The sequence below is a fragment of the Magnolia sinica genome, chromosome 16 (assembly GCF_029962835.1).
Source record: "Magnolia sinica isolate HGM2019 chromosome 16, MsV1, whole genome shotgun sequence".
NCBI lineage: Eukaryota > Viridiplantae > Streptophyta > Magnoliopsida > Magnoliales > Magnoliaceae > Magnolia > Magnolia sinica.
The window spans coordinates 23,120,979-23,265,157 of record NC_080588.1 but is presented as its reverse complement, the minus strand read 5'-3'; the positions used below and the strand labels follow the sequence as shown (position 1 = coordinate 23,265,157).

Below are 144,179 nucleotides of genomic sequence, written 5' to 3'. Positions count from 1 at the left end.
GTCGTGGCTCAACCATAACAATAACAACCATCATCAGCGATCGATCCTCTCGTGATCACTGAAATTTAGACTGTTGATTCGGAGACAATGTTCAACACTGAAGGCCTTCCTTCTCATAGCCCTCATAAAAACAGTACTCTCCCTTCTGACTCAAAGTACATGATCTTGATCCCTCCATCCTTCCACCTAAGTCGATCAGAGCACAGATGAAGCACCTCTATTGCACCGATCAACCAAGAAGCCATCTTTGTTGATGCTCCCTGCTGCAGAACCAACTCCTCAAGAGGTTGAGGAAGTCCCTGCCTCCGAAGAAGCTGTGGTCGCGACCGAAGAGGCAGCAATAGTTAAGGCTATAGAGCCCAACTCTCATCCATCATCTGCTTCAAAATCCATGCAAGTGGATGATGCTCCCACCTTTGTTAGTGATGGCCTTCCTTATGAAGATATCATTTCCTTCTTCAATAAAGCCCTTGCTGGAGATATAGTTGTGAGCGAGTCTCCCACTCTTTCGGGCAATCTGCAAGATATCAAGGCTGAGTTTTAGGGCCTCCTATAAATGGAATTATCGGGATCCCTCGATGCTGAGTCGGTCGATAAACTTGATCAACTGGTCAAGTCATAACGCATATGTTCTTGGTTAGATCCCTCCCTTGTGGATGAAGTACCAGGTCTTCAAGAGCTTCTGGGACTAATCAAGACACATTACCATATCTACACCATCATCAAGTAGCTTAAGGAGGAGGATTCTGCGACTGAATCCCAGAGGGCATCTACAAAGACCATCGCCCAGGACCTCACAATCGTCATGCTGAATTAAGGGCTTATAGCATCGACCTAGAGAACCTAGATGTTAGGATTACAACTTTGGAGGCAGAGCTGCTTACTCTGAAGCGAGAATTTGTAAAGAAGCATGATGAACATCTTCAGTGCAAGGGGAGGGTCAATCAATTGGCCATTGTTGTACAATCCCAAATAATTGTCATTGGTCAACTATTTCGACCGGCGACTAAACGGGAGGCTACTTTACAGGCAGCAAAAAGCCAATTGGAAGCGGTGCAAGGATCGATGTGACGCTTTTCATCTTTTGAATTATAATTTGTAATGGATTTTATCAATGCAAATGACCACTGAGCCATTTTCGTACCTTTTTGTCCCTTTTTAACTTATTTTTGCCTTTTCTATTTGTAACTAACTACTGACTTATCCATAAAAAATCAGTGTGACGTGAGCTAGCTCTAAATTTATAGCCTTAATTGTTTCGTGCTCCTAGTTGTTCGGAACATGTAGCGTTTGTGTCACTGTAACGCCCCGAAAATTGGGGGTCGAGCAAAGCTAACTCCCGAGTTCCAACGTACAACTTATGCAACATAGATAATGATATTTAAATGTTGTCCATATTAGTGCATTAAACATAAGTGGGATTACACTAAAACGGCATATCATACTCCAGAGTTAATATAATTAAGCAAGTGGAAGACTGAGATAGGTATATTAAGTATATGTATGGGTTTCATAACCTCCAAAGTATGATCATGTAGTCAGGCTAAATATATACATATTTTTGTTTCAAAATATACAAAATATCAAAATGTAAATGTTCAACTAATCCAATATCCCTGTAATCTCATCGAAGCAGCGCGAGGTCTACATAGACCCACCTGAGAGCTGCACATAGGAAAACAACTCCTCGTCAATGAAATCTGGCTCCGTCGTGAAAGCCTCATCATAACCTGCATCTAAATCAGAGTCTGGTTGTTGTTTTAAAACACCGTCCCAGAGTGAGAGTGAGTGATCAACTTAGTGGTACTATAAGGCAAAGGTTAATACGTTATCAATTCAGTCAAGCAGTAATGATAAAGTAGTACAACAATCATATCCTAAGTACTCCTATTAATGCAGGGATGATATGCTGTAATGATGCATGCCCTCGCCTGCACTCCCTCAGTGACTTCATCTAATGATCGCGCATGGTAAACTCCCTAAAAGTGCGCTTCCTCGCCAAGTACATCCAATTCAGTACATGGTCGTGTTAGCCAAGTAATTTATTAGGCTTATTCATACAGCAGATTCAGGAAGCTAAAGTACCTCCCTTTTTATCATTTACCTAAGCAAGGATTCATCTAGGGTTGTCAACCCTAATTAATCACATACAATAGGCAAGTTGTAGGGCATCACCCCTAATCAAAACAGTAGATAGGCAAATTCAAGAGTTTACACTCGAGGTCGCTACGGGGAGGCTCGTCACCTCAGCGTAGGCCTAATTTATACTCGATGTCACTATGGGAGGCTCGTCACTTGAAAGTAGGATGACAGCTTGAATATGGTGTCCTATACACCATCATATTCAGCTCACGAGCTTGGGTTGCTCATTGGTCATTACGGGGAGGCTCGTCACCTCAGCGTAGGTCGACAGCTCAACCACGGTGTCCCATACACCACCATGCTCGGCTCATGAGTCTTAGCGGATCTTAGTACTATAGTTAAAACGGGTTTTACATTGGTACGTGGTACCTTAGATTCAAGCAGTAGCGTCTATACATGGTAAACACACAATAGGCTAATCGGGTTATTTAACAAGTGCGATTGGTACGAGCGCACGTTGAATTAATCGACATAGAGTGCGTAAGCACTCCGCGTGGCCTAACCACTGTCGACAATGACCGTACGGTTCAGATTCATCGAACGTATCTAATGTGGTGAAACTAGTTCAGCCACTCAATCGAGAACCGTTACCGATTGCCTGGAATGCGTAGTAGTCCCAATTATATTCAAATGCAAGAGGTAATCACATATGTTAATCATAATAACATTTAACGAATAATTCAAGCATAATTCTCATTTGAACATTTTATCAAACACATTGGACAAGTTATTATACATATGCATTTTGTCCATAAATTACATAGCTACAATTTACATTATATGAAGGAAACTACAAATATGGAAAAGGTAGTTGAGAATCCCATCTCAATACCCTTGTGGAAGCGATTTATCAAACAATTTCTCATTCAGACATTTTATCAAACACTTAGACTACATAATACTATATACATAAACTAAATTAGTTATAACATATATTATGGCAGGTCCTTTCATAAAGGAGTTGTCATACATATAACAAACATGTATTCTAGATTAATAGTCATGGCAAACATAAATCATAATTTCACTCTCATTCAAACATTTCAATAAAGACCTGAAATGCATTATATAATCACATAGTTCACACACATGTATAGTTTATCGAATACATCGTAACTAAGATCATATAGCAGTAATCAAGTCAGACATAAATCATTGCTGACATTGAAAGCCTTGAAAACCATAACCAAAACGTTTATAGTCCGCGTCTTCCGTCGGATTCCTCATTTCGAACTCAGTTTCAATCCTACGTTCCCGTATACAGAACAATGGTACCTAAACATCAAAATAGGTTAGCTATTTCATCGATTCCTCTATTTGGATTCCTAAAATTAGATTAGGGTTAGGATTTCTTACCCAAATCATAGTCGAAGATGAACGTGTAACAAGGTGGAGTGGTAAATCGAGAAGTGGAGTTGTGGGAAAGAATCCCAGCAACGATCTCCCTATCTCACTCTCTTCTCCTCACTCTTTTCTCCTCTTTTCTCTCTTTTCTCTCCTAAGATTAGAGAAATTTGTATGGAATGAGAGAGGGGTGATTTAAGGTCTTTAAATAGGCCCAAAAGTGATGTCAATGGCCCCAGGGCCATGGTATACTTAGGTTATAGACAAAGGGTGCCTGTTTTTTACAAACAGGGCCCTTCAGAAGGTCCATTTCTCACCTAAGTCATGGAGCAAGTTCCCTGACAATGGATCTACACCAGGACTGTGTTTATGGTGCGATCTAACAAACTGATCGGCCGTGAAGGACATGTATCAGATCAACAGTCGTTGTTACTTGATTAAGGCCACAAGTATACCGATAAGAGTAGAGAAATTTCCCTGATCCATGGGTGTAGTTGGGTTAGAATCTGATAGTCTGAAGTCTTTAATTTTGCTCGCAAGCGAACGTTCCAATTCACTTAAGTTCTGGTTCATTTTCTAAAGATATTTACGTTTCTCACATACTTCGCTCAAGGCTCAAGTTTTGTGTTTCTGGATACTATTTGGGCTTAATTCCCACAATGATTGTCAAGCCCAGTAAGGCGGTCATAACCTTATAGTTTTGTGCCAATCGGACTTTCGACGCGCGGTCCAGGTCCGATACGGAGTTTCAATGTGCTCCCGAGAGCAACTGGGTTTTGGGATTTCTCCTAGGTTTTTAAGTAATGTTGAGTTAGTGATTTTAATGGTTTTGGGTCTTGCAGTTCGTATAGATAGTGGTTCAAGCTAATCCACTGATTAGTTTAGTTTAGTACTTAAATTAATTTTTGTCTAATTTCCATTGCATACGGCCTTTAAGGATTTCTACCTGAGGTAGTACTCGGGTCTTTGTAAGGATTTTTTCGAGACATTACAGTCACCATGATCGTTGTAGATCGTGGGTGCCTGGACAGCCTATTTAAACAACATCTGACCTTCACTCGAATTCATATTACACCTTTTTTATGATTCATCTTTACTTCTCCCATAGCTTCCAACCCTTCCTCCCTCATTACTGGTGTTGAACACTAACTGAAGGAAATATTTAAATGGGGTTTGATATAATTCTCTCAATCCAGATTATGTTTGCTGCTAATTACTTCGCGATGGAAGCATCATTTGCGACAGAGTCAAAAGCCACACTTGGGAAAGTTGTGCAAATGTTGAAGCATTTGTACGTCATGGGGGACAGATTCCATGAACCGACTTTCGCTAACAAAGTAAACTTGGAATACCTTCAACAACAGGCCTTGCCAAGGAGGAATCTACAATAATAAGCAAGACGCATGAGCTGGCCTAGTACGGACGATTATAGTATGTTCAAATGCACCAGTTCAACCGAACCATGCTAAGGATGTTGCAGTCTTATCAAGTTGCGCTAATAGAAGAACTGAAAGAGCGAGAGTGTACCTTTTATGCCAAGGAGATGGCTGAACTAGAAGATCTTTCATTTCTAAATGAATAAATTGCTCTATACCAAGCTCGGTTGAAGACGAGCTTTTGTGCTAAGAGAGCGGCTGAGGATGCAGTTTCTTCAAGTGGTCTCCGTGTTAATCAACTGTTCCATCTTCTACCGCTTGTCATTGAAAAATGAGTAAGTTGGGATTTGGCACGAGAGAACAATAAAGCTGAAATGCAAGCCCTCTTGAGGAATTCGAGGGGATGAAAATCTAGGCTGCTCAACTGCTTTCAAGTTCTTTTACCATTTTGTTTCCTTTCCAGCACAATTTGGCCGATGGGTCTGCAGAACTTAGAGTAAACTTTTTTCCAGTCAATAAAGTCAATGTGTTTTGCATGGTCATGTGATTTTTTAGCAACTGATCTTGAATGATTCATCATGGTCGGGTATGTTTAAAGAAGTCAAGTGGCATTTCTCAACTTGATCGACCCTGTGCACTATCGATTGGCCATCCAACACTTAGCCATTTTTTCTTTCTTGAATGCCTTATCTCACACTAACTCAACATGAATAATTACGTGTGTTTCCTGAGATAATCCCATTTATTTTGCCACACTCTCCCACGATCTCAGAAATGTATCATTAGCTTCGGATTCCTAACCATCACACTTTATCTTATGCGTACATTAGCTGCACACTTTTAGGTCTATAAAAGTATTTCTTCATATGCACAGCACATCACGAACGAGAAACCCTACCAGCAAAAATTTAGATGACATGGATTCTCAATCACCCTTCTATTTATCGATTTAATTCATGGAAGAGATCTTCGCGGAGGAGATTGACTCCTTCTCCCACTCCTCGTTCATGCACAATCCTTATCCCTTCCTCAAGAACACTGTTGGATCGTCCGAGGTTAATAGACCTCCACAAGAGGGTTTAAAAATTATCTCGGAACTCCAAAAGATTGGAGAGGCATATTTTAGGGCCGATCGGGAGATCAAACAGTATGCAACCCCACTAATGCAGATATTGGCCAATTGAGCCGAGTCCGAACTCTCTCGACTTGCAACGAAGCAACATAGAAGAAACAGATATGCTGGAACTGTGAACATCACCTCAATAAGGAGATGTTACGGTCGATGGAGGTTGTACTTGGCAACCTCTTCGCTAACCTCCTTGAGGCCCATCAGCACTTTCCAGACCATAATTGGCTCGCGATGAGTGTGAAAACTATGGTGCGGGTGCAGCATCAAGCGGAACCGAATCATCGCAGTGACATGTCATCATCTCCACATTACATTGCGATGTACGCTGCAAGGATTCGATCATCCGCTCTATTCCTGATAGTCTTTCTTTAGTCCTTGTCATCCGCTTATTGCATTAATCAAGTCGCTCCTTAACTCGAGTCTGTCCACTAAGAATGGCCCTAATTTGATCCCGATTACACTTATGCCAACGTGTGCGTGCAGAATCAGGTGTGGTTGGAAGGATCAGTGGAGGATGGACCTCATCATCGGTAGGAGCCTTGGTCTCCCCGATCTCCATTTCTTCTTGAGTGTCATTTCCAGCTTGAGGGGCAGGTGTTGATGAGGGGATGGGATGAATCTTCATATACATGCGCTTGATGTTTAATTGGGTGAAAGTTTGCATGGGACGCTCCCGATCATTAGTGGCTAACAAGCCACACTCTCGACACAACATACAAATTAGAGTTGGGAAAGAAAGAAGAGTTAGCCTAGTACTGTAAACAACGACGTCTATTTAGTGAAGGATCAAGGAAGGAGGACACAACTTAACGCCCATTGCAACACTATATAAGACCGTAAGCATGAAAGGAGTGAGATCCCCATGATTGGTACCATGAGGGTACACATTCGTGGTGAAAATATCATGAAGGACATGATACTTAGGTAGTATGTACTTGGTTTTCAGGGCATTCCCTTGATGTCATGAAACCTCTCATCCACCGCACATATATTTTGTGAGCAAGGAGCGAACTGTGGGATCATCGGTGTCTAAGTCAGACAGTCCTACTAGGGATATAGTGAGTCCAAGAAGTATGGCAATCATGTCAGTAGTGATGACCACTCCTTTCGACCTTTCCTTCTTTGGCATTCGCAATATACGAAGGTTGGAGAGCTTAATTTTAGGCTGCTCAGATTGCTTGAGGTTTCAAAGTCTTGGTAGATTATCGAAGCTTTCTCTTTGTCTTGCTTAGAAGGCGCACTCCTATTCATGTCGGATTTAGTCTTTCTAACGGAAGGACTGACAGAACTGACAGATTTTTCGTCATGTTAGTCATTGATATTTTGAAGTGACCTCAATGGATAAAAGTATTTCTTTTATCTTAGTCTACAGAGTGCGTGTGCATTCGACCAAGATGCCCTTATCAGATGGGTAATGGAGCGATTCCATCTACTTTTTAGGGTGTGGTTGACCTCCGTAACATCCGCCTGAATGAGGTTGATGCCGATCGTTCCCTGATCTGCAAGAGTGTTGACTTCCATCACCTATTTCTCCATTCTAAGGAATTTGACTAATCCCTTTTCGATATTCTCCTGCACTAGGTTTCTAAACACAATGCAATTTTTAGTCGAGTGTCACCAAGTGCCATGCTATTTATAATATTTTCCTTTTTTAGTTCCTTAGCCGAGGGAATTTTTTATTGGCACGAAGCTTGATAAACATTCATCTCAAAAGAGTATTAAATATTTTCTCGGCCTAGGAAATGTCGAACATATAAATCTTGTCAGCCTCAAGAGTACCCTTCCCCGGTCTTACCATGGCTAGTGCTTTGTATTCTGCCCTTCTTAGGGTTGGACATTTGCTTGACCGTGTACTGACTATCTTAGCTACAACCGCCTCGAAGTAGGCATCATATACTTCATCCAAATGCGTAGGTATTACATCTATCATGGCCAGATTGGAATTAGGATCCCTGTAATAGGTTTCCTTGGATGAACTCATCCACCGTTGTATTTCCTAAAGGATTCACTTGTATCTGGTGACCCTGGTCGACAACTTGAATAGGTCTTCGAAGTAAGCCCCATCAAACTTCTTTTGAAGCTCAAAGTGCATGCCTTCTAGGGCCAACTTAGTAAACTTGGCCTCGGGCAGGATGACTGGGCAATGGTTCCAAGCGCCGTTAAAGGATGTAATAAATTATTCGCCTGACTCATCTAATGATTGCCTCAAACATGAGAGGTCAACCATGAAAACTTCTGGTTCGACTCATTGGAACTGCATGTGAAACTTTTCTTCCATCTCAACCCAAGTCTAAACTAAATTCGCCTATAGGTTGATATACCACGTGAATGCAGTTCCTATTAGTGAATTCTCGAACAAACGGTGTTTAAGGAAATCATTTCAAGATCCCTCTTTACATTGCATGGTGAACCGACATATGTGTTCGATGTTAAAGGTCTCATTATCTCTCAAAAATAGGGTGAACTTTAGGAATCTAAAACCTCTAGAGAATTCATAATATATGTTTACCCAATTAAGGTACATTTTTTGTAGGTTGGTCAGGACAATCGGCGGCCATTTGTGTAAGCTTCGTACTCTTGGATGAGTCCTATCATATCTTCTTAGCTGATCAGTCATTGCGGGCCTCGTAGTTGTTGCAGGGCCTGATACCTTTGCAACTAATCGAGATCACAGTCATGTGCCGCACTAGGTATGGGTATAGGGATCAGTGCTACTGGTGGTTACCTGCCAGGCATCTTAAGCTTCTGATGACCACTGTGGGGAAAAGGCAGGATGTAAAGTTGCCCCCCCAAGTACCTTTGTCTTATAAGGTCTTGGACATACTAGGACTTTAATTAGGGATTGCTCCCCCAAGAGTGGCAGTTTAGTATGGTTCATGGTAGACCAGGGTCGTGGCTGAGGGTTACCCCCCAAGTGTGGTAGTTCAGTATGGTTCATGATAGACCAAGGTTGTGGCCGAGGGTCGCCCCTGAGCATTTCAGTCCTATATGAGCTACTATGCAGTTGGAGTACGACCAAATGTTGCCCTGTGGAGCCTTATGCCCTACTTTGCCCTTAGTAAAAGGCTTGCATATCATATGTTGATCCTCGAGGGTATGTGGCCTTTGGGTTTCATCATAGTAGGCCGATCCATTTTGAGGTTTCCCCCGAAGTAGGTCGACTATCAGGCCATGTAATAACAGTATCTCAGTCATCTGGCCAACATGGTTTCTTGATTTGACTGGGGCATAACTCCTAGGAACATGGTAACTCTGTCTAGCGAGAGCTTCTAGCTGGTTAAATCTACGATCGTTCCACTCTTCCTATACTACTAATAAGGGTGGTAGAAGCCGACCTTGTGGCCCTTTTTGATAGGCTTTGTTTAAGAACTTGGTTGTTCTGTCCCATGTCCACTGGGATGGAGAATGGGAGAATGACTTTTAAGCACTTCGAGTCTCTAGACATATCTCTTAGTATTTCTCTCACTTATTTCTACTAGTGACTCAGCATCTTTAGCAATCTATTGCATACACTTTGTGATTTTCTAAGGGAATGCAACAAAGTCGCCTGAGGTGTGTTGGGAGGATGTTCTTACATCAACATCGGCTACAAACTCATGATGTTGAGTTAGGTCTTACTATTCCTCAACAACATCAGTCAGACCGAAGGCTTGGATCAGAAGTATGTGTGCGTGTAGGATTGCAGAGGCATACTAGAGTATGCTCGACTCAAGGATATTGACTGAATTGGATGGTACCCTTGTGATGAGATAGACAGATTGGAGACTGGATTTGAACGCAAAGTCCTCTTGACCACCAACTGATTAATTTAATGCATGCCATACTCAGGATATTTGAGCATGGGAAGGGGTGGTTAGCCCTCACGAATTAGTTCTTTTTGCCTTGTACCAGTGATTAAGGAATCAATAGGTTTAAGGACTTTTTATTTCACTAGTGCTTTAACATGATATTCCTCAATCAGAGTAAAAGATTTGCACATAAAAGAATGAAGGATAACATAAACACGATCGATCTTTATTAATGTATTGGCCCTATTACAACTGTCATGTTTTACAATCTAATTAAAGTGAGAAACAAGATAAGTACTTGATGCACCTATTAGAATAGACGATTGAGGCAGATGGTCAACATGATATGACCGGGGTGTGAACAACTGAATCGAAACTCAGATAGACATGGGAATCTGACAACTTAAGGTTGTAGATATTTAATCTACTCATAAGATAAATGTACTTCAATGGGAGCCACTGTATAGTAATGAACTAGGCTAGGAAAAGTAAAATAGGCATGAATGTAAATTAGACATGTTGTAGATAGATGTGTTTGGCATGGGGCATCGAGCTCTTCTTCGGGTATTCCTTTCGTAGCTTTCTCGAGGCAGTGAAAGCCCATCGTTGGGCTTCTAGGTCCATCGAGATTCTTCGTGCAGGTTTTTCAAATACGCAACATCTTCCTTAATAAACCCGGACTTGCGTTATAATGAAAAGATTTCGAACTTGCTGGCTTTTCGGGTCTTCTTTTCATAGATAATCCTTTGCAAAGATGTTTATGGCCCACTAAAGATCTAGCATGGTGCACATAGGGTTAATCTGGACAGATCACAACTGGTCAACATCTCTGTTAAGGGTCGACGTTATCAACCTCGAGATGTTGGACGGTCCGAATCAAATAGCCTCTTATTCTTAATCGTCCCCGAGGTGGTGGTATGGAGTGAGAAGGGATTTGACACCCAATATTAATCTATCATTTGGACATATCAGATCTCGCATTCTCTTGATTCTGACCATTGTGTAGAACATGGACCTGATATAGATTTGGGCCTAGGACTGTGTTTAGGTTGGCTTGGATGTTGATTCATCCCATTGGTCTTCAGAATCTTCTAGATTGTTGTTGGTTCTCCAAACACCTCTAGGAAAATCTCCCATTTGACAAGGACTATAAGAGATGATCTCGCAGATAGATCACATTTGTTTGTGAGATAAGATATGTAACAGCCTGAGAAATTTGGCTCTCGTGGATAACATGAAAAATTCGAATTCCAAGGTATTAATTTGAGTATGTAAGAGTATAAATATTCCACGTATTCCATACAATCATATAAATTCATGTTTTCATGACAATCTTGGCATAAATGACAGAAAAAATTAAATCTCATTTAATTATATAACTACTTTAAGTTCCATTCACCATCATTACATTAATATAATACATGCTCAGTCCTTACATGTGACTTATTACAAATTCAAATTTTAAGTTACTAATTTTAAGAAAGAAAAATAAGTAAAAGAAGAAAAAGCTTGTCTAAGCCATCTTGGTTCATCATTTGTTATCCGTTGTCACGAACCATCATAATCCTCATTATGAAGCTCTGACTTATTTTTTGGATCATCACCTGCACAGTCTACGGTTGATTTTCCACACGAGGAGTGAGTTTTCTAAATTCAACTTAATGAGGGCATCTCCCAAGATTATCATAATAATATCATAATCATCACACATATAATTTCAAAACAAAACATCAATAAGAAATCTTGATTAATGTAAAACATGATATCCATGCTCTACAAAAGAACCCTTACTAAATGAAATGGGATTTTCCAATACTCTCATTAACCACTAGCCATTGGAGTTTACCGAGTCACCTATAAGAAAAGAATTTATTACACTCTCACATGCTTAAAAAAACCCAACTATGAAATGGAAATTTCCAACACTTTCATTAGATAGTGTACAATTATAGAAATGAGAACTTCCAACACTTTCTATCTTGTAACACCTAGTGGGGTTGATCTAACTCCTGTATCCCAGTGAATGCATGAAATTAATCAAGTCATTCAATTAATTCGATTTAACATCTAGCTAGTTTAACAATGCTCAAACTCAACAAGTCACCACCTCACCCCATTCCATGGTCCACCATACCCTAAGATAGTCGTTACTCTTCACATGACTACCTTTCATGATGGACGAGCATACCCTAGTCATGATACTACACATCGCTCAATTCATCATCATCCATTCATGGATCCATCATAAAAAACAACCCAACCATTAGATCCTCCATAAGTCACAATAATCCATACACATGGATATTCCATACCAATTCTATAACATAAACGACATGGTTTCCCATAATTCCATAACATAACCACACGAGTTTCCATGATTCCATAACATAAATCACATGGGTTTCCATGATTCCATAATATAAGCACATGGTTTCTATGATTCCATAATACATTTTCAAAACATATGGGATGAGTGGTTTCCTTGTGACGTGGAATTCAAAATACATAAGTCCATCATCACACCATCACATGGGCGTGCCATGTCCATTAACACATGATATTCATCATGAAATATTCATAGTTTCCACATCGTTTCATCATAAACATGAATCTACTCCTGAATCCATGTTCATACATCCAACACATGAAATATTCTCATATTAATCAAAAAGTCCAGTGACAAATTATCCCATATTTCTCATATTAAAGACCATTAAACCACTCACAAACAATACAATAAATAGGCCAACCCAATTGAGAACATATATGGTCCCTATGGATTAACCTAATGGGTGCACCTTGTAAACTCAGTGGGTTAGCACATCACAACAGGTTAACTCACTAATTTATGCGTTCCCATAAAATTCATCATCATAGGACATCAAACTAGGCACCATAAGTTCACACGCCTACCCTAGATGGGGTTTTCATAATCAATTCCACATATTCTATGAACCCTACATCATGTCGTTAGGGTTTAAACCCTTTCATGATTCAATTCTCCATCAAACCACATCCAAACATGGATTCAATCAATAACCACTAAATTTAAAGCAATTAACCTTAATAAAACATGGAGTTAACAAATGATTTTATGAATCAAAACAACAATTAAACAATCAAGGAAAACAATATATATGTTTTAAGAGAAAACTGGCTAGAATTGTTAATAAGCCTAAAGGGATTCCTCACCTTAACCTTAGATGAAAACCCTAGGTTGAATTCGACGGAGGAGGCGGCTACATGGATAACGACTTCATACGAGTAAGGGTTGAGATCCTCCACACGTGTGGAAGGATGAGGAAGAAGGATGGGTTGGGTGTCCTTAAGGTGGATGTCCTCTTTCTCTCTCTAGATGTGTGGAAGAGACTAGGGTATGAGGGACGTGAGTAAGAGGGAGGGAGGGTCGTGCACACTAGAAGGGTGGATTAGAGAGAGGGGAGTGTGAGCTCCTTCTTTATACATATGGTGGGCATCCACACATCCCGCTCTTATTGGGATTATCTAAAAAAAGTGATTAAATGACGGGTCTTTTTCTAATTTTAATATGTTCATCATGTTTAACTTAAAGGATAGATTCGGGATACGCCATTTTCTTGGTGATACACTACCTATATTGGATGATCTTGAAAATGGCTTGGTTGATGCCAAAATAGATTTGATTTTGATTTAAGGGTCCAAGCATGAAGATCAGGGTCCAGAATTGAGGAAAATACTTAGTATAATAGGCAAATAATTGGACAAATTTAGGTGATTGATCGATTGTGGGAAATGCCTAAATTTGATATTTCACCTATTGTGCCAAAAGACAAGAATTGAGTTTAGGGTGGTCATCATCTAATGGTGCAGGATCATAAATCGAGGTTTAAATTTCGTATAATCTTGTAGTCGTATGAGGCCAGGGTATGCTTAAATTTTGAGTTGCGATTGACAGTAGGAATTGGGTCAATTAAAAGGTTTACATTTGAAAGATTTGATAAGTTTAGTTATTTCCTGAAATGGGTGACTTGGAGCTTAAGAAAATGCTTATCAAGGTGAGACATTGATATCTCACATTCAGTCACATAATGGTAATCGAAGTCACTCACGTGAAGGAAAATATTTGACTACGACTACCCATTAACTTTCTTCACTCAATGGACATTAAAATCAAGGGTTGCATGACTAATTTGATATTTGGGCTACTTCTACGACGATCTAATGACTGAAATTTTATATATGGTTCATTTATGATAAGTAGACATATGATAAAATTTCGGGTCGAACGGATTATGGAAAACATGAGATCTACAATCAAGGGTATAGGTTAATAGCATTTTTGTTATTATTTTTTATCCGAGAATTTTGAGAAATATAATGATTCTACATGGTTCTAGTCATTTGTCAATTCTTACAAAAGAATCATCCTTAAAATCATCGCAAATAAATAGTTATTATTGAAATAAATTAAATTTTACATTAACTATACATAACAAATTATATGTTGAACTTAGGCTAAAATAGTAACATTCGGAATGTTATAAAATATGCTCGTTCATCGGATCTTTTATAGCTATGCCAATCACGTTCCTCATTTAATAGGCACATTAATTTTGGCCACATGGCATGCGATGGTTTGTCTCCTTAAAGGCCCTGATAAGAGTCATTACTATCATAATAATAACAAAATGCATAATGCCAAAGGAAGTTTCAACAAATCTTCTCCTGAAGTGAGTACAATTCTTATCGTGCCAAGCACATAGTGTCAACACAAGGCATCATGCCATTGGTTCGTGTTGTGGTGCCAGAAATGGGTGTAAATAATATCCATTTTATGAAAAGATGAGCTTAAGAAGTCCTAGAGAGAGGGTTAATAGGACTATACCAAATAATCGAATAAAATGTTGAATAAATAAATAAATCAGAAATTTCAATCGCACTAGTATTGAAAAGTTGATTCAAACTGATTCGTTGGACAACCTTCACCCAAACAAGTTAGGCAGGACAACCTTATTTCACGCATATGATAAGAATCAAAATTCCAAACTAAATAAGAGTAAATAAAACTATCTATTACATATATTCACCACTTTTGCATAAAAGAAATTACAATCATTTACCATAAAAGTAATAAAAGCTTTCACCACAACACCCAGAATTCTAGTGGTTCAGTGTGTCAACAATTGTTCTCAAATAGCCACACCTGCTCCACTCTCAAGATTACTAACCATGTAATCTCGACTTTCACTATGAATAAGGTTTTCATAGGGTCACCTTAAAACCTGATACGGTTGTGATTTTAACGGGATATCACAAACAAAGAAACCCCTCTCTGAGATTTTCAGGCTATCTCAAACAAAACCTATAATGAGATTTTCAGGCTATCTCAGACAAAACCTATAATGAGATTTTCTGGTTATCTCATAAAAAACCAAATACAGAAAGTAAATTGATACTTATCTTCACTGTAGAAGAATCTCTAGCCGTAGAACTCTTTTCTTGAATGACGAGTGTTCAATGTTCAGTCCAATAGAAAAGGTCCAGGGTTTTATTTGATTTTAATTAAGTTTAAACCAAAGGCTACTTGCATCAATTCTCTTAAATTTCAATAAAAGTAAACACTCTTTTAGAATCAAAATGACGGAGTTTTGAGATGAATGAATTAATGAAAAAACTATAAAAAAAGATTATAAATACCTCCTGATAGCTTGACAATAAATGAGGGTTCTCTCTCTAGAATAAGGGCTTTGATAGGCTTGAATCATATTTTCGGATTGAAAAAGAACTTCAATTTATAGGCAGAAAGTTTGTTCCCTCGACTGGTCTAAGGCAGTCTTCGACAGGCCTAAGCACCGGATTCAATTCCAACAAATTTTTAAATTTTGAGCGAGATAAGATTTAACAGATCTTTGACTGGTCGAGGGACTTGTTCGACTGGTCAAAGGTGATCTTTGACTAGTCGAACAACCTTTTCAACTAGTTGAACAACCTAAATCCAACCTGATTTTAATTGTTAGACTTCAAGTCAAGGAACCTTCAACTGGTCGAAGGTGGTCCTTCGATTGGTCGAGGATACCTTTCGACTGGTCGAAGGTGCAATAAAATTTCTGTTATACTTTGGCTGTTGCTTGGACTAGTAAAAAAAATTCTTAAATTGGTCGAGGCAGAACTTATGCTAGTCGAAACTCAACCTACAATAAGTATAAAAACCCAATTTTAAATCGATTTTGAAAGCACCTAAACCTAAGGTCTTTCTAGGGCTTATAATACCTGTAAGGACTGAATTTCATAGGGCTAGAACTTCACACAAGAGCTTGATCTTCTACTAGAACTTTCAGTAGATCAAGCTAGGTTTTCAAGGAGCTTGATCTTCTACTAGAACTTCAGTAGATCGAGCTAGGTCTTCAAGGAGCTTGAACTTGTACTTGAGCGTAACTAGAACATGACTTGTTAAGTTATTTTGACAAGACGAAATTTAACAAACTAGGTGTAACATGTGCTTTAAACATAATAGTACTTACAATCTCCCCATTTATCAATTTCGTGACAAAACATTTAGCGTTACAAGAATCGGAATGTAGCCCTGTATATTATTGTACTCATGATGTAGTTGAAGAAGATTGCAAAAATTAATACTCCCCCTCAAGTTGTACTCTCCCTGTTCATATAACCATAAGCATTCTCCAAGCAAATATAAACATTCTCATTCTCATACATCATAGCATATATTCAAAACATTCCAATCAATCATATGCATCATATATTCATAATATAGCCATTTCTCCCCTTTTTTGTCACAAGTTGACAAGGGAAGAAGGATGATAACCATCAAGAAAAATATATGAATAATCACAGGAATATGTAAGAAAGCATATGAAGTAGCATATTAAAATGTCAAAGGTAGGGAACAATCATTCAAGCAGAGTTAAGAACAGTTATCCAACAAACCAAGTAGAATATTAGTTATACAGCCCCATAGATGAAAATAAGTAAAAAGAACTCAGTCAGATCCTGAGGAAGAGGAGCTAGCATGGAAGGATCCATCTGATGCAAACTCCTTTCAATACAGTGAAAGTACTTCTTCATGTACTTCATAGAGGATTTATAAGTTTGTGCCAGGTTATCCTGTGAAACCTGTAATGCCGTGACCTTCTCTTATAGTGATTTGAGTTGATCATCAACCTGCGAAGGCTGAAAATCTAGATCATCTGACTCATCGAGCACAGCAAAGATATTATCCATAGATGTGTCTTCTGGTGGTGCAGGTGCATCCTCTTCTTCCTCATCTCGTTGACCCGGAAGAAATTTCAGATTCATCTTGTTTAAATTAGCGCTATTGAATGGAAATTCTGACTCGGGTGCCTCAGACATAGGAATAGGAACATCACAGTGTAAGGTAATACAAGTCATGAGATATGCAAATAGAATAAAACCATGACCAGGATGAAGACGAAACTAAATAATGATATAGCAAATAAGAGAAGGAAGACACACTTGTATCCTAAAAACAACAAAGTGAAGAATATTAGCTATAAAGGGAGTAAGTTCTGACTTATTCCCTAATCGAGGATATACATTGGACGTAAAGATACGATAAAGAACTCAAAATTTAGGGAGCATTTGATTGGCACGTAAAACATTGCCAGATTGTCATTCCGCATTAAAATGACATAGTTTACGCGTAATCACTTGCATTCAATATGAGTCATTTTATCAGTTAAATTTGCAAGAGGAATTCCATCCTCTGCTATAGCAATCTCAGTTAGGGCTGAGATAAGATAGAGATCTATGGTAAAAGTCCCTTCCACAAATTTAACCATAAATGTTAGATTTTCTAGGGACACATCACTAACTAATGCATATATGGCTTGCGTAATGGAACGATAAGTTTTACCACCCCAACCCAAAATGCCTTCCCATCCGACATTTGAAAGCAAAGGAACAAGATTGAATGGAGCAATGTTGGTAATATTAACACTACACTTAATAATTATGTCTCTTGAGCGAAAATCCTTAACTTGCTCTGAATTTTCTTCGGGGCCCCTTAGGGTTCTCACATTAGATGAAGTCGGCCTAGATGACGAGCTGCCACGAGTTCTTCATGTAGTCGTTCTTTTAATACGATGCTCCATTTAATGATTACACAAGTAATAACTAAAGAGGGTAGAGAGATTGTGGGTAAATCAGATTTTTCACAAATCTCACAACAAATGGGTTTAGAATCAAGAATAAACCCAAAATAAGAGATTAACTGACAAAGATTTACTCAAATCTATAAGGAAATTGAAAAATGATCACTTACTAGCAAGATTTGGATATGGGTTCGTCGAGAGGGCCACCGACTATTTGAAGAAGAAGGTGAAAATGAGAAGAAAAAAAAAGAGTAGTTTTTCACTTTTAGGGAAGAATTCACACGGTCCTTGACCGATCGAGCAGTGTGCTCGACGAGTCCTCGACCCGTAAAAAAATCCTATATATATATATATATATATATATTAATTTTATCATTATTTTATTATTATTTTATGCATTTAATTAATTATAAACAAGAAACAAATAAATGCTTAAATACTTAATTAATAGCACACAAACCAATATCATTCTTTAAATTTGAAAATCTACTCCTGTTGAGCAGTTTGGTCAAAAGGTCTGCATGTTGCTTCTCAGTTTAAATATTTTCTAGCACAACACTTTTATCTTCAACAAGTTCTCGAATATAATGGTATCTAATATCGATATGTTTTGTACGAGAATGTTGGATTGAATTTTTTGAAATGTTAATTGCACTCAAATTATCGTAATATAATGTCATTGTATCTTGCGCAATACCATAATCAATTAACATCATTTTCGTTCAAATGAGTTGAGTGCAGGCATTACCAACTACAATATATTCAGCTTTAGCAGTTGAGAGTGATACAGAGTTTTGTTTCTTACTGAGCCATGAAACTAAACAGTTCCCTACGTATAAACATCCACCGCTGGTAGATTTTCTATCATCAATATTTCCAGCCTTGTCGGCATTAGTATATCTGGTAATTTATACGTATGTTTCATGTTGATACCAAAGTCCTAAATTAGCAAAACTTGCGATGTATCTGATTATCCACTTAACGACAATTAGATGAGATTCTTTAGGATTGGATTGATATCGAGTACATATTCCAACACTAAAAGCAATGTCAAGTCTACTAACAGTTATGTATAAAAGACTACCAATCATACTTCGATATAAACGGGAGTCTATACTTTTACCTAATTCATCCTTTGAGAGTTTAAGATTTATACTCATTGGAGTATCAAACTTCTTTCCATTCTCAAATTCAAACCTTTTTACAAGATTTAAAGCATATTTGGTTTGTGAGATGAATAAACCATATTCATGTTATTTAACTTGTAATCCAAGAAAGTAGTTCAGTTCACCAACCATACTCATTTCAAACTTGGATTTCATCATATCTGCAACTCAATAGATAAGTTAGTGCATGTAGAACCATAAATTATATCTTCAACGTAGATCCATACTATCAGTATATGATCGTTATACTTCTTGACGAATAAAGTTTTATTAACGCTACCGATAATGAAGTTATGACTAAGTAAAAATTTAGTCAATTTTTCGTACTATTCCCTGGGAGCTTGTTTCAAACCATAAAGTGTCTTTCTAAGCCACAATACATGATATGGAGATTTGGGGTCCTCAAAACCCTTAGGTTGTTCAACATAAACATCCTCATGTAAGTCATCGTTTAGAAATACACTTTTGACATCTATTTGATATATTTTAAATTTCTTATGACATGCAATTGAAATAAATAATTTTATGGATTCAAGGCGTGCTACTGGTGCAAAGGTTTCATCATAATCGATACATTCTATCTGAGTGTACCCTTGTATAACCAGTCTAGCCTTATTTCTAATAATATTACCCATTTCATCAGTTTTATTCTTAAAAATCTATTTGGTTCAAATTACATGTTTATCAGCAGGTCTGGAAACTAAGTGTCATACATCATTTCTAACAAATTGATTTGATTCTTCTTGCATGGGAATTATCCAACTTTCATCGGCAAGTGCTTCATTTACATTGGCCGGTTCAATTTGGAAAGTGAAGCAGACATAATTACAGATATTTTTTAATTATTTTCTTGTCTGTACACCAGTACGAAGGTTATCGAGTATTTGATCAGTTGGATGATCTTTAACTGATCTTAATTCAGTATCAGTTGATTAAATGAAGAGTCAGGTATATCAATTATATTGACTTCATCATCATCTAGATTAGAAGTCGGTGTGATTTGTTGATCATCAATCACTACATTTATGGATTCCTAAATCACCTCAGTTCTTTTATTAAGAACTCTGTAAGCACAACTATTTAGAACATAGCCTTGAAAATTTTCCTCATCACTCTTGGCTACAAATTTTTTGAAATTTTCTCAGTCTCTTAAAAAGAAGCATTTACATCCAAAAGTCCTAAAATATTTAACAGTAAGCTTTTTATTAAACCATAGTTCATAAGCTGTTTTATTTTTTAATTTTCTAATATAAACTCAATTTATAATATAACATGCAGTATTAATTGTTTCAGCCCATAAATTTTTTGGTAGTTTCATGCTATTCAACATTACACTAGCCATTTCCTGTAGTACTTTATTTTTTCTTTCAACAATTTCATTTTGTTAAGGTGTTTTGGGAGCAAAGAACTCATGTGATATACCCTAATCATCATAATACTTCTCAAAATTACTATTTTTGAATTTTGTGTCATGATCAGTTCTAATTTTGATCACAGATATCTCTTTTTCAGTCTGAATACATTTTAAAATTCTTTTAACTTTATCATGAGTATCAGATTTCTCTCTTAAAAAAGCTACCCAAGTATATCTGCTGTAATCATCAACAATGACTAGAAAATCCTTCTTTCCACCTCTATTCTCAGTTCTAGTTGGTCATACTAGATCCATGTGAAGTAGTTCTAGTGGTTTGGTTGTGCCTAAAGAGTTCACTTTCTTGTGACTACTCCTGGTTTGTTTACCAATTTGACATGCGCCACATACTTTTTCTATATTTTTCAGCTTGGGTATGCCTCATAAGTGATCTCTTTTACTCAGCTTATACAAATCTCTATAATTAACATGTCCAAGACGTTTATGCCAAAGTTCAGTCTCGTCTATTTGTGTCATGGCCTAGACTCGGTGACCGGACCCACAAGGAACCCGATAGCAAGTTCCAACCGCAATTGCCTCCGTAGTACCTCATTCTCGGTCCCTGACTCAAGTTCCGATCCTGGGATCCTACAAGGAGGATTTTCATATCACAATTTCAATCCAATTGAGCATACCCAAGATCATAGAAAGTAAATCTCAGAAAATAAACAACGAACACATTGCAAAATCCACTAAAAATTTAAAATTTACAGGTACAAGGCTCAAAAGGAAGTACATAATGTAGAAAGAATGGAAGGAAAGGTCTGCAACAAGTCCTCAGCTCGCGCCAATCCAATCCACAGATCCTCCGCAACTACGCTGACCTATGATATCTTGCAGACATCAATCGTGTATAAGCTTATAGAAAGCTTAGAGGGTGGTGTAAGTGTGTGACAATGGTGTTTAGAAGAATAAGGAGAATGCAGAAGGAGCCAATGGACAATACCAACGCCTCCAGCCGTACCGAGGCTAAGCTATGAATGCAGTACACTGTACCAAGGTTATGCAATGCAATATATGAGTACTGGGTGCCATACCAAGGCGATGTAATATAAGGCTTATGCAGCCGATGCAAATGCAATGCGAAGTAATGCCAGTCCTCATATCCAATCCACATATCAAGTACCATCATAAGGAATCCACTGGGGTCAAGTACACTACAGGATGACTACCGCTTTACAGACCCGCACAGTCAAACGAGCATAGAAGACCTCACTACCCGCCTATGGGCAATCAATCACTAGCGAGGATCAACAGTAGCGGACCCATTCACGAGTTGGTCAGACACAGCCTAGCTATTGCCCTCTCTCTCAGGTGGGTAAGGCCACACCCCATCCCAACCGACCTCGCAACAGTGGGAGTCGCGGCCTAATAGTATAAAGGTACTCGCGTGCTTATGTTTTCCACTCAGTCTCGACATTGAGGCATCCCCTCGATACCGTGGAAGTTTAGGGACTTTCACCCAGGGATATCTTATGCACCCCAAATGCTCAAGAATCATTTTCAGTGTCCACATATGGCCATCCACGATATCTCTGTGGAGGCTACGGCCCTGATGAAGCAAGGGCAAATATCCACATACTATGCAATGTTAGATGCATGAATCACACAATCAACCATGCATCAATCCCAAGCATCCACCGTGCTCAAGAGGGTAAACTCCATCCCTTAAGGAGATACCAACATGTCCTACACAATGGCACAACCATGGCCAAGCATACCTTAACCAAGCATGCATATGATGCGTATGGGTGTGGGCCATGAAGATGAATAAGGGTGCCAATGAGGTGAATGAGATGATGTACTCTCTACCTAACCATGAAGGGTCTAGGTACTTAACCAATTTCTCATAAAGAATACAACCTCTAGTGGGGGCCCATTTACCTGGGGTAGCCCACGAGACTAAGCATATAAAGCTAGGGCCTGGATAATATGGAAACGAGCCTAGCAAGGGACTAAGGTGGGCGTCCAACCACACTTAGCAACTAATGGACCTAGAGGGGTTCAAATGGGGATTTTAACTACCATTGCCCCAAGGCATCTAATCCACAAACCATATAAACATAAGGCCCAAGGCCCATATCCAAACCATATGCACATAGGTCCCACAAAAGGCAGAAGGAAGTAGGCCCAATACTACCTCTAACAATCATCCCAAGGAGGGGAAACAAGGCCCAAAGCCTAAGTCCCATTGGCCACAAGACCCATACATTTAGGTGAACTTAAAGGGCAGCCCATAGGCACAAATACATGGCCCAAAAATAAGTCTAAGTTGGGTGGAATGGGCCCCTTTACATCAGCCCAAAAACTATGACATTTAAGTGGGCAACCAAGGGCCCAAAACGACCTTTATTTATCCCACAAGGCCATCTAAATGGTGGAAATCAGCCCAACATATGGCTAAGCCAAGGTGGGACGTTCGAGCCCACTCTGAGCCCACTAGGAAGTCCTAAAAATTTGGTCATACTTGGGTTCACAAGTACCATAAAAAGGGGTAGCTAAACTATGCACTAATCAAGCCCAAAAATGGCACTAATTAAGCCCAAAATATTACCAAAATAGGTGTGCATCATGCACCCCAGCTTTCTCAATAAGGTGGGCCCCACATCTCATACAATTGAGTCTAAAACAATATTCATTTGGGCCCTTACTGAATTTTCAGTCCATTAATAATTTAGGCCTGCTGAAGCCCAGATACTTGTTAAAACATGTGGAAAATATTGTCATAAGGGCCAGCAATATTTACGGGGGGGCCCACAGATGGAGAAAGAGGGTGGTACACACAAAACAGGTGGGCCTGCTGCCCAGGAGCAGCCCATGGCCAGGGCATCCTGGCCTATACACACATCAAAGTGGGCTCCACACATCCCTGAGGTGGCCCCACATGGGACGTCCACCTAGGTGGTCCCACACTCCACGTGGGCCACCACAGAGGGGGGAACAGCGTGGACACAAAACATACATCATGGTGGGCTAGCCCATGGACGGTCCACCATGTTGGACGTCCAATAGGGGACACTGGTCTAGCTGGTTGGCCCCACATACATGGTCCACATGGACCTCAGATACATCAGAGGTGGGCCCCAGTAAACATACACAAGTCCAGCTTGGCTAGGGCCCAAAATCAGCTACAACTCAAGAGGACAGCAAGGTAGCAGAAAATTCCAGCAATGTATGTTGTTGTACCAACTTTGGCCACTCCAATGGAGTAGGTCCAGGGCCTCTAAAAATCTGAAAATTTAGGGCCAAGGTCCCTCATCATGTATACAATAAGGGAAAGTCTATAAACATGGCCCACCATCAAGAAAATATTTTTAAATTATGGTTTTATGTGAGACAATGTTGCTGGAATTTACAGCAAAGAAATCCAGCATTATACCCATATTGGCCCACTCTTTTGGAGACCCAAATGAATCAGTTGAGGTTGAAATTTGACATGCTTATAGGTGGGACATACACCTTCAAAAGTCATATATTACTTGCTACAAAAATCCCCACGAGCCCCAAAATCTGGCCTCAAGTTAACCCAAAAACCTCTCCAAACAATTCTGGACAGCAACATATAACTTAAAAGAATTAAATATAAACATTATTTAAGATGGGATTTAATCCTAGAAAATCATGGGATTGACCAACCCAGTGGGCCCCACAAACATCTAGACCTTCCCCAATAACAAAAACCCCTTACATGTGCCCCCTTTAGGTGGATTTTTGGGGTCACATGTCCAAGGTGGACTGTCATGAACGTCTAACCTCCATGTACAGTCTGGATTTTGTTGGTCCATAAGATGGGCCACACACACATGATCAGAGGTTATCTACAAGGGAAAAACAAAGATCCGACCACAAGAGAAGGGTCTCCGCCACATTGAGGCCCTTCCCTTCATCACACATGTATATACATTACATTATACAAGATACATAAGATATACATGGATCATATGATTCCTACTTGCGATCTATGGTGGAGATCCAATCTCTATCAAGGATCAAGGGTCTAGATGACCCAAGGATCCCTGATCAAAGGAAGAAAAGGCCATGAAGGGGTCCATAGAGAATGGCCCCTTACATGTAACATGCATGTAATGTAGGATGGGTTTTAAGCCACATCCATGGAGTCTTGGGGCCACCACCATCTCTTGATGGGCCCCACATACTCCAATCATGAAAGGAAAAGATGGAGAGCATCCAAAATACAAAGAAATCTAAAATAGAAAATACACGCACCCACCTCTAAGGATCCAATCTCCAAATTTACATCAACATGATCTCCATGCTCCAAGGAAGGGGTTCCTAAGGTTGAGATGAGTTGTTGAAGGCTAGATTAGAGGGGATTTGAGAGAGAGGGGGCCGGAGAAATAGAGAGGGTGGGAACGTTCATGGGTTTGCTAGGAGGAGAGAAGAGAGAGCAAAAGAGAAAATGAGAGGGAAAGAAGGAGGGCTTGCTAGAAAAGAGAGAGAAATGATTACTTCTCTCTCCTTGGTTAGACAAAACCATGATGAGGCTATGGTGATACAAACAATGTTGTAGGCTCATAGGTTTTCTAGGTGTAGGGTGTAGGCTTGCTAAAGAGCCTAAGCCTAGGGATGACATCATCACATGGGGAAGTGTGTGGTGCTAGGTTGGGGTCTACCATCACACACAATCAACGATCTAAATCGAGCGTGGCCCATAACTTGCGATGTACACGTCAGTTTCATGCATGAGACGCAGCTTAGAACCGCGGTACCGATGCGGATACAATGGCATAGGTTTCGGGTCGATCTGAATCTGTTCAACGAGATTGGACTTAAGGATGATCGTAAACACTATCTGTAGGTCACGAGTCGTCGGGATTCATCCGGTAGGACCGTGTGACCTAAAGAAGCAACGTGCACACTTGGGTTAGGGTCTTACAATTTGGACCATGTAACATGAATGATTAGATGAGCAAGAGTTATTGATAATATAACAATTTTCAGAGGTCGTACGACCTTTTAATATTACATTTCCCTTCTCATTTATTATCTCACATCCGTGATAAGAAAATTTCACACTATGTTTGTTATCATAGATTTGAGATATGCTTAAGAGGTTGTGTTTTAAACATTCAATATAAATCACATTTTCAAAGGGAGGAAGGTCAGGAAGTTGTATAGTACCTTGGCCTGTTATTTTACAGTTGCTTCCATCACCGAAAGTAACAGAGCCGCCATTAACTTCTTTGATATTCATTAATATCACCTTATCACCTGTCATATGTCTTGAGCATCCATTATCCAGGTACCATTTTAAGTGGCTAATAACTTTAAAAGTTGTGTGGACTACAAGACACTTAACCTTTGGAACCTATTTCATAATGGTTCTAAGTTTAAGAGTGACTTTTGAGTTTCGCTACATTTGAAAGTTAGGATTTCTCCTTTCTCTATAAACTTCACAAACATTTGAGTTGGATTTCAAAAGCTCTTTAAGTAGGTCCACTATTTTTTTAGCTAAGTGAGATCTATTATTCTTTTGATATTTATAACTGATGATGTAACAACCCTAAATTTTGGTACATTATAAAAAAACTAAATTAAATATTTAAAGATTTTATTTTAAAATAAAAAATAAAAACAAGTCAATAGTTGAGTTGGTAGCGAAATTCTTAATTGAGAGAGAGGTTTAGGGATCGATTCTTGAAATAGTAATAATAAATTTTTTATTAAATATCATAAAAAATTCAAATTCAGGATAAGGGAGGATGTGCTTATCCTATCTTATGAGAATTTTCTTTAAAAAGGGATACGGAAGGTTTCTGCATTTAAAAAAAAAAAGAGGATAGGAAGCCCTAAAGTAAAAGGAAGAAGAAATTCTAAGAAGGCTCGATCAGGTAAGTTCTAATCGTTAGATCTTTTTAACTTTTTATTATGTTGTTAATTTCTTCTTGATCTATAAAATGGATGGCATGGATCATCCACACCATCATTGTATAGGTGTGTAGAGTCAATTTTAATAAAGTGATGTTTTTATGATTTTGGTCTAATTAGTAATATTTTAAGAATAAATTAAATGGATGGAATCTGATTCTGCTAAGATAGATCTGTATGGATCATATAATCCTTAAGGCCAAAATATACAAGGGCCATAATTTTTAAATCAATTTAACAATCAGATAGGCCACATTAGTCAGATCTAAAAGTGTTTAATAAAGGAATCTTAGATTTTTGCGCAAAGTGTTGGGTATCACTTGGCATAAAAGGTCGAGATGGGCCATCAGTGTATGTGTGGTTAGATCCACACCATCCATCTAATGTGTAGAGGCAAAATATGATAATACCTCAAAAATCTGGATGATCCAATCATCCAGTGGGCCACCTCGATTAATTATTTGACATTCAATTTCAGGATCTTAAAAAGAAAATCTAAATCTTGATAATTAAATTTACATAAACATATAATTTTAATTATTTGATTATTTTTGATTTGGCCACTTAGAATGTTAATCAAAGGTTGACCCCACCATGTAATACAAATAAATGAATAATAATATCGTTGATATAATTGATAAGACCCCGGAATTCAAATCAACCTAATTACATTCATAGTCAATACTACCAAACTCAGGTGAGTAACCCAACTTGTCTCATAATTCATTAAAATTAAAATAAATCATTGTGATTATTTGATTGATTTACTGGCTTGAATATTTTGATATGATAATTGTACGATAAATTTATATGTGATTATTTTAATCGAGACAACTATACCAAATATGAAAAATATGCATTTACATATCATCCATCATTCATTGCATTGCATAATGCATGGTCAATCCTATGGGCCCCCCTGGAAGAAATGTCGATCCTAATAGAGCGTTACCAGATGCGGGCTATGCCCAAGCTTACCGAAAGGTAGAAGCCTACCCAATGGGTGGATGGGGGTTGACGACCTCCAACCCAAGAAGATGGACGATCATCCCATCTGATGCATTCATACATCATTTTACATTCATATCATTGTACATGTATTTATGTATTATTTTCATTGCTATGATTATGAACCATGCTGAGTTATATCACTAAGCCTAGCCAGCTTACATTTTTATTGATGGAAAAACCGTACAGAGGAGCTATTAGCAGATGATGTAACGCAAGAACTGGAAGGATCTACTGTACCTGAACACGACCCACCTAAAACATGGGCATACTTATCTGAAGATGAAGTGGCAGCATTAGACAATTTTTTATTATGTGTTTTATTTTGTTAGCATAGTTTGATAATGCATACTAGTATTTATTTTGAGAATTTAAGTAATTATTTAGATTTATTTCTTTGAAATAATGTTAGCATGGAATAAATATCATTATAGTATAATGGTATAATAAGTGAATGATTTTAAGGTTCATTTTATTTTAAGGGTCATTAAGATTTATATATGTTTAGTTGATTGGTGCTAAGTATTATATATGTGTGATTGAGATTATGGTGGACCTTATATTGAATATAATTATCATCTCTGATTAAACCGATTAAGGAATTAAATTAGTACACTTTGTGTACGAGTTACGAACTGAAACTCGGGTCTGAGCGTGCATACTCTTTACCCGAATTTTGGGGCGTGACAGATGATTTTATTATTTTTAGGAACTTGAAAGGGTTTTGAGTTTTTGAAATCATTATGATTAAAATCTCTTAAAGTCTTACCTTTAGAGTTAGAAGGTTCTCCTCTTACAAAAATAGAAGCAGAATCCTTAGATTTTGAGAAGTTACCTTTAATATATCCCAGACCAGACTTGCCACCACATTTTCTAGTTGAGGTTAACAGTTTTTCAAGCTTTTGGTTTCCATGGGTATATTTCCAAGTGTCCTTTAAACTCAAAAGGGAAGAAATTTTAAGTTTTAGTTTTTCATTTTCAGTTTTGAGCTTTTGCAATTCAGAAGTTTAAAAGCTTAAATATAATTTTGTTTTTTCAAAAGAATCTGAAAAATGAGATTTTTCTAAAACTGTGTTTTCAAGTTCTTCTTTTAATTTAGCATATTTCTCTTTTCGAATTTTCAGTTTGACAACAATTTTACAACTCTCTCTATATAGAACATCATAGGCATCTTGAAGATCATCTTCATTTTCATTTTCATGGTCACTCCTGAGATTATCATAGTCAGATAGATTACAGCTATCTGTGGAAGTGACACTGGCTATGGTCATAAGAGCTTTTACATAATTTATATTTGCATTCTCTTGTTTTAATTCATCAGACTCAGAAGTGCTTTCAGAGTCAGATGATTCATCCTAAGTAGCAATCATGCCCTTTCTTTTTTACCTATCCTTTTTAGGACATTTATTAGCTAAATGTAGGGCTGAAAGTTAGGCGGGTTTAACCCGACCGACCCGACATTGGGTTGGGCTTGGGCAGGATATATCAGGTTTGGTCTCGGGCTTAGGCCATACAAACGCTAACCCGATAAAACTTGGGTTGGGCTCGGGTTGAGGTCTCGGGTTGCCCGACCCAACCCGAACCCAATCAATATATAAGTTTCTTATAAATTAATTATAATTGAGTGTGGATCATCTATATTGAAGGCACAAGAAATTCCAATGCCATCAGGTTACATTGGTCCACGTCATTTCCAATGACTCAAGCTAACAAGATACACCGGATTTCTCTCTCCTAAGTAGATTGCTTGATACACAATACAACTTTTAAAGGAGTAGTTGTCCTATATTTTAGCTTGTTTGTTTAGAAAAAATGTTCTTTATGATAATTAACTATATATATAATTATAGGTATAAAAAATAAAACTTTTATTGAAAATATAATAGACTAATGTAATAATGAAAATATTAGCATATATCTACTCGACTAACCCGGCCAACCCGACTGAACTCGCTTAGGTTGGGCTTGGGTTGAGAATTCCTAACCCGAGGTTAGGTTGGATTGAGTTAGGGTTGAGGTGTAGGAACCTTGGGTTGGGTTAGGGTTGAGCACCAACTCGACCTAACCCGCCCGACCATCAGTCCTAGCTAAATGCCCATATTCATGATAGTTGAAACATTGATTGTCCTTGATTTTAGATTTCCAAAAATTAGATTTTCCTTTTCTTTTATCATTTGGTTTTTAAAAAATTTGATCTATTCTTATTTTTGAAAATTTTATAAAACTTTTTACCCAACATTGCCATATCATCTTATTTTTCTTTAAAATCAGAATTAGAACTAGTTTATTTTGAAATAGATTTAGAAGATTTAAGAACAACAGACTTAGCTTTAGGACCTTTAAAATTCAACTCATATGTTTGCAAAGAGCCAACTAGCTCTTCAACATTCATAAGATCAGTATCTCTTAATTCCTTAATGACAGTAACTTTAGAATTAAATCTCTCGAGAAGAGTTCACAGTATTTTTGTACAAACCTTGCTTTCTAGAATTTCATCTCCTAAACCCTACATGCAATTTACTATATCATTTAGTTTCATATATAAGTCCATGAAAGTTTCATTTTCTTTAATACGGATTTTCTCAAATCTAGTAGTGAGGATTTGAACTTTTAATTTATTGACTATAGAAGTTCCTTCATTTGTCATTTCAAAGATATCTCGTACTTGCTTAGCTGTATCGCATGAAATAATTCTTTTGAATTCATCAGGTGATAGAGCGCAAGTTATGACATTTAAGGCTTTAACATTAGCACTGCTTTCACTTTTCTGAGCTACAGTCCATAAATAGAATGCAGTTTCTCTCATATATTTAGTTCTATCACTGCCTAATACTTCAGTCATGAGAGGTTTCCATTTGATTACAATGACTTGCCACACACTTTCATCTAAGGATTTTAGAAAAATCTTCATTCTGGCATCCTAGTATGAATATTTAGAGCAATCAAAAGGAGGTAGCCTAGTAATAGACAAACTATCGAAATTTGACATAATTAAAGCTCTAGATCTTTAACTCAAGGAAATTAATCCAAAAAAAAAAGAAAAAGAGCAACTTAACTCTGATACCACTTGAAAAGGTGAGCTTAAGAAGTCCTAGAGGGGGGTGAATAGAACTATGTCAAATAATCAAATAAAATACTGAATAAGTAAATAAATCAGAAACCTCAATCGCACTAGTATCGAAACGTTGATTCAAACTGATTCGTATGACAACCTTCACCCAAACAAGTTAGGCAGGACAACTTTATTTCACAAATATAATAAGAATCAAATTTCCAAACTAAGCAAGAATAAATAAAATTATTTATTACAATAATTCACCACTTTTGTATAAAAGAAATTATAAGCATTCATCACAAAAGTAATAAAAGCATTCACCACAACACTAAGAATTATAGTGGTTCAGTGTGTCAATAACTATTCTCAAACGGCCACACCTACTCCACTTCCAAGATTACTAACCACGTAATCTTGACTTTCGGTATGAATAAGATTTTCAAAGGGTCACCTTAAAAGCTGATATAGATGTGATTTTAACGGGCCATTACAAACAAAGAAACCCCACTCTGAGATTTTCAGGCTATCTCAGACAAAACCTATAATGAGATTTTCTGGCTATCTCATAAAAAACCAAATATAGAAAGTAAATTGATACTTATCTTCACCGTAGAAAAATCTATAGCCATAAAACGCTTTTATTTAATGACGAGTATTAAATGTTTAATTCAATAGAAAAGGTCCATGATTCTATTTGATTTTAATTAAGTTTAAACCAAATGCAACTTGCATTAATTTCCTTAAATCTCAATAAGAGTAAACACTCTTTTAGAATCAAAATGACAAAGTTTTAAGATGAATGAATTAATAAAAAAGCTATAAAAAAATTATAAATACCGCTTGATAGCTTGGCAATAAATGAGGCTTCTCTCTCTCTAGAATAAAGGCTTTGATGGACTTGAATCATATTTTCGCATTGAGAAAGAACCTTAATTTATAGGCAGAAAGTTCGTTCCTTTGACTGGTCTAAGGCAGTCTTCGACTGGCCTAAGTACCGGATTCAGTTCTAACAAATTTTCAATTTTGAGCGGAATAAGATCTAATAAATCTTCAACTGGTCGAACAAGCTAAATTCGACCTGATTTTAGTTGCTGGACTTTGAGTCGAGAAACCTTCGACTGGTCGAAGATACCCTTCGACTGGTCGAATGTGCGACAAAATTTCTTTTATACTTCGACTGTTGCTTGGACTAGTCGAAAATTTTCTTAAATTGGTCAAAGTAGAACTTAAGCTAGTCGAAACTCAACCTACAATAAGTATAAAAGCCCAAACCTAAGGTCTTTCTAGGGTTTATAATACCTGTAAAGACTGAATTTCATAGGGTTAGAACTTCACACATAAACTTAATCTTCTACTAGAACTTTCAGTAGAGCAAGCTAGGTCTTCAAGGAGCTTTATCTTCTACTAGAACTTTCATTAGATCGAGTTAGGTCTTCAAGGAGCTTCAACTTGAACTTGAGCTTAACTAGAACATGACTTACTAAGTTGTTTTAACAAAACAGAATTTGACAATCTAGGTGTAACATATGCTTTAAACATAATAGCACTTACATGTTATCCAATCAGGACATCTAAAGCCTACTATGATGTATGCATTGTATCTATGCTGTTATGTGCTTTGCTAGTTCATTATAAGGCACAAGCCCAAAATTAGAATAGAATTGAAAGCCAACCAATGAAAGCTTTTCAAAGGCCACAGAAAGTTTTGCATCTAGGCTATATATTTTGCTTTCCAGTGCAGGTCCCCGTGACCTCACGAACAAGTTGGATGGAATGCATGGACGGCATGAGTAAAACACATGTATCATGGTGGGCCCATAGTGTGGTCACCACATTCAGCTTCTCCCCATATACAAAGAGGTGACAATTCCGGGTATAGGGTAACACACCAATGCATAAGTCGCCCGTACCTCTCTCAATCCAAACCGTCCAGGTCGTGGGCCTCACCAGACATGGATCACAAGCCAAACTTACACCGAATTGATTATCTCACTTGCTAACCGGCCTGTCTATGTATCAAGTGACGCACGCATGTAGCAAGATATCACCACTTAGCCCAAGGCCAAGTTATTTGCTCGTTCCAAGGAGCGGGACTTCGCTGCTTGGAACTTCTGCGGCCATGGTTAGCTCATCAAAGCCATTGATTATACGGCTCCGATCATAAATGGACCAGGGTTAGACCATTCCCTGAATTTCCTTTTAATTAGTCAATACCAACCTTCCCCTTGTTGGAATGCAAATACATGAACAAACAACATTCAAATAAAGGAAAAGCTGAAGATTGGGTGGCTAGGATCTTTCCATGATGTTTTGCAAATTGTCCATCTACGATGTTGAGATATATCAACGGCTTCTATTGGCCAACATCGACCCCATAAATCATAGACTAACTTCCGAACAAGAAACTCTGGCCTTTTTTCTTCACTTGTGCATGAGTCACTTGCCTGTTGAATGGGCCGGCCTGAATTTTAGGCAAGCTGACATGAACTGAGAGACCCTTCTGATGAACATCCCTAATTCCACGCACGTGTTCCCCGAAGCACGTAGCGTTCTTGTCTGGCACGTGCAGATGGAGGCACCAATATTAGAACTAGGATCCCTCCCATTAGAAACTCCCTTTCGTTTTTCCGACTCCCGCATTCCTCTTTGTTCGATGCCAACTCCCCACTCTCTCTCTCCCTCTCCTCTATAGTGCTTCACACGTGTCATCATTGGCGATCAAGTTGCAGGTCTAAACCGAGGGGTGACTATCTCACCCGCTCGCATGAGATGGACAGTATGCTTCGCGGAAAATACGATTTTGAAATAACTATAGAAGATCCGAACCATTTATCGTGTAAGACCCACTGCGAAAACACGTTTTCCGTAAAAGTAGATAGGTCCAAAATGAAAATGGCCACACGTTCATGAAAAAGTGTGGATATTAACAAAACGGCACCAATATTCTATTCTCTACGGCTTATAACTCATGAATGGACATACTTAAACTCTAGTCTCTCGGAAACGAACGGCGTCGATCTGTCATAAATATGACTCGGGAAACGTGACAGGTGGCTTCAAAATGACGCGAGCGAATACACAGGGCAATTGACGGTCGAACTAGGACTCGCAGTCCACCATTTGGTCTGCCCCATGTGAACGAAAAAGCAAGAAAGATATGCTCTTTTCCTCTTCCTTCTCTTCTACCAGATTCCTCCAATACCAATTCACCCTCTATTCTGATTCCGATCCCTTCTTCCTTTTTCGCTTTGAATTTGCGTTAATCCGACCGTTGGATACATCGGCCACAGTTTGATATAGGTGGATCTGATCGAGCGAGCAGTGGCGCTGGCGGATGGCGCTTTTCAGGCGGCTGTTCTATCGGAAGCCGCCGGATCGGCTTCTGGAGATCGCCGAGAGAGTTTACGGTACCACTCTCTCTCTCTCTCTCGCTCGCTCGCTCTCTCTCTCTCTCTCTCTCTCTCTCTCTCTCTCTGTATTTGAACCTTTAGATCTGGAATTGTCATGAGCTGAAGATTTCTATCGAGTCTTTGAAGATTTTCCGATCTTAATTGCCACCTGTTTTCTCATCTCCTTTTGACGTCTTTTGAATATATATTTTTTTAAGGTTGAATATTGTGATCTTTTATTGAAAAGAACTTTGAAATCTCGGAAGTTTCCTTCTCAAATCAAGATTTCACTATTTGATGTATGAGTTTTCCTTTCACCAGACCTTTGAAGTGTCATTCCTTAATGTTTCTTTTTCTTCTTTAATTCTCTGTGGGTGGAATTGTTGAACATTTTGATCTCTGTAAGGAATGTAAGTAGAAATTTCATCACATTTGAAGGGAAATCTGTTCTGTCCTTGACAAAATATTGGAGCAGAACATGTCCATAATTTATTTCCAAGAATTATTGAAATGCCACTGCATTTTCCTTCTTTTTTCTGTGTGCAATTTTGTTGATGATTTTGTACCCTGTTAGAGAAGTCGACTTACACACACACACACACACACACACACACACACACACTGTTCTCAGAATCTTTTACGCATGGGAATTATGAAAATTAGGGGTGGCATTCTCTTTCTGTGTTTTCATCTGTTAATTTCCAGGAAAGGAATTTCTTTACTATCACAGTCACAGATCTGGAAAACCATAAACTTTTCGGAACATTTAAGCAGTTTGCTAAGCCCAGACAAATGTATAACCCTGACCATCCACATTCTATCATGTATCCCAACACTGCACACATGTGAAGATCCGATTGGTCCGTCAGGTGGACCACACTGTGTGGATGTTCTTCATTAGAATTTAGGCCGGTTCAGCCTTTAGGTGGGCCTGAAAAGAAGGATAATTAGAAACTTCATGCCGTATCTATCCATTTGTTTCATAAGCAGATTGCACCAGTGGCTTGCCTAATGGGCCACTGGGTCTTGTGAATGTGTGGCATATTGGCATATGTGCTAGCATGTAGATGGGCAGGGCATACACACATGTGGACTTAGCAAGCCTTGAAGATTTGTAAACACATTCCTTATCTGCGACTGTGGCTAAAACTGAAATCAAATATAAACTTCCCTGCATGTCATAAAGCGACTGCTGAGGACTCAATTAATTTGAAGCATCAATAACATAACTCCAACTAAGACAGCCACGGGAACAGTACTTGACCGAGAGAAACTATCACTACTCGAATCAAAGCACTGAGAAATGCATATATTGCACATATTCATTACGTATAGGAAAGGAAAAATAAATCGATAGTTCTCTTTGTATTTTCGAGAAGTTCCATGGTACCTTTGGTGGCGGGAATAACCACAGTGGTAATTCTTTTTTTAGATTCAAGGCATTGGGAGAGTTGAGATGCTTGTGGGAAGATCATATTTTTGGTAGAAGTTTCTGTTATTTTCCTTCTGTTTTAATGATAATGCCCTCTGTTCTATTGAGAATTTCCTCACATTAGTGCTTAGTGTGATCTTTACTTTTGCTTCACCAATTGTGCTTGTTACAAATTTTCATTGGAGAACTGGAGTTCTTGATGATTTTTTCTTAGTACTGCAGACATTTTCCTTTTATGGGCTTCTACAAATCAAGAGAATAGGTTTTATTGTTGTTGTTGTTGTTATCGTACCTTTGCTAAGCCCATACAAGTCAGCTAATGCACTTTCCATCACATATGCCAACATGGCATGCAATATCCAAGCCATGCATAAGAGGGGTACCACCACACACACACACACACACACACACACACACACACACACATATATATATATTCTTTATCTGAAGAATCAGGTCGTTCAACTGGTTAAGTTGGCCACAATTAACTTAACAAATGTACAATTGTGAAAAATTCAGCTAAGTTTTCTAATCTGTAGACTTATTTCTAATTTCATGGGTCACCTACGGAATGGACAACTTGGTGGATGGAGGAGTTTGGGCCACTAACATATACACAGTGAGGTCCACCTGATGGATGGCTTGGATATTTCACCTGTCTGCCACATTGACATATCTGTTGGTGTGTGCATTAGCTGATTTGCATGCGTGTGGGCTTAGGAAGGCTCTATTGTTTTGTTGTTGTTGTTGTTATTATTGTTGTGAGGTTTGCTAGTGCCACTCCAGAGTCGGCCTGTTTCTTGTGGATGTCATCTGATCAGTCATGTTAGGTGACCGTTAAACTATCAGTTAGGAGACATGTGCATGAAACCGATAGTGTTCCGGCTTGAGCTTTTGGCAATGTCTACATGATGAATCCCAACTAACATGCAGCTTGGATGTGCTACACACTTGCCAGGTCTGGAACGTGTATCTGTTTGTAGAAGCACGTGTGGGGATATCAAATCTCCTTTCATAACATCATCATTATTATCATAATTGTGTCATCATCGTTGCTGCTGCCGCTGAGAACAGCAATTGATGATTTTTTGTTCCTAGTTAGTAGTTTACACAGTTTGCTGTTTTGAGGATTACATGATAGAAAATAGAGAGCCTCTGTTGTTGTTGTTGTTATTGTTGTTGTTAGACTTGCTAACTCCACTCGCACACCAGATGCTCCTCTGCACAAAGATGCATGTGTCAGCCTGTCATTCATGTAGGACATTGAGCAGTCATGTACAGGAACCTGATAGTTTTCTGGCCAGAGTTTTTGGCCAAGTGATTTACACGATGGGTCCCATCTATTATGCTGCTCTGATGTGTTGCGCACTTGCCAAGTCGGCTCATATTCCTGTGCATAGCTACATGTGGGGGTATCAATTATTTGTCACCGTCATCGTGGTCGTCGTCGTTGTTGTCATCATCATCATCAATTTTGTTGCTGTTCTGCTGAGAACTGCAATTCATGATTTCTTCCTGCTTGATGGTTCACACAATTCACTGTTTTGTGGATTACATGGTATCAAATAGAAAGCCTTTTGCTGCTACGTTTTCTAACTTTTGTTTGTTGGTGCAGTATTCGACTGTTGTTTCTCCACAGATGTTTTGGAAGAAGAAGAATACAAGGATTATTTGGATGGTATTGTAGCACAGCTACAGGACCACTTCCCTGATGCCTCTTTCATGGTATTCAACTTCAGAGAAGGAGAGAGGAGGAGCCAAATTACAGACATACTGTCTCAGTATGATATGACTGTCATGGACTATCCCCGACAATATGAGGGCTGTCCTTTGCTCCCGCTTGAGATGATCCACCACTTCTTGCGGTCGAGCGAGAGCTGGTTATCATTGGAAGGGCAGCAGAATGTGTTACTAATGCATTGCGAGAGAGGAGGGTGGCCTGTTCTTGCATTTATGCTCGCTGGTCTTCTATTATACAGAAAACAGTACACTGGGGAGCAGAAGACTCTGGAAATGGTATATAAGCAAGCTCCTAGGGAACTCCTCCATCTTCTTTCTCCTTTGAATCCACAACCTTCCCAGTTGAGATATCTCCAATACATTTCTAGAAGAAGCGGTGGGCTAGAATGGCCTCCATCTGATACTCCATTGAGGTTGGATTGCCTCAGTCTAAGAGCCCTTCCCATGTTTGATGGAGAAGCAAGTTGCAGGCCCATCGTCCGTGTTTATGGTCAGGACCCTTCAAATGCGACCAACAGGGGTTCCAAGGTTCTGTTTTCAACACCAAAGACAAAGAAACATGTTCGACGATACAGACAGGTAATTTTGAATGCTCATGTCATGAAACTTGAAAAATGTTACTGCTCTACATCTTAAGAATCTTGAAGTGAAATGTAACTGCAGGCAGATTGCGTGCCAGTGAAAATTGATGTGGATTGCCATGTTCAAGGGGACGTAGTAGTCGAGTGCATCCATTTGGACGAGGATCTGAAGCGTGAGGAGATGATGTTCAGGGTTATGTTTAACACGGCATTTATCCGATCACATATTTTGACCCTCAGTCGTGAGGATATTGATGTTTTGTGGAATGCCAAAGATCAGTATCCAAAGGACTTCATAGCAGAGGTAGGTGATTGTTCAACTTGTCTTGGAAGTGTCTTTCCTCAGATAATGGGAGTTGAAAGCATACTCATCTTTGAATCAGGTACTCTTTTCGGACCCTCATGCTATTGCATCTGATATGACCACAGAAGTGGAATCAGAAGATGGGGATGCAATGGAAGACGCTCCAGCGGAGGAGTTTTTTGAGGTGGAGGAGATCTTTAGCAATGCGGATTCTCAGGATGGGAAGGGGGATTCTGACCCCTTCATTGGTGAAAAAACAGATATATTGGATGAAGTGAATCACATATTAGAAGCCAAAACCATACAAGATGACGTGGACTATAAATTAGAAGTCAGTGATCATAAACATGATGAGGAAAGATGGGATACAGAGAATATTGTCCCCCAAAAGATTTCAGACCCCAAAGTTGAAAATCAGAGGACAGGACCTGGTGTCCGTGGACAGAAACCTGAGAAATTACTGCCACCTGCACCAAAGAAACAACCAACTTTAAATGCAAAACCAGTCTCAGATCCAGCTTTTGCCAACCAAAAGATTAAACAACAAGAATCTCAAGGCAGCCAGGTGAAGCCAACAAAACCAAAGACTGTATCTCGGTGGATACCTCCAAACAAAGGACCTTGTGTGGATTCCATGCATGTATCTTCTCACCCTCCATCAAGATATAATAGCGCCCCAGCTGCTCTAGCCATTTGTGCATGTTCACAAGATAATGATGCAGGTGAAACTCCAGGGCCATCTCCTGCTGCTGCAGTTCCTGCCTTTTCACTCCTAACGAAGCCACCATTTCCATCTCATGCAGTACCCCCACCACTTCCACCAGAATCATTGCCGCCTGTGCAATCAGAACCCAATCCTTGTTCTCTACCACCAACATCACAGGCACCTCCACCTCCTCTGTCGCCTCCAAAAAGAGCGGTACTGCCTCCACCGCCGCCGCCACCACCTCCTCCACGAGCATTGCCCCCTCCCCCTCCTCCTCCTCCCCCCCCACCACCACCACCGCGAGCAACAACTCCTTCCCCTCCATTACCACCATCTTCTGTTCATCCAACCATTGCATTACATTCTAACATGTTAAGTAGCTCACCTATTCCATCCATTCGACCTGCTCCAGTCCGTCCATGTCCCTCCTTTAGTACTACATTGTATGATTCTTGTATCCAAACCCCGATTCCACCTCCACCTCCTCCACCACCTCCACCTTTACGCACAGGAGGAACACTTCAGGTCTCTCCTCCTCCCCCACCACTCATGCAATCAAGAGCATCTCCCCCTCCTCCTCCTCCTCCTCCTCCAATGTGGAATGTGTTTGGATCAATTGCCCCTATTCCCCCACCTCCGCCTCTCTTGCACTTGGGAGGAACATCTCAAGGACCTCCCCCTCCACCTCCCCCTCCGCCTCCCCCTCGCTTGGGAGTAACACCTCATGGTCCTCCCCCTCCCCCTCCCCCTCCCCCTCGCTTGGGAATGACACCTCAAGGTCCTCCCCCTCCCCCTCCTCCTCCTCCTTCTCCTCCCCCTAGGCAGAATTCTATTGGATTAGTAGCCCCTCCTCAAGGTCCTGGCTCAGTGGCACCTCCCCCGCCGCCACCTCCTCCCATAGCTACATCAACCACATTGAAATATGGAGTTGGAAGCCCTCCACCCCCACCACCGCCTCCTATGCGTGGAGCTCCACCCCCTCCACCTCCTCCTATACATGGAACTCCACCCCCACCACCTCCTCCTATGCGTGGAGGTCCCCCTCCACCACCCCCACCCATGCGTGGAGGTCCCCCTCCACCACCCCCACCCATACGTGGAGCTCCACCTCCTCCTCCACCTCCTTCTGGAACACGCGTTCCTGTTCCTCCAGCTGTGCCTAGGGCTTCAGGCGGTGCGGTACCTCCACCTCCATCTTCACATTCCTTAGTTGGGGGAAGAGGACGAGGGATTCCACGTCCATCAGGCCCAGGTTATCAAGGATCATTTGCTTCAACACCACGAAGATCATCATTGAAGCCACTACACTGGGTGAAGGTAACAAGGGCAGTGCAAGGAAGCTTATGGGCAGAATTACAGAAATTCGACGAACCTCCAAAGTATTATTCCTATCATTTACTCATTTCCCATTTCCTAACTTCTTGGTTAATGATTTTTAGGTGTCAGGATTACCATTAATTAGACTTCCAAGGAACATATGTTTCTCTGTTTCTAGAAATTTGTTCTTTATGCATATAAGGAGTTTCAGTATATGGTAGACATTTGGAATCTGAACGCATTTTAACTATATCTCCAACCCGATTAGTTCTGATTGTGAATTACGGTTACAACTCCTGTTTCATAGTTGATGAATTTCTATTTATGATAGTGTAGTTGGATTTCAGTTTTTGTTTTTAGTTCTTTCCCTCATCAATGCTATTCTCATTTATTATATTATCAACCTTTGCATGCTAGCACTTCAGAATTTGACGTATCAGAACTTGAGAGTCTCTTCTCTACCGTAGTCCCGAAATCGAATGATAGTGCTGGAGGTAAATCAGGAGGGCGCCGCAAATCTGTTGGATCTAAAACAGATAAAGTCCACTTAGTAAGTCACTTAAACTGGAGCATGAGAAATTTTGTTTCAATCTCAGAAATGCTAGGTTAATTGTTTATCATGACTCGTGAGCATTCCTTGTGGTAATAGATGCTTTCCTTGTAGTTGTCAAATGGATGGTTAGAAGTAAAATAGTGAGTGGTCTTAATTCCAAGGGCAAGATCAGGTGGTAAATCTTATGTTCTTAATGTAAGTTTTAGGCTGTTTTCTATCCAAAGTTGCTCAATGATTTGGATGGTTTGGATTGGTATAAAACTATGCCATCTGTACAGTTGAAGTATCACCACCATTTTTAAAGTGGTGGTGAACTATCATAGGATAGCTCGTCATAAGACACCCAATTTTATGACTCACTTCACCACCCCTCTCCCACTATTTGGCATTGGCATACTGTTTCTCTCTACATGTGTTTTTTTTGGGAACAGTGTTTCTCTATACTTGTGTGCTCCACTTGTCATCTCCATTAGTTGAATGCCATCTCCACATGAACTATCATAGCATTGTAGCATATGCAAATAGTGTAAGTCCTTGGTAGCGTATGCTTCAATGCATGTAGCGTTTGTTACATATGGCGTATCGAGTAGCGTACGCTACGTGAAAACACTAAATTTTTTTTTTTTCCTTCCTTACTGGTTCAACACATGTTTGAAGACGGTGGTGACTCATCCTCGTCACATGCGACACCACAATACAACAATCCAGACCAGCCAAATTGTTGGTCGTATTGTGGATGGGGCATGTCTCTATAAACACACCCATCGCACAGTCATAATCATCTGTATATGGGCATGCAAATATACAATTGGAGAGTTAACAAATGCTCCCCTTATAAAACTAATGGTTTCGAAAGAGGGTTTTCAAAGCCTTACAATTCCAATGCAAATACCCCTCCAGCCCCAAAAAATTCATCGATTCGAATTTCCTATTCATACCACAATTTGATAAGAGATTTCAGGAGTTTGTTTGGTTTTGTGAGAGGATCCTTTGGCTAAAATTTGGTGGGCATTGGAGCCCAAACTAAGGAGAAATCAAGATTCTCCCATTTCATGTCTGTACGGTTGTCGATCTTTAGATTTTCATTTTCGGTTGATTTAAAGCTAAAAATATGTTTCTAAATCTTAATTCAATTAATTATTTCAAAAAATTAATTATTTTTATTTTTGGGTATATGTTGACTTTTTTTTTTTTGCTCTTTGGGAAGCCGATTCCATGCAACGTTGTAGAACATGAGACTATTTTTATTATTTTGTTTGTTTTTGATACTTTCATTTAGACATTAACTAAGGTTGCCCTCTTAGAAACTTGTTTATGTGATTGATTTGGCCTGCCTGCATATAACTTGTTTGAACATGCTTTTACTTGAAAATTGAAATATTTTTTCCCATGCCTTTTTCTTTACATTTTTTATTATTTTAATTTTTAAAAAAAAGTATCATGTAGCTTATGCTACATGTCTATAAAGGGCTGAATGCTACACTATACGCTGCATGCTATGTGAAACACTGGTTGAATGTAATTACCATTGTTGTGTTGAATGCCTCAACAATTTATTTTTTTACTGGGAGAAGTGATAAAAAGAAGGAAATGCAAACTGTTATTGGAGAAGGACACAGGCGGCCAAAACCCCAACTAGAAAGCCAAATCCAGAAACCTACAAAAATTACCATGAGAAGGCATATCACAAGGCCAGCTGAACAACTATTAACTCATCACAAGGCCAGCTGAACAACTATTAACTCATCTCAAGGCCAGGTGAACAACTATTAATGCGCCCTTGTGGAATCTACATCAAATATCACAGAGGAACCAAAACACTAGGCGTCGAGCTTTCATATTTTTTAATGTAATTCAGCATCTGTTTCAAACTAGTCGTCACTGGGTATTCATATTTTATTGTTGATGCCCCAAAATAGGTGAGTTTTAGTGATGCAGGGCATGGAAATTAAATATGATATGCAAGATGTCAAGCTTAGATCATACTAATGCAGAAACAATAACATAATAATTCCACATCTCACGCAAAAGCTCAAACATTCAATTAGGGGAATCTATGCAGATCCAGGCCTATACATGTTAGGGCTGGGTGAATAAAAATTATGAACTAAACAATACTCGGTGATAAGAAATAGTCATCTACACATGCATAACAATCAGTCCCTAATCTAAGGAATTCACTAATTTCAAATCAAGGAACTCTAGGGTGAGAAAAGAGATAGAAATATGGGATTTAGGGTTATCTAGGGTTAGGGTTTATAAAATTAGGGATGAAAAGAGGAAAACAAGAGAAAAACCTGACCCAGAAATAGTTCCCGCGTGTAGACGCTGCCCCGAGGTTGATGCACGTGCGTAGATGGGCTGGCCGCACGTGCGATGAAGGCCTGCCTTTCCAAATCGGCTACTTGGTCGGGGTTGCAAAACCTTCAAATCTCACGTCGATCCGGGCTATGGTCTGGGCATGATGCTCCATCGAAGTTTCAGCCCTCCCGCAGGACCAGATTCTGAAAATTGGCTATGGAGGGATGAACAACTGCAAAACAAACGGATTGGGCGCGAAGATGGTTATAGGAAGGATGAAATAAGATGGAGGGGTGGATGGGGATAAACGTGGCTTCGCACCACGGTAGTTAACCCTTCGAAAAGGGAGGGTTTCACACCCACTTTAATTTTTCCGCAACTCAGAAACTCAAAGAGCAGAAAAACCACTCAGGAATTTTTATTCAACTTCAATGAATCAAAAGAACTACAAGGGGTGCCTATTTATAGGGAAAACCCTATACTTAAAAACTCACGCCATGTGCGCAACCTATTACTTGGCGATGAAGTAAACTAAAATAAAAACCAAACAAAGAAATCTAAAGCGTTGATGATGTTCTAAATAATAACAATAAGCAAAACCTAAAATATGAAATCAATCTGATTAGTGGGCCATGATCATGAAATCCCATGATGGGCATTTCTTGACTATCGGGCCCACTCTTTTGAATCAAAACTTCGTCTTCTAACTAGGAGGCCCTCCCTGGACGTCGTCATCGATTTAGATCGCCAGTGGGGCCCTCCTTTTGATGTACATGCACAAGGGGTGGCGTGCGTGCGCATGTGCGTGTGATGTCCCCATCAATTCTCCCCAGCTGCGAAGATTTCGCCATTAGCGAAATAAAACTTCTGAACCGCTCTAGGATGTCAGGATCAAGTCTCTGAAGCTTCTCTTCAGTGAGCCACATGCTGTCTGAAGCTGGGCGTGACTTCCATTTAACCAGGTACTTCTGAAACCCGTTGTCCGACGTTGAAACTATCTGATGGTCCAGGATATCCTCTATTTCCTCTCTGGGTGTGTAAAGACTAGGTATGAGAGGTAGAGACTGAGAAGAAAGGTCAGGAAGAGTAGGTATGGGAGGTAGAGATTGGAAAAATGGGTTGGGAAGGGTAGGTATAGGAGGTAAAGGCTGAGAAAATGGTTGGGACGGGTAGATATGAGAGATAGAGGTTAGGAAAATACGTTGGGAATGGTAGGTATGGGAGGTAGAGGCTGAGAAAATGGGTCGGGGCGGGTAAGTATAGGACGTAGAGGCTGGAAGATGGGTTGGGAGGGGGCCATGGATCAAGAGAAAGGTCTAGGGAATCAGAATGGTTAGGTGAAAGGCTGGACAATGTATCAATGGCCCTTTGAAATGCAACTAGATCCTCCACATTGAATGCGAAACTAATTCCCATGGAGGGTGGAAGATTTGCCACGTACGTATTGATATCGTTTCGTTTTATAATTTTGAAGGGTCCAATGCTACGCGCATGTAACTTACGAACGGTCCCCGAAGGATACCGGTCGGGCCTGATGCGGACCATCACAAAGTCCCTTACATTGAATTCCTTGAAACATTTATGTTGGTCTGTAGAAAATTTGTAACGTTCATTACTAGTAGTGAGTTTCTGCCTGATTTCTTGATGTCATGAATGAATGTTATGCATAAAAGAATCTGCAGACTCTGACGGCCTATGGGACAGTGACATAGGGACAATATCAATAGGTTTCTCAGGTTTATAACCAGTAACGACTTCATAAGGATTTAGACCTGTGGACTTATCGACAGAACTATTAAACGCAAACTTGGCTGTAGGTATTACGGTGTCCCATGTTCTGGTGTGCTCTATATCCCTCTTAGGGGGAGACTCATCTGGTAGATCATCAGGAACAACATCACGTAACTCATCCACTACCGGAATGGCCTCAGTGGGTAACTCTATACTAGCCTCTGGTGCACTCTCTCTAGCCACAAGGCCGCATATATTGTACCCTTCAAAATAATGGTCTTGATGTCTCTCATGGGGTGGGGGTACGGGTGCACGCCCATGACCGATTCCTTGGCTACCTCCATTCATTGGTCTATCCTCCTGGCCACCTGCTTGAGATTGACCATCTTCCTTAATGGTGGGTTTTGTCCTGAGAGAGGCCTCTATTTGGTCAAGGCGTTGATCTATGTTTTGTTCCAAGCACTTACCCTAAGACTCAATCTGCTGGAACAACTTGTTTAGTGACTCTAGTAGTTGTTCCATGTTTAGTGTAGGGTGCAAGCTAAAACCATGACCCGTACGTGTGGGCATACACTTGCTAACTCTACCTAAGGACTTTCTAGGATGACTATATGTAACTAAATAAGACTAAATGATCCTATGAGACTCTATATGAGGGAACTATGTAGTGTTACTAAAATCCAGTAATATAGTTGACAAAAAAGGACTATGGACTCCTAAAAGCTACACGTGATGGACTGGATGCATGAAGGACTCAAATATCCTAACCCTAAACAAGTAATGTATTCCCCTATGAGAACCCTAAGCTTTGATACCAAATTTGATGCAGGACATGAAAATTAAATATGATATGCAAGATGTCAGAGTTAAATCATACTAATTCAGAAACAATAACATAATAATTCCACATCCCACACAAAAGCTCAAACATTCAATTAGGGGAATCTATACGGATCCAGGCCTATACATGTTAGGGCTAGATCAATAAAAATTATGAACTAAACAATACTCGGTGATAAGAAATAGCCATTCACACATGCATAGCAATCAGTCTCTAATCCAAGGAATTCACCAATTTCAAATCAAGGAACCTTAGGGTGAGAAAAGAGATAGAAATAGGGGATTTAGGGCAATCTAGGGTTAGGGTTTATAAAATTAGGGATGAAAAGAGGAAAACAAGAGAAAAACCTGACCAGAAATAGCTCCCGCGTGCAGACGGTACCCCGGGGCTGACGCCGGATGGGTTGGTCGCACGTGTGATGAAGGCTCGCCTTCCCAAATCGGCTTCTTGGCCCTGGTCGGCGAGGCTGGGGTTGCAAAACCTCCAAATCTTACGTCGATCCGGGCTATGGTCTGGGTGTGGTGCTCTGTCGAAGTTTCAGCCCTCCTGCAGGGCCAGATTCTGAAAACTGGCTGTGGAGGGATGAACAACTGCAAAACAAACGAATTGGGCGCGAAGATGGTTATGGGAAGGATGAAATAAGATGGAAGAGTGGATGGGGATAAACGTGGCTTCGCACCATGGTAGTTAACCCTTCGAAAAGGGATGGCTTCGCACCCACTTTAATTTTTCTACAACTCAGAAACTCAGAAGGCAGAAAAACCACGCAGGAATTTTTATTCAACTTCAATGAATCAAAAAAATTACAAGGGGTGCCTATTTATAGGGAAAACCATATACCCAAAAACTCACGCCATGTGCGCAACCTATTACTTGGCGATGAAGTAAACTAAAATAAAACCAAACAAAGAAATATAAAGCGTTCATGATGTTGTAAATAATAACAATAAGCAAAACCTAAAATATGAAATCAATCCGACTAGTGGGCCATGATCATGAGATCCCATGATGGGCGTTTCTTGACTATCGGGCCTACTCTTTTGAATTAAAACTTCGTCTTCTAACTAGGAAGCCTTCCTTAGACGTTGTCATCGATATGGTCATTGATCCAGATCGACAGTGGGGCCCTCCTTTTGGCGTACGTGCTCAGGGGGCAGCGTGCGTGCGCGTGATGTCCCCATCATTTAGTTGATCCATTCATTTTCTTTAACAGGAAGAATGAAATGTTGTATTCAGAGATTTTTGTTTTTGTTTTTTTTTTTTCACAAGAATGCACATTCTAATTAGAATGTTTAGAGCAAAGTGCACGTGGATTGTTGGCAAATGGAACTAGAAATCTCTACCCTTTTAGTTGGCTAATTCAACTGTTTCCACGCTGAGGTCCATCGTTAAACACTCAAAATGCTTATTTGCTACTTCATTCTTTATGACTACTGTCAAATGCTCAGCACTTTGATGTTATAAATTATAATAAAATCTGATGGATGTTGATTTATTTCACAAATGGTTATCAAAGCATGTGAAAATTGCGCAATTATGTTTTCTTTTAGTTCTAGGCAATGTACTAAGCCTTACTGTTTATTTGCCTCATCATCATTTCACCTTTTCATATATTCACCAATGTTTCATTTATGAAGGTTTGGTCATTTTAATCTCTGTAGATTGAACTGAGACGAGCCAATAATGTGGAAATTATGCTCACGAAAGTTAAGATGCCTCTTTCAGATATGATGGTAAGCTAGTCCTGGTTTAGATTTATGTGCTTGCATGTTTCTTCCCACATATATATAATGTGAGTGCATGCGTGTGGGTGTGACATATAATATGTGTATGCGTGTGTTATAGCTCTTATGAATGCCAGGAATGGTTTCTTTAAGAAATGAAAAGCGATTATTATCATTTCCTTTATGCTATTCACTGCAATAGGACTTTAACTTTCATTTCTTCAGCTTCATTTGTTCACTTGCTCCTCTTATTATTTCATCTTTTGCATTGGAGCTAATACATAATCTGAAGGTGTGTGAGTTTTAATTGAATACGTAAGACTTTCATACATTCCTGAAGTGGTTTGTGTCCAATAGTTCGTATTTGCTATGAGGTGCAAGGAATTAACTGTATTTGGTTTGTTGAGTGAGCTTCTTTGTGTTCTAACTTTGCATTGTACAGTAGTTTTCAGATGTATTATGTACGTAATTACAGAATCATAGAAGTGGACAGAGATGTGTACCTTTGAGATCTTCCCAAGCTGTTACATATATTTTTTTGGTACTAAATATGCGTTATATGAAGTCATGTAGTTATTATTTTGATATGAAATATCTATGAGTCTAATATGTAGTTCCTCTGTTCATTTTTTTGTTCATTGTTGGATGCATCCAACATTGAAAGGTTGATTCACCATATTTGTCAAGTAATAAAACTGCAGGAGTTGTAAAGAGGAAATGTTGGCTGATTGAGGATTGTCTGCAAGTGGAAGTCATTGAGCACTGGTTCTGTTATAATTAGCTGCTACTAAATGTTCTTGTATGTTCACCATATAATGGATCCAAGAAATATTGCACTAGAATGATATTTCAGCTAAACTAGAAAGCTTGTTATCCAAGCAATTCACCTTTTCCCTTGCATGCACTGGCAAATTTCTCAGTTTTTAGGGTTTTCATATTTAGTTAGGAACACTGCCTGGTAATGATATGTGAGCTGGTCCTAGCTTGGGTGAAGGAATGTTGGTGTTTGCTAGGCAGCTGTTTTTTTTTCCAAGTGATCCTGACCATTCTTATTTTGGAAAGTAACACGCCACAATGTATGAACCAGTTGTGCTAGAAAGTTGTGGTGGAAAGGTGGCAAGAGTGTGCTAGGGCATTCCCTAGAAGTGACACCTTGCAACAAGTTCGTTTGTGGTGGAAAGTGGGCAAGGGTTCTCACAGTAGAGTAGACAATTGTGGGTAAAGATGCAAGTCCAGATGCGGGACATTTATCCTGGCAATTGGAATGCTGCAATTTGTCTGGTAAGAGAATGGCATTAGTGGGAGAAAGTGGAGAGGAGCAAAAGCCAAGTAGATCCATGATGGCTACATGCTGATATGGTTGGGGAAGGATAACACTAGGGGTGGGTGATTGGCTTGTGGTAATTAAAATATTTTAGGTGAGGGAATTACTAAGATTGTTATTGCCTATGCACCTCAAGTAGGACCACTGTTCAGAGTATCGGAATTGTGACATGTATTGATGACCAGGGATATGGAAACATTTATTTGCTATTATTAGTGTACACAGTAACTGGTGCACCTGTGGTGTACCTTTAGTTTTCTGGATTAGGTTTAGCTCTCCTAATCAGACCATGATTATCATCTCTTAAAGACACCTATTGCTTTTGTCAAGCTGCTACTTGGTGCTAATCTTGAGGGCCTATGAGAAGAAGAAAGATGAGAGAGAGAGAGAGAGAGAGAGAGAGAGAGAGAGAGAGTCACTTATCCATCATCGTTATAATCTTTCTTTCTTCCTCTTCTCTGCTCTTTTTTCCTTCCCATTTCCTTGATTTTGAAGTCGATCAAAGTTTGTTCTTTCTTCTTTTCTTTGTAAGATAGTGAAAGTGAGATAATCCTCCATCACCATCCTACAAATGCAAGTATAATGCATCATTGACCCAAATTGGAAGGAATTTTCCACCGATATCATATCTAGGAGGCATTACATATCTCTAATTGCACCTCCACTAGGAATCATCTTCTAACCAGGTCTTCTTGTCTGGAACTATCCACTATCATCAAAATCATCGTCGGACCCCTGTTACGACACCAAATCTGAGTCAGTAGGCTCTTTAGACCACCAAATCTGACTAAGACCCCTTCATCGCTGAAATACAACGCTGGAAGCTCTATTATCACTGAAAGTGCTAGATCCGTCCCAAAAACCTCGCTAGACCACCAGTTCTTCTCAAGGAGTAGTGCATTCCCTTTGGTTCTCGTCAAAAATCACTTCAGTGTCATCATCCGTCATTGGAATCTTCTCCAGACTTCTATTCCATCGCCAAAACTGCACTGGGACCTCTCCAGGTGTCAAATCTCGTTAGAAACCCCTCTAGGGCTGTTGGAAGTCACTAGCAATCAATCCAAGGCTACTAGATCTCGCCGAAAACCTCTCCAAGGCTGCCATAAATTGTCGAAAATAAGTCTAAGGCTACTAGATCTTGCCGCAAGTGCCCTGTGGACCACCTATTGGAGTTTGATTCGGAGCTCGGATCACATCCAGATCCCTGGATCATTCATTACTTCAAGATCTATTAAGTAGGACTCATGTCGATTATGCTCTCTGGACCTCCAGCAGACATTGAGAGGTTATTTGAGTTATCATTATTTTTCATCTTCATCACGTTTCTTTAAATGGGAGAAAATAAACAAGCCATATTCCATGTGGACATATGGATATCCCTAGTGCTACTATAACTTCAATAAATATTTGGAGTGGTCCCAAGTAGCTCAAATGTATATTGGAGCATGGAAAAGACTAGGATAAATTATGGGAACCAAGAAACAGCCCAATTAGGATGATTCCACCTATTATAAATAAGAGAGCGAAAACTAGCTTGTGATATCTTGGTTGTTAAATTCAATACAATCCAATATTTGTCATGGTCTTTGTCTCCTGAAAACGACAAAAGATGTATGGGATAAAGTAGCCAAAATGTACTCCCATTAGGAAGACTTGGCCCACCTTTATCAACTCCACATAAAAATTAATAATCTCGGAGATGGAACCGTAGATGAATATTTTGCCAGCTTGAACAAAAAATGGAGGAATTGGATAACTATCAAATAACTATTCTAGAATTGGAAGATCTGAAACATGAAATACAACAACTATGTACGTGCAAATTTCTTATTGGTTTATGATCTGATTTCAAGCCTCAACCAAGGTATTCCGTAACGGTAACATTGGCCGTAGCGGTCACCGTCATTACCTTTACAATACGGGCTGTAATGGCCGTTATGACCCCTATAACGACTATTACGGTCTCTCTTCTCTCTTTCTCTCTCTCTCTCTCTTTATTTTTTTTATTTTTTAAGGTGAGAAACACACACACACGCACAATACGACCCCACGCATGTAGGGGTTCTTGAACGCTTGGCCTCAAATATGAGACAGTGTCTACCACTGAGCCAAGAGGAGACCCTAGTACGACTTTTTTTTTTTTTTAAATTTTATTTTTAAATAAATAAATTGAAGAAAAAAAAAGGCCGAAAAACCTGCATTGGCCCCGTAATGGATTGTTATGGAGCCGTTATAGCTTTTACCGGGGTTGTTATGAGCCATTACGGGGACTATAACGGCTGTTATGGTCATTTTTTTCCATAACGGCTGTTGTGGCCTTTTGATGTAGGACCGATGCATGAATTACGTAACATGTGAGATCAAATAGCCGAATTAAGATATTTAACAAAAAAAACATAAACATAATAATCATCACAAATATCATGAAAATCAAAAGAAAACTATGCATAATCCTAGCCTAGGCTACCAACATCGTAACTCAAGATCATTAAATAAAAAGAAACTAGGATCTAGTAGATGCAAGGACATCCAATTAGCATAGGGTATAGTCTATTTCAAAATAGGAAACCTAATACAACCTCGGGTGAAAATTATGGTTTGAGTAATTTTGGGAAAGTAGGAAAATTAGGAATTTTAGGTTTAGGGTTAGGGTTTGGATTGTGGATGGTATGAGAAAGTTGGGTTTAAGAGAAGACAAAGATTTGTGATGGGAAAATTAAGAGTCTGAAGGAAATACCTAGATGGGGAAGAAAAGAGAAGATGGTGTGAGGATAGATTGAGACCTCGTACCTCCGTTGATGAAGATTAGCTTCGCACCAATTTTCCTTCCAAATCGCATGAAGATGGGATAAGAAAGCAAGTACTTTTTTTATTTATTTATTTATTTTTATTTTTTTTTTTAATCACAAAATTCAATTGGAGAGAGGTCACACAGCCCCCTCTTTTTTTAGATCTAAAAAGTTTCAAAAATACAAAAATCCCCGTCTTGTGAACTTTAACGAAAATAGCTCTAGTCTAAATAAAATCAACTAAAACACTCATAATGTGTCCAAATATAAAAGTTTTAAAAACTAAATCCTAAAATATAGTAAAGTCTAAAACTGATGTGGACAATCAACGATCAATGACCCGATCATTTGATCCATGCGATCCAATGGCCCGATCGTCGCGTCCCTTCGACCCAACGGTTTGGATTACTCCATAAGGCAGCCCATGTGCATCTTCCCAGTGTGGGGTCTTCTAGATGCTCGCACATGCACATGGGGCAACATGATCATGGGTACTGGCCTAGTCACAGGGAAATCGGCGTGGCCCACCTTCTCCTCTGATACGTACGTAAGGGTTTATGTGACGTGATGTCCTCATCACCTTTATGACCCCGTAACGTGTAACAGTTGCCACCATTACCTTTACATAACGGCCTCTATGGCCTTATGGCCCCGTTACAGCCGTTACAACGCACCCAACACATGGATTCTTAGGAGAGAATCCCTTCATACCCTCGGATCTGTATATGACTACATACACAATTACACATAGAGGCCAGGTGACGAAATGTTTCCCACGTCGTTTTACTAGAACGGTTTGCCTTAACTACAAACTCAAAAAATAATGAGGGGAAGGAACTGGACAAAGAAACATGGACAAAAAAAACTCTGATGCACTCACTGCGGCAAAAGACGACATTTAAAGGAAGTTGTAAATCGTAATTGGTCTCTACATCAATTGGATGTTAAAAAATCATTTTTTCATTGCGATCTTCATAAAGAAACCTATATGGCCCTTCCTCCCTGTTTTCAGCCTTTGGGGGGGGGGGGAATGGATTGGCAAAGTTTTTCATATTTGGAAAGCTTTGTACGACCTTAAATAGTCTCCTCGAGCTTGGTAATATAATTTCCAAAATTGGATTTAAAGGAGCACTTTCGATCACTCTGTGGTTGTAAAACATATGGATGGAAACTCAATAATTCTCATTGTATATATTGATGATATTATTTTAATTGGCACAAGAATAACTAAAATAAAGAATATCAAGAAATTCATGGCCTTATCATTCATGATGAAAGATTTATGGATATTGAAGTACTTCCTTGGAATTGAAGTGGCTCAGCTCAAAATATGGAATATTCTTATCCCAACATAAGTATGTATTTGATCTTCTAACTGAGATAGGTTTACTTGATGCTCACCCTGTGGACATACCTATTGAAGTAAATCATAAGTTACATGAGAGGCAGTCATACATAATTGATAATCTGGGCATGTGTCGCTGATTAGTAGGTTGTCTAATTTATCTTAGCTTTACTCATCTAGACATCTCTTATGCTTTACTCGTTTAGACATCTCTTATGCTATTGGAATAGTAAGTCAGGTTATGCAACGACCTTGTTAGCACCATCTTGAAGTGGTCTATCGAATCTTTCGTTACTTAAAAAGTTGCTCTTGGTCGTGGTCTTCTCTACTCAAACCATTCATTTGAACATTAGTTGTTTTTACAATGCTAATTGGGCTGGCTCCTTCGATCGATGCTGAACTAAAGGGTATTGCACATTCGTAGGAGGAAATTTAGTTGGAAAAGTAGGAAGCAATCCGTCGTCGAGTACCGTGCGATGGCCCATGCAGCTTGTGAACTACTATGGGTGAAAGCCATTCTTTAAGACACAAGATTCATAACATCTTCTCCAATTCCAATTCATTGCGATAATCAAGCGGCCATCCATATTGCATCCAACCCGGTCTTCCATGAACGCACAAAGCACATTGAAGTTGGCTACCACTTCATTCGGGAAAAATTAGCCACCAAGATCTTATTTACGCCGTTCGTTCATTCAAAAGATCAGTTAGCTAATGTCTTCACCAAAGCCACATCAATAGTACGCCTCAAGACCATCAATATCAAGCTCGGCATGAATGATATCCATGCGCTTGCTCGAGGGGGAGTGTTAGTGTACATAGTCACTGGTGCACCTGCAGTGTACCTTTAATTTTTCAGATTAGGCTTAGCTTCCTTAATTACACCATGACCATGATTGTTTTCTCTTAAAGACTCTTATTGCTTTCAATCTTCTCTTCTTGTGAATGTAAATAGCTGTAAGTAAAGGATTCAGGAGAGGGAGATTAAGCAAAGATCTCTCCCTTCTCCTACATTCCCGTCTCTCTTCTTTCATTCTTATTCGATTTTCAGCTATTGTTGGTATTATTGTTGACAAGGTATGCCATATTGGTTTGAGTGGGCATATCGGTGCCTACTGAAGCTAGTATGTGTATCGGCCGATATGGGGGTGTAACGGTCATCATGCCTCCCATAACGAGCTTTTTTCCTAAAAAAATTTTGAAAAAATTCCAACTATTTAAAGGATTCCAAATACGTAATTCTTTTCTTTTGTTTTGACCATGTTTAGGATGGTGTAACTATCTACCCTTGAGAATGCTATCTCGGGCTATCTAATGATTTCATGAACACAACATGCTGAAATTGATCGCTGATTGGCCTGAAATTCATGCAAGCTACGACACTCATCCCACTGATGCACATATATAAGCATTTAATAATATCATTCCCCCCAGGTAATTTTAAGAAAAAAATAAATTAAAATTCTAATGGATAATGTTAAAAAGAGAAGTTCTCAAGTCAAACTAGTTGGACCACAAGCTACGGTCCGCCCAACAAATAAGTTCATGTGAAATCCAACCTTTCTAATAGCTTTGCCCCCAAATGAGGGCACTTGGTGCAAAAATAATTCATATCTACTAATTAGGTGGGTCATATACCATGGACAAATTTCTAGCCATCGATAAATAGCAAAAACTACAAGTGTGGTCCACTTGATAAGTGGATATGCCCGAATTTGGCAAAACGTGCTCCTCCTGATGGGGCAAACCTAATGGATGGAGTGGATTTCTCACAATCACAATAGGTTGGAAGTAATCCAGAGCTAGACCGTAACTTATAGTCCAACCAATTGGATCGATTTTTACTTTTAAACACATGGTTAAAAAGCAGCCATGTATTCAGTTAGAAGAAGAAGGGGAGAGAGAGAGAGAGAGAGAGAGAGAGAGAGAGAGAGAGAGAGAGAGAGAGCAACAAGGTATTATGTATCAGTAACGATGGCCGTAACGGTCACAACCGTTACCGAAACGGGTATTGGTCGTGATGGCCAATATGGGGGGAGGCATAACAACTGTTACGCCCTCAGTAACGGTTTCAAAAAATCCAGAATAATGTAAATATTCTAAATATGTATTCAAAATTATTATTTTTTTAAACATGTTTACAGTACGTAATGGTCCACTCTTTAGTGAGAGTGTTGTATCGGGCTATCTGGTGAATTTATGAACATGGTTATGTGTCTCTAATGTTTACATATCACAATCAATGATTAAAAATAGAAATCAGAAAAGACATAAATACCTCGTTTTTTATTTTTTGAAAAAATGGCCCCTAGAGCTTCGACTCGCCCCAAGTGGTCATTTTTCGACCGTTTGTTGAATTTATGAACTTCACAATCAACATTCCCAGCTTAGGTCATATTGTCTCCATGTTTTAGATTTTCTTACACAACCTCACCTTGTGACTTTTCACCACTACACGTTTTTTTCTCTCTTCCATGGGCCACTATCTCATGGCTACAATGAGAATTCCTCTATAAACTTGATTTGCTAAGCCAACCACAAATAGGTGGGACAAGGCTACAATGACAATGACCGGTGTAGTTAAAGGCATGCCAGGTGTGTTCACATGAGATATTATTCTTGATTTCTTCTTCTATTAGTGTTTTAAACACTAAATTGGACATCTTGAAAGCGATATGAGCCTCCATTTGTGTTGTACAAGAGATTGAAGACGAATTGGGGATTTTGGGGGAGCTGAAAATTTTAGTTTAGGGGCTGTTTGGATTCGTGGAAAGTGTAGGAAAGGAAATAGTGTTTTTGGGAAACTGTGGGAAAGGAAAAAATTTCTTTCGCTGTTTGTTTTTCAATGAGATTTTCTACATATTTGAGGCCTAATTTCAAATTTGCTGCTTGGCAAAACAAACATTTTCTTGGGAAAAATTTGTTGGTAGTTATTGGCATGTGCTGGACTAGCACATGTGATCCATGTGGGACGCTTAAAGATGGACAACAGGACGTGTGTCATATGCGGCAAATGTGGGGTTTTTGAAGCTAAATCGTGGGACATTTGGGGTGCTTGCAAGGTATTAAAAAATAGTTATGTAATGGCTGATAACGGTGGTAATTGTTACACATTATGCGGTTGTAACGGTCGTTATGGAAAAATGGCTCGTGATGGCCTCATAACGGCTAGTTACGGGGCTCTTAAGTCTAAGTGGTTGGACGTCAAACCACTGTGAAAGTTGATGAGTAATTAATGTTAATAAATATCGGCAGGGAAGGAAAAGGGTTGGCCAGCTAGGGTGGACCCCTCCATGGTGTTTATGTGAAACTACCTCGACCACCATATGCGTCACCCCATGTTAGGCTTAGAACCTAAAAATCAGCCCCATCTGTGATTATGGTGGACCACACAATTAGAAGCAATGTATAGGGCAAGCTCACCCTCCAAACGGTTTACCTTGGCATGACCCACATGAATCACTAATGGGCCTATTTTTGGGCCCTAGACTAAATTTTAACGTGGCATAATGGTTGGAGTGGATTCAATATAATAATCATGACATGCCCTGTAAAAATAAAGGGTGGACGTCTCTCTCCAAACTGTTTTCATTGTTATGGCCCACCTGAAGTATGGATTAGCCTGATTTTTTTGGGTCTAGGCCTACCATGGGATTACACATCTAAGAGTCAGAGTGGATCTCACATGCACATCATGGTGGGCCCTTTTACCTGTTCTTACAATAGCATTTATTGCATACTGGCACGACCAGTTACTCGCTAATTAATGGTGCTCTATGGACCCCATCATGATGTATGTGCTTTATCCACGCCGTTCGTCCTTTCTGCTGGCTCATTTCAGGGCATGAGACCAAAAATGAGGAGGATCCAAATCTTAGGTGGAGTACACCACAGGAAAAGTGGTGATTAAATGCCCACCATTAAAAAGTTCTTGGGAGCGACAAAAGTTTTGGATCAAGTTTATATTTGTGTTTTCCCTTCATCTAGGTCTGTGTCCTAATCAGCAAGTTGGATGGCAAGTAAACACTAGAGTGGGCCCGAGGAAGTTTTTAATGATGCACATTCAGTCACTGTTATTTTCCTTTGGTGTGGTACGCCTGAGATTTGGACATGCCTCATTTTTTGGCCCATGCCCTAAAATAGTGATTCAAAATGGATGGACAACGTGGATAAAACAAATACATCATTGTGGGGCCCACAAACCACTGTTTAGTAGCGAGGCACGTATTAGTATACAATTTATGTTCGCCAACAAAGGGGTCGCTTGGATGGGGTGGACCAACCATGACATGTTTCCCAAATCCGCTCCAACCACTGGACGCATGGTGAAATTTCAGGCTTAGGGATTGAAAACCAGGCCCATTAGTGATTCAGGTGGATCACACGATTGGATATAGTGTACAAGGCAACGCCCACCCTTCAAAATGTTTCCTTTCGTATGGCTCACATGAATTAATAATGGTCTTGATTTTCTAGCCCATGTCTAAATTTTGGTGTGCCATCTAATGGTTTGAGTGTATTTCATATAATCATCACAGTGGGTCCTGTAGAAAATCAATAGTGGACATCTCTCTCCTAACTGTTTCCTTTGGTGTGGCCGACCTAATAACTTGAGTTTTTGGCCTTGGGCCTAATGTGGGATGACACATGTAATGGTTGGAGTGGATTTCATGTAAACATCATGGTGGGCCATGTTATAAATCAAGGGTGGGTGTTCCCCTCCCAACTGTTTCCCTTGGTATGGCCCACCTGAATCACAGATAGAGTTGGTTTTCGAGCCCTAGGCCTAAAAATTTCATCACGTACCTAATGGTTGAAGTGGATTTGGAAGACATATCAGTGGGGTCCGTCCAATCAAGCCGACCCTTTGTTGGCACGAGAAGATGTTTACAGTAATAGATGTTGTTTCTTGAAACAGGTGCAAGATGGGACATCCACCCTAGACTTTTGACGGGGCCCACCTTGTTGTGTATATGAGTTCTGTTTCAACCAATAAAGGTGTAATCCCATGGAAGGCCCAAATTCAAAAATTTAGGTTGATTTGTAATTCAGGTGGGCCACAACAATGAAAACAGTTCAGAGAGAGACATCCGCCCTTGATTTTTACATGCCCATCGTGATTATTATCTTAAATCCACCCTAACCACTAGATGCCACACCCAAAATTAAGTCTAAGAGCCCAAAAATTAGGCCAATTAGTGATTCATGTGGGTCATACCAAGGGAAACTGTTTGGAGAGTGAGCTTTGTCATGTATACTACTTCTAATTGTGTGGTCCACTGTTGAGATGTGGAACCACATCTGGATAGGCCCGCTCGACCGGTCGAGGGTTCGCTCGACTCAAAGTCTAGCGAGCTACAATTTTTGGTGTCCAAAGTGCTTGACCAGTCGAGGCCCATGCTCGACCGGTCGAGGAGCCTGCTCAACCAGTCGAGGTTACGCAGATTTGTTTTGTGGATTTGATGTGGACTGCGTAAATTTGAGGCAATTTCGCAAGAGTACGGAAGGCAAGTTGCCTAAACTATAAAATACAGGTCCTAGGGTTATTCTAGGAGATGAAAAAAAAGGGTTTTCTAAGCTAGGTTAAGAGTTATCTCTGTGCATGGGAGCATCAAGAGGCTAGTATATTGCTTGTAATCTCATTTTCTTCATAGTGGAAGTTTGCACCTGTGGTTTTTTACCCTTGTTGGGTTTTTCCGTGTATATTCTGTCTTGTGATTTGTTTGGTATGATTTGATTTTATCTCTAGATTATATTTCTTCTTGTTTATCGTTTGTGGGTGAGACCGGAGGTTGGATCTTGGTTCACTAGCGTTGTTGGTGTGCTACACAACAACTAGTATCAGAGCTATTGGTTTAGTTCAAGTGGGAGTGATGACGGAAGAAGGGAAGACTAAAATTGAGAAGTTTGATAGTTCAAACTTTGCCTTCTGGAAGATGTAGATGGAGGATTATCTATATCAGGACTTCTATATTCCTCTAGGAGGAAAAGAGAAGAAACCAGAGAAGATAACAGATGATGAATGGTCTTTATTGGATCGGAAGGCTTTAGGAACAATCCGACTCTCTTTGTCTAAGAGCGTCGCCTTCAATATATCTAAGGGGAAGACCACAAAAGAATTAATGGAAGCCTTAACTGCGATGTATGAGAAACCCTCAGCGTCTAACAAGGTTCATCTTATGAAACAGCTATTCAACATGAAGATGTCAGATGGTGGGAGCATGGTTGAACATCTAAACGAGTTCAATACAGTCATGAGCCTATTGAAATCCGTTGGTATTGTTTTTGAGAATGAGGTCAGGCCATTATTGATCTTGTCCAATTTGCCAGACAGTTGGGATGGTTTGGTGATTGCTGTGAGCAATTCTTCAGGGTCGACAAAGCTGAAATTCGATGATGTGGCCGGTCTAATTCTCAGCGAAGAATCTAGAAGAAAGGCATCAGGAGTTTCAGGGGATTTAGGGAATGCTCTAAACGTAGAAGGAAGAGGAAGATCGCTGAACAAAGGAGGCAATAAACACGGATATTCTAAGTCGAGGAAGTCTAAAGGACCGAAAGACAAAGACGGGTGTTGGCATAGCGGGAAGAAGGGGCACATGAAACGTGATTGCAGGGCGCTTAAGAAATAAGAAGGAAGCTCTTAAGGTGGGAATGATTCAGTGAATCTATCTGAGGAGAGTGACACAAAGGCGTTGATCTTGTCTCTTGATGCGATGAATGAGTCTTGGGTCATAGACTCGGGTGCTTAGTTTCATGCCACTTAGTGTAAGGAAGTTCTGTGTGATTATGTGTCAGGTGACTTCGAGAGAGTCTACCTGGGTGATGATGAGCCGTGCAGTATTGTTGGAAAGGGAGACGTTCATATAAATCAGAAAGATAGAACGATTTTGAAATTGAAGGATGTCAGACATGTACCGAGTTTGAAAAGGAATTTGATCTCAGAGGGGCAGTTGGCCGATACTGGATATGTGACGACATTCACTAGTGATTCCTGGAGGATCACAAAAGGTGCCTTGGTGATATCTCGAGGCAAGAAGGAAGGTACTTTGTACGTGACTTTAGGATCGTATAGTTCACTCACAGTCGCATCAACTGGAGTGAATGGGCAGTTATGGCATTAGAGGTTGGGACATATGAGTGAGAAATAGATGAAAGTGTTATTGTCAAAAGGGAAGCTACCAGGGCTAAAGTCTATTGACTTGGAATTCTGTGAGGACTGTGTATGGCAAGTAGAAGAGGGTAAGTTTCAAGAAAACAAGACGCGCTTCAAAGACACATCTGTTAGAGCTTGTACACACTGATGTGTGGGGATCGACACATGTATCATTTCTTGTTGGTTCACGTTATTTTGTTTCCTTTATTGATGATGTTAATAGAAAATTGTGGGTATATTTCTTAAAACAAAAGTCTGATGTATTTGATGTATTTAAGAAGTGGAAAGTAATGGTAGAAAACGAGACAGGTAAAACAGTAAAGTGTCTCAGATAAGATAATGAGGGAGAGTACTGTGATAACAGTTTTGAGGAGTATTGTGCAACAATGGAATCAAACATTAGAAAACGATTCCAGGGACACTGCAACAAAATGGTGTGGCTGAGCGCATTAACAGGATCATCCTTGAGCGCGCCAGGAGCATGAGGTTACATGCAGGGTTGCCCAAGACATTTTGGGAAGATGCTGTGAATATTGCCACATGTCTCATCAATAGAAGTCCCTCAGCACCATTGGATGGTGGGCTACCAGAAGAAACGTGGACTGGGAAAGAAGTGAACCTTGCACATCTCAAAGTGTTTGGTTGCACTTCATATGTTCACATGGATGCAGAGCACAGAAACAAACTGGATGCGAAGTCCAAGAGGTATACGTTTATAGGCTACGGGTAGCATGATTTTGCCTACCGTTTTTGGGATACAGAAAACAGAAAAATCATCAGAAGTAAAGACATAGTCTTTAATGAAAAGGTCATGCATAAGGACAATGTGCAGTAAAATAAGGCTGATGATAAGGAATTTGTAGAGTTGGAAGAGTTACCGGACATGGGTGTTACAGTGCCATAGGATGATTATGCACATGAGCATTATGAGGCAGAGCCGCAGACACCGGTTGTGAGGAAGTCTACTCAGGAGAGGAGACCCATGGTCCGATACTCACCCTCCTTACATTATCTACTGCTGACAGATAATGGTGAACCAGAGTGTTTTGAAGGGGCATTACAGTCAGATACATGGGTTAAGTGGGAAAGGGCTGGATGATGAGATGGACTCTCTTAAGTCTAATTGTATATGGGAGCTAGTCACTCTACCAAAGGGTAAGAAAGCTCTTCATAACAAGTGGGTTTACAGAATGAAGGAGCAGCATGATGGTTCGAAACGGTACAAGGCTACATTGGTTGTGAAAGGGTTCCAACAAAATGCAGATATCAACTTCACTGAAATTTTTTCACAGGTGGTGAAAATGTCTACGATTCGTATGGTCTCGAGTATAGTGGCTACAGAGGACTTGCATCTAGAGCAGCTAGATGTTAAGATAGCTTTTCTTCATGGGGACCTTGAAGAAGAGATATATATGCATCAGCCGACAGGATATGTGGCACCAGGAAAGGAGAACAAGGTGTGTAAACTGAAGAAGAGTCTTTATGGCCTGAAGCAGGCCCCGAGGCAGTGGTACAAGAAGTTCGACAGTTTCATGTCAAGAAACGGTTTTAGGAGATGTCATACAGACCACTGTTGTATTTGAAGAAGTTTGATACGTCATACATCATCCTTCTTCTGTACGTTGATGATATGCTTGTGGCCGGATCAAGCATGAAGGACATCTCAGATCTCAAAAGACAACTGTTTAGAGAATTTGCCATAAAGGATTTAGGAGCTGTAAAACAAATCCTAAGCATGAGGATAAAACGTGACAGGGAAAACAAGAATTTGGTTTTGTCACAAGCAGAGTACATAGCCAAGGTACTTGATCGATTCAGTATGGGAGGTGCTAAGCCGGTTAACACTCCATTAGCCAACCACTTCAAGCTTTGTAAGGAGCAACGTGTAAAGACACAAGAGGAACGGGACTACATGGCTAAAGTCCCATACGTGTCAGCTATTGGGAGTCTCATGTATGCTATGGTGAGCACGAGGCTAGACATTGCTCAAGCAGTGGGAGTTGTTAGCAGGTTCACGAACAACCCCGGGAATGAGCATTAGGAAGCTGTGAAGTGGATCCTTAGATACATGGTAGGTGCTGTGGATGTAGGGCTGTGTTATGGAGGATCGGAAATCAAGCTATAAGGCTACGTAGATTCAGATTTGGCAGGAGATATCGACAGTAGAAGAAACACTACAGGTTATGTCTTTACTCTGGGTAGTGCTACAGTCAGTTGGGTCTCTCAGTTACAGAAGGTAGTATCAATCAGTACAACGAAAGCAGAATATGTTGTAGCTACAGAAGTATGCAAGGAGATGGTGTGGATGCAAGGTTTCATGGAAGAGTTAGGAAAGAAGCAAGTAGATTGCAAGTTGTACAGTGACAGTCAGAGTGCAATACGCTTGGCGAATTCAGCCTTTCATTCAAGGAACAAGTATATTGACATCAGATATCACTTCATATGTTCGTTACTGGAAGATGGATCGATTGCTCTGGGGAAGATCCATACAAGTGAGAATCCTGCGGATATGCTGACCAAGACGGTCACATGGGAGAAGCTGAAGCTCTGTTCAGCTTTGATTGGTCTTCAGGCTTGAAGACGGGGAGGTGATGCATTCCGAATGTGGAAGACGAAGGTTTATGGCGATGTGTCTCCAAATGGGAGATTGTTGAGATGTGGAGCCACATCTGGACAGGGCTGCTCGACCGGTCGAGTGGCCCACTCAACCAGTCGAGGGTTTGCTCGACTCAAACTCCAGCGAGCTACAATTTTTGGTATCCAAGGTGCTCGACCAGTTGAGGCCCATGCTCGACCGGTTAACGGTCCTGCTCGACCAGTCGAGGTTACACAGATTCGTTTTGCGGATTTGATGCGGACTACATAAATTTGAGGCGGTTTTGCAAAAGTGCGGAAGGGAAGTTGCCTAAACTATAAATAGGGGTCCTAGGGTTATTCTAGGAGATGAAAAAAGGTTTTCTAAGCTAGGCTAAGGGTTATCTCTGTGCATGGGAGCATCAAGAGGTTAGTATATTGCTTGTAATCTCGTTTTCTTCATAGTGGAAGTTTGCACCCATGGTTTTTTACCCTTGTTGAGATTTTTCCACGTATATTCTGTCCTGTGGTTTGTTTGGTATGCTTTGATTCTATCTCTAGATTATATTTCTTCTTGTTTACCATTTGTGGGTGAGACTGGAGATTGGATCTCGGTTCACTAGCGTTGTTGGCGTGCTGTGCAACAGCCCACCTTAGTCACGGATGGGGCTGATTTTTGTGTCCTAGGCCTAACATGGGGTGATGCACATGGTGGTTGGGTTCAATTTCAAATAAACAACACAGTGGGGGGCACCCTAGCTTGCCAACCCTTTTTCTTCCTTGCTCACACACACCACAGAGAGAGAGAGAGAGAGAGAGAGAGAGAGAGAGAGAGTAGTGCTTTTGTATGAATCATAGTGTAGAAGAGCTATGTGCACTCTATGTCTACATTCGAATATAGAACTAATGGAACCCCACCCTTGACTTTTGATGGGCTCACCATGATGTGTATGTGAAATCCACTCCAACCATTACATGTGCCATCCCATGTTAGGCCTAGTGCCAAAAAAATAGGCTGACTTGTGATTTAGGTGGGGACACCAAAAGAAGCACTTGGGAGAGAGATGTGCACTGTTGATTTTTTATAGGGCCCACCGTTGTGATTATCTGAAATCCATGCGAACCATTAGACTCTACACAAAAATTTAGGCCCGAGGCCCAAAAATCAGGCCCTTCCGTGATTCAGGTGGGCCACACAAAGGGAAACAATTTTAGGGTGGCTGCTGCCTTGTACACTATTTTCAATCATGTGGTTAGCTTGAATCACAAATGGGTTGATTTTTGATCCCTACATCTAATATTGGTTTGTACACCTGATGGTGAGAATGGATTTTGGAAATACAAAATGGTGGAGCCACCTTCCAAATGACCCATAACGAAGATTTATGTAGCAGAGGCAGGGAGCGGATTCCATATACATTGCCCATAGCCACGATGCTCCGTAGGCTCCACCATGATGTATGTGTTTTATCCATGCCATCCATCCATTTTGCGACCTCATTTCAGGGCATGGGCCCAAAAATGAGATAGATCCAAATCTAAAGTGGCGATTGAATGCCCACCATGAAAAACTTGTCGGCAGCCACAAAATTTTTGGATCAAGCTGATATTTATGTTTTCCTTTCAGGTTTGTGTGACCAAATCAATGAGTAAGATGGCAAATAAACATTACAGTGGGCCCTATGAAGTTTTTAATGGTGGGCGTTCAATTACCACTGTTTTCCTGTGGTGTGGTCCCTTGAGATTTTGAGCTGCCTCATTTTTAGGCTCATGCCCTAAAATAATGCTAAAAAATTGATGGACGGCGTAGATAAAACAAATACATCATTGTGGGGCCCACAGCACCGCGAATAACAATGATGGCTACTAGTAGTGTCAATTTGCAAGCGATGACATTTAAGTAGCAGGGAAGTATACTGGCAATGGGCCCCATCTTGAAGTTTTTTAGAAATCCACTTCGACCATTAGTGGCTTGACCCAATATTAGATGTAGGGCTTAAAAATCAGCTCCCATCCGTGATTTAGGTGGACCGCATGAATGAAAATAGTGTACAGCGCAACGCCCACCCTCCAAATTGTTTCGCTTGGTGTGGGCCACTAGAATCACTGATGGGCCTGATTTTTGGGCCCCAGACCTAAATTTTTGTGTGGCATCTAATGGTTTGCATGGATTTCACGTAATCATCAGGGTGGTCCTTGTAAAAAATCAATGGTGCATGTCTCTCTCCCAACAGTTTCCTTTGGTGTGGCCCACCGGATCATGAGTCGCCTTGATTTTTGGGCCATAGGCCTAACAAGTAGATGAAACAACAGTTGGTTAGAGTGGATTGTGCATACATCATGGTAGCACCCGTAAAAATTAGGGGTGGGCATTTACATGTTTTATTGTCAACTCTAGCAACACTAACGTAGATTTAAGAGCACGCGTAGCTCCCCTATGCTTTGGTTCATAGGGGAGCACTATTACTACTACTACTACTACTACCTCCACCACCCAATTTTTAAAATATCGACGATGTTGGCATATATATCCCACGATATTTCTTGTATCCCACCTATGCGATACGAAACGCACAAATAGTGGGATATATCCCACATTTTCAATCCGGGAAGCATTTTTTTTTTTTAAATTTTCGATCCTTTTTTTTTTTTTTTGTAAATCATGTTAAATCAGTGTCAAATTGTTATAAATCTATGTTTTGTCATGTTTTGCATGAAAAATCATGGACTGTGAGCTTTGATTTTGAGATTTGGGAGAGAAGGACCAAGTTGTGAAAATTTGAAAAAAATTAAAATTTTCCCAACTTCTCGTAAATCGGTTGCAATCTGTGTCCAAACATAAAATCAAACATTTATGTAACCTGATGTAGTGATTCTTCTTTTGCTTTTGAATGTATTGCTTGTGTTTCCACACGTCTTCTTACATTTATAAATTATATGAATAAACTTTGAATATACATGCATCAATTCAGTCAGACAACGCATAGATTAGGATCCCATATAAAGAAAACCTATTATGTGCACATGTTTTTTTTGTAATGTTTTGATTTGCAAGTGTGTATTGATGTCTTTTTTAACAATCACTGAAATTTCATTGAAAAAATTGAGCAATTTCCAATGTGTCCCCATGTTTCCAACAACAACGATACATTGCACGATGCAACCAATATATCCCATGCGATAACTGATACGTATCCATATCCCAAAGGTGCGATATGTAATGCGATACTGATATTTCGAACACTGCTACTACCACACACACACACAAAGTAATGGACCATATTATAATGGTAATGGTGGTGGCCGCTATGGCCACCATTGCCATTATGGAATATCTTGGGTGCTTGAAGCTGTATGTGGCACGAGATTCATCATATTTTCCAGATTCATGAGGTTAGTTATGGCAAAAGTTTAATGTGGGCTGCCAACCTGAAGCAATTGCCCTCCTTTCTCTAGGCTTGGGACTGACAATGAGAGTACAAAACTCCCACATGCGCTATGTAATAGATTATTACACAGGTTGATTACAATCAAGCACTATCCAATAGTCTATTACGTGGTTGTTTACAATCAGTGAGTTGATTACAATCAAGTGCTATCTAATAGTCTATTAGATGGTTGTTTACAATCAGTGAGTTGATTACAATCAAGTGCTATCTAATAGTCTATTAGATGGTTGTTTACAATCAGTGAGTTGATTACAATCAAGTGCTATCTAATAGTCTATTAGATGGTTGTTTACAATCAGTGAGTTGATTACAATCAAGTGCTATCTAATAGTCTATTAGATAGTTGTTTACAATCAATGAGTTGATTACAATCTAGTGCTATCTAATAGTCTATTAGATAGTTGTTTACAATCAGTGAGCACAAGGCCCAAGAGACTTGTTGGCATGTTTGACACACATGGGAACTTGAAGCTAGATGGGGGTATGTGAGGCGATTGAAGATGGACAGTGGCACATTGGCACATATGGGATGATTTGCATGTGGCACATTGACACATCTGGCATAGTGGCACATGTGGGGCATAACCGAAGATAGATAGTGGCTCATGTGTCACACGTTGGGTGATTGAAGATGGATAGTGACCGTTTTTCAGTTTTGGTGGGTGTGGGTGTGTGTATTTTGGGGGAAGGGGGTTGGTGTTTTGGGAGAATAAAGCTGTTGATTTTCCAACAAAAAGAGGAAGTGAACAGTATTTTCCACAAATTCGTACAATGAAAAGCTTCACAAACAGTGGGAAGTTACTCATGGGAAGTGGTGTTTTGTGGGTGTGGGTGTGGGTGTGTGTGTTTTGGGGGAGGGGGTTTGGTATTCTGGGAGAATAAAACTGTTGATTTTCCAACAAAAAGAGGAAGTAAATGGTGTTTTCCACAAATTCGTACAATGAAAAGCTTCACAAACAATGGGAAGTTAGTCATGGGAAGCGGTGTTTCCTTTCCTTTTCTTTCCATGAATCCAAACAGGCCCTTTGATGATTTAGGGATTTTGAAAAATTGGATTTTAGGGTTTGAAAAAATTTAGGAAATTTGACAAGATTGTGATTTTGGGTTGGGGAATTTTGATGAGTTGGGAAAATTTAGGGTTAGGATTTGGGGGGAAATTTAGGGAAAATTGGGGATTTGGTGATTTAGGCTTACGAGGAGGTGGGAAATCTATGAAATTAAGGTTTTTGTGGATTCATTGGAATGTTTGGGTACACGTAAGTTTTTTGAAGTGGTGTTTGTGTATTAAAAAAATATGTATCTGTATATTTAGTATTTATGATGATGATGATGATCATCATCATCATAAATATTTAAGATTTAAATATTTAAATATGTATAATAAATATTAATATTTATGATATGCGATAAAGTCATGAACAAACAATTGTGGATGGATTTTCCAACTGTTTCCCCAGGTGTTTCAGGCATTCCAGGGGCACTTGAGCTTGGGGTGCACCTACTGCCTTTAACTACCCTGATGTTGTTGACGATGAATCTGCATCATATGATTGCTTGAACTATGAAGTGAAACAGCAGCAAATTCAGGTCTGGGCACGGGGATAAATCTATTTCAAAATGTTAGGTAGTATAAGCAACTAGAAGGGGGAGCGGGAGTGCCACTTTGAGGCACGATTTAAAGCACGAGCGGCACCTAGTCAGGACTGGGCAACTAAGGACCATCATCTCTAGATGTTCTAATTTTGTTCTTTTTCCCTCATTGCCTCCATCAATCCTCATTGGGCACTATGTTATTATCCTTGCTACTCTACAACTGTCGTTTGCATGTTTCTTGACACCTCCCTCAAATAACAGAAAAGTAACAGCTCATAGCGGTCAAATCTAGTCTTGGTGCCAAGTACTATTGCATGGCTTCCTGTTCTTCTGTTTGATCTAAGGAATTGTTTTCAACATACAAACCTATCTCATTCAATGCAGTCATACTATGAGGCCTGTTTCCAAAACATAAGAACCGAATACAAAAGTATGATTAAATTACATTTGACAAGTATCTGGTACCGCATCTTGATTCTTTGTTAGTGATCAATTTTATACGCTGAGGAGAACCCCTATGTTCTCTAGTATTGCAAGCATAGTTTTCATCATCTATTCTTGAGTTAGAAATATTAAAGTTCCAGTTCATCTCTTTAACCTGTTCCTTGAAGTTGGAGGTGTTGGCTGAGCGTTTAGACATTCTCACAGGGTGCAGCACTGGCATTGGATGATTCAATTTTAGATGTTGATCAAGTGGAAAATCTCATAAAGTTTTGTCCTACAAAAGAGGAGATGGAACTTATTAAGGTTGGGAATATCTAATGCATGAGTCTCATACATTTCTCGAAGTGTCTATGATTCTTTCCACCTGACGGAGGGTCTGTCCTTCGTCTTAGATGCCAAGCTTCATGCATTTCAACATTTTTACTTTTTTAGTTGTTGTTGTTGTGATTTTAGGGCTACAATGGTGAGAAGGAAAATCTTGGAAAATGCGAACAGGTGTGTGCCTGCCTCCTTGACCATATTGTTTTTATTTCTGCTTTTTATAAGGATGCAATGGTGCTGTGTTTCTAAATATTAGGTAGAATTGAAGCTTTTGACAGGAAATGCTTGCTTCTCATAGTTCAACTACTACCTGGAAACTCATGGCTTTAAAATGCCTTTCTTCATCTCTAAATTGGGGCTCTTTACTAGGACCTGGAGGTTCATGAACTCTTCACTCATTGGTTGAAAAACAAAGAACAATGTGCTTATGAACATAGAAGAATTCAGTAAATGATTTTAATATAGATACATTGTAAGCAAAAAAAATAAGGCCATACCTTTTCTAACTGATTGGATTTGTTAAAAGATTTTGTACTCTTCTTCTAGTACATATTTTAAGTTTGACAGGAGTCAACTTTCTGGTCTGACCAGCTTTGATTGGTGGAGTCCTAAGAGAAACCTCTAGGTTAAAGGATGGTACTAAAGACAAATGATGCTTGTTACGGTCTTTGGCTTTTAAGTTATTATGCATTCTTCAATTTGGGTTGAAAATTCCCTTCTTTTTTGTCTTATCAAAGCTATGATCTAGCCCATCATGTTGTTTATTGTTTTAGTATTCTGTTTTGGGTCATTTTATGACATTTTGAAAGCATAAAATAGTGGAAAGAGATTGAATAGAGAAGAAGGGAGGAGAGGAGCATGTATAGAGAAGAGAATGGGCTAAAGTTAGGGTTCCCCCCCTCCCTCTCCTCCTTTTATATTATGAAAGTTTCATAATTACAGAAGTGCCATTAATAACAAAAGCAAATATTTTCCTAGACCAAAATAACCCATCTAAGTGGGCTCATGTAGGCCCATATTATATTCATTAACGCTCCTTCTCAAGTTGGAGCATAGATTTTATCTATGTCAAGCATGGAATATATGTGTAGCCTGCGTGGAATGAAGAGCCTTGGTGAACACATCAGTAAGTTGGTCCTGAGATTAAACATATGGGGTAGCGATTTCACAAATGGAAACTTTCTCACGTATAAAGTGGTAGTCGACTTCAATGTGTTTAGTTCTTTCTTGATAGACCTTTTTAAAACAAATAAGGGCATATGAATAATCAGAAAACATGTTGTGAGTATTGCATCACTAAAAAACTATTAGGAACATTAATGTGAATTAAGAGCATAAGTTATCTAAAGGAGGTGATAGATTTCTGTTTTGCAACCCTGTTTAGTTGTGGAGTGTATGCATGATGTATGGTGTATGATTCGTGTTTCATAATTTTTTTTTCTAGAATCTTGGGATATGTGCTCCTTGGCATTATTAGACTGAAACAAAAATACTTTTGAATTAAATTGATTTCCCACTTCCGTGTGGGAAATCTTAAAAATAGAAAATAATTAATATCTATTTTTCATTAAATAAAGTCATGTGGGAAATCTTAAAAATAGAAAATAATTCAGATCTATTTTTCGTTAAATAAAGCCATGTCATTCTCAAACAACCATAAACAAATCTAACAAAATACTTAAAACCCAGACCTACTAGATATTTTAATTGGATCCCAAATATCTAAATGAACTAAAGAGAAAGGAACTAAATGATGCTTTCAACACATTATGGAAAAGTAGTATAATTGTGCTTGCTTAACTCGCACACATCACACTCTAGACATCGATGATAAGGAATGACACCCTTAAGAATTTTCAATGATGGATGACTGAGATGGTAGTGCTACTAATAAGTTGAGATATATTTTTGTTCTGTTGCGCCCACAACGTCATGATCAAAATAGTACGAACCGTCATGTTCATGTCTTCCATCAATCTTCCTCTTTATCTTTAGGTCCTGGAAAACATAATGTGGAGGATAGAAAGTAACGCAATAATTAAGGGATTTGTAAGTTTGCTAACAGAATGGCTTTAAGAAAATTTTGGAAGAACTAAATAGAGGATAATGAAAGAGAGGGACTAGTATGAACAATACCAATTTCACATACTTTGGATTGGGTACCGTCTACCAGAGTGACAAAACTGTAGCAAAAGAGCCTGTTAATGATCCATCAATAGATAAATACACGCTACACTGACCTATCATATGGTCAAACGCTCTATAGTCAATTACCCATGGTGTATGAGACTTTGATTTTAAACAAGCCATACTAGATGTCACAAATGTAGGTAGGGGTGAAATTAACTGCAGAAGTAATATGAACAGACTGATTATGTAGATTGTTCAACAACTTAGAATATTCTTCTTCTGTCAAGATAACCATCTCACTAGTCATACATGTCTGTGGAGTAGTAGATGTAGAATTATCCAGAGGAGGCCCGTTGTTCTCTCAGTGTGGGAAGCTTGATTAGCTCATGCAAGCTTCCCATGGAGGTCCTAGCAATTTTCAATTGAATGATTGAAAAGACCACAATATGTGCCCTTCCTAGGTCCACTCTCTCTTCTACGACCACTTCCCATGTCACCATGACCACTTCTTTCACCATGGTCACTGCGGCCCCGTCCAGTGAATGATGCTAGAACCGAGTTGTCATTGGTTCTACTTGTAGAGCCCAAGATAAATTCTAGAAGCATGCATACACCTCATTTAAAGATAACTCATCTTTGTTACCCAAAATCTGTGCACAAACTGGTTCGTACTCATGTTTTAACCAAGATAAGTACTTGATAACTCAAAACTCTCACTTTGATGACCACATTCCTTTGAGTTTGGAATACTATTCACCCAACATTTTATCTCCTTGTTGAAGCTCGAATATTTCTTCATATAACCAATGTTCGAAATATTGGTATCGTGTAATGTACCACACCCTTGGGATACAGATACATATCGGTTATCTCATGGGATATATCGTTTGTATCATATAATTTATCGCACTTTTTGGGAAACATTGGGAAAAGGGTTGAATTTTGCAATGAAACTTCATGTATTGTTAAAAAAAAAAGACCTTAATACACATTTTAAAATCATAACATCTAAAAAAAAGTGCACACAATAGGTCTCCTTTGTATAGGGTCCTAAGTTATGCGCTGTCTGATTGAACTAAGGCAAATATATTCAAATATAATGGATAACATTTATAAATGTATTAAGACATGTATATCCACACCATCCATCTGTTTTACCACCTTAATTTACGGCACCATCCCAAAAATGAAGCAGATCCAATTATCAAGTGGACCATTCCATAGGAAACAGTATTGATTGAAGGCCCTACCATTAAAACCTTCTTAGGGCTCACCTTAATGTTTTTGTAGTGTTTATTTACCATCCAATTTGTTAATAAGTTCACATAAGCCTAGATGAAAGGAAAAAACAAATATTAGATTGATCCAGAACTTTTGTGGCCCATTAATAGTCAATCACCACTTTTTCCTTTGGTATGGTCCACCTGATAATTGGATGTACTTCATTTTTTTGTATAATACACTAAAATGATTTGGAAAAATGGATGAACGGCATGGATACAAAATACATACATTAAGGTGGGCCTCGCGTTAAGGGCCACATTGTCTTGGGTGAGTTCGGGGTCTCACCTAATCCTCTCTCCAATTCCGGATGTTGACATCTTTACTTTTTCGTAGGTTTGGCTTTAAAAATGAGGCAGATTGTGTGGACCCCATGCATCGTATCCATGCCGTCCATTCACTTTTTTCGGATCATTTTAAAGCTTGGGCCAAAAAATGAGGCAAATCTAGTGATCAAGTGGACCACATCATGGGAAGCACTGGGAATAATGACACCACCATTAAAACCATTGTTTTCTTTGGTGTGGTCCACTCGAGCTTTTGCTCTGCCCCATTTTTAGGCTCCTAGGCTCAAATGATTTGAAGAAATGAATGGGCGGAGTGGATATAGCACGTACATCATTGTGGAGCCCATAGAGTTCCCGTAATAAAATAACATTGAGATGTGCTGGTGTAATTCCATTGGTTTCAAACAGAGAACATACGTGATATGGTGGGACCCTGACTGTGGGGCCACCTCGATGTAATATGGTGTATCTACCCTATCAATTCATTTTGACAGATCATTTTAGGGTATGGGCCAAAAAATGAGGCAAATCCAAATCTGAGGTGGATCACACCACACAAAAAAGTGGTTATTGAATGGACACCATTAATTTTTTTCCCGTGGTCTACAAAAGTTTTGGATCAGGCTAATATTTATGTTTTCCCTTCATCCAGGTCTGTCAAACCTAATGAACAGATTGGATGGCAAATAAACATCACGGTGGGCCCTAGGAAAACTTCAATGGTGGATATCATTGCCACCCGACTCCCTATGGTATGGTCCACTTGAGCCTTATATCTGTCTACTTTTTGGGCTCATGCCCTAAAATCACCTATCAAAATGGTTGGGCGGTGTGGATAAAACACATCATTGTGGGCCCTACAAAGCCCTTGATAGGACCGTCTGTCTCCAGGGCTCCCAATCCGCGCTAGACACAGATTTCCTACGAAAGGTTTTGTAGGAAGTTCCTATGCTAGGATACTAGGTGGGGCCCATTGTGATGTTTGTGAGAAATCCACCCTGTCCATCCATTTTGCGAGATCATTTTAGGACATGCGACTGAAAATGAGGTGGATCCAAAACTCAAGTGGCCCATACGAGAGGGAAATTTGGAGAGAGTTTCCTACTATTGAAACTTTCTTGGGCTCCACCTTGATGTTTATATGCCATCTAAACCATTTATGAGGTCATTCCCACTAGGTTGAAGTGAAAACACGAAAACTTATCTTGATACGAAACTTCTATGGCCTCAAAAATGTTTCAACGATGGTCACTGAACCCTACTATTTCCTCTCGTGCGGCTCACCTGAGTTTTGGATCCACCTCATTTTTGGAGGCATGTCCTAAAATGAGCTCGCAAAACAGATGGATGTGGCAGATTTCTCACAAACATCACAGTGGGCTCCACCTAGCATCTCAGCGTAGGAACTTCATATGCGAAAGGCTTTCGCATGAAATCCACGTCCATCTACTCCTGATCAAAAAGGGCTTGGAAGCCGTTTTTGGTACCAGAGAGGGTTCCAACCTTCCGGAACCCTAAAACCCTAAATTCTCTCCCAAATCTCCGGATTTCTCTAGATCTTTTCACATTATCTTCCAAAATCACTTCCATTTTCAAGCATTAATCTATTTGAAGAAAGAAAAAAAGGGAATCGGAGATTTTGTTTGCACTAACCTATGAACAACGCACTTCAATTCAAATCGCCCACCAAATTTAGCTTCCAATTAGGACAATCTCTTCTATAGGTATGGAAATCCACCTTGTTAAAAGTTTATCTCTCTTTAATTTTTTTCTGATTTTTTTTTTTTTTTTTTGGATATTTATGCACAATAAAAATTTCTTGGTCTCTTTCAATGGGTTTTGTATCGCTGGACTGCGATACCAACAATGTCGGCCAATAGCATCGATATTGCGAATACTGCATATTGCTAATAAGTTTGAGAAATTCTTATCATATGAATACATTTCCCATAAAGCATCCCACACTTCCTTAGCCGTATTCAGAAACATGACATTTGCACTTATGGAGGGTTTCATACTATTCCCATAACTAGCTCAAAATTTGTGCATCTTCTTGGATCCGTTGGTCATAAGTACTAGATTGTTCATCAAGTTTCTCTGTGATCAGATAGAAAAACTTGGATTGACTTAGAACACTGTAAATAATTTGTCTCATTTAACTTAATAGAGGATATATGGATCCCTAAAAAATCAAATTAGTTTATAAATCTAGATTTTGTGTTACTTTTTATCTCAATAACAAATAAAAGAATATAGTACCTAATAAGCACAACGCGAGCTGAGCTAGCACAATCGATGAGCACCACACTTGAACACTTTGCACTATGCACACATCACATCAGGCAAAAGAATCAGTCCACACATCCATTACTTCCAACCGGCCATGAGGAAATATAGTCACAAAAACGGCATCCAACATTGACAAACATAGCCAACACATTCGCAACAATCACATATGCGGTGGGACCACTACAAAAGGGTCCGATACACAACAAACACAAAAAGAAACCTTAGGTTTCTTAAGTAATTTTCAGCACAAGCAAGATAAGGGATGCAAAGGGATAAAATAAAAGAAATAAGAAGATTTGGAGAATAAGAAGGATATGAAATGACGTGGCTCTGATGTAATGTAAAATAGTTGAAAGAGAAATGGAATAGATGGGAAGAAAGATAGAGAAGAGAAGAGAATGTAGAGAAAAGAGAATGGGCTAAAGTTAGGGTTCATATTTCATTCATTAATTACAAAAATGCCGTTAATAACTAACGTGAAAATCCCTTCTATGTCCTAGACCAAAATTAACTAATCTAAGTGAGCCTATGTAGGCCCATATTTCATTCATTAATAGAAAGAATGCTTTTAATGCCTCTTCGTTGGATCTTTTCCTTTAAATTGAATTACTAATCAAATGAAAAATGGATAATTTTTTTGTGATTTATTTTGTCATTGTAGTTCTTTTTGGAGTTGATGAAAGTGCCACGGGTGGAATCTAAGTTAAGAGTATTTTCTTTCAAGATCCAGTTTAACTCCCAGGTTAGATGGTGTCATGATTATCATTCACATTTAGAATTGTAGTTGACTTGTGATAACTTACCATATGGCCTCTGTTGTTTAATTCTTCTACTTTGCAGATTTCAGATTTTAGGAAGAGTTTAAACACTGTAAACTCTGCATGTGATGAGGTAACTTTTGGCGGTTTATAGCTGTTCATGCATTTAATTTAAGTTTACATTATCCTTACCTCTTCTCCTCAAAAAAAGAAAAAGAAAAAAGAAAAAAGAAAAAAGGAAAGAAAGAAAAGTAGAAGAAGAAGAAGGAAGGAAAGAAAGAAAGAAAAGTAGAAGAAGAAGAAGGAAGGAAAGAAAGAAAGAAAAGTAGAAGAAGAAGAAGAAAAGAAAGAAAGAAAGAAAAATCCTTATCTCTATTTGTTTTATTAAATTGTCAGATTCGAAATTCTGTCAAAGTGAAGGAAATCATGAAGAAAATTCTTTATCTTGGAAATACATTAAATCAGGGAACTGCAAGGGGTAAGTGATGCCATATACTGTTTGTGAATTCTCATTCAGTTCTGTACTAGTTTTTCTCATTGTTCTCTGATGGGGTGTTTATGGCATCGAGAATATATCAGCCCGTATTATCATTATCACGTCTTTGATATGATAAAAAGGGGGAATTATAAAATTCCCTCACTTCGCATGTTATATTGCTGATATCACACAATATATCATGATCAAGGTATTCCAAAATGGTTACTTAACAGTAATGGTGGTAACCATTACGTATTACAGGGTCATAACAGCTGTAACGGTAGGTTTTTTTTTCAAAAAACCCATGTCGTAATGATCCCTATTGTGATTTGTCGGCACTTGTTTGTTGAAATACGACCATTGGATATTTTCCATTCTTCACTATCCAATAAATGTCTGCCAATTTGATAGAAAGAATGATGAAATTAGCATAATTTTTGGGTTATGGTGCATCTAAACTGTGATAAATAATTGAGACAGTTTCATTTGAATTACTTATGCAGAAGTTTAATTAATTTGTAAGTGCCTTTGTATCATCCATCACACTATATCGGAGCATCAAAGTTCTATCATTTAGAAGCTAAACTTCCATGTTAGTCTAGGACCATATATAAAATTGTGTTGATTCTTCGATACATGGATAGCATAGTTGTACGGCAATCTAGGACGTCCAAATCACTGACTCAACTTTTGGTGGAGCATATCCCAAAACATACACTGGGAAGATATTATTAATCATCTGATTTGTCCATTCAAATTTAGGCCACTCACTATTCTACTTTCAACCAGCCATTTAATGGCCATTAATTGGTTGGTTAGGATTGCTTTATCAGTGTGATTTTCGAGATATGCTCCATCCACGATGGGCTTTACAATTAGAATGGTATAGATCGTTGGACATCAATTCTACATGTTAAGAGGATAGGAACTGTTTGATATATGTTTTTCTTTTATTTGAATGGGTTCATCTCTTATTACTTGTTGAAACAGGGGTGTTGGACGGACATCTTTAACTTTTAACTATCCAATAAATGTCCACCAATTTGATAATCATATAATTAAATAGGTGTGAATTTTGGTTCATCATATATCTAAATTGGGACCCATAATTTGGATGGTTCAATCTGAATTACTTATAGGATATTTAAATGATATGAACTCATTTTGGATATAAATGCATCAACTTTTTCAGACAATGTATAGTTTAGGACCATATACAATAGAGAGCTTTGCTAAGCACACACGCATGTCCAATAATGCTCATGTACACATCACCAAGGTATTCCATAACGTCGTTACATTTTATTTTATTTTTTAAAATCTCTTTTGGCCTTTTAACGGACCGTTACAGGCCATTTTTTCTATAACTGTTGTTACAACCCTGTAACGCATAATGATAACCACAGATACCATTACGTAATGGCTACCACCGTTACCATTACGTAACGGACATAACCGTTTTGGAATACCTTACATGTCACACATGTGCCAACATGGCACAATAGGTCCGAGATCCAATCCATCTGTCAGAAAGGCACCATTATACTGATGCCCTAGCCCAAGAATTAGGTTGATTTGCTGGTTTGCCACAATTTGCAAAACAAATGTACAACTATGAAAAAGTTGGCCGAAGTTTTCTAACCCATAATCCGTGGGAGTGGATTAGGTGCGGATTAGGCGTTACCGCAGGGCCCACCTTGATATATGTGTTCTATATCCACATCATCCATCCATTTTTCTTGATCATTTTAGGGCCTGAGCCCAAAATGAAGCATATAAAAATCTCATGCGGACCATACTATAGTAAACAATGGTGATTGGATGCTCCATCATTAAAAACTTCCTAGGGCCCACCATAATGTTTATTTTCCATCCAACTTGTTGATATGGTCACGCAGATGTGGATGAAAGGAAAAAAAGCAAATATCAGCTTAAACCAAAACTTTTGTGGCCCACAATGATTTTATAATGGTCAATCAACATTGTTTCCCATGGTATGGTCCACATGAGATTTGGATCAATATTCAAAGTATCGGTATCACTACAAGTTTCGCTGGCCAAGGATACATAAACAATAACAATATCGCCGATAGTATTGCTGATAACTGGAAATGCGGAGAAACATATGAAAAAATTGTGGAATTTTCAGTGAAACTTTAGAAGATGTTAAAATGTATATTTGCATATTTAGAAATAATTTTAAAAAAAATTGCAAAAAGAATGCATATATAACAAGTTTCAATTTAATGAGGGCCTTAAAAGCATGTGCTGTTATAAGAAATCAGTCCATCCATCCCATCCGGCCTGTTTAACCATCCAACCTTCCATCCAAACATCCATTGATATTGCAAAATATCAACAATACATGATATTTCACCAAAAAATCATCAACAAATTGGAAAGGAAACGAAAGATTGTGGTCGCACATGTTGCGATATCGATAATATCGAGATATTATCAATATTATCAATGACAAATTGAACACTACATACAACCAATGTTCGAAATATCGGTATCGCGCAATGTATCGCACCCTTGGGATACAGATACGTATCGGTTATCGCACGGGATATATCGTTTGTATTGCATAATTTATCGCACTTTTTGGGAAACATTGGGAAACATTGGGAAAATGATTGAATTTTTCAATGAAACTTCAGGGATGATTAAAAAAGACTTTAATACACACTTTTAAATCATAACATCTCAAAAAAAAAAGTACAGACAATAGGTTTCCTTTGTATTGGGTCATAAGCCATTCGCTGTCTGATTGAACTAAGTCAACTATATTCAAATATAATGTATAACATTTATAATTGTATCAAAACATGTATGAAAACACAACTAAGTGGACCCCACCACAAAAAAAAAAGAAGAAGTGGGGATAGTGCGGCCTGCCGTTGAAACCTTCCTTCTTCGAAACCAACATGTGCATGGTACCCTTAGTATGGCCCTTGGCATTATGTATGTGTTGTATCCACACCGTCCATCCATTTGGAGAGATCATTTTAGGTCCTGAGCCAAAGAATTAGGCCGATCCAAAGCTCGAGTGCACCCTACCATAGATAACAATGGGGGCAATGACACCCACCGTTGAAACTTGAAACCACTTTTATGGGGTCCACCATAATGTTTATTTTAGATCCAATCTGTTCATAAGTTCATACAAATATTTGCCAAGGTATAACACAAATATCAGCTTGATCGAAAACTTTTATGGCCCTCACAAAGTTTTTAATGGTAGGATTTCAATCCCCATTGTTTTGTGTGGTGGGGTCCACTTGAGCTTTGGATTTGACCCATTATTTGTCTCAGGACCTAAACTAATCTCTCCAAATGGATGTACAAAATGGATATACAATACATACATTTATGTGGGCCCACCTTTGATGATATGTTATATATCCACTACGTTCATTCATTTTTATGGATCCTTTTGGAACGTGTTTCCAAACATTAAGTACATCCAAATCTCAGGTGGACCACACCACATGAAACAGTGATGATTGAACGTTCACCATTAAAAATATATCAGGCCTACTTTAAGTAGATCCTTAATGTTTATTTGTCATTCAAATTGTTGATAAGGTCAATCAAAACCGAATGAAGGAAATATACAAAGATTAGTGTAAACCAAAACTTTTGTGGCCTATAAAATACTTTTAACGGTCATTCACCAGTTTTTCTGATGTGGTCCACCTGAGATCTCGATCTGCTTAATTTTTCATATAATATCCTTAAATTATATGAAAAGATGGATGGACGGCTTGGATAAAAAATATACTGGACCCCACAGAGCCCATTACAGACCGTCTATCTGTCTCTACACATCAATTAAAAAATACCAGACTGTGTCCTACCATAGCCCGTCTCCAGCTGAGAACGGGCAGCACCTTTGATTGGCCACCATGATGTATGGGTCTTATCCACACCGTCCATCCGTTTTTTCGTATCATTTTACGGTATAAGCCCAAAATTTAAGAAGATCTAAGGCTCAAGTGGACCACACCACAGGAAGCAGCAGTGATAATGACTCTCATCGTTGAAACTTTTTCTAGGGCCCATCGTGATGTTTATTTTCCATCCAACCTATTCATAAAGTTACGTAGACCTGGATGAAGAGAAAACACAAATATCAGCACCATCTAAAACTTCTGCAACCCCCAAAAAGTTTTCAATGGTAAGAGTTTAATCCCCATTGTGTAGTCCACCTGAGCCCTGGATCTGCCTATTTTTGGGTTTATACCCTATAATGATATGAAAAAAATGGACGGACGATGTGGATAAGACCCATACATCACGTGGCCATTCACGGAAGCGGATAAGCTGGTGTACCACACACCAGCTATATGGTTGTTGTGGGTACGTATCGTGCAAAGACGAGTGCTGACACTCCTCGAGCTCCGAATTGTACGACCGGTTCAAAGGAGATCAAAATTACATGGCCCTACAATGATGTATTTATTATATCCACACCGTTAATCCATTTGGCGTGATCATTTTAGAGGATGAGCCAAAAAATGAATCATATACAAAGCTCAAATGGACCACACCACATATAGCAGCTGTGATAATGATTTTCACCGTTAAAACTTTTGTAGGGCCCACCATAACGTTTATTTTCCATCCAATATGTTCATAACTCAAAAAGACCTGGATTAAGAGCAAAAACAAATATCATATCGATCCAAAACTTCTGTGACCCCAAAAGGTTTTCAATGGTAGACGTTCAATCTCCCACTGCATTTTTCAGTGTGGTCCACATGTTCTTTAGATCTGTCTTATTTTTTGGCTCAAGACTTACGACGAGCTCGCCAAATAGATGGACGGTTTGGATACAACATATACCTCATAATAGGACCCACAGAACATGCTAATGTCCGTACAGCAGCAATGTAGCTAGTGTGTGGTACACCAGCTAATTCGCTTCCGCTGCTCAAAGCTGCTGCTCGTTCCCACCTTCCGAAGAAGATGGCATCCTCAAAAAAGGCTTTCGAAGCCATTCTCGCAACAATAGGGATAGGGTTCCGGCCATCCCGGAACCCTGAAATTTTAAAAATCTCCCCAAATCCCCGCGAGTTTTGGCAGACCTGTCCCTCGAGTGGTCCCACGGTTCCAATCACTCAATCTTCTTTCACAGGTACCGAAATCTCCTCTTAATAAATTTTCCCCCCCCCCCCCCCCCGCTCTTTTTTCATGATTTTCTAGTAAATCTACAAATACAACACGATAGTATCGCTAATATCGGCGATTTCTTTGAAAATCGCGTGATATTGTGCGATATATTGCACGATAAAAAGAATTTTGATTTTTCAAAAAAATTCCGAGGGTATCGGATGGGTTTCGTCTTGCTGGGCAGCGATAACGATAATATCGGCCGATATATCAGCTGATAGTATCGAAATTAGGAACACTGCATACAACCATGTGCCCATGAAATAAATTTTTTTCTAATAAACAAAATTTTGATGATATCAATACGTTGGCGATATTATTGAAATATTGTCAATACACTAATGATACAAGCATTAACTAGAATTTACATAGTCGAAAATATTGGCGATACGTTCGTGATATCGATGCATTGGCAATACAAGCAACACCTAGAATTTACATAGTTGAAAGTATTGGCGATTACATTAGCAATATTGATACGTTGGCGATGCTTAGTGATAAATTGCTAATACCTGAAATTTCTGATACTACCAGTGTTACCGGTATCGCTACTAGTGTTAGCAGTATTGTTGAGCCGAAGATAAAGATAATATCGGAGATAATTCGTACACTGATTTGGATTTGCTTCAGTTTTGGGATCATGCCCTAAAATGATCTAGCAAAATGGATGGAAGGCGTGGATATAGAATAGATACATCTTGGTGGCCGCACCTAATCCGCTCCCAATATCTGTTTCCAATATTTGGGCCAAAATGCTGAGTGTACTAGATCTATTTTTGGGAATACATGTAGAAGGTCAGACCAACCTGATGGATGGATTGGATCTAGCACCTATGTGCCATGCTGGCACATGTGCAGCATGCACATGAGCTTTATTGGACGTGTGTGTGCCTAGCAAAACTCTACAATGGAAACTTACTATGCAAACTTTTTTTTTTTTTTTTTTTTTTTTTTTTGTGGGGGGTTCTAATTCTGTAATCTTGTGTCTTTTAATATCTCCTGAAGTTTCATTGAAAATTTCCATCATTTTCCCAATGTTTCCCTCGGACAACGATACATTCCCGATACTTGCAATATTGCATTACTGACAAGTTTATGTATCCCAAGGGTGCTATACATGCACAGATACCGATGCTGTGAACAGTGCTCTGATATGCTCAGAAGCATCAGATCCTCCTGCAATTTGATCTTATATGATGTTGATGCTGCAAAGTTAAAGGAGTAAGGAGTAAGCCGCCATCTCACTTCAGAAGGGGCTCTAGTTCTACCTTTGACATAGGCATTTGTTGTAGTTAAGCTTATCAATTATCATTTTCTGGTAAAGGAATGAATATAATTCATCAAAATGGGTAAGGGCAGTTGAATTTAGCATAGGATCTAGTAAATGGGTAAAGCGGCCACCAAATCTCCTTCATAACACAGGATATCAAACCACATCTATGTGATTGTGCTGTTCTTGGAATAGAAACTGGAGACTACAATGGCAGAGTGAATTGCGTATCTACTTATGGAAACTGGTGTTCAATTGTTGAACGGGATGTACTGGTCTTGGAGATTGCAATGGAACATGGCATGGCAGCACTGTAGCCATGTTGTACATTAGACACCTGAAAAGAAGTGTATAGTGAACCTCAATATAGCATACTTAGGCGAAGATATTAACATGCAGGGGCATGGAACAGTCCTATGATCTTTTATAAATTATAATATGAAAGTAACCTACCTTTATTTTCAAAAGAATGGCTCCAAATCTTTCATTTCCCAGCCCATGAATGAAGCGGGCACCTCACATTGAGAAATCCAAGGTTTTCAAGGACTATCAACCACAAACAAAAAAATAAAAAATAAAAAAAGAAGCCACAACAAGCTCAACTATGCCTAGAGGTTGGCCAAGATTGTGTCTCACTGATGCAAGCCCATGGCCCACCCTAGGGTCCAGCATGTGTTGATTTTGGACTATTTATTTATAGATTGAGGCCCAAATATCAAGAACTACAATTTACTATTTATGGGAGAGATGAGAGGATGTGATGGATGATATGGGGCCAATTTAAAGATGTGATTGGAGATTTTGAAGATTATTTTCTACATTTCTTTTTTACTGTTATTACTTATTAGGCTTTTACCATCTTAGGTAGATTAGATTGATTTGAAATCCCACTCATTAGATGAGCTGGTAGAGAATGTGTATAAGTGATCTAGGGTTCAATCCCAATTAGTGTTACCTTTAAAAAAAAATAAAATAAAAAAAAATAAAAAAAATTATGATTGATTCAAAATCAATCTCTTAGTTAGTGGGATCCTTGTTAAAGGTTCATTTAGGGTAAGCATTCCAAAATTTTGTGAGTTTTTCTTAAGTACTATAAGAAGAAGTTTGATATTAATAAGGTATTTCTCCCTCTCTACGAGAATATTCGAGTAGGTGTACTCATGTCCATTTCTTTGCAATTCGGATGTCGAGGTATCATTGGCTTGATACCGGGTTGCACCACTCACCCATTTGTGTTTGTGTAACATGATGAAGAAACAATAGATTTTCAATTATGCTGGTGATGCAGGACAATTAATCACTTGCTTTAAAAGCTTGAACTATTAGAGCATGACGAATCAATCCCTTTATCTCATAGCCCAGACTCCACATCTCATGGGTTAGGACCTCGGTCGAACCCCCCTCGTGGGCCCCAAATCACATGGGTACCGCCTCACACGAGCCACCTGCCTCACACGGGCCACCCACCCCGAGTGTGCCCCTGCATCTCACAGGCAACCCCACTCAAGCTCGGTGTGAAAATGCCCCTGCATTAATCACCCCCGGTGAGGAGTCTCGAACACGAGACCTCACGCTCTGATACCACTTTGATGCAGGACAATTAACCACTTGCTCTAAAAGCTCGAACTATTATAGCATGGTGAATCAATCCCTTTATCTCATAGCCTAGGCCCCGCATCTCATGTGTTAGGACCTCGTTCGAACCCCCCTCGTGGGCCCCAAATCACATGGGTACCGCCTCACACGAGCCACTTGCCTTACACGGGCCGCCCACCCCAAGTGTGCCCCTGCATCTTATAGGCAACCCCACTCGGGCCCGGTGTGAAAATGCCCCTGCATTAGCTGGCTAGTTTGATTAAGCATTACCCATAGATTTGTAAGCGTATTTGTCTAAGATAATTGAAATTCAAAGGCTTCTTGGGTCCTTGTCTTTCTCACCTTGGCTTTTGTTGTTGTCTGAAACTAAAGTTCTGCATGATTGTGCATTATATTATTCAGAATACACTCCCTCATTATTGGGCGTAAAGAAAATCCATCATGGGGTGCACATTAGAGGAACCATTGCGTTGTTCTTTCTTTTTCAACATTATGAGTTGTATAAAGTTTCTTCCTTGTTGATGCTTCTTGGCTTATGCAATCAACATGCACCTTTTCTAAATTCAGCTATTTTTTATAGATATTTTCTATTAGAGAAATATTTAATAATAAATGTAAGCCTGTATTTTTATTATCTACAAAGATGGAATTATGAGAGAATGTTTTCATTGATGTATTTGGGTCTCTTGCAACTTCACATACCATAGGTTTCCAGAACCATGTTGCTTTCTTCTTTTTTCTGTTCCCAGAATTAATCACCTGTTTCAATTCATATAGGCTCTGCAATTGGATTCAAGCTGGACAGCCTTCTAAAGTTAACTGATACACGTGCTTCCAATAATAAGATGACGCTCATGCATTATCTTTGTAAGGTGTGAATATGTTCTTCATTCTTGTTATGCAGTTGAAGATGTCATGTTTTGGTGCAAATACTGAATTCTTCGCTGCAATTGTAGCTTCATCTGTACCTGTGTTTTGGTGATAGCCTTTCACCAGCACATTAATATACTAAAATTATTTGAATTAAAACTTCCAGGTTTTCTTACAAAATGAGTGTTCTATTGGCTTGTAGTTGATTTAATTGGTACACTAGTAGACAATAACTGTGACACGCATGCACGCACACACAATGGACATGCCCTTGTTATGTTACAAAAAATTTCCCTAAATGGATTTCATATGGTTCACCTGACTGCGATACTAGGGAAGAGGTTGGTGTTGGTTCATTGATTAGGTTAGCACAGTCTTTCCCTACATGCATGGCTTCCTCCAGTTCTTGTTAATAAATGCTAATATATCCATGGAAGATAAGATCGGAGAAAAATGACTTGAAGAATATAACATAATGTCTGAACATATATTGATAAGAATTTTAGTCATTTTATGCCTTTTATTTTGATCAATGAGAAGAATGTCATTAGTTTATATCAGTGTCAAGTTTATGGTATTCGGTACCTGTTGCCATGCTTCAGTGGTAGACTCTCTGGAGTTTCAACACGAGGTCTCGGGTTCGAGCATCCCTTATGGTGCCAGTGCGCGAGAGTGTGTGGGTGGGTGTGTGTGAGTGTGTGGGGGTGGGTTTGTGTGTCTATAAAAAACGTTTATGGTATTCGAGAAGAAATAAGTATAAAATGGGAACAATTAGAGAGCTTGAGATTCTCTCATTTAGTCTCTAATTTATAAGAATGGGTAGATGAGAACAAGGACATGGAGGTAAGATGTGCCAACTAGTGTTTTAAGTATCGACGATATTGGCCGATATATCCCACGATATATCTTGTATCCCACCTGTGCGATACGAAATGCACAAGTAGTGTGATATATACCACATGTTCGATCCAGTGAGCATTTTCTATTTTCGATCCTTTTTTTTTCCCCTTCTATAAATCATGTTAAATCAGTGTTAAATAGTTACAAATTTGGGAGCTTTGATTTCAAGATTTGGAAAAGATGGGCCGAGTTGTGGAAAATTGAAAAAAATAAATAAATCAAAATTTCCCAATTTATCGCAAATCAGTTGCAATCCGTGTCCAAACATAAAATCAAACATGTATGTAACCTAATCTAGTGATTCTTCTTTTGCTTTTGAATATATTGCTTATGTTTCCACACTTCTTCTTACATTTACAAATTATATGAATAGACTTTGAATATTCTTGCATCAATTTAGTTAGACAATGTATAGATTAGGACCCCATACAAAGAAAACCTATTATGTGCACTTGTTTGTTGTAATGTTTTGATTTATAAGTGTGTATTGATGTCTTTTTTAACAAACACTGAAGTTTCATTGAAAAATTCAACCAATTTCCCAATGTTTTCCCTTGTTTCCAACAACAATGATACATTACACAATACAACCGATGTATCCCATGTGATAACCGATATGTATCTATATCCTAAGGGTGTGATACGTAATGCGGTATTGATATTTCGAACACTGGTGCCAATATATATTGAGAAAGAAGAATGTCAATCATTTTACGTCTTTTGTTTTGATCAATGAGAAAAGTGTCTTTTATGTGCCCTTTTCCTTTTTATATAACGAAGAATGCCATACATAGCCTCTTAGTGATGAGCACGAAGGGCATGCATAAACGCTTACTATGCTAACTAGAAAGTAAGATTTGGCCTTGGGCCTAGTAGATGATTTCTGCCAACAAGCCGATAATAAATACTAGGATCACTTGGTAATTTAGACTTACTTTCATGAAGAACATGGTTAATTTTAATATGAAATCAACTGGTTTTCAGATAGCATGCGGACATTAGTAAGTAGACGAAGGATGCACTTTGAATATACCTTGCTTTGACCTTACAACTTCATTTGCAAGAAAGTACTTAAGAGGTCTTATATCTTTTATGTCAAACACTTCTTTCTCATATATAAGATTTCAAAATTTTAATTTCTTCATTACTAATCTTTTCAACACAAACAATGAAAGCTGTGCTAACAAACAAAGAATGATTAGACATACTCCTCTAAATCCATATTTAGATATCAAAATTTTGATTTTTTAAAACCAAGCCTTATGAGACTGTTCAAACCATAAATAACCTTCTTTAGCTTACAACCTTTTCTCATCCCCTCAAGATAAAACTTCAGGAAGAGGCTCTTCACTAACCTCCTCTTTAAGATGACTGTGAAGGAGCACATCTTTATATCTAGCGGGTAGAGTGGCTATTTCCGATTAGTGACAACTAACAGGAGGACCCATACAGAATACAACTTTGGCATTTGTGCAAATGTTTCTTGAAAGTCAATCCACAATATTAAGTCGATAGAACCTTTTGGCTTATGCTTTAGAGTGAAAACCCACTTACACCCAACAACATTTTCCGTTTTCACATCTAGATCCCAGCTTCCCTGCTTTTCAAGCATGGAGATCTATTCCATCTTAAGGCATAAAACAATGATTGAGATTGTACATGTGTTTGTGTCCTCTAATCATTTAGCCACCCGATGTTGATCCTCCCAGATAAAAGGTCTCTCCGTGATCTCTACAATGAAGGGATGCCTTGAAATGCTTTTAACAGTCCCCACTACAGGTTGTGGATGTGAGAGAAGATGAGAGCCATCTACTAGGTGGACTGCACGTAAGATGGAGGAGAGGAGTATCTCCCCCCGCTTTTAACTCTCCACTCCCTTTAGGTTGGGTCAGTCTAGGGAGTACCACTGTATGGTGGTCCTCGCCTCTACATACTTCAATATGGCCCACGTCATCAAAGGTTTGTAATCCCGCCTTTCATATACCCAAATTGACTCAAGTCCTTCCACTATCCTTGGTGTCCATCCTTGGATCAAAATCCCATGCAAGCACAAGCGATGGACCGCTGGAAGATTTGATTGTAGAATATCCTTCAAGTTTGATCAAACACTTTAATAGTGAAATCAAAACATCTAATGGTTGAAAATGGTCGATAAACCTTTTAAAAATATTTGGGAGTGATGGCCAACTATAAAACACTTGATAGACGGTCCAATGAACAAGATCTGTCCATAACTAAGTCTCGAGAAGACCAGTGGGTTCCATGTTGGTGCATAAGACTTCAGCTGTAACCAAATGCATGCACCCACTAATGTAACCTCAAAAAGCGTGTCAAGGCCTACTACTTTAGGACCATGAAGTCCTTATGTAACTTGGAGTGAGATCCTACTGAGAAATTGAGATGACGGGGAAACTAAGTGGAGTAATTCATAAGAGGATGCAGTAGAAGAAGCTGGTGGAAGATACAAAAAATCCAAAACTTAAGATATCGTACGATATTATCGTCGATATCGTGCGATATATCGTCGATATCGTACGATACATTGTCGACATCGCCGATACAACCCACCCCGATTTAGATATCGCGGTATTTCCGCCTCCATTATTGTCGGAAATCGACAAATAGAGTCACGGACAGTCACGGGTGCGTTTGCAGGGGACTCACAAGTCCCACTGTAGCCAACAACCCCCGACGATAAAAAGCCGATGCCGTAGGTGGTGGAGAATAAAAAAAAAAAAAGAGGGAGAGAGAAATCGGAGACATACCTGTAGCCGGAGGTTGTAGCAGTGATCGGAGGTGGGCCATTCGACAGGTAAGTAGCCTTCTCCCTCTTTCTTCGAATTTTTCTTGATATTTTCTTCAATTTCTCGGTTCCTTCGCTGATTGGAGCATGCCTGTGCGGATTTCTCGGCGATTCGGCGAGAAATCAGGCCGGATTTGAGGAAACGGAAGAGATATCCTCTCCGGAACCGTCGCTGCGTGAAGGAGAGGGAAGGCTCTCGCGACAGACGGGGAAAATGAAGGAGACGTGCGGGACGGGTGAAACAGGGATCGGCGCATCCTGTGGTTTACTGAGCACGTTCTTATCGTACTCGGTAAACTCAGTTGGGCCCACCTGTAAAGTATGTGGTCTATCCACGCCGTCCATCTGTTTTCCCATTTAAATTTAGGTGTTTATCCCAAAACTTAGAGGTGCAGTGGATCATACCACATGAAACAGTGGAGGTGTTTTAACGGTGGATGTTCAATTCAACTGTTTTGTAATTTGTGGCCCATTCAAACATTATATATGGTTTATTTTTGGGATAAAGCCCTGAAATTATCTAGTAAAATGAATGGATGGATCCGATAATATACATAAATCGTGGTGGACCTCAAGAAATTTTTAATGGTGAACGTCACTCTCTCCACTGTTTTCTGTGGTGGGGTCCACTCGAGCGCTGGATCTGACTTATTTTTTGGCTCACGCCCTAAAATGATCTGTTGAAATGGATGGACGGTGTGGATAGCAAAAATACATCATGGTGGGACCCACGTAACTTGGTGGCGTCACTTGAAATTGGATTGCGTCTTGAGTTACTCGATGCGCTTTTATCGTGCGGAGTAAACTCGATTGGGCCCACTCTGTTAATGTATATGGTTTATCCACACCGTCCATCCATTTTCTTGATAATTTTAGGGGTTAATACCAAAATTGAAGTGAATCCAAAGCTCAAGGGACCATTACAAGGGAAACAGTGTGGAATAATGATTTCCACCGTTGAAATCTTCCTAGGGTCCAAATTAATTTTCATTTGTCATACAACCTGTTCATTAGATCTCAAAGACATGGATGAAGAGAAAACACAAACATCAGCTTCATCCAAAACTTCTTTGGCCTCCAAAAAATTTCCAATGGTAGAGGTTCAATCAAACTGTTTCCTGTAATGTGGTCCACTTGAGATTTTAATTTGCTTCATTTTTGTGCTCTAGCTCTAAAATTATCTGCTAATATGAATTAACGGAGTGGATAAATTAAATAAATAACAGTGGACCCCACACAGTTTACTCAGTACGCTAAGGGTATTGAGTTACTCAGTACGCAATCCGCTTCGGACGCGGATTTCCTACGAAAGGGCGCTAGAAAACTGGGTGGGGCCCAACGTGATGTTTTTAACAAATCCACCCCGTACATCAGTTTTCTGAGCTCATTTTAGTACTAAAGACCAAAAATGAGAAGGATCCAAAACTCAAGTGGGCCGCACTAGAGTAAAAGGTGGGTAGGAAAATTCCTACCGTTGAAAACTTTCTGGAGTAGTTTGTGATGTTTAAATGATTATGTAGACCGTTAAAAACGTCAATACTACTTGGATGAACTTAAAACACAAATATTAGCCTGATTCAAAACTTCTGTGGCCCACAAATATTTCAACTGTGTACCTTCAATAATCACATTTTAGGTCCACTTGAGTATTGGATACGGTTCATTTTTGGCCTATCATCCTAAAAATATCTCGGAAAATGGATGGCCGGGGTGGATTTCTCAAAAACATCACATTGGGCCCCACCCAAGTTTCCAGCGCAGGAACTTCCTGTGAAAGGCTTTCGCATTGGCTACTCCCCTTGACACCAGCCCCGTGGCTGGTGTTCGGTGGTATGTGGGCCCCACCATGATGTATGTGTTTCATCCATTCCGTTCATACATTTTAAAAGATCATTTTAGCCCTTCATACTAAAAATAAGAGTGATATAAATCTTAGTGGACCACACCACATGAAAACAATAGTGATTGGATATCCAACATTTAAATCCTCCTAAGGCCTAATGTATTGTTTATTTGACATCCAATCATTGATTAGGTCATAAAGACCGGATGAAGGAAAAAACAAAGATCACTTGATCCAATACTTTTAATGCCCCAAAGGTTTTTAATGGTCAAAATTCATTCAACATTGTTTCTGTGTGTGGTCCAATTGAGGTTTGGATATACTTAATTTTTGGCTAAAGCCCTAACATTATCGGTAAAATGGATGGACGGAGTGGATAAAATACATAAATCAAAGTGGACCCCAGATTTTACTCGGTGCGCTAAGCGTCTTGAGTTACGCGACTGCAATCCGCTTCTGCGTAAAGGGGAGCACGATGCTCCTCGAGCTCCAATTCGAGCAGTTCAAAGGAGATCAGTTACCTTCATTTATTTATCAGGGACCTCTGTGGATTGCTTTGGTTAGGCAATCCTAACCATTGCATGTATGGCTTAGTCAAAGGATGGCTACCAAAAAGTGATGGGGATGGGTACCATCTTGCCTGATTGACGCTCGGGATAGGCAGGGGCTCTGAGGGCCCCACCATGATGTATGGGTTTTATCCACACCGTTCATCCATTTTGTCGTATCAAAATAGGCAGATCCAAGGCTCAAGTGGACTACACTAATGGAAGAAACGGTGATGATGAAGCAAGCAGTGGAAACCAGATTAAGGAAAACCATATTAGATTTCGAGCATCCATAGGTGGTGAAATTCCAATAGCGTGAGTGTGTGGGGTTGTGTCTGTGCGTGTGTTAAAAAAAAGAAAAAAGCAAAAAAAAAAGCTCTAAGGCTCCCAATAAGCTTTTAACGGTGTGCGTTTAAACACCACGGTGTGGTCCACTTCATCGTGGGATCTGCCTTGTTTTGGGCTTATACGCTGAAAATGATATGGAAAAATGGATGGACAGTGTGGATAAAATCCATACATCAAGGTGGCCCCACAGAGGCCCTGCTTGTGCTGAGCTTTTGAGATACGTGGGGTAGTACCCAATCTACGTCCACAAGATATAAGACCAAATAAAAAATGAATTAGATCATCGGTTTGGTATGATTTTCACTGGGTAGTCTAGCAAATATGTTCTAGACTTGATGGACAGTTCAGATTGATTGATGGAACTGTCAAAATGCCCCACTTCAACTAGAGGCACGCTAGGTTATGTTGCTATGAGCCCAGTGCAGCATTTCTAAACACAGTAATAAAAAGGTAACGTGAACGCATGGCCAAGATAAAAAAAGAAAACAAGTTTTTCCCATCTATTTTGAAAAAAATGCTCCAGCGCCTTCGGGGTACTGTAAGTTATAGTACTTCTAGTTGCACCATGATACTTGAATAGTCCAATCTATTGATCTGTACCGTCCATTAGATGCACAATACATGTCATGGAGAACCATGTAAAAATCACACCAATCGGGCAAATCTAAGCGTCCAATGCCATGTACATGTGGATGGTGCTCTATGGACTATTCCTTAAAATAATCTAACAAAATGGATGAGTGTCATGGATATACAGCACATGCCCCAAGGTGGGCCCTAACAAGTACTAATATAATATTATTTTATAGATAAAATATGTCGGGAGGAAGAGGAGGTAGGCAACCTGATATAGGGTGGACGTACGGTCGGCCCATTCCCGATAATCGATTCGGGAGTATATGTAATTTGTGTGGTCATGTATCGAGGAGTGGTGGGGTAACCCGCTTAAAGGAGCATTTAGCGGGAGGGTATCGCAATGTTGTGGATTGCCCGAAGTGCCCACAGGATGTGCGAGAACAGATGAGGACCATATTGAAAAAAAATGTGAAGACAAAAGATGAACGACATGCACGGGAGAGGGAGATTAGGGAGGAGTTGGGGCGGCCACCATATGCAGGTGAGGATGATGTAGTGGATCTCGATAATGATGATGATCCCGAATACAGACGTGCAATTCAAGAGTCCATACGGGATCAGTGGGAGAGGGATCAGGATAGGAGATGGGACACAAGTAGGCCTAGATTTGAGGGGTCTATCCATGAGCGTGGTGGGGGGAGTGGAGCAGGAGGGAGTGGAGCAAGGGAGAGTGTTAAGGGTGGATCAGGGGAGGGTAGTAGGCGGGGAGGAATATGGGGCATGGGCAGGAGTAGCAGCATGCGGGTACCGGATCTACCTTCAGATCCGAGGATGTACAAAGAGGCAGGAGGGACACAAAAAAAAATAAAAGAGATGTTTAGTGGAGGGGATGTGAGGAAAAAAGTTGGAAAATTTATAGCAAAATTTTTTATATATGATCAAATCCCCGCAAATGCCGCAGCAAGCCCGCACTTTAAAAATATGATAAGTGAAGTGCAGCGTGGGGGTGAGGGTGTGCAGCCTCCCACACCCGCCCAGATCATGGGAAAATACTTGGATGATGAACATGCAGAAATGAAGACATACGTTGATTCGTATCGGCAGTCATGGGAGATGTACGGCTGCACCGTCATGTGTGACGGTTGGACCGGACCGACGAAGATGTCGATTATAAATTTTATGGTCTATTCCAGGGGATGGGTGGTGTTCCTAAAGAGTATAGATGCGAGTAGTAAGATCAAGGATTCTAACTACATTTACAAACTAATGCACAACATCATGCAAGATGTTGGGAGGAAAAATATTGTGCAGTTTGTTACGGATAATGGGAGTGCATTTGTTAAGGCGGGGAAGGATATTCAGAGCAAGTATCATATGTATTAGACCCCTTGCGAAGCCCATTGCATCGATCTCATGCTGGAGGGGATCGGAGATAGGCAGTCGGTGAAGACTGTAATTACTGATGCACGGCTCATCACAAACTTTGTATACAACCACGGCTGGTTATTAGCTGAAATGCGCAAGAGGTGTGGTGGGGATATAATGCGCCCCGGAGCGACGCGGTTTGCCACAAATTATATCGCCTTAAGTAGCCTTCTCAAACACAAACAGGGGTTACGAGAGCTTTTCGCCTCTCATGATTACATAGAATGGAAAAAGAGGTTGACAAAAGTAACCTATAAAATTGAGGAGCTGGTGCTGGGAAATTCATTTTGGGATAAAGTGCATGGTGTTGTGGGTATTCTAGAGCCCATTTCTGTGGTGTTGAGGATGGTGGACAATGAGACAAATCCGTCGATGGGGTCGTTGTATCCGTCTATACAGCTGATGAAAGAGGCCATCATGGTTAAAGCTCCCAATGCATATAAGTGGGTGCATGCAATAATAGACGACCATTGGGAAAGAACGCTTTCTCACCCACTACATCAGGCTAGTAAGTACCTATATAGATTTTTTTTTCCATATGCAATAATAAACGAGGGTTGTATTGATGTGTATATGTTGGTTTTCAACGTATTTCCTGAATCCCAAATACCACTACAGCCGGAACCTCTTCGAAGATAATTCATTAAAGAGGGCTGTGCATGAGGTGTACGATCACTTATTCCCCGACTGTCCAGGGAAAGGCACATTTGGTAGTGAGGTAAATATGTTCCGCACTTACATTCTCCTTATCTTCATCTCAATCATTAAACACTTATTCTAATTGCTATACACCATCAACAGATTGTTAAATTCCGCGATGCAGTTGGGATGTTTGGGTGTCACCCTGCGGTGAAGTCAAGGAACGCCATGATGCCATGTGAGTCACTGTAGTAAACTTAACTTTTATATTATTTTGGAAATTTTAGGATAATGAAAGAATCTTATGATATACAGGCGAATGGTGGTCCATGTATGGGACTGACTGTGAGGTTTTACAACGACTGGCCGTCCGTGTGCTTGCACAGACGGCGTCCTCGTCACCCTGTGAAAGGAATCGGAGTACATTCTCCCTCATACATACAACGTAATAGAATAGGGTATGAGAGGCTTCAGAAGCTAGCGTATTGTCACTACAATATGAAGTTACGAGAGAGGCTGCTCCGCTCGAAAGGAAGAAGAAAAGCGCAGGAAGACCCACTGAACCTGATGACAGTCGGACAGCATGCATATGCTGAGGATGCAGAGGATGACACAGTTTACCGATGGGTTAGGTCGGATGACTTAGATACCTCGGATGGGCGACCAGAGCCACATATTGGCAGCGGAACAAGGGATTAATGTTGACAAACATGTGGAGCGGCAGAGGTCTCTGATGAAGCATTCGACCCATTAACGAGGAGTCCGGAGGGCGGCTCGCGGCAATCACTATCACGCGGGACACGTGGCGGGAAAACATTATCTGACACCGAGACCGAGTCAGAGAGTGATGGAAATGAGTCCTGATGATGATGGCGGCAATAAGGGTGACGATGACTCCATGATGAAGGATGATGATGATGATGATGGTGGTGGCAAACGGGGATGGTGGCGACACGGGTGGGAGTCGGGATAAGAGGCATCTTAGCCCTTTCAGGGAGGAGAGTTTCGATCATTTTACACAGGAGCCTGACCATAGTTCTTGTCCAGGAGAAACCACGACCCCGTCTTGTTTACAATAAGACATACACGCATCAAAAGCTACTGCAGAAAAAGCAGACCCATAAACTTTCAGATTTTGAGGAGGAGCTGCTGGCAAAATGCATGAGGGACACAAGTGTTCATGGCAGGCGAGGTGGTTCTAGATTTGGATCACGGACGAGGAGAGCTCGAGTTACAGGCCACAACATGAATCTGGATCACAAACACAGGAGAGTAGCTCGAGTTCTGTGCCACAGTATGGGCATGGATATGGACCTAGTGGATATGCGACGAGTGACTCCAGCAGTTACGGCACATCATTTTTCAACCTTGGTCAGGGGTTCACTTCTGCATATGGGCAAGGATATGAGCAGCAGTATGGATATGGCCAACAATATGGATACCAAGGAGCTTCATATGTGCCCTTCCCAAATCCATATCAGTTACAGACTGTGACGATTACGCAGTACCTACGGATGGGCATATTGATTCAGTTCAGAGAGGATGAGTACCAGCGTTATATTAAGGAGTATCTTAACTGATACCACTCTACTATGACCCAGGCACAATATTATCGATTTGTAGAGCAGCAGTACTATGCCCAGCCCCGTCGAAATGGAGATGATGATTACGAGCCACCACGCAACTCTATGTAGGTCTAGACCACAACTAGTCCCCATCATTGATATGTATATTTCTCAAATTTTACTTCTTCAGTTCTTCTTTTGCTTTTCAATGAATTGGTTGTGTTTTCATACATGACTCTAATCTATTTATAAATAACATACATTCAATTTAAATATAGTTGCGTTAGTTCAATTAAACATCGCATAACTTATGACCCTATACAAAGGAAATTTATCATGTGCATCTTTTTTTGAGATATTATGATTTAAAAGTATGTATTAAGGGCTTTTTTAACAATCCCCAAAGTTCCATTAAAAATTCAACCATTTTCCCAATGTTTCCCCATGTTTCCCAAAAAGTGCGATAAACTATGCGATACAAACGATATATCCGGTGCGATAACCGATACGTATCTGTATCCCAAGGGTGCGATACTTGGAGTGAGATCCTACTGAGAAATTGAGATGACGGGGAAACTAAGTGGAGTAATTCATAAGAGGATGCAGTAGAAGAAGCTGGTGGAGGAAATTGGACAAAGGTTTCCAATGGGAAACGGTTGCCGGAGAGGAGAGCAGGTCATAGGATGCATGCATCCACTAATGTAACCTCAAAAAGTGTGTCAAGGCCTACTACTCTAGGACCATGAAGTCCTTACATAACTTGTAGTGAGATCCTACTAAGAAATCGAGATGATGGGAAGACTAAGGGGAGTAATTCAGAAGAGGATGCAGTAGAAGAAGCTGGTGGAGGAAATTGGACAAAAGTTTCCAATGGGAAATGGTTGCCGGAGAGGAGAGCAGGTCGTAGGATGCATGCACCCACCAATGTAACCTCAAAAAGCGTGTCAAGGCCTACTACTCTAAGACCATGAAGTTCTTATGTAACTTGTAGTGAGTTGCTACTGAGAAATCGAGATGATGGGAAAACTAAGGGGAGTAATTCAGAAGAGGATGCAGTAGAAGAAGCTGGTGGAGGAAATTGGACAAAAGTTTACAATGGGAAACAGTTGCCGAAGAGGAGAGCAGGTTGTAGGATGAACTTGTCTGAGTACCCGACGCTATGTCATGGGCTTCTTGGAAGGATGGATGTCGATTAATTTCGAAAGGATGTTTGGAAGGGTGGGAGTGGTCATGGAGGTGGTTTTGCATCGGGACCATCACACAACGGCATATAGGGGATTTGCATTTGTGCATATGAGCTCCGAGGAGGAGCTCACCCGAGTGGTGTAAACCCTTCATGGAGAAAGCTTTGGAGGAGTGAGATTATTGGTTCAAAGGGCTCACTTTGGACCAAAACTTAAGAACAAGGAGGTGCAAAAACTGAATTGAAAGTCAGCTTTAAAGTCCCGACAGATGTGAGGCTTGTGAGGGAGGAGATTGTTTGTCAAGGCTCTATTAGCTTCAGGGAAGAACACCCCACATCCTTCATAGATGTGGTTGCTGGTAAGAAACCAATACAGGAAGATATCATTGTCCTTAAAGAACCTCTTAAGACTAGACAAATTGAAGTCGGGAAATGGGTTTCTTCGGAGGATTCTGTTGATGTGAGGGTAGTTAGGCTGAGGCTGGAGGTAGTTCAAGAAGCATGGGAGTCATCAGTGGTAGCGATGACCAAGGAAGGGGCGTTTCTTTCTCAAGTTAGACAATGGCTTCCGGGTTTTGCTGGTTGCGCTTAGAGGATTACTACCTGAACCCTATGGAAGCTAATGAAGTATGGATCCATATGCATTTGGATGGAGACGTGGACAACTTGTTCATAGGTGGAGCGATTCATAGAGATGGCTCGATTTAACAGATCTGCAGATGGGACGAATACTCGGTTTTTGGGAAAGAAGATCAGTGGTTTTTTATTTGGGGGATTCCATTGGAATTTTAGTTTCTATAGTTCTTCATTACTGTTGCTTCTTGCCTGGGGAGTTCGTCAGAATTGACCCTGCGACAACTTTTGGAGAACAGCTAGGGGTTGCAAGGGTTTTTATTAGGAGGAAGAAATCTTTGGGGGACCCTGGCACAATCAGTGCATTTATTGGGGATAAATAGTTGGAACATAAGGTCCAAAGGGAGGAAATTGGGGTAATTTTCTTTAGTGGGGCGAAGTTTGGAAGAGGACAAGATGGAGCTTCGTTGGCTAGCCATGGCGATCGCACTACTGTGAAAGAAGGCATACAGGCTGGTTTCACTCTTGGACCACCATAAGGAGAGGTCAAGACATATTCCTTGCTCGTTGGAGAAATTTGGGTAGTTGAGGAGGAGGTGAATGTGGTTGTGAGGGTGGTGCCTGGTGTCAAGTAGGAGCATGAAGTTGGGTGTTCACTGCACCGATCCTCGTTTCTTATGAAGGGTTGGAAGTTGAGTTAAAGCCTAACTAGGGTTGCCCTCCCGAGGTTGCATGTTGAAATCTGGGTTGGACTTCGACCCGGGACGTATGTCAGGATATTATAGCTGGGGATGATCTGAAGTGCGATTTTAGTCCGTATGATGTTTCCAATGGAGAGGATTGCTCGGAAGACGCATTGGATGCTGCCCCATGGTAGGGGGATGAATCGCTATCTATAGCTGAAAGGGACGAAGGCGAAGACGCACATGTGAGAAATGGCAATGAGTCTTTAACGCTTATTTTATCTCCCACACATGCTGAGTTTTTAAATTCTCTCTAGCAAGTGTGCTTCAAGATCACATGTGGGATGCTTGGACCCCTTTTATTCTTCGAAAACACCACATCCAACCTTTTTCTTTGGGTGACTTCGGTTCGGCTTCGATAGGTGACTTTATGCAAGAGAAGTGTGTCTGCAGTAAGGAAGGGGAGCACACCTCAATAGAGGCTGTTTGCGAGGAATCAGGGACTTTGCTGGGAGATGCAAGCATGCTTCTTCCTTATGGTGACCGATGGGTCAATTCAAGCATAAGAAGCGACAAACTTGGTATTGCAGCCTTGCAGGAGTACTAAAACTCATAAGGGAAGATGGTTGTCAACGAGGTAATAGATACATGAGAGTTGTTGGAAGAGGCAATGGTGGTGATTCCTCTCTTTGTGCTGAAAAGATGCCCGAGGTTTCGAGAGCGAGGGGTTCAGAGACCGTTGGTTCATTGGCTGAGGATTGAGGTTCATATTGCAGATGAACATAGTAGAGGAATCATCGAGGAACAATTATTTTGGGCCAGAGACATTTTGGAAAGGGTTGGGGGTTGGCGGGTTTATCTTTCGACAGGGATGAGGATGTCTTCGAATTTGACCATTTTGCTCAAGCTAGGGGAGTTCAATGGGAGAAAAATGCTCGCTCTGAGGCTTGAAGTCTCCTAAAGGAATGCGAGAGTTGTCGAGTCTCGAACGTTCGATTAACTACGACTCGGTAGCCATTACTAACAACGGTAAGAGGGTAAGATCGGGTAAAGTTGGTTTCCAATGATTATATTGCCTTGGAATGTCAAAGGCCTGGGGTGCAAGTTCAAGAGAACTCAAGTCAAGAAAGTTAGCAGGAAAGCTAAAGCAAATATTATTGCATTTCAGGAATCTAAGCTTCAATCTATGGAATATTATTGATTCTTTTGGGGGGTTAAATCTAAAGATTGGGCGTTGGTTGATGCTATAGGGGCTGCTAGGGGGATTTTGGTTTGTTGGAATACTCATAAATGGAGGAAAGTTGATTGCACTTCTGGTTCTTTTTCTGTCTATGTTGCTGCACAACATCTCTTCTAGGGTTCTAGTGGATCTTCACAGGTGTTTACGGTTCGTGTTCTCATAGGCTGCGTGAACAGTTTTGGGGTGAGTTAGACAGTATCAGACAGTGTTGGATTTTGTGTATCGGTGGAGATTTTAATGTGGTTAGGTTTGTTGCCAAGAAGTTGAGGGGCGGCAGGGTGACGAAGAGTATTAAGGGTTTTTTTAGATAGGGTTGCTCGTCATGACTTGGTTGATCTTCCTTTAGGGGGAGTCAAATTCATGTGGTTTAACGGGCAAGCTAATGCCTCTTTGTCTCGCCTAGACAAATTCCTCATTTCCACATTGGTTGGAGCATTTTCCTCTAGTTAATCAGCTGCCCTTCGAGGATTGCTTCGGATCATCGTCCTATGGTTGTAGAAGTAGCTGAGGATAAATGAGGCCCTAGACCTGGCATATTTGAAGCTGTATGGCTGGAGATTGATGTTTTTGCAAAGGTTATTGTGGAATTCCTTCTTTGTTGCCCGCTTTGCTTGGTTTTGGTTAAGTAGAAAGCTCAAGTTACTTAAGGATAAAGATTAATTGCTGGAAAAAAGAGGTGCTCGGACCTTGTGAGGCCGAATTCGATACCAGGACAAATAAGATTATGGAATTAGACCTTGAGTAAAAAGAGGTAGTCTTTCATCGGAAGGGAGAGAGGAGAGTTACTCTGTTTAAGATATGCTAGCCGCTTTAAGGAAGATGAAACTAAATGGCATCAAAGACCTAGGGCTATATGGCTTAAATAGGGGATAAAAACACCCAATTCTTTCATAGCATTGCCTGTGTTCAGGCTTGAGGTAACAAGATTTCTAGCTTAATTGTCAATGAGTCGAGAACCTTAGAAAAAAAAAAATAAAATCAGATTTGTGATTCTAGTGTCCAATTTTACTCGAACCTACTCTCTAGTGGGCAGTGGAAGCGGCCGAGGTTCAAGACACTTGAGTTTCAGCAGTTGGACAACCAAGATGTTTCTTCTCTAGAAGCTCCATTCACAGAAGAGGTAAAAGCAGATATGGGCTTCGTGTGCGTGTACAAGGCCCAAGGACCCAATGGTTTCCCTATTATGTTCTTTTAGAATTTTTGGCACATTCTTAAAAAGGATGTCATGGATTATTTAAAGGAATTATTCGATCGCAGTTGTCTTTCGAAAGAGCTTGGGGCTTCATTCATTATTCTCATTCGAAAGGTCGATGGGGCAGCACATCTCAAACTTCTGGTCAAGATTCTTACTTTCAATTTTAAAGGAGATCTCTTAAAGGTCATTTTAGAGTTTCAAGGTGCCTTTGTGGTTGGTAGGCAGATTTTAGATAGTGCTCTGGTTGCTCATGAGTGTGTTAATTCCATGTATAGGGAGAGGAAGAGTGGTGTTGTTTGTAAGTTGGATTTGGAAAAGGCCTATGATTACGTCGATTGGGATTTTTTTAGATTATATGCTTGGTAGGTTGGGATGCGGTATGAGGTGGAGAGATTGGATCAAAGCTTGAGTTCAGTCAACCTCTTTCTCTAGTTTGGTTAATAGGTCATCAAAAGGATTTTTAAGGCATGTAGGGGCCTAAGGCAGGGGATGTCCTATCCCCTTATTTGTTTGTGGTTATCAGAGAGGCATTTAGTATGATGCTTCGTAAAGGGTAGGAGAATGGGCACTTAAGTGGATTTAAAACTTTGGTGGATGGTTGCCAAATAAATAATCTCCAGTATGTAGATGATAACCTTTTGTTTTTTCATGAGGAGTCTTCTGTGGATAATCTTTGGAAATTAATTTTCTAATTTGAAGCCGTGTCGGAGCTGAAGATCAACGTGGCTAAATCTGAATTGTTGGGGGTTCATTTTAGCGATGAAGAGCTTCATTGTCTTTCTAGCATTTTTAGATGTAAAGCCGGGTCTTTTCCTTCAATGTATATTGGGCTTTTGTTGTGTATTGATAAACCGACTAAGCACCTATGGGATACAGTGATTGAAAGAATTGAGACAAAGCTTGCTACTTGGAAGTGTCGATACCTTTTGTTGGGAGGACGGTTGATCCTTTCTGAAGACAACCTTCTCCAACATGCATGTGTATTTCTTGTCTTCATTCAAATGTCCCAAAGAGGTCCTGGACAGACTTGATAAACTACAAAGATATTTCTTCTGGAAGGGGGCCTCAGATGGTAGAAAGTTCCACCTTCTGAGGCGGTCAGAGGTGTGTAAGCCAGTTGCAGAGGGGGGAGTTTATATCAAATGTATGGGAGATGTTAATTTAACTCTCTTAGGGAAATGAACTTGGAGATTTGGGGCTGAGGAAGGGAGGCTTTGGAGGGAAATAATTGCAAAGAAGTATGGGGTTCAAGAGGGTAGTTGGTTTGTGAAGAGGTCTTCTTTATATTGAGCTTCTCGCATTTCGAAAGCGATTTCGGCATCAGATCATCTTATTCTTACTAGGATTGCTTTCTCGTTGGGCGACGATCATTGTGTTCGCTTTTGGACAGATGCTTGGTGCGGAGACCGCACTCTCCAAGACCTTTTCCCCAGGCGCACTCCGCTTGCTCATAATCGTTCCATTTCTGTTGCAGGATGTTTTTCCATGAGTGGTGATTCGGTGATTTGGAGTCCCCCTTGCTGAAGAGATCTGCTTGATGAGGAATTTTGGGAGTTCGTTGAGCTTTTGGACATCCTCAAGATTGTTTTTCCTTGTCCTTCTTGTGCGGACTCAATGGTTTGGAATAGTAATTCTTTCGGAAAGCTCTTCGTTTGGTCTCTTATGAGAAGCTCGGGTGAATCTTTATCTTCTCCACCCCATCCTTTCCATAGTTGGTTCTATGGAGCTCCTCCTATGGTTGATGTGTTTGTTTAGTTGGTGGGGCACAAGAAGGTCCTTACCGTGGATAATCTTCGTAGGAGAGCTCTTATTCTTCCCAATATCTGCTTAATGTGCATGGAGAGTGCAGAATTGATCGATCATTTGTTTGTGCATTGTGTTTTTGCTTCTAAAGCATGGGCCCTCATGTCGACTGGGTTATGTTGGAAACTGTTGAAGATCTTTTGAGGGCTTGGCATGGGGAAGGAGTGGGAAAACTGGGTAAAGTCACGTGGAAGATGAATCTTGTGGCAGTTTGGGGCCTAGAAATCGTAGGTGCTTTCGAAATGAAAGCGTGGGGGTGGATGAGGCCATTAGACTCATTGAAGGGCTTGTGGCAAGTTGGTTTGTCCATGCTTAAGATGTCTTGGTTGCTTCTTTTAGAAGTTTCTTTGCATTGAGTGGGCTTGTTTTCTTTTCCCGCTTTTGTGGGCTTCTAATAAAAATTTTCGTTCACTCTTAAAAAAAGGATTGTCAAAGCTAGCACATTATTATGTCAATCCAATCCAAGCATGATGAGTGTCTCGGTTAGGAGACTTGGTGCTATTCATCCAATGCGAATGTCCAATCAAGCCTAATGTAGGTATTCATGAACACTCATACTATCACGTGGTGAAGGGTGTAGCCACAAGATGCTCAATCGCGGAAATTAATCCATCCCGACTCATCGTTGGTTCCTTGTCACATAGGATAACCACTAAACTGATCCTGGGTTGCCCAAACTTGATGGAGTGGTTATGGAATTTAGGGTACTCAACAACCACGGTGCCACCAGCCACAACGAAGGTATTAAAAAAAGGGTTATGTGATGGCCCCACTGTAACGGCCGTCGTTACGAGGTCGAAACATTTTTTTCCCAATAAAAAGGTCATAATGGTTGTTCAACCAATGTTTTAAATATCGTTATCGCGTAATGTATTGCACCCTTGGGATTCGGATAAATAACGGTTATCGCATGGGATATATCGGTTGCATTGCGTAATGTATCGTTGTTGTTGGGAAACATGGGAAAACTGGGAAATTGGTCAAATGTTTCAATGAAACTTCAGGGATTGTTGAAAAAGGCATCAATACACGCTTAGAAATCAAAACGTTACAAAAAAAGGTGCACATAATAGGGGTTTCCTTTGTATGGGGTCCTACTATATGTGCTTTCCAACTGAATTGATGGAAGTATATTCAAAGACTATTCATTTAATTTATACACGTAAGAAGACATGTATGAAACACAAGCAATACATTCAAAAGAAAAGGAAGAATCACTAGATTGGGTTACATACATGTTTAATTCTGTGTTTGGATATAAAGATTGCAACTGATTTTTGAGAAATTGAGAAATTTTATTTTTTCTCAATTTTCCGTAACTTGATTCATCTCCCCCAAAATTTGCAATCGAAGTTCCAAATCCATAATTTTTCATGGAAAACATGAAGAATCATAGATTTGTAACCATTTAACATTGGTTTAACGTGATTTACAATAAAAACATGTATTGAAAATTGAAAATGTTCACTGGATTGAATAGGTGTGCTATATTAGCACTACCTGTGTGTTTTGTATTGCACAAGTGGGATACAAGATATATCGCGGGATATATCGGCTGATATCGTCGATATTTAAAACACTGGTTACAACCACCATTACCAATATTAAATATCTTGGCCACAACTCTCCCTTTAGCCCTGATGGCCATTATGTCCACTTCATTCTTTACCCATGGACCCATAAGAGAAATTCCATGAAGGAACCCCTATAGCATGCTAGACATATTTAATGCATAAGTTTTGCACACAATTAATAATGAAAACAAAGTATATTCTATTCAACTAAGTGGTCACAAATAAACAAGGTCCATTAATATATGAGACCAGGCTTTTTAGGGCACATATATCTAACAAACCCCTACTTGTCTTAAAGCCAATTGGATTCAACATGTAAACTCATGTTATGTACATCTCGAGAAGACTTTTATTAATAAGGCCTTTGTAAGATGATCCACAAGATTTTCATTATAGGCTATCTTGAGAACCTTTATTTGTTGAGTCTTCATGTATTCTTGAACAAAGTGGTACTTTCTATGTGCTTAGCCCCTTTGCAGATAAGGGCTCTTTGCATTGTGCGACCATTCAACTATTTTCACAATATATCGAAGTGATTTATCAACTGGCCCCTGGGACAACCCAAAGTTCTACATTGAACTTCCTAAGCCAAGCTACCTCTTTGGCTACTTCACTTATAGCCACATATTCGGCTTCAATGGTGTGAAATGCACGATGAACTTCTGTTTCATGCTATGCCAACGGATAGCGCCACCATCCATTGAAAGTATATATCCACTATCGATCTTCTAGAATCCCGATCAGCTTGAAATCCAAGTCTGTGTAACCGATAATCGATAGGTTACGTAATGCATAGTTCTCATGACATATTTCATGATGTGCTTGACAACAGTCTAATAGTTTATGCTAGGGTTGCTTTGGTAACGGCTAACCACTCCCAATATGAAGGAGAGTCACTTCTCATGCATAACATGATGTACATGAGCCTCCCTTTGGTAGACTTGTAAGGAACCTTTTCCGTGGTTTGCTTCTCATCAGGAGTCTTAAGAAAATCATCACTCGAGAATGTGATATTGTGCTTAAGGCACATCTCCCTTCTCTTTAGAAAGATGGCCTATCGAAGGTGGGCCCCACATGATGGATAGGCCACATCAATATTTAGACCTCTCTAGTATACTCACATGGACCGTCAATTTTTTGTACCACTAATTTGATGGTTGGGAATTGGGATCATCCGGTCAAAGTGATTAGAGGGATGGGCAATCGAAGGTGAGCTCACATGATGTATCATCCCACACCAATGGTTCATACTTTCTAATATACACAATGTAGACCATCCATTTTCCAACCCACTAATTGGATGGTTAGGATCATTTGATCAAAGTGATTTGAGAGGGAAGACCAATTAAAGGTGGTTCCCACATGATGGACAGTCCATGTCAATGTTAAGACCTCTCTAGTTACTCATCCATTTCCCAAACCACTAATTTGATGAATAGGGACATTCACTAAAGTGATTAGAGACAGATGGCGATCAAAGATGGATCCTCATGATGGATAGTCCACATAAATGCTTAGACCTCTACTCAATATGGACCATCTATTTCCTAACCACTAATTTGATGGGCATGATCATCCAATCAAATTGATTTGAGAGGGATGAGAAATCAAGGGTGGGCCCACATGATGCATAATTTATACCAATGATCAAATCTTCACTAGCATAACCAATATGAGTTGTCTACTTCCATATCCATCGATCGGATGGCTAGGATCATCCGATCAAAAATAATTTGAGAAGGATGATCCATCAAGTGAAGGCCCCACATGATGGATGTAAGCAATCTATATCCATTTGTTTTGGACACAGATTTTCACACCTATATATAGTATGACAAACAAAGGTAGGAAAATAACTTCATCATCAAAGGTCATCAAGTCTTTTCTTATTACCTCTACCCACATCCTTTAGGGCTTCCCATGCCCTTTTAAGCCTTCAACTTGTACCAACTCACCCCTAACCAATGCAGTTCTTGGTCTTCATTGTACATAACCAAACCATCTAAGTCTACTTCTCCTCAGCTTATTACTTATTGTGCTACTCCTAAGTTCCCTCGAATACACTTATTTCTAGTTCTATCCTTCTGTCTTACCACCCATACATCTCAACATCTTCCTTTCAACACTTATCCTACAAACATGTTGTTCCTTAACTGCTTTGTCCGATAAAGCATGGCTGATCTTATAGCTATCATATAAAATTTCACTTTCAATTTGAGTGGTCAGGACAATCACATAAAACTCCAAAGGCACATCTCAATTTCTTCCACCCAACTTGAACTCTATGGGCAACATCTTTCTTAATCCTTCCATTCTTATGAATTATTGACCCAATATATCGAAAGTTGTCATTATGGGAAGCTTCTCAGTCAATAGTCTTTGTTAATTTCTTATTTCCACTTCTGTTGTTACTAAAATTGCACTCCATATGCTCTGCTTTAGTGAGACTAATTTTAAATTCTTTAGATTTGATAGCACCCTTCCATAAATCTAGCTTTGTGCTTATGCCCTCCCTCGTCTTGTCAAATCAAAATTATGTCACCTACTAACAACATACAACATAGGATCTCTTCCTGTAAATGCCTCGTTGACACGTCCATAACTAATGCAAAAAGGTATGGGCTTAATGCTGACCCCTGTTGCAAGCCTAAAATGATTGGGAATTCACTTGCATCTCCAGTAGTGGTCCTCACATTTGTTACCGCTCCCTCGTACATATCCTTAATCATGTCAATATATCATCTTGCAATTCCTTTCGTTCCCAACACCTGCCATATTAACTTTCTAGGGATCCTATAATATTTTTATTTTCAAATGTCCCCAATCAGTGCTGAAGCATCTAGATAAGAAGGGACTTCCTATGGAGAGGGGCGCATGATAGACGGAAGTTTCTTCTCCTTAAATGGGGGTAGGTTTGCAAGTTGATTTTTGAAGGGGGAGCGGGGATTAAGAACTTAGGGCTTATGAGCATCGCACTTCTTGGGAATTGGTTATGGAAATTCAGTACGAAACCACGAAGCCTTTGGAGGGAAATCATCGTGGGAAAATATGGAGTTCGGGAAGGGGAATGGTTTGTGAAGTCCTCATCTTTATATAGGGCCTCCACAGAAGCACTCGCTCCTTCTGATGCAGGACATGGAAATTAAATATGATACGCAAGATTTCAGACTTTAGATCATACTAATTTAGAAACATTCACAAAAATTCCACATCCCACATAAAGTCAAGCATTCAACAAGGGGGATCTACTAGGGTTCAAGCCTACACATTCTAGGGTTAGATCAATTAAAATTATAGACCAAACAATGATCAAAGGAGAGTAAATTCATCCACACGTGCAAAGGATTATTTTCCCAATCTAAGGGATTCACATGTTTCAATTTGGGAAACCCTAGGGTTGAAAAAGGGGAATAGAACTTAGGATTTAGGATAATCTAGGGTTAGGGTTAAGGAAATAGGGTGAGAATGGAGTGAAATAGAGGAAATAGATGAACCTGAGGTGATCCACACGTGTGGACAATGGCTGGGCCTAGACACACGTGCGTGGGATCCTGGCTGCACGTGTGTGGGGCCCACGAATCTGAAATTGGCCAACTTGGGTCTGGTCTGCCAGGGGAGGTCCACCTTCACGCTAAATTTCGGGATGATCGGATGTCTGGTTTGTGCACAGTGCTCCACCGAAGTTTTAGCCCTCCTATAGGGCCTGATTATGCAAATCTGTTGTAGGGGAAGGATTAGCTGCAAAAAGGGATGGATTTGGAGATGGGATGGCTGTGGGAGATGGTGAATATTGAGGGTAGGAGGTGGGGGCTATTTGAGATGGATGTGGCTTCACACCACGGTAGTTAGCCCTTCGAAGAAGGGAGGGTTTCGCACCCAATTGGATTTCCACAACTCAGAGAATTAGAGAAGTAGGAAAACGCTGAATTTTATTCATAATCTTCAATGAAAAAAACCTACAAGGGGTTGCCTATTTATAAGAAAACTCTATACCCCAAAAGCCGCGCCATGTGCGCATGCTATTACTAAGAGACGAAGTAACAAAAATAACAACTAATTAAAGCAATATAAACTGTTCAGATGTTCCTAATAACAATAATAAGCAAAACTTAGTCCTAGATCATTTAGGGTAGTGGGCCATGATCATGAGATCCAATGGTGGGACCCACATGATAATTGAGTCCACTCCAAGGAACCAAAACACAGTCCTTTAACTAAGAAGCCCTCCATGGATGTTGTCATTGATTCAGATCGATGGTGGGGCCCTCCTCCTTGCGTACGTGCATAGGGGGCGTGCGTGTGCGCGAGATGCCCCCATCAACTCTCCCCGTTTGCAAAGATTTTGCCACTGGCGAAATAAGACTCCTGAACCGCTCCAAAATGTCAGGATCAACTCGTTGAAGCTCTTCCTCAGTGAGTCACGTACTATCTGAATCTGGGCTTGACTTCCTTTTAACCAGATACTTTTGAAAACCGCCATCCGACGTTGATACCACTTGATGGTCCAGGATATCCTCTATCTCCTCTCTGGGTGTGGGAAGGGTAGGTATGGGAGGTAGAGGCTGAGAAGAAAGGTCGGGAAGAGGCCATGGATCAAGGAAAATGTCCGGGGAATCAGGATGATTAGGTGAGAGGCTAGACAATGTATCAGAGGTCCCCTGAAATGCAACTAGATCCTCCACATTGAATGTGGAACTAATTCCCATGGAAGGTGGAAGATCTACCACATACACATTGAGACCGTTTCGTTTTATAATTTTGAATTGTCCAACACTACGCGCGTGTAATTTACGAATGATTCCCTGAGGGTATCGCTTTGGCCTGATGCAAACTATCACAGAGTCCCCTACATTGAATTCCTTGAATCGTTTATGTTAGTCTACAGAAATTTTGTAATGTTCATTACTAGTATTGATTTTTCGCCTGATTTCTTGATGCAATGAATGAATGCGATGTGCAGAGGACTCTGCAGACTCTGATGGCCTATGGGACGGACATAGGGACAAAATCAATAAGCTTCCTAGGTTTATGTCCCAAACTGAATAGGAACAACATCACACCAAAATGTGTCTTTATATGATCCAAACTGAATAGGAACAAGACAACAGTGCGAGACTGGAATGGAAGTTTCATCAACCTAAGACACTCTGTAGGGTTGGGGATGGGCTTCAAGCTTCAAGCCCAGATGGCTCACAATGCCAGTTGATGCCACGTTGGCACAACTATCGCTATCCACGATAATCTTCAGCTCTTATCACCACATTTTGTGTAAGTATCAGAGATCGTGTTGCGGCGCCAATCGTCAGTTTTCTTTGCTTGTGCAAAGGCGCAACACACAACTGCAAGGATCGCGGACCCTTATGCTCCCTCTTCCTCATCACTAGGGGTTTCTGTTGGCTCATATTCTTCCTCCTTACTGTCACTTTTTGGGGGCACTACTTCCACCTGCTCTTCAATAAGGAACACCTTGGTGCCCTCGTTCGTGCCACACTGGTGGGCAAAGTAACAAAACTCCTAAATCTAAAACACCTAGTCGCATCGCTTCTGCGCGAGCTAGATCCGACAACTTATTTACCCTTATCATCTTTGGGCTTAGACTGAGAACTACCGGAAGGCTTGTACTAATATCCAGTGCCAGGTTTATCCCCAGAAGGGTTGACCTTAGCGCTAGAATCATGAGACTCAAACTGCCTTCCCACAGATGCTTTGAGGTATTGCTCGATCTCCAATACTACTCAATACATTCGTTCAAGAGTGTCTGTCCTTAGCGAGCAATTCTCTCCTAATGTCAGAACGGAGGCCCATCTTAAATCGAGCAAGAGTGAATACGGGATCCTCATCAACTTCACACATGGTCAAGTACTCTTCAAACTTTTCAATGTATTCTGCCACACTCATAGAACCTTGTCGAAGAGATTGCCATTCCTCAACTAATCTTAAGTAATAAGAGAAAGGGAGATACTTTTCCTTAAGAGTTTCTGTCATTTCTTCTCAATGGACTATTGGGAGCTCCCTCGACCTTTCTTTCTTTCGCTCAACCGTAGTCCAAAATCTCTTTGCTTGGCCCATAAGCTTCATCTTGGTGAATCGGACCTGACGAGTATCCGACATGTCATACCACTCAAAATAGTAGTCCATATCCGCCAGCCAATCTAAAAAAGCTTTAGGGTCCAACTGGCCATCAAACGTAGGGGCCTCTACTCTAACTCCCTTGAGGAGTTGCGCATCTGGGTCATAATGATCATGATGCCCCTCGTGGTGTGGGTGCACAGGTACGCGCCCATGACCAAGTCCTTTGTCTATCATCCTGACCACTTGCTTGAGATTGGGCATCTTCCCCAATGGTGGGGTTTGCCCGGGTAGAAGTCTCTAATTGGGTAACGCGCACATTAAGCTGTTCAAAGCATTGGTCTATACGTTGTTCCAAGCGCTTACCCAAAGACTCAAACTGCCAGGTTATATTGTTCATTGATTCTCGCGATTGTTCCATGTTTAGTGTAAGGTGCAAGCCAAAACCATGACAAGTACGTGTGGGCATACAACTACTCACTCAACTCAAAGACCCTCTAACACAACTATATGTACCTAAATGGGACTAATTGATCCTATTGGACTCTATATGAGGGAAACTACACAATGATACTAAAATTCCAGCAACCTAACTGCCCAATGAGTCTGTCAACAGAAAATTCAGCCATGAAAATTGGGGATTTTCTGACAAAAGAAAATTCAGCCATGAAAATTGGGGATTTTCTGACAACAGAAAATTCAGCCATGAAAATTGGGGATTTTCTGACAACAGAAAATTCAGCAGCCCATGTTGTGAATGATGGGTCTTAAACAGCCTTATATGATGAGAGTTAATGCAAATTAAACATGAGGAGACTAAACCCTAAACATGCAATACAATCCCCTATGAAAAACCTAGGCTTTGATACCAAATTTGATGCAGGACATGGAAATTAAATATGATATGCAAGATTTCAGACTTTAGATCATACTAATTTAGAAACATTCACAAAAATTCCACATCCCACATAAAGTCAGGCATTCAACAAGGGGGATCTACAAGGGTCCAAGCCTACACATGCTAGGGCAGGATCAATTAAAATTATAGACCAAACAATGATCAAAGGAGAGTAAATTCATCCACATATGCAAAGGATTATTTCCCCAATCCAAGGGATTCATATGCTTCAATTTGGGAAACCCTAGGGTTGAAAAAGGGGAATAAAACTTGGGATTTAGGATAATCTAGGGTTAGGGTTAGGGAAATAGGGTGAGAATGGAGTGAAATAGAGGAAATACACAAACCCGAGGTGATCCACACGTGTGGACAACGGCTAGGCCTAGACGCACGTGCGTGGGATCCTGGCCGCACGTGTGTGGGGCCCACGAATCTGAAATCGGCCAACTTGGGTCTGGTCGGCCAAGAGAGGTCCACCTTCATGCCAAATTTCGGGACGATCGGATGTCTGGTTTGTGCACAGTGCTCCACCGAAGTTTCAACCCCCATGCAGGGCCTGATTATGCAAATCTGCTGTAGAGGAAGGATTAGTTGCAAAAAGGGATGGATTTGGAGATGGGATGGCTGTGGGAGATGGTGAATATTGAGGGTAGGAGGTGGGGGCTATTTGAGATAGATGTGGCTTCGTATCATGGTAGTTAGCCCTTCGAAGAAGGGAGGGTTTCGCACCCAATTGAATTTCCACAACTCAAAGAATTAAAGAAGCAGGAAAATGCAGAATTTTATTCATAATCTTCAACGGGAAAAAACCTACAAGGGGTTGCCTATTTATAAGAAAACCCTATACCCCAAAAGCCGCGCCATGTGCGCATACTATTACTAAGAGACGAAGTAATAAAAATAACAACTAATCAAAGCAATCTAAACCGTTCATGATGTTCCTAATAACAATAATAAGCAAAACTCAAAGTCCTAGATCATCTAGGGTAGTGGGCCACGATCATGAGATCCAATGGTGGGATCCACATGCTGATCGGGTCCACTCCAAGGAACCAAAACACAGTCCTCTAACTAGGAGGCCCTCCATGGATGTCTTCATCGATCCAGATTGATGGTGGGGCTCTCCTCCTCCTTGTGTACGTGCGTAGGGGGGCATGCATGTGCGCGAGATGTCCCCATTATCTTCACTCTACGTTAACACCTCACAATGAACTATATGCTAAATGGCTACAACCAACTTGCTCAGTACAAACCGTTCCACTTGTGCTTCTTTAGGTTCTGATGTATCATGGAAAGATGTTGTTCTTACTGACCAAACCCTGCTCCAAATTAGCCTTTGACCATTAAATAAGATGCAACTTGTCTCTCTATTCAGTTCCTCTACTCCTTTTCTGTTCCAGACGCTCCAATCTTCTCCATATTATGATATCTTTGGAGCCATATATGGAAAGCAATTACATCGATATGGAAAACCTGTTTCGAGGAGGGATTTCGTTCTCTTTTGGTAAGGGGGATAGGATACACTTCTGGGTGGATGAGTGGTGCGGTGAGAGGGCACTCCAAGAGGTGTTTCCTAGCCTAGCTACTCATGCTCCGGATTGTTATATCTTAGTTTCAAGGTGTTTACCTATCATCAGTGGTTCTATGGTTTGGTACGCCCCTTGCCGGAGGAACTTGTCTGAAGATAAGGTCTTGCAGTTTGCTGATTTGCTGGAACAACTCAAGCTTGCTGCGTCATCCCCTTTGGCGGAGGACTCCATGATTTGGAAAGGAAATCGTTTTGGGATATTTTCGGTTGTTGCTTTTTATTCTCTCCTTTCTGGCTTGGGTGAGACCCCTCATCAACCCTATCTGTTTCTACATTGGCATTATGCTCACCCTCGAGTTGTGGCTTTGGTGTGGCTTGTTGGTCGGCAAAAGGTGCTAACCATCGACAACCTCCAACGGATGTCTCATTCTACCCAACATTTGCCTCATGTGCATGAAGGATGCAAAGTCTATTAATCACTCATTCATTGTACTTTTGCCGGAAAGTGTGGAAGTTCTTCCTTGTTGAGGCTCACATGGCTTGGGTTATGCTAGAGTCGGTCGAGACCCTTCTTTGGGCTTGGCATGGAGGGGGTTGTGGGAATATCTAGAGACTTCTTATTATGGCTATTTTTTGGGCTATAGGCAAAGAAAGGAATGAGTGGTGTTTCAGGAATAGGAACGCTTTGGTGGATGGAGTGATTAAGGTTATAAAGGGGCTTGTGGGGGACTATGCTCCCCATGTTTATGTGACGAAGGCTGCCCTTTATTTCCAAATTTTGTCCTCTTTAGTTTCGCCTTGTATTCTTTTTCATGCCTTTTGGAGGGCCTTCTAATAAATTTTGTTATCTCTAAATAAAAAAAAGAATATGTAGGAAAATGACTTACATAGGAAAAATAAACCAAAAGCACAAATGTGGTAAACAGCATACACAGTAAAGTATTTACATATGCAAATTGATTCCTAGTAAAAATACTTGTTGGGAATTTACACACATAATTGTTTTGCAGACAAACATACCTTCAGCAGCAGCATCTGTAGCTGGCTTAGTGTGAATGTACTTCTGCTGTTCCAGACAGTAGTATCTCTAGGTGCTTCAGCCTCCGTCTTTCAAATCAAACATAGTCATTTTTTATTTACATTTTCTTAGGAACAGTAGTTCAAACCCTAAACTGAATCTAATCCTTTGGTTTTCTTTCCTTATTTTTTTTTATTTTTTATTTTTTTACATCTTGTGATGTTTGGATTTCCTAAACATGTAAGGTTTGGGTGCTTACCTTTTCATGTTATGTTGTTTATCTAACTATTGGATCTTCATGAGACTCAGGTGCTTGCCTCCAAGTCACCACAACTTCTAGATTTTCATGAGGACCTCGTTAGCTTGGAAGCTGCATCGAAGGTTCTGATCTTTTGTAGTATTCTTGATGTTGTCAACTTCTACAATTGTGATTTGTGTATGGTCTGATCGGGAAGCTTTCTGCCAAACAGATACAATTGAAGTCCTTGGCAGAAGAAATGCAAGCTATAATCAAAGGATTGGAGAAGGTTGAACAGGAATTGGTTGCATCTGAGAATGATGGTCCTGTGTCAGATGTTTTTTGCAAGGTTTTATCAAGCCTTTACCCCATTTTCCTTCATTATCATGAACCTTTTCATTTTACTCTAAAAACTTGCACTGTTAAGACAATATCATGCATTCATACACGCCTTTGACTACCCATGGTCAACTCTATTATTTAGAAAGTTTAGTGAACTCCTTTATGATTGTTGACACGCACACACACACACACACACACACACACTCTACAACCTGTAGATGTTCCTCCATATGTAAAATCTCAGAATTGAAAATGACCATTTAGAAAAAAGTTTCATACTCTGACAGGGTGTGATGCATGATACACAGCCATTTAGACATTACTTAAAAATTTACAAATGTGGCATATAAGTAATTCAAATTAAACACTCTAGATTATGTTTTGTAGTTTAGATGCACCATAACCCAAAAATTACACATTTCATCATCTGAGCAATCAGATTGGTAGGCATTTATTGGATGGATGTTGAAATGGATGAGTGGCAAGATGAGGAAGGATAAAATTAGAAATGAATGCTTCAAAGGAACTTAGGAGTAGCACTAATAGGTGATAATATGAGGGAAAGTAGACTTAGATGATTTGGTCATGTGCAACAGAGACCAAGAATTGTGCCAGTTAGGAGTGAGTTGGTACAAGTTGAAGTCTCTAAAAGGGCAAGGGGAAGGCCTGAGAGAATGTTTATGGAGGTAGTAAGAAAAGACTTGGGGCGGCTTTTGTAGAATCACAAGTATAGTGTTTTTATGTGGATGTTGACATGGATGAGTGGTAAGACAAGGAAGGTTAGAATTAGAAATGAATGCCTTCGTGGAACTTAGGAGTAGCACTAATAGGTGATAAGATGAGGGAGAGTAGACTTAGATGGTTTGGTAATGTGCAACAGAGACCAAGAATTGCGCTGGTTAAGAGTGAGTTGGTACAAGTTGAAGGCTATGGGCAAGGGGAACACCCATAAGGACGTGGATGGATGTTGTAAGAAAAGACTTGATGACCTATGGTCTAACTAAAGGTCTGCCCTTGACAGAGTGGAATGGAGGAACAGGATTCATGTAGGTGACCCCAATTAATTGGGGTAAGGGTTAGATGATGATGTTTTCGAAGGGAAGACACTCTTCAATCTTCAATGATATCGTCGATATATCATGCGATTCGGGGCAATTATGTTATTCCCCTAGTATTTCATTTATGACCCATGCGATACCAATAATATTGTTATTACCCATACTGCAAACACTAGCTGAGACAAGGCTATGATATACAATGACAACGACGACAGTGGAAAGACTTCTTTAATAGGGGTTCGGAGGGGGAAAGGGGCAAGCAATTGGGGATGTGGAAAGCAATTAATGAGTTTGAGGATGTGAAAAAAGTGGGTAAGTTTTACAAGGAATGGATATGGTACAATGTGAGGAAAGGGGATAGGTGCACTTCTCTAAGATCACATGGGTCTTGGGTGGGAGGAATCCTTTTGGTTTTGAAAATTCCTATCTTCCATAGGGTGACTAACAACAATGGTGACTTGGTTATGGGCACTTCAGAAGTTGTGGGAGAGAAATTGGATTGGGACATCATTTTAGAAGAACTTAAAGAGGAAATGGGCCTTAAAGAGAATTCATTTCCTGACTCTCTTTCTTCCATGTTTTGACTACAAATGGAGAATCCCATCCTTGTGCCTTTATTCATTCTTCCATGGTCTCTCCAAGATTGAAGCTTTCATTTGGATGGCAACTGTGGACAAAATCCTCACTTTGAACCACCCCATATCATAGGGAGCAAATGCCTCTTTGTTTTGTGTATAAAATTTAGGAAATAGTTCACTATCCATTCATCCATTGCATTTTTGCTTGGAAGATATGGGGTTATTTCCCTTTGACTACACTGATGTCGTCCTTGAATGCCTGGAACACCTTTAACTACATTGGGATTGCCCCTGTGGCCTGGTTTGGGGTGTTTTGGTGCGTCCTTTAGTTTAAGCTTTCATGTGGACAGCTATGACCGACAAGATTCTTACTCTTGATCACCTGAACAATAGGAATGCCTTCTGAACGTGTATAATGTGCAAGTCGGACAAAGAATTGGTTCACCATCTTCTTTACATCATCTTTTTGGAGCTATTCTCTCAAGCTTTCAATACCCCCCTTGGATGTTCCGTCGAAAAGTTGGGAACCCCTCCACAGTTGGGGAGGTGGCCCTTCTAAAAATGAGAGCGTATATTATGATGGTTTGTTCCCTTCACTATTTGTTGGGAAAGTATGGAAAGCAAGGAATAGCTGGTTTTCTGAAGACATGTTGGAGATGGTTGACAAAGTCATTGAAGATAAAATCTAGTGTCATCTGAAAGAATTTGATTCTTTCAATGAATTCTAGTTGTCATCTAAAAGAATCATTTGATTATTAAAAAATCAAATGACCTTTGGTTCGAGCAGAATTTCCAAGATTATTTCCTCCAATCACCTGATAGATTGTTTCTTGGTGGCTAAAAGAAAGGGATCCACATCCAGAACGTGCTGTGGAAAAGCCTGCCTCCTGAATTTTGGAAATGAATTTTGATGGACCCTCTTTAGGCAAGCCAGGGCCGTGCTGCTGTGCAGGATATGGGGGGTGGTAAGTGATGCTAGGAATGGCATACACAAAGGCAATCCAGGCCCATTCAATACATGGGAGGTGATAAGAGAGTATTAAATCTTCTTGTGTCCAAGCACTAAATGGGAGCAAAATGTTGCGAAGGCATTAGCCACTAGAGATGGGTTAAGATAAGAATAATTTCTCTGGGCCAATGATTATGGAAGTTGTTTCTTCTAATGTGATTTCTTGGGTTTCTACCTCCTGATTGGAGCCATGGAAGTAGTCTTTCATTTTTAATACCCATATACCTGCCTCTGGCATGTGAACATTTCGTTAGTGTTAGAGAGATGAATTCTGCAGTTGATGTCTTTTCCTAGAAGGGTTCCAGTTGTCTCTTTAATCTCGGAGTTCTTTCCCATTACCCTCTACTTTTGAATAAAGTATTATTTTTCAAAATGAAAAATGATGGCGTGCTTTACGAGTGCCTTCACTATAACACATGCCAGCAGCAAATATGACATTTACCCTTCAATGAATATGGCTTCCTAATAATACCATTGGTGTCTCTTTTGCAACCTCAGATATCCTTGGTGCTTTCATTTTATTTTTTATGAATTCAAAAGCCTGTAACCCTTCTTCGGTGGTAAATGAATTGCCATTATTGTTTCATATCTTAAAGATTATATACACCTTGTTTTTTATTTTAGTTTTGTACTTATTGACTGTTTGGTTTGCCATGTTAACATGATGTTTGTGTTGTCTAGACATTAAAAGATTTCATTGTCATTGCTGGCACAGAAGTTCAATCCTTAAAATCACTATATAGTGGAGTGGTATGCCACTAAACGCCTGCCTTAATCATTGTAGTGAGATTATATACATTAAAATTCAAAAATCTGTTGACCTACACATCTAATGATTCTATTTATCATATTGGAATACTGGACAGGGAAGAAATGCAGATGCTCTTGCTGTTTATTTTGGGGAAGACCCTGCCCGTTGCCCTTTTGAACAAGGTAATTTCTGGATATTGCATTGCCCCTATTCTGTTAGCTTTTCCCATGAGTAGATCAATATGCTACTTCAAATTGCAGAGTCTGAAAATTGTGCAGAGCTTGGTTTCCTGCTGAGTTTTTGTTTGGGCTTTAAGACGTTTGATAGAAGTGTTTTACCTAACATCTAACAAATAGGTGAACTATGTTAAAGTTTACTGGACACACTGAGCATCATTGCCAATCTAGACCATTCAGTAGATCAGATGCCTTTTGGATTGTCTATAGCTCAATCCTAATCACTGAATCTGTTCCCTTCCTTTTTTTCTTTTTCTTTTTTCCAATCATAAACAACCAAAGAAATGTTCAATAATTTGGTGCCAAGGGTCATCATATTGAAGTCAATTTTGGCAGGTGGTCCATCCAAGGGGTAGGATATCTTTTGATCAGCCTGGATTTGCAAGGACATGCATGGACCGAGGGATAGATGTGAGGCACATCATATTCTCTCTGGCTGCATCCCATTATTCCTTAAACAATGATCAGATATTGTATCTGGACTGTCCAATAGATAAGCCACCTTTTCATTGTATTAGAGCCTAAAATCATATCGAATGGATGGTTCTAACAATTCAATCAATCCTAACTTTTGGATGTCAACCAAGTCCATAAAAAGTCCATTGATCTGCATTCTAGGGGCATCTTATTGGTATGAATTTTGCAGTAGCACTTACCTACAAGTTGAACTATGTGTTGAACTGCCCAGATGGATTTAAACATCATCTTGGTGAATTCTATCATCGTTCATCCATGTGGATGTTAGAAAACCTTAGGAAAGAGCATGGGTGCTAGCAAGCCAGACCTCAATAGTGTGCTAGAACTGATCCACTAGAGCATATAATTTTGACCTTCGAAATTTCTAATGCCATTGTGGACAGTGTTATCTCCAATCACTGATTGGACAATCTTAGCCATTTGAATTTTTATCCGTTAAATTTGGACAGTTGCCCACTATCTTTCTTACCAACCAGTTTATGGTCACATCTCAGATGGTTATGATTGTCCAATCAGTGTGATTGTAGGTTATTCTCTATTCACAATAGGCCACAATTTGGGTGGTGCAGATTGGTATGCATTTACACTATTTGTGCCATGGATGGGTGGTAGCCACCTAATACTCCGGATGGCCTGATTGAAGTTTTAACTTTATCAAAATGCAGATGCATGATATTTGGTTTTGTAAGAAAAATCTCATGCTAGGAAATAATAGAGAGGATCAATAACCATCTAACTACTGGAATAGGATCCTCGACCCAACAATTTTGTGTTATACTTGTATTTTCAGTTTTGATAAGTGGGACATATGCTTCAGTAATCCAATCATTGGTCTGCTGGGCCACCCCATAGGGGACTATGTATGCACCGAGAAGCTCCTCAGTAACCTTCCATTTGTGACTTAACAGTCTGGGGTCCATCCAGGGGATGCAACAGACAAATGGTCTGAATACTGAATCATGGGCCCCATTTTTGAGAACTGTAAACCCAACCATACAGTGCAAAGCCTCATGTGGAGAAACCTATAGTTACCAGCTAAGAATGCATCACAATTACCAAAGGAATGCTATATCTTGTTGAGACTCTCTGGTAACAACTCTCTCTGTGGCTCTGTAAGATCCAAGCCTCTTAGCAGTTCACCTTGTTAAACCATGAAGCTCTTTACCATATGCCTAAGACCTTGCATCTTGTATCAAGTTATCATTCTTATTTATTTTTCTTTTTCTTTTTTGCAGTTGTAACTACTCTTCTGAATTTTGTGCGGATGTTCCGTCGAGCGCATGAAGAGAATTGCAAACAAGCTGAACTCGAGAGAAAGAAAGCCCAGAAGGAAGCTGAGAAGGAAGTGGCAAAAACCATCAACTCCACAAAGAGAAATATCAGATAACTTCCTGCATTTCATCTTGGATTTATTGTCCATCTGCCATTGGACCAATTTCCCCCATGCAGCAGGCGGAAAAGAGTATGCCTCAAACCTGACCTCACTGGTGAAGCAGCCCCACTCTTTCATACGTGGTTCCAAAGCCCTGCTATGCTGAAGCCCTACAACAGAAATCTTGCAATGGTGAATGGTCATGCTCACATGTACAACACTCCAAGCAAAGAGACTGCTTGTTTGCACGTGGCAGGAACATCTGCCAGGTTCAAGACATCCAAGCGGAAGGTAATGTGGAGCACACCGTTCAGATCAGCTAGAAAAATCGGGCCAGGGCCAGTGGATGGATTGCTTGAAAAGACTTCCCAACACCTCACATTTCAATATAATCAGGTGCAACCGGTATGAGTCGACCAGCCTTTACCTTTGCAAGAGGTCACCTACATGGTGGGGCAACCTTAGGGGCAGCTCAGATGTCACCTTGGGACGTGTGCTGCATGAACTCATGTGTAGCTGACATAAGTTGTCTTCTTGCCTTCTTTGGCTGGGGTGTTTTCGAGACTAAACAGATACCACCGGATTACCGCAAGCTCAGATATTTTTTTTTTGGCGGCAGTTCTAACCAACCATGTACAAAGCTAACCCTTTCTTCCTTACATTCCATTCTTTCTTTTGTAACATAAAAGGATTGTTTTTGTTTCCTGATTCAGATTCGGCCAATAGAATGAGTTCAAAAGCTGTTGTAAAGTGGTAAGAGAAAAGGAAAGCAGATTTCTTTGTATTATTGTAATATATATCTCACCAGATAGGCACGTGATTGGCCTTGTTTTACCAATTCCAACTGTTACCAAGCAATGCTTTGCATCTCTTTTTTCCTTCTTTTTTTTCCCTTAGAATGTAAAACCTTAAAATTGAAGAAAAGCAGTGAGCGAAGAGGGAGAAGAGCTGCTCAAAAGTGCTCACAAGCCCACACCCCTTATTACATTAGGGCTTTCATTATTAAAGAGAAAATTACAAAACTGCCCTTCTTTACTTAAATATTACATGAACCAAGTCTGTGGGCGTAAATTTTACTGCAACACATTTTAGCCTAATAATTATAAGAGTCCACATGTGAGACCAGGCTGGTCCACTTGAGTGATTATAATGGTCCATTTAACACTCTCAAGTTGAATCATAGATATTGTACGTCTGGCTTGGAAATAACTTTTTGAACTAAGATTTCTCAAGAGCTTTGGTGTATAAATCTTCAATCTAATCTGGAGTAGAAGTTTCTTTCTAAGAAATCTTATTATGAATGAAGTGGTGGATGAAGTGGCAGTTGACCTTTATGTGTTTTTCTCTTTTATTAAATACTAGATCATTGGTTATATGCCTAGCAGCTTGATTATTTCAATATGAAAACATTAGAATTTATTGGTATTTGGACTGGAGATCCTTACTCTTTCAATAGTGATTTCAGCCAAACTAGTTCACAAGTATGTGCCCTAGATATTTATTATACTTCAACACTAAATTTAGCAACAACGTTTTGCTTTTTTGCTTTTTCAGGTAACTACGTTACCACTAAGAAATATACAGTAAACTTAATCTCTGAGATCTATATACACCAAGAAATATACAGTAAACTTAAGAGTCGGTTTGTTAATAACTTTCTTTTAGATTAAGTATGAGATGATGATCCATAGGTGTGGCAAGTACTTGTCACTTTTAACACATCACAAATATATTTTTTCTAGTTGAAATTTAACCGAACTTAAGATCTCACGACTTTTATCCTCAAAAAATAGCAAAGTACGTCAAGTTCTTTAATCCGAAACAAGAAGGGAAAATATGACTTCAGTTTGTAAATACCAAGTCATCACCTATAATTACAATATTATCTACATATGCAACAGGCACAATATGACTCAATGTTGTATGCCAAGGGAAAATTGAATGATCTATTTCTCCTCTAACCATATGATATTTTCACATTGCTAAATTTCTCAAATCAAGCTTTGGGTGATTGTTTCAGCCCATAAATAGATTGTTATTATTTAAATATGTATCTCCTTTAGAGTACTCACCCTTAGCATCATACTTAGGAGGTTGCTTTATACATACCTTTTTCTTACATACTCTCATGCATAAATTTGTTCTTCACATCAAGTTAAGAGAAATACTAATCACGGTTGATAGCTATAGAAATAACAATTCGAATTGAGTTATGTTTAGCCATTGGAGAGAGAGTATTAAGTTAATCACATCCAACCTGAGTGTATACATTGGACACTAATTTGATTTTGTAACGCTCAATGGAATCATTGGGACAAAAAAATTAATTATATAAATACACCTACACTTTACTGGTTTATTATTGGATAGAAAATTGATCAACTCCCGTGTATCATTGAAATAAATGGCATTCATCTCTTCATCCATAGCCCATTTTTTCCAGCTTTTATCCAATAATACATCCTAAACTGACTCAGAAATGAAGATAAAATATAAGGCAATAACAATCTGCTGGTAATTGATGGACAAGTGATTAAAGGAAATAATTTTTTTTTGTAGATAATCAAAGGAAACAAAATTTGAAACCAAATGTGTACAAGAGGTTTACCTTTTTGAACAACAATAAACAATTTATTGACAATCTTGGTTGACAGAGAGACATTGGAATCACAATTGGAGCAAGAGGGTGTAGTATGAGAGGAAATAATCTCCAATTTTGGGTCTCAATAGGAGCAAGAGAAGGTTTATGCGAAATATTTTTAAGGTGGTGAGCTTCAGTAACAAGATCTATTGGGAACACATTAGGTAATAGAATTTCTAAAAGAGTGTCTTTTGCAACATGCTCAATTTTAGTATAAAATTGGACATTCTCAAACAAAGTTATGTCGATTGTCAGAAAATACCTTTTAAGTGAAAGACAATAGCATCTTAATCTTTTTTAGCACGGGAATACCTCAAAAAATTATGTTTAACAGAATGTGGAACGAGTTTATTTTAGGGTGGCCTAAATAGGTACGTAAAATAAGTACAATAGAAGATTTTTAAAGGAAAAAAAAGATTGAATTATTAGGAAACAATTAAAAAAAAAAGAAAAAAAAAAGAAGAAAAAAGATTAAATGATCAAGAAACGTTAATGAGAAGAATATTTTTCTATTTAAAATAAATAAAGACATTCGATTTATTAAATAACATGTGGTAACTATGACATCACTCCATACAAACTATGGAACGTTTATTTCCCAGAGTAAACCACATTTGACTTCAATTAAATATATATTTTTATACTCAGTCACCTCGTTCAAGGCTGATGAAAAATATCTTAACATTGCAAATGACTGAAAAATCACAGGACATAATTCTAATGATTATCATATCTAAATACATAGTTCTATTTCACTAAAAATTTTGAAATCCAGGAAAAAACTTTTGACTCACACATACATGGAGGAATGCTCAGCTGCCCATTAGTTCTCACAAGTTCTCGTGGGAACTTTTTTAGAACTTATTTTATGGTGGTATGAGCCCAAAATTTGAACCGTCCATCTAATGCAACACCCCAACTCCTAGGCCCAACTTTTACCTTGATCCAAAACTCTGGTGGGCCATGATAAAAAAGAGGCAAATCAAGGGAGGAAACTATTTCCTTTTGTCATGGCCCACCAAAGTTTTGGATCAGGGTAAAAGTTGGGCCCTGAGGGTTTTATGGGGTGCTACATCAAGTGGACAGTTCAAATTTTGAGCTCATATCACAAGAAATGTTTTTTTTTTCTAAAATTTCTCATGAGAACTTGTGAGAATTGGTGTACAGGTGAGCATTCCTCTCTCAATATGTGTGTGTGTGTGTGTGGCAAACGTTCATCTTAGCTTGATTTTTACACTCTCTTTGCAAAAGACTGCATTCACCTTAAAACAATTGCAAAAAGAAACAAAAAGGAAGAAGGATCATTTCTTCTAGATTTGGATTAGTACTTTAGGGTTTTTCAAGAATTCCTCCAAATCGGATTTATAAGTTTGAATTATGAGAGACGAAAATCTAGATTTGAATCACCTCCTTATGTGCATAAAATCTTTAAAATGAAGAAAAGAGGAGAAAGAAGAGAAAAGAAAGAGAAGAGGGAAAAAGGTTGCAAAAAAAAAAAAAATGCTCACATGCTCACACTCACCTCTTATATATAAGGGATTTCATTATTAAAGAGGAAATTATAAAATTACTCTTCTTTACTTAAATATTACATAAACTAAGTTTAATGGCCTAAACTCTATATTAACACATATTAGCTTGTGGATGCGGAAATATGGTTAACCCTCCTTAGACTTTCGAATACTTGCACATAGAGAAGACAAAAGATACCTTGACTGCAGCAAGGGACTCTCCAATGCCTAAGTCAAGTAGGGAATCTGGGTCTAGTAAAGAGTAGGGTTTTTAAGCTAAGATTGTGCGTAAGATTGTATCTACCTTTCACCAAAGGGGAAGCTCTTATTTATAGCTGAAGGGGGGCGGTGACGTAGGTCGTGATCTCCCTACTTAGTAGGTGCGTATTGTAGAGGGGATCGTGTCCCGAGCGTATCGGGAATATCTTCTGAGATCTTCGGTTGAGATCTCGGGCAGATACATGTTACAATCGTCTCTTGAGATCTCAGGCTGAGATCTCGGGTAGATCTCTTCAATAAGACTTGAATAGTCGGAACCAGGTTGGAACCAGTAGAAACACGTAGTAGGAGACCAAGGTGGAGAGTTCGAGATAACTTACACGGCCATTCCGAATGGTAGTTGGCCAACCTGGATTCTCTAGCGAGTCGTGGTTGAATTTTCCCTTAGCATTGGGTAGATTGCCGACCTGCCCTTGAGAGTCATGTCTGAGCACTGAGACCGAGCTCCTTTCTTTAGTAGAATGCAGACGAACTCGGGGTTTCCCGAGTGCAACACCTCGGAGCCTTGCTTCGACTTCCAAGACAGCCGGGTTGAGCTCTTATAGACCGAACTGAACTGTTAGACGTGGTAAGGTTAGTATCTAAGGCCGACCTCCGAGGTTGAGGTCTTTGGTTGAGGCCGACCTCCGAGGCCAGGGTTGGTACCTGAGGCCGAGGTCGGTATTCGAGGTTGGGAGGTCAAGAGGTCGGACGGAGTAGAGCTAGTGGGTCGAGCAATCGTAAGATTGATAAGCCGATTGTTTAGTGGTAGATTGCATATGGTGGAATTAATATGAGGGACTTTTCTTCCCTTCAACTAAGGGAAGTCTCAGTCATTGTTCGATGTAAAACTAATAGGAGAGACTTTTCTTCCCTTTAACTAAGGGAAGTCCCAGTCATCGATCGAGTAGTTCAGATAGTGGGATTTTGAAAGAAATTTTCCTCCCCTTACCTGAGGAGGTTCTTTCATAGTAGAATTCACAATGTAGGAATTTATTCTCTTGCACTAAGGGAAACCTTCATAGTTGGTCGTGTATAGGAGGACTTTCTTCCCCACGCAATCAGAGTAACGTTGCCAATTAGTGGTTCGACCTCTTCTTTGAGGGTTGGACGATTGGTGAGAGGACTATTTTTCATTGCACTAAAGAAAGTCCTTAGTAGACTCGTGTAGTTTAAATAGTCGAGAAATCATTTAAAAGAATTTTCTTCCCCTAATCTAAGAAAGTTCTTTTATTGTAGAAGCCCATAAAGTAGTAGAAAACACAATAGTAGAATCACGAGCACCTTTTTCCCTTTTTTAGAAAGGGAGGTCGCTTTTAGTCGAGTAGGTCAGGGTTGACCGACAATTCTTATTACTGAGCTCGGTTAATTGGTTCAGTTCGGTCATTAGGTTTCTTTGTTAAGACCAACTTCCTTAAGTAGCTGCTCTAACTTGGTGTTCAAGGGAGTATACGGATGGAAGTAGCTTTTTGGATATCGGTTGGTACGCTGGTCTTAGTCTTAATCATCCTCTTTCTTTCTTTTGGCGTTAACAGCAAAGGGCTCCCCTTCTTCGCTTAGCCTTTTATCCTTAGGCAAGTTGTTTCCTTTTCAAACAGCTCTTCGTGAACTAAAGAACTCCTCAGCATTAGAATATTTTTGAGCTCGATTAAGTAGGTCAGCAAGGGTAGTCTAGGGGTTCTTACCAATAAAGAAGAGGAACTTTTCTCGTTTAAAGCTAGCTACCATGGCAGCCAGAGCTATCTGGTTAGAATAATCATCGAACAGCTTTAGTGTTAAAACGGATAACATATTCTTTTAGCAACTCGTCCTCCCTCTGAGTGCTTGTGAGAAGATGAGTTAATGGATTTCTTTTGTCTTTCCCAGAGATGAACTGTGTGATAAAGGCCTTACTACGTTAAGTGAATGAGCTGATGGACTTCGACTTTAATTGCCTGTATCATTTTTGTGCAGTCCCCAACAAAGTTAGGGAGAAGGCTCGACACATAATCAAGCTCGACGCGTCGTGGAGCTCCATCCATGCCCTGAACGATTCCAAATGCTCAGCCGAGTCGCCAGACTCGAAGTAGGAGCGATTTGCTGCATTCGAAATTTGGGCGAGAGGAGATCAGTATTTGGGCACAATAAGCTTGTTGGATGTCACCGAATTGTCGTTGGATCTCCCTGAGATCAACTCAACCTTCCAGGGGCCCTCGTTCTACCGCCTCGGGAGCCTTTCCACGCCTCTTCTTCTCTAACGTGTGGAGCAAGTCGGAGTCGGTGAGTGTGGTGGTTCTTAAGGTGTGGGAGGGCGCATGGGTCGACTGCCCAGGATATTATTTTGTTCTTTGTAAGTTAAATGATGCTTGAGGTGGTGCAGACACCTCAATGGTTGCTCGTGCATCTGCCCCCTCGTCGGGAGGTGGGTTTTGTCTCTTCAAGATATGTATTATCTGGTTAATGTTACCGGTCAATGCTTCGACTTTATGTTACAGAAAGATGAGCTGACCTCCTCAGTTTCGGGACCACCGCACAAGGCCTGCGGGTGCAAAATCAGCCTGAAGTTGTGAGGGCAGGTCCTCGTGGTCCGCAGACTGTTCTATTGGTGGGGGAGTAGCAACTGCAATCATTGCCTAGGCCCTCTTCCTGCTTCTCGCCATTGTAGAACTTCGATGAGATGGGAACGACTTTGATGTCATTCTCACAGATAGTGCCAAACTATTGATGTAGAAATCTAGTTAACCCTCCTTAGACCTTCGAATACCTACACACAGAGAAGACAAAGGAGACTCTAGCTGCAGCAGGGGACCCTCCGATGCCTAAGTCAGGTAAGGAATCTGGGTCTGGCAGAGATTAGGGTTTTTAGACTTATATTGTGTGTAAGATTATGTGTACCTTTTACCATAGGGGAAGCTCTTATTTATAGCTGAAAGGGGACGGTGGCGTAGGTCGTGATCTCCCTACTTAATAGGTGCCTATTGTAGAGGGGATCGTGTCCCGAGCGTATTGGGAATATCTTCTAAGATTTTCAGCTGAGATCTCGGGCAGATGCATGTTGCAATCGTCTCCCGAGATCTTAGGCTGAGATCTCGGGTAGATCTCTTCAGTAAGACCTGAATAGTCGGAACCAATAGAAATATATAGTAGGAGGCCAATGTGGAGAGTCCGAGGTAACTTACACAACCATTCCGAAGGGTAGTTGGCTGACCTAGATTCTCTACTGAGTCGTGGTCGAATTTTCCCTCGGCATTGGGTAGATTACAAACCTGTCGACCTACCCTTAGGAGTCATGTCTGAGCACTGAGATCGATCTCCTTTCTTTAGTAGAATGTAAACAAACTCAGGGCTTCCCTAGTGCAACAGCTCAGAGCCTTACTTTGACCTCTAGGACGGCTGGGTGGAGATCTTACAGTCCGAATTAAACTATCAGTTGTGGTCGAGAATAGTATAGACCGGGCTGAAGTGATGATCATGATTGAGGCTCTTCTTCGAGGCCGAGGTCAGTATCCGAGACCAACTTCCGAGGTTAAGATCTTTGGTTGAGGTCGATCTCCGAGGCCTAGGTTGGTACCCGATGCCGAGGTCGGTATCCGAGGTCGGGGTGATTTTTCGGCCCTCAAGCAATCCATAGTCTTCGAGTCTGTATATCTGGTCAGTCCATTTTTACCCATAACATAGCTTAATAATTACAAGAGAGCACACTTGAGACCAAGCACGTTCAACCGAGTAATCACAACAGTCCATTTAGTCCGTATAGCAAAGAAAAAACATTTATAATCTAGCAATGTGATGAATGATATGCAGGCACTTAGAAATTGCACCCATGCTATAAAAGTAGTTAAATTAAACTATCCAAATTATGTGCCCAAATTATATTACTTAAATCATGAACAAAAAATTGAGCTTATTCAATTATCAAACCATTGGATTGGTGGGCGCATATTTGGACCATTGAAATGAATAACATCCAACGGTCCTATTTGCACAAGTGCTCAAGAAATCACAAGCTAGGATTGTTCAACCAATCTGATCTTGGTACTGTGACGTTGACGCAGGGAAGGACGTGAGGTGGAACACTGTCTTCCTCAAGGGAATAATTGTTCTGAATCCACGGAACTTCTCTGAACTCTTCACAAAGAAAGCTCAAATCCATGAGGAAAAGGAAATAGAAATGATTCTAAAATATTCAAAATAAATTTATTGATGATTGAAATAAACAAGTCTGCAACCCTTTAAATCGGGATACCAAACCTTGAAAGAAGTTTAGGAATTCAACTATAACTAAGGGTCCTTAAAATTTGTAACTGACTATAAATAGTAAATTTACTATTTATAGTAAGTGTCTTATGTGGCTTAATCACGTCATTCTCCTAATTTTTCTAAACACTTTTTATGTTGGACACAACTCCTAAAGCTCAACGGATGAAGAGTTACAATCAAATGAAAATTTACTAAAACTAGTAAAACTGAAAATAAATATGAAATTTGACCATCGATCTAATGAAATCTCGTAAATTCCGTGTAGATTAGTTAGTTAAATAGCTTGTCCTACCCAAAATCATATACGGTAGGTTGAGTAACTTATTCCCATTTGCGAGATATGTCTGTTTGAAGGTTATGGCAGTCCGTTGACTTCTACTGCAAATCAGGCTTTCTCTGATCAACTTGGACATGAAAGTGTCCGCGACCCCGCTCTACATCAGACGCGGTGACTTTTGTTATTAAAATCTAGTCAGTTTTATTTGAATGGATACATGTCATGTGTACAATTTCCTGGTGCCTGTGTATCAAGCGTCATACGCAGCCCGAGCATCAAATAAGATTTTTTTTTTTTTTTTTTTTGGTTTTATTTTAAATAGGGTCATCGGCAGCTACCCGTTTTGCATCTCCATGGTGCTTTTGCTTCAATTCAATCTGTTTCTCTTTGCCGCTACCTCTGTGATTCTGCTTGTCGGTATTCCATACGATTCACTCGTAAAGAAAAATCTTCCAATGCTCTCGTAGCACCATAATGCTCCTACTTGTGTTGGGACTCTTAGACAGTCCAATACGTTGATCCAGACTGTTGATTATATCAACCCACATTTCATGGGCTTTTATGCAAATATCACACCAATCTGACAAATATTAACCGTTTGATTGATGAGCTTTCATATGGACGATCAAGATTGTTTACACAAAAATAGCTCCAATCAACACTTTGATCCATCTAGATCTCATCATGGGCTGCTTATAATTATAGATAATCACTTTTTGTCAAGCAATCATAACCATCCCATTCGTGGCTTGGAAAAAGGGATCGCTTGAGAAAATAAGGCCAAACTAAGGACGTATTGGAACATATGATTAATGAAATCTTTCATGGTAGTCCATAAAATGTTTTCTGGAGTGAATAGACGGTTCAGATCAGCCGATTGGACTGTCCAAGTGAACGGATGCAACTAGGAGCACTATAACTTATGGTGCTCTTGAGAGCACTGGAGTATTTCTCACTTGTAAGACAAAAACGTCTTTGTGCTGACTAATCATGCCCGGTTGTTGGGTATCCGTGTTTGAGCAGTTAGTAGATTGGCTAGCTGTTTGGCAGATTTGGACCGTCTGTTGCATATTTCTATAAATGGATTGTCTCTCCACCGTGGACTGCACAAGTTGGACGCCAATTAGATAGTGACAGGTTGACTAGCAAGACTCGCTACTGAAGTGACGTTACCAAGTTCTGTGTATCCTACCATGATGTATGTGTTATATCCCCAATGCTATTCATTTGGATATATTATTTTAAGGCATGACTTAGAGAACGAGGCAGATCCAAAGCTTTAGCGGAGCCCACCAAAGAAATCAGGGGGAAGATTGATGCCCACTGTAGAAAACTTCCTAAGGCCCGCAATGATGCTTTCTCAAAATTCAACTTGTTCAAAAGTTAACAAAGACATTAAAGAAGGGAAAATATAAATATCAGATTGATATAAAACTTTTGTGCACTTTAGAAGTTTTTAACGGTGGTGTCACTCTCCCTACAGTTTTCTCTGGTGGGGTCCACTGGAGTTTTGGATGTGACTCATTCTTTGGATCTTATCCTAAAATGATCTCTCCAGATGGATGGACGGCGTGGATATAAAACAAACATCATGGTGGGGCCCACAGAACTTGGTGACGTCACTTCAGTAGCAGTCTCACTACTCAACCTGTCAGTAGCCAATCCGCGCCCGCACAAGTTGTGCTTATTAACGATTCATTTGATCAAGAACGTTGATCGGATATTTATGATTATCTTTCCAGTGATTTTTGGACCAAGGTCCTTTCCTCGTAGAGCTCACTTGAAAAGGTTGGATGGCATAATAACTTTGATCTGATGATCTGAACCATCAGATCATTGGCCAAGAAAAGTAGATGGATCAGATTCATTATATTGAAAAAGGTCCAATCACTTATCCGAATGGGGCCTTTGGTTCTCTGTGCCCACCAAGAACCAGTTTGATTGGGTAATCGTAATTATCTGATCGATCGCCAAGAAATGGATGGTCTAGAATAGTCATATATACTTGAAACGGTCTAACCATCTGTCACGGACTCTCCAGGATTTGGGCACTATCCACGGTTCTCAGGGATCATTCTGATTGGACGATTCTAACCATTTGAACCATGGCCAAGAATATGAAGGGTCCTACATGATTTTGTTGGTGGTCCAAAAATAATCTAGATTGCTCATCATGTGGACCATCTTCTGCAAGTGGCTTAAAAAAAAATAATAATAATAAATTGCTTTGACACGATAATCTGAACCACCTAAGTCATGATATGGCTTATATTTAGGCCAATGGTCTACGCTGAAAGGGTGCATCTAATTAATGGTGTGGATGTCCAACACATACTGCAGTAGGGTCCACAAAGCTCGCCCCCATGGGAAGCTCATAGTATCTATTATATTTTTGTGATGATGATGATATTGGTGATTGAGCCAAAGTACATACATATATACACTTGTGTGTAATACATTTATATGTAGTTGTACTATCACCTGGTTGCCTTAATTTAAACACTAATTAATGTTAATAAATGCTGCCCGGATAAAAATTATTTCTAAGAGGAAAAGGATTTGCTGGCTTGGGTGGACCCCACTGTGATGTTAATGTGAAATCCACCCCAACCATGAGGTCTCTCAACCCTTGTTAGATCCAGGGCCCTAAAATCAGCATCATCAGTGGTTAATGTGAATCACATGATTAGAAACAATGTACATTGAAAGCTCATCCTCCAAACTGTTTCCCTTCATGGGGCCCACTTGAATCATGTACGGGCATCAAGTCTAACTTTTGGTGTGGCATCTAATGATTGGAGTGGATTTTATATGCTCCTAGCAGTGGGCCCAATAAAATCACGGGTAGACATCTCTCCAACTCTTTCCATTGGCATGGCCAACTTGAATCACAATGTTAGCCTGATTGTTTTTAGGTCTGGGCCGGCATGAGATTATACATGTAATGGTGGGAGTGGATCTCACATATACATCAAGGTGGCCTATTAAAAAATAAAGGGTGGGCGTCCGTCATCCCTCCACGTACCCAGAAAAGTATCAATGGACTCACACGGCATGAGGTTGGCAATAGCTTGATATGACAAAGTGTCAAGGTAACTATGCATAATATATTTATACGAGTTTGAGTTTAATTATTAAATTAATTTTAATATTTTTAATTAGTGTACATATGTAATGTTTGATACATTGGTTGTAATAAACCTATTGAAATATAGCCACAAGCACAAGATCACATCCTAGTGAGTAACCAACGACTAGTAACCATTGATTTACACCGGCAATGTTTGGACAGTGTAAATTATTGTATTAAAGTAAATATAGTAATGCAGTTGACAGTCTGATTGTTCTGGGATATTATTAGTGGGCTATGTGCCCAATAGATTAGTGGCCTAGGCACGCATGTTACATATGTAGGTGCCTATTCAGGCCATCCCAAGAGGGTGCTGCCTTGGCTAAGTATTTTTTATCCATGCCTTACATCTATGCTAGACCTTGTTAATGTACAGGCTACATGAGGACCCGATGTTAGTCTAATGTGGGCTACTCCATATATGCATTTACATTATTAATAGGGTCTGACGTTTGAGTTTCACCCTTTGTATAAATTATGTCAATTAAGGCTGATTAGTACATGATATGTTTTATAACATGGTAATATACTTAGCTTGATAGGACACACTAACATGCTCAATGTAATGCCCATTCATACGCCCATACATATCATCTGTATGCTTGTTATGGATGAGATTCAATATACCATGTCTTTCGGCTTGAGATATTTAGGAAACCCCATATGAGATTGAGTTGCTCCACATGATAGCGCAGCACGAGCAAGTTTGGTGCATGACTCGAATAATATGACTCATGTATTTCGCATTCTATATGTCACGATCACCTTCACATTCTAGCGACATTGGGGTTGTCGCCACCATAGTCATACCGTGGCTGGCAGGGTTAGATACTAAAAATATGTTCTACTACTTGAGCACTATGAATGTCATTAGGTGAAAGTTCTTAGATCCTGTGGTACTAGTACGATGCTCCAACATCGATAACATGAGCTCCCGAGTGTCAAATACTAGTAGGTCACGTCTCCTATTGTGTCAAGACTGGTTAGAAAGGGGTGTGACCTTATCTGCCCGAGTGTAGTGGGTTATAAGCTAAGTTGAGCCTGACCAGCCCGTGAAATGGGTCCACTATCGACGAGACAGGTAAGCATTGACATACCATTGATGAGGCGAATAGTGAAGTCTTTTCCACTCACTTAGTCATGCTTTGATGAGCGGTAACCAATGTTGAAGTGTACTAGAACTAAGTGATGTTTCCAGTTACGAACTGTTTTGATACGTGGACTGGTTATGAATTAGCATGTTTGCATTACGTACATCTCTAGCATATGACACTCGGCCAAGTAGGCCTTGCATGGCATAGCCTTCATATGTCTAACAACATTCATAGACTTGGAAGCTTAGCCCTCCATCATTTCTTGCTTACTCTAATATTTGTGTTCTTTCCATATGCATTGCGCATGCACATACACACTCTACTGAGCTTCATAGGAGGCTTGTGCGCATTTGTTTACACTACAGGCGATGTTAGCGCGTATCAACAGTATTGAGCTCGGAGCATGAGTTCGATCTTTTGGATTTTGATTATATTTTGTATTTTACTTTTGACATTGTACTCAAGGATTATTTAGTAGATATGTGATGATGTTTTTGTGACTTTGGTACACTTATGGTTATGTTCCTTTAAAAAAATTACCCCAAAAATCCTTCTTATAGATCACAGGATTAGAAACCCGGCATATGGGAGTTAGGAACCGAGAATGGGGTACTACGGAGGCTGTTGGTACTGAATTCGGTGGCCAGAAATTTAGTGAGCTCGATTCCCGGGTTTGAGGTGTGGCAAGTTGTCTTTAGATGCAAATTACATAGTGACCCTACCCCATAAATGTCCGTGTAAACCCAACATGGTGAGATTTGATTGGGCTTGACATAGATGGGTGTTTAACTCGATTTGACATAGTTAGGTCAAACGACACAAAAGGTGACATGTGGCAGCATTATAAAGAGAAGATCTATACAACTAATACAACTAGAGGAAAAAGAGTCCAAGGGAAGCAAGGGAAGATAAAGTCAAGATAGTTGTTGGGACCATCAATGCGTGGTGGGACATAACATGCTATAGGCGCTTAGTGGCTTGAGGGAGTACGCACGACGAATGGCTAGCCGAAAGTAACCGACAATGACACATGGCGAGTTACTAGAGGCTACAACTACTTAGTGGCCTAAAACTTTGTACACACATTAGAGAATATGACAAAGTGGTTATGAAACTAGCCCTTCCAATAACTGCTCCAAATCATCTATAAAAGTGCTAAGAAAGAAAATCTCAATGCCTTTACTAACCTAACCAAACCAACACAAGTCCCTCATGGACGCTTATTTTAGTTTAGATCAACTCTCCATTACTCATTAGCACCACGCATGGATCATATTTTCTAGGTTTTTATTACCCTTCATACACACCATGCTATTTGAGCATAAGGAAGATCACCCAAATTTCGAATGGAAGGCTATGACTAGCATTCCCACTACATGCTTAATTGGAAGTTAGACTTTTTTAGGCATCTCATCACGTGCGTAGCTCATGTCAGGTGTTTGAACAAACCATCCACACACCTGCCTCAAGATGGTTGTCTCACCACGAGCTTGATTGTCACCAAGTGTTGAACATGTGTTCATCCCGCACAAGTTGTTATAAGTTTATACGTTGTGATGAGCATTATTACAATTTTAGCTTCTGTTCCGGTTGTCACATGCATCTGCCTCTTCGATATTATTTGTGAACTATTATTGTACTTGAAAGTCTTTTCAATCCAAAGGCAAAAAGAATCAATTTGAAGGAAGTACCTTCCGTTTGCAGATTGAACAATCTCCCATGATGAATGATTAAATCCCCCAATTTTCAGGCCCATGGTCTAGCTTGGCACCTAGTAGAGTGTGCATGATCAATTTATAGGTTTAGGGCGGATTAGGTACTACCCTTGCTTGTTCCAAGCTCTCGGGACAGGAGACTTAGAGGGGCTACCGAGGTGTTATCGTGATGTATGACTTTTATCTACGCTGTCTATTCATTTTTTTCATATCATTTTTGAAAAGGAGAGCTTAAGAAGTCCTAGAGAAGAGGTGAATAGGACTACCAAATAAAAAATTAAAGTGCTGAAATAATAAATAAATCAAAAATCTCAATCGCACTAGTATTGAAAATTTGATTCAAACTAATTCGTAGGACAACCTACACCCAAACCAAGTTTAGGTAGGACAACCTTATTTTATGAACCTTTGTAAAAATCAAGATCTCAAACCAAGCAAGAGAAAATAAAATTATCTATTATAAACATTCACCACTTTTACATAAATGAAATTACAAACATTCTCCACAAATGCAAAAAAGGAAACATTCACCATAACACCAAGAGTTATAGTGGTAGGGTGTGTACAACAAATATTCTCAAATAGCCATACTTACTCCACTCTCAATAATTACTATCCATGTGATATTAACTTTCACTATAAATAAGGTTTTCTCAGGGTCACCTTAAAACCTGATACAATAGTGATTTTAAAGAGCTTAAAAAAAAAAAAAAAAAAAACCCTCTTTAAGAAATTTCTGGCTATCTAAGAAAAATTAATAAATGAGATTTTTTGATTATCTCAATAAAACCAAATTATAAAAGCAAAGTATACTTATCTTCTCTTTTGAAGATGTATCAGTCGATGTAGCCGTAGAACCGCTTCTCTTGAAGTAGATTGTTCAATGTTCAGTCATATAGACAAGGGTTCAAGGTTTTATATTAATTTTAAACAGATTTAAAGCAAAAGCTACTTGTTTGAATTCCTTAAGATCTCAAAGAAGAGTATTTACTCTCTTTATAAAATAAGATTTAGAGAATAAGAGATCAAGGAATTAAAACAAAAAAAAATACTAAGAATATTATAAATACTGTACAATAGCTTCACAATAATGGGGGCCTCTCTCTCTCTCTCTCTCTCTCTCTCTCTCTCTCTCTCTCTCGTGGAAGGATTTGATAGACTTAAATTGTTAATTTCAGATTGAGAGAAAGCCTTTATTTATAGGCAAAGAAGTTATTGCTTTGACTTGTCTAATACAGTCTTTGACTCGTCTAAGAACCGGATTCTGTTCCAACAAATTTTTAAATTTGGGTGCGAGAAGATATAACAGATCTTTAACTAGTCAAAGGTCTTGCTCGACTGGTCAAGGGCCCTGTTCGACTGGTCGAGGGTGCCTATAATCTGAACTGATTCAGTTACTGTACTTTGAGTCGAGCAACCCTCGAGTGGTCAAAGGCCTATCTTCGACTGGTCAAAGAAGTAACAGAAAAATCCATTTTTCTTCAATTTAAACTAGGATTGGTCGAAAAATTCCTTAGACTAGTCGAGCCACAACTTAGACTAGTCGAACCTTAGCTTAGACTAGTTGAACTTTAGCCTAATCTAAGCATAAAAACTCATTTAAGCTATGTTTTGAAAGTACCTAAGCATAAGGTCTTTCTAGGATTTTTTATACCTGAAATGATTGAACTTTGAAGTAGATTGGATGCTTGGACTTCATGGAACTTGTTCTTCAACTTGATTCTTCAATAGAGCTTGAAGTTGAAGATGGAGCTTGATCTTCTACTAAAGCTTTAGTTGAACTTGAACTTAATCATTTTGAACTTAGTAAAATTTGAACTTTTCATCTTGATCTTTTACTTGACTTGAACTTTAGTAGAGTCTTGAACTTTCCATCTTGATCCACATTAGAAGGCTACTTCATAAGCTATTTTGTCTAAACGAAATTTGACAAACAAATGTGTACTTTATACAATATAACACCTATAATCTCTCCCTTTGTCAAATTCGTGACAAAACACTTATTATTACAACAACTAGAATGATATCTTGTATTCTTGATCCCATATTGTAGAAGATTTGTTACAGCTTTAATGAATGTGCGAAAAATTTACTACTCCCCCTCAATGTGAGCTTCCCCTGTATTATGACATACACATTTTCCATTTCAATCCTAATGCATACTCCAAGTATATAAAATCATGTAAAATTAATATATAATCATGTAATATTCATTTAACATTCATATATAATCATGTAACATTCATTACATCAACATTCATATCATCTCATATTATGTATCAACATTGAAGATTCATATCATCATTCTTCATTCATTCTACCTAATTCGTATCATCATTCTTCATTCATTCTACCTAGTAATAATTAATCATCTCCCCCTTTTTGTCACATTATGACAAAGTAAAGAATAATCATTCAAATAACCATATCAAAATCAGTAGAATAAAAAGATGAAAATATCAAGAGATAAATGTATAAAAATGTCAAGTTAAGGGGGTCATCAAGATAATAAAAAGTCATCAATAAGCATTAAAGGTGAGTAGAGTATAAGAGTGATCATCAAACACACACACAAAGTTAAAGTTTTACAAACCAAATGTTTTTTAAAAATTTAAAGTAACCTAGTCGGATCTAGAGGAAGAGGGAGGAGGTATGGAAAGATCAATCTAGTGTAGTCCATTGACAATGCGACGATAATACTTTCGCATGTATTTCATTGAGGATTTGTGACTTTCTGCCAAATTGTCTTGAGGTACCTTTAACTCAATCACCTTTCCTCCAAGGATTTGAGCCGATCATCAACCTAGGAAGGTTGATAGTCTGGATTAGCTGCATCATCTGACTCATCAAGCTCGGTAAATATGTCATCTATCAATGTGTCCTCTGGTATAGGTGCATCTTCTTCTTCTTCTCCTTCATCTCGCTGGCTAGGAAGAAATGCCAAGTTCATTTTGTGTAGATTTGTATTATTAAAGGGTAATTCCGACTCCGGTGCCTTAGTTGAAGGAATGACAACATTGAATAAAGAGCAATGCAAGTCATGAGATAGGTGAAAGGAATCGACCCATGACCAGGATAAATATGGAATTGAATAATCAAATAACACACCAAAGAAGGAAGAGAAATATGAATACCAGATACAACAGACTGAAGGACATGAGTCATGAAAGGAGTAAGTTCATACTTATTCTTAAATTGTGGATACACATTGGACGTAAAAATGCGATGTAAGACTCGGTATTTAGGAAGCATATGGTTAGCACAGAGGACATTACCATACTTCCATTCAGCGTCAAAGCGACATAATTTACGAGTGATCACCTGTCGTTCAATATGAGTCATTTTCTCAGTGAGAGTGGCAATGAGAATGCCATCATCAGTGACGACTATGTCAAGCAAACCTGAAATCAGGTGGCGATCAATAGAGACTATCCATTCTCGAAAATTAATTATAAATGTCAGATTTTAAAGGGACATGTCGCTTATGGACGCGTACATGCCTTGTGTTATGGAGCGGTAAGTCGTTCTGCCCCAACTGAGAATATTTTCCTAACCTAAAGTGGTAAGGATAGGCAAAAGTTGAAATGGTGTAATGTGGTCTACATTTACAGTCATTTCAATAATAATTTCTCTAGTGCGAAAATTCCTAACATGCTCCGAATTCTTCTGGAGATCTTAGGATTCTCACCCTAACGAGAGTCGACCTAGAGGAGGAGCCACTAGGGCCCTTGCGAGTAGCCTTCCTCTTAGTACGATACTCCATTTAGAGACTGCAAAAGAGAAGATTAAAGAAGATAAATGGGTTGAGTTTAGATCAGATTTTTGCTCAAAACCCAATAAAGAAAGGTTGTAAATCACAAATACACCACAAATAGAAGATAAACTAAGAAAGAGCAACCCAAATCTAGAAGAAAAATAGAAATAGACCACTTACAATGAAGATTTGGAGATGGGTTGTCGAGAGAAGCACCGGCTAGTCGAAGAAGAAGGTGGAAAATGAAATAAAAAAGTGATTTTTTCTCCCTTTATTATACAAACCCGCGCTCCTCAATTGGTCGAGCATGTTCCTCGACCCGTCGAAAGTTGACTGGTCGAGGATGTACTCGACCAGTTGAGCAGGCCACAAATTTGAAAAAAAAAATTATATTTATTATGTTATACATTTAAACATTATAAACATGTAATAAAAAAAATACATAAATAATATGATTAATTAATTAAAAGTACACAAACCAATATCATGCTTTAATTTGGAATATCTATTCCTGTCGAGCCGTTTGGTCATTATGCCTATAAGCTGCTTTTCAATCTGAATATATTCTAATGAAATACTTTTATCCTCAACTAATTCTCGAATATAATGATATCGAATGTCGATATGTTTCTTACGAGAATGTTAAATAGGATTCTTTGAAATATTAATTATGCTTGAGTTATCACAATATAATGTCATTGTATCTTGTGCAACCCCATAATTAGCTAATATCCTTTTCATCCAGATCAGCTGGGTGGTAGCATTACAAGCTGCGATATATTTGGCTTTGGCTGTTGAGAGCGATACAGAATTTTGTTTCTTACTGAGTCAGGAAACTAAACAATTCCCTACGTAAAAACATCCACCAGTGGTAGATTTTCTATCATTGATATTTCCTGCCCAATCTGTATCAGTATATCCGGCAAGTTGTACAGTTATATCATGCGGATACCATAGACCCAAGTAAACAGTACTTGCGACATATCTGATTATCCATTAAACAGCGATTAGATGTGATTCCTTAGGATCAGATTGATATCTAGTACATATTCCAACACTAAAAGCAATATCAAGTCTACTAGCAGTTAAGTATTGAAGACTACCAATCATACTCCGATATAGACGGGAGTCTATACTTTTACCTTTTTCATCCTTTAAAAGTTTGGGAGTTGTACTCATTAGAGTATCAAACTTTTTTCCATTATCAAACCCAAATCTCTTTACAAGATTCAAGGTATACTTGGTTTGTGAGATGAATATACTATCTTCCCGTTGTTTTACTTGTAATTCAAGAAAGTAATTTAGTTCTCCAACCATACTCATTTCAAACTTGGATTTCTTCATATCTGGAAATTCAATGGACAAGTTAGTGCATGTAGATCTGTAAATAATATCGTCAACACAGATATGTACTGTTAATGTTCATTATATTTCTTTACAAATAAGGTTTTATCAATACTTCTTATGATAAAGTTGTGACTAAGTAAGAATTTTGTCAACTTTTCGTATCATGTCTTGGGAGCTTGTTTTAAACCATAAAGTGCCTTTTTAAGACGATACAAATGATCAAAAAGTTAGAGTCCTTAAAACCCTTAGGTCGTTCAACATATACTTCTTCATGTAAATCATTGTTTACAAACACACTTTTAATATCTATTTAATATATTTTGAATTTCTTATAGCAAGCAATTGAAATGAATAATCTAATGGATTCAAGGCGCCCAATTGGTGCAAAGGTTTCATCATAGTTAATTCCTTCTATCTAAGTGTAACCTTGTACAACCAATCATGCCTTGTTTCTAATGATATTCCCCATTTCATCAAATTTGTTCTTAAAAATCTATTTGGTTCTGATTATATGTTTATCAGAAGGTCTAGGAACCAAGTACCAAACATCATTTTTGACAAATTGATTTAACTCTTCTTACATAGCCAATATTCAACTTTCATTGGCAAGTGCTTCTTTTACATTTGCCGATTCAATTTGACAAGTAAAGCAGATGTATTTACAGATATTTTCTGTCTTATTGTCTGAACGCCAGTATGAGGGTTACCCAATATCTGATCAGTTGGATGGTCTTTGACTAATCTTAATTCAGTATTATCTGATTTAGATGAAGAGTCAGGTTTATCTATAATGTTGACTTCATCATCATCTTGATTTTGTGTGGGTATGATCAGGTGATCGTCAATTACTATGTTAATAGATTCCTAAATCATCTATGTTCTTTTGTTAAGAACACGCCATGCTCGACTATTTAGAGCATAACCCAAGAATGTTCCCTTATCACTCTTAGCTTCGAACTTTTTCAAATTTTTCTGGTTACGTAACATGAAACATTTACTTCCGAAAGTCCGAAAGTATTTGACGGTCAACTTCTTATTAAACTATAATTCATATGTTGTTTTATCTTTGGCTTTTTTAATATATACACAATTTATAATGTAACAAGCAGTATTAATAGCTTCAACCCATAAGCTTTTTGGTAAGTTCATGTTATTTAACATTACATTGGTCATTTCCTGTAATACTTTATTGTTTCTTTCAACAACTTTATTACATTGAGGTGTTTTAGGAGCAGAGAACTTATGTGATATATCATGGTCAGTATAGTACTTCTCAAAATTGCTATTTTCAAACTTAGTACCATGATCACTTCTAATTTTGATCATAGGTACTTCTTTTTCAGTCTAAATTCGTTTTAGAATTTTTCTGACTTCATCGAGAGTATCTGATTTCTCTCTTAAGAAGGCTACCCAAATACATCTAGTAAAATCATTAACAATAACCAGAAAATATTTCTTTCCACTTATACTCTTCGTTCTCGTTAGTTCCACCAAGTCCATATGGAGTAGTTCAAGAGGTTTGGTTGTGGCTAAAGAGTTCACTTTCTTATGACTACTCCTAATTTGCTTGCCAATCTGACATGTGCCATAAATTTTTTCTACCTTTTTTAATTTGGGTAAGTCATGAATGTGATCTCTCTTGCTCAATCTATAAAGGTCTCTAAAGTTAACATGTCTAAGACATTTATGCTACAATTCTATTTCGTCTGTTTGGACTATGTAACATGAATAGTTAGAAGAGCATGAGTCATCAATAATGTAGCAATTTTTAGAAGTCTTACGACCATTTAATATCACACTTCCCTTCTCATTTGTAATCTCACATCCGTGATTTGAAAATTTTATACTATGTTTGTTATCATAGATTTGAGATATATTTAAGAGGTTATGTTTTAGACCTTCAACATTCAATACATTCTCAAAGGGAGGAAGATTGGAGAGTTGAACAGTACCTTGGCATATGATTTTGCAGTTGCTTCCATCTCCGAAAGTAACCAAGCCGTCATTTAGCTTTTTGAAGTTAGTGAATATCGCTTTGTTATCTATTATATGTCTTGAACATATACTATCCAGGTACCATTTTGAATGGCTAGTGGCTTTGAAGGCTATGTGGGCAATAAGACATGTAACCTTTGAAACCCATTTCATTATGGTTTTGGGTTTATGAGTTCCATTGAATTTTTTCTGTTTTTAAGAGTTGGAATTTTTCCACTTTCTATTAACTTCAATTCTATCTGAGTTGGATTTTAGAGGCTCTTTGAGTAAGTCTATGATTTTTTCAGCTAAAGGTAATTTATTGTATCTTTGATTTTTATACCTGATGGCATTAGAGTTAATTTTAGGAACTTGAAGGGGTTTTGAGTTTTTGAAATCATTTCGACTAAAATCTCTCAAATTCTTACTTTTAGAGTTTAAGGATTCTCCTCTTACAAATGTAGGAGGTGTATTTTTTATTTTCAAGGAATCATTTTTTATATAACCCATACCTGACTTGTCACTACATTTTCTATATGAGGTTAATAATTTTTCTATTTTTGGGTCTTCGTGGGCATATCACCAAGTATCCTTAGAGCTTAAAAGGGAAGAAACTTCGAGTTTTAGTTTCTCATTTTCAGTTATGAGTTTTTGTAATTCTGAGGTTTTAAATTTTAAGTCTAGTTTTGTTTTTTCAAAACAATCTGAAAGATGAGATTTTTCTAAAACATTGTTTTCAAGTTCTTCTTTTATTTTAACATATTTCTCTCTTTGAATTTTCAGTTTAACAACAATTTTACAACTTTCCCTGTATAGGGCGTTGTAGGCGTCTTGAAGATCGTCCTCATTTTCAGTTTCAGGGTTACTTCTGAAATTTTCATAAGTAGATATGTTACAGCTATCTAAGGAGGTAACTCTGGCTATAATCATAAGGGCTTTTATGTAAGCCCCGTATCCTAGACTTTACCGTTCCATAGGCTTCCGCGGTCTTCCCGGTCGAATTCTGGCAACCTTCGACCCTTAACCGATGTTTGCGCGCGACCCGGATTCTCATGCCGTCAGCCCGAGTCTACTCAACCCAGGATTTATGCCATAGCGACCGCACCGTCGCCGCGGTTCTGATGCCGCGACTCGCGCGCTGATGCGTTGCCCTGGTCGGGAGATGTGGGCCAGCGTTCGATGCGAGGAAAACGCCGCGCGTGCGAATTCCGAGAGAATCTCTTCAAGGTGTCACATCAATCAATCAACCCATCAATCTCATCATGTCAAGTACACATCACCTTTCACCTTTTCCCAAGCAAGCCCCAAAGTCAAAAAGTTTCTTACAAGCCTTACCTTTCTTACAACTTTTGCAACAAAAGTAAAAAAGAAACTCTTACACCCATCCCTCTCTCTCCCATCCATCACTCCATCACCCATCACTCCCTCTCTCTCTCTCTCTCTCTCCCTTTACAAGTCTCTTCCTCATTTTCAAACTCCCTAAGCAAAAAATTCCATACGTATGAACCTCTCCAAGCTTCTCAAGCATCAAAGGTGGCCCACTTTTCTACCCCTTCATCTCTCATCTCAACCATCCATTTCTCATCTTCCTCCATCAAAGAGGAGCACAAGGAGCTAAGGAAGCCAAGGGAGCAAGAAGATCAAGCGGTGGGTGCTTTGATAGGGTAGTTTTTGATGTTTTTAAGATGGGCCAAGTGAGGCTAACCGATCAATGGTTTGGATCTCACTTTGGACCCTAAGATGTGGCCGATGGCCCACTTAGATCATCATGATCATTCCATGATGGGGGCATTCTCCATGGACCCCATCATGATGTTTATTTTTCTTGCATACTTAGGGTCATCTAGACCATCTAATCTAATGAAGAAGGGATCTCCACCGTTGGATTTCAATTTTTTGGGCCCACATGTAATGGCCCACTTGATTTATATTATAGATCATCGAAGGGAGGGCCCACAGTGTCGGGGTCCCTCCATCAAGCGTGTCCCACTCTCTATCTCTCTCTCTCCCTCTCTTTTTTTTATGTGTGATGATAATGAGGTTGTGTGGCCCACTTGAATGGATCCCACCACAAGGTATGTATTCCATCTAAAACATCTACAAGTGGGGCCCACTTTGTGTGTATCATACCCACACCATCCATCAGTGGTGGCCCACCTGAGCAGGCCCACCTTGTATGGCCAGACCGTCCAGCGTCCCTGGATGCTGGACGTTTATTGGGAAAACACAAATACTAGCTTGGTTCAAGCCTTTGGGTGGCCCACTCATGTAGGCCCTACCTTGATGTATGTATTAAATCCACACCATCCATTCCTGTCCCAAGCCCCTTTTAGGCGTTGACCCGAAAGATGGGATCAATCAGACCTTCGGGCGGGCCATACCATAGCAAATGGTGGTTTTCACCATTGAAACCTTCCCTGATTGTTTATACGCTGAAATATGCCCAATATTGGGCTTGTTTTGTCTGTCTTGAGGCATGGAGAGCCATTGGACGGAGTGGATTCGCAAGATGTGGACCCCACCTGTAAAATTCATGAAAAAACTAAAAATCAAAAAATAAAAAATAAAATGCAACACAGCAGCTGCTGCTACTGTGTCAGAGAGCAGCAGGCGTTGCCTGCGCACAGCGTCCAGGCGGACGGGCGTACGTACAGCCACCCACGGCTGTAGCCGTGGGCCCCACCTTGATGCTTATCTGTCATCTGACCCGTCCATCGGGTGGGCCACCCCCTGACGTGGGCCCACTCCAAAAATCATCCTGATCCAAGACTCAGGTGGCCCACATCATTGGAAACAGTGGGATTGAACCTTTACCTTTGAAACCCTTTTTGGGCCCACAGAAGTTTTGGATCAGGGTGGAATTTGTGTTCACCCTTCATCTAGGCCTACGCGGCCTTATCAATGGGTTGGATGGAATATAAACATTATGGTGGGCCCCACATGGAGCCCACAGTGATGTAAGTGTTTTATTGCCACCGTCCGCCTGGACGGTGGAGGCTGCTGTGGTGTTTGTGTTATATCCCCACCGTCCAGGGACGGTGGGCCTGTTGCATGCGTGTGTGGTGTGTGCGTGTGTGTGTGTATATATATATATATATAATATTATATTATATATAATATTATATGTACTATATATATATATTATATATATTATATCATATTTAATATACTGGTGGTGGGAGGCCCATCTCAATTTACTTGTGGCCCATGGTTGAGGCCCACTTTGATATATATATGTAAGGCCCATGGGTCGAGGCCCATTTAATGTATTAGGGGCCCATGGGTCGAGGCCCATTTGATGTATTAGGGGCCCATGGGTTAAGGCCCATTAGGATGTACCAGGGCCAATGGGTTGAGGCCCATTTGATGTACATATGGGGCCCAATTGGTGAGGCCCATTTGATACACATAAGGCCCATAAGATTAGGCCCATTTGATGCATTCTAGGCCCACGGGTTATGGCCCATTGCAATGCACATAAGGCCCATTGGTGCGGCCCATTGATGTGGCTCACTTGATGAATATGAGGCCCATATGATACGACCCATTTGATGTATTGAAGGCCCAATGAGATATACCTAAGGTCCATTGCAATGTGCAATC

The 144,179-nt window shown here is 39.7% G+C and overlaps 2 protein-coding genes across 12 annotated transcripts; both read left to right on the top strand.

Annotated features, from left to right (window-relative positions):
* The first annotated feature begins 33,514 nt into the window (after positions 1–33,514).
* LOC131229900 (formin-like protein 20) lies at positions 33,515–119,474 on the top strand. Of its 10 annotated transcripts, XM_058225968.1 has the most exons (18): positions 33,524–33,826; positions 36,856–37,559; positions 37,644–37,865; positions 37,945–38,587; positions 38,669–39,950; positions 40,306–40,438; positions 46,976–47,047; positions 67,914–68,012; positions 68,163–68,204; positions 74,679–74,759; positions 74,858–74,908; positions 75,172–75,253; positions 84,072–84,166; positions 112,885–112,956; positions 113,046–113,162; positions 116,482–116,550; positions 116,667–116,733; positions 118,500–119,474. In XM_058225968.1, exons 1-18 carry the CDS (start codon positions 33,754–33,756, stop codon positions 118,649–118,651), a joined length of 4,056 nt encoding a protein of 1,351 aa, XP_058081951.1. In that variant the 5' UTR covers positions 33,524–33,753; the 3' UTR covers positions 118,652–119,474. The 10 variants fall into 10 exon arrangements, 9 of the variants coding, with proteins under 9 accessions (XP_058081956.1, XP_058081957.1, XP_058081955.1 ...); XM_058225966.1 differs by having other exon boundaries at positions 33,525–33,826; positions 37,945–39,950; XM_058225967.1 differs by lacking the exon at positions 116,482–116,550 and having other exon boundaries at positions 37,945–39,950.
* Positions 91,339–93,690, top strand: LOC131229902 (uncharacterized). 2 transcript variants are annotated; one of them, XM_058225976.1, is made up of 3 exons: positions 91,339–93,325; positions 93,409–93,484; positions 93,562–93,690. In XM_058225976.1, the coding sequence occupies exon 1, from the start codon at positions 91,423–91,425 to the stop codon at positions 92,563–92,565; it is 1,143 nt and encodes a 380-aa protein (XP_058081959.1). In that variant the 5' UTR covers positions 91,339–91,422; the 3' UTR covers positions 92,566–93,325; positions 93,409–93,484; positions 93,562–93,690. The 2 variants fall into 2 exon arrangements, with proteins under 2 accessions (XP_058081959.1, XP_058081958.1); XM_058225975.1 differs by having other exon boundaries at positions 93,409–93,630.
* Positions 119,475–144,179: the final 24,705 nt, after the last annotated feature.

Coding starts and splice junctions, on each gene's coding strand:
- LOC131229900 (XM_058225966.1), top strand. CDS start 33,754: ATGGCGCTTTTCAGGCGGCTGTTCTATCGGAAGCCGCCGGATCGGCTT. Junction 33,827..36,855: donor GATCGCCGAGAGAGTTTACG/GTACCACTCTCT, acceptor TTGTTGGTGCAG/TATTCGACTGTTGTTTCTCC. Junction 39,951..40,305: donor AAATTCGACGAACCTCCAAA/GTATTATTCCTA, acceptor TTTGCATGCTAG/CACTTCAGAATTTGACGTAT.
- LOC131229902 (XM_058225976.1), top strand. CDS start 91,423: ATGTCGGGAGGAAGAGGAGGTAGGCAACCTGATATAGGGTGGACGTAC.